The following is a 144,179-nucleotide window of genomic DNA, read 5'->3' on the forward strand; positions in this document are numbered from 1 at the left end:
GACGACAAGACACTTTCAAAGCACAGTTTTGGAATGCCGACATGAGCTGTCGTCGCGCCGAAAGCAGGTCAAAGCATTGCTGACCTTTTTACGTGGCAGTGGCCTATCAGAAATACTATAATGATCCCGTCCTATCTTTCTTTTTCACACCTTTCTTTTGTCCCTTTCACACCTTTCTTTTCGGGGATATGATCACTTTCGTAATATTTCGCTTCACTCAACACTGGCCGTTTTCAGCCCTCTAATTTGACGCGTATGGTGCCGGGTAAAGCGATATCTCGCGAAGGTGATAGCATTGTTGTGGAATCAGAGACAGAGAACTTTTAAGTTATGGAAAAATGACAGACGTCCGTTGGCTTCGAGCGCATCAAGAAGACTCATTTATTTTTGTCTAGAAGGTATGGGAAAGGGAAAGAGTAGAGAGAAGGGGGAAGTCATAATACACCGTGCCAAACAGGCATTCTTGCACCCCGCACGTGTAAGAACCCGCTCCACACCTGGAAGGCACCACCGCACCGTCGGTCGCGGTTAACTGTTCGTAGATCGCGCCCGCCAGCAATGGACGCAGTTTGAGGGGTATCAAGTGTCCGGCGCCTCTGGGGGGAAGTCCTCCTTGCCACATCGTCGGCGGCCTCCAGCGCAGGGGGAGGGCTTTGGCTCCAGAATGGCGGATATGCGATCTATTATTCAGCTCATTGCTCCACAATCTCCAAGAGATACAGCAGCTGTATCGGTCGCTTCACCTCGGTTCCCCCACTTAATACCAGTTTGCAAAACCGCACACTGCCGTCTCTACCCTTAAATGTTTCCTTAATTCTGGCAGTCTTCCACATGTGGCGTTTCAAGCGGTCTTCCCTCAGGAGCACCAAAGCGCCTTCCTTCGGATTACTCGATGTCGTTGGTAGGCACATATGTGCCAATGTGAGCTCCAATAAGTACTTTCCGCCACCGTCTCCAGAAACCATCGGCTATGGCAGTCCAGTACTTCCAGCGTCGTGAGAGATGCATGCAACCGCCAGGAATTTCGTCCGGCTGCAGGTGTGGAGGAAGGGTGGCCAACTTTCTTCTGACAAGGAAGTGCGCTGGTGACAGTGGTTCTGGCACTTGAGCATCGTGATATATGAAAGTCAAAGGGCGTGAGTTGATCACGGCCTCCACCTGATAAAGAACCGTGGTCAGTTCTTCGAAACTCAAGCTGCTCCGACCTAACACCTTTCGCAATGCTACTTTCACAGATCGCACCATTCGCTCCCAGAATACGCCCCACCAAGGTGCCCGTTCATCAATAAACTTCCATCTGATCTGCTTTCCGGCGAAGTATGACTGCGATTCCTCGACTTGCGACAGCATGAACATAGCCTTTAGATCTCTGGTTGCACGCTTGAATGTGAGCGCGCTGTCTGAATACACCGTCGAGTAAATTCCACGGCGTGTCACAAAGAGCTTAAACGCCAAGAGGAAGGCTGTAGCCGACAGGTTGCTGACGAGCTCAAGGTGGACGGCACGTGTCACAGCACAGGTAAAAATAACGATGTAGCATTTATTGCTGTCGCGTGACTGGTGACAAATCAGGCGCCCTGCAAAATCGATGCCAACGATGTCGAACAGGTTTCCCTTTGTCACTCTGTCAACTGGAAGTGGTGCCAGTAGTTCCCTAGCTTGGAGGGCAACTTTGTTTGTGACAGACGAGGCACTGCTTCATAACTTTTTTTACGGCCTGGCGCCCTCGGATTATCCAATACGATTCTCGCAGCTGTGCTAGAGTACGCCCGTGTGCAACGTTCGCAAGTGTTCCTTCCGTATGAGCAGTGACGTGAGGGGGTGATTGCCAGGGAGAACGATGGGATGCTCAGTCTCTTCGTTGTTATCACTGATATGCAAGCGTCCACCAACAGGCATGAGGCCCTTTTTGTCGAAGTACGGGTTGAAAGGCAAAACAGGAGAGCTCTTGTGCAGCGGTCTTCGATTCTTCAGGTTGCAAATGTCGTCGCTGAACGCATCTTCTTGCTTTAGCCAACCTGTACCTTGCGGCGCCGATTAAATCTTCAGTTCATAATGGGCCGATCGTCTTTCGTTCTTTGTTGTGGCAGTTGTCGACAAAGCGGCGGACCCACGCGCTTACTGGTACGACTCTGCTGAATGAACTATAATTCTCCACATTGAAAATTGTCATGGATGACGATGATACTGTGGGCATCACCATCACATTTCACTCTTCCATTTGGCACTCCCCAACGTTCCAGCTCGGCTCACTTATCGTTGCCGAACGCGTGTCATCCTCCTGAAGCCAACTGGGCTCTTTACGCCACAATTCGCTTTCCCGCAGGGCCGATGGGAGAATGTCGCGGGTGCTTACGTCAGCGGGGTTGTCTGAACCTGAGCAGTGTTTACAATCCCTAGGATCTGTCAGCGCTTGTAACTCCGAGACTTCATTTGCCACGAAGGGCTTCCATCTGGGAGCGTTTCCCTTGATCCAGTACATAACTACTGTAGAGTCAGTCCAGAGGATGGTAGCAACGTTCTTCAGATCCAAGGCCTTGGCAACGTAGTGGCATAGTCGCGCGCCAACAAGGGCTCCCATCAGCTCCAATCGGGGTAGCGAGAGACCTTTCCACGGTACCACTCTTGATTTGGCCATGACAAACCTGATATTTATTAGTCCGAGCGGAGACTTGGTCGCGATATATGCGATAGCACCATAGGCCTTCGGGCTTACGTCACAGAAAACATGCACCACTTTGTCCGTATCATCGTTTCTAAAGTCTGCCGCTATCAGTCTTGGAATAGACACTCCTTCAATGCACGGAAGCTCCTTACACCAGCATTCCCACTCAGGCTGCAATGTTTCAGGCAAGGGATTATCCCAACCAATTCCCAACTCCCACAACTTCTGGAACATTACATTTACGCTTAATGTTGTGGGAGCAATAAATCCAAAAGGGTCGAAAATTCCTGCCGAGACCTGCGGCACAAATCTCTTGTTGTCGGCTCTTCCGGAGAAGAAGTCGGTGAGTGAAGTTAGCTTGTATTCAAAGTGGTCAGTCTGAGCCTTCCAACCTTCTACCAATACCTTTGTAGCTGCAGCATGTCCAGCATCAGCGTTGGTTTTTTCCACATAGCCATTCTCTAAGAAGTTGACGAGATCGCGGTCGTTCGACATCCACTTGTGTAGCCGCATCCCTGCTTGAGACAATATACCTTTTGATACCTGGCACAAGACTTTACCCTTGTCAAGGTTGTCAACCCCAGTTACAAGGTCGTCCATGTAAAATACTTGCGCAGGATACCCGCAGTTTCAGCATGCCGTTCCGGCAGGCCTTCAAGATGATGTTGCAACGTTGCAGCCAAGGGAAATGGGTTCGACGTGACACCGAACGGCACGCAAGTCATCCGATAGATCACCACAGCTGGAAGTTCTTCCCCTTACTTTGGCATCATAGCGTACAAGAGGAATTGCACAGCGTTCCGATCGCCTTATGATAGTGATATTTGGAGAAACGCCTTTTCAATATCCGCAGCGATGGCAATGTTGTAAGTGCGGAAATTCATCACCAGATCAATGAGCGCTGGGTTTAGGTTTGGGCCACTTTGCAAAACATTGTTCAGTGAGGGGCGATTTTTGGAACTTGACGATGCATCGAATACTACCCTCAGTTTTGTCGTCTGGCTTTCGTGATGAACAACTGCTCGATGTGGCATATAGTACACCGGACCTTCCGACGTGCCGTAATCCTTGCTGGCTGGCTCTGCATAGCCCTTTTCTTTGTAGTCTCTTATGCAGGCATCGTATTACCTAATCCACGTATCACCTTCCAAGAAGCGCGTTGTCTGTGATTTAAGACGACTTGCTGCGCACATGTAGTTGTCGCCAAGCTCGTAAACAATCGAATTCCAAGAGAACGACACCTTATAGCGGCCATTCCTAAAGTTGACGGTTTCTTTATAGTGCTGAAGGGCAGCGTCCTCATTACGAACTGACTTATGTTCCTTGATACCAATGTGCTCGAGCTCCCAGACAGACTTTAGCTGTGCTGATGTTTCCTTGTCAATTTGTTCACTCACTCCTATCGGCATCACGCCAGCAGCCGAGGAACAGACTCCTGTTGATTTTCTTGTGCCGACCTGGCCCTGGACTGTCCATCCGAATAACATGTCCACTGCGATCAATTTGGAGCTGAGACGCTTAGTGGATACCTTGACTCTTTCCCAGTAATGACCAGCGCCTATCAAAAGGAAAATATTTTCACTTTAGCCGCCCTGCGAGGCGTCTGCAACTTGAAAGTGAAATCTTGAAAGTTGAAGTAGAACAGAATGTTATGGAGTAGTCATGATAGCTGCACAGATGCAAGGAAGTTTCAGCGCTTCCACTCGCACCCATTTTCCGTCGTACTGGCTTCTGAGCCACAGCTCCACTCGACGCGTTTTTGTGCGTGTTATGGCTGATTGCCCACCAAAGGCAAATATTTTAAGCTCCTCTTCCCCCAGCACCTTTAGGTGCAGCTTTTCGGATAGGTTGCAATGGATGAAGGTTCGCTGACTGCCACCATCGAGGAGAAGCCTGACAAGTGTACGCTCATGTCGACCCTCTGTCCAAGCTCACGCTGTCTGTAGGAAAAACTGCTGCTCTTCAGTGCACATCAAGTTATCTTCCGTGCCTAATGAGGACTTCAACACCGTGGCTTGCTCAGTCACCGGTGACGAACATGCATCCCCTTCTTCAGTGTTGCGGTGTCTTCTAAAGTCAGGGTCGCTTATTGTCGTTAAGTGTCTGCCCTTGCAATGTGCACTTCTGAGCCACTTAGCTTTACGGCCTTTTCTTGCTGCGTGCCCCTTGTTGTGCACCGGAAACATCGATTGTCACGCTTCAGCACCTCTCTCCTGTTCGCCACAGACATCTTTGCGCTGCAGTTGTCGGTCTCATGGTCGTTCGAATTACAAAATAGACATCCTGTGCTGTCCTTGATCGTGGTGTGCAGTGCCACTGCAGTAGGCATGTTGCTGTTGCGCCTTGCCTTTACCAATTCGGCACGTTTGTCTCTCGGAGCTTCGGCCCACTGTATGATCTCCCGCGTTGAAACCTCTTTTGTAAAAAAAAAAAACGCAGGAGCTCCTCCAGCTCACTTCCCTCGTTCGTAGCATCGTTTTTTCGTTGATATTGCAGACGAAGGTCGGCAGGCACCACTTTCTTTGTTACGGTCAGTAACAAAGCTCCATAAGTGCCAACACTCACGCCTAAAGAAGTGAGGCTGCGTACACCTGTCTCTAACTTGTCGACGAGGCTGCGCAGTTGACCACGATTCCGTCAGTCACGCACTGGCTTGATGTTAATTAGGCGTGACGTGTGGTCTTCTATAATTACTTTCTTTCTGCCGAACCTCTCCTTCAATAGCGAGAGAGCAACATCATAGTTGCCTTCCGACAAGTCAAGTCCTGCTACCGCAGTCACCGCCTTTCCTGTCAAATAGCTGCTGAGGTACTTGAATTTGTCTACGTTTGAGAGGTTCTAGTTAGCGTTGATAGTAGACTAAAACTGATTCCAGAAGCCTTGCCACTCTCGAAGCTCTCCGTTGAATTTGTTGATTTCGAGCTTTGGCAGCTTTATGGTGTGGCGTATTTGCGAATCGTTTGCGCTAGATTCTCTTTGACCTGAGGAGTTTAGTGTGCGATCTGATGAAGCATTTGTGCAGCTAAAGTCGCGTAGCATGCGTTGTACCTATGTTTTCGCCACGCTGATCTTTTCTCTGTACATTTCGCAGTATGCAACTTCCTCTTCGAAAGCTTCATCTTCAACGCCTTTTTCTATTTCCCGATCTAGCTCTTTTAGTGAGTCCTCTTTAAGAGAAAGACGATTTATCCTTTCTTCCAGCTCACCGATTGATGCGCCGCCGTCCATGGTGGATACTTCGTTGAGCAGCTTGGTTGTAGATGTTCGCACCACGGCCCTTCTTCGCTTAATTCTGTCGATATCCATCTTTTGACATCGCTATTCCCAGGTTTCAGCACCAAGATGATGTGGAATAAGAGATGGCGAACTTTTAACTTATGGAAAACTGAGAGACGTCCGTTCGCTTCGAGCGCATCAAGAAGACTCCTTTATTTTTATTAGAAGGAATGGGAAAGGGGATAAAGTAGCGAAAAGGGGAAAGTCAAAATACACCGTAACAAACAGGCATTCTTGCACCCCGCATGTGCAAGAACCCACTCCACACCTGGAAGGCTGTTCGTTGATCGCGCCCGCCAGTAATGCACGCAGTTTGAGGTGTATCAAGTGTCCTGCGCCTCTGGGGCGGAGTCCTCCTCCCCACATCCTCGTCGGCCCCCAGCGCAGGGAGGGGTGGCGTCGGGGGGGGGGGGGCTTTGGCTCCAGAATGGAGGATATGCAACAAGTATCACCGAAAATGATTGCTCCAGAATATAACCTATGCCTAAAATTTACATTTGCTTTGCAAGGTACTGTTTTGATCGGACTGCTGGTACGATCTGTTGGGAACTCGGCGCTGACGCCCGTGGTTGTACCTGGGTCGCAAGCCCCAAGGGTAGCGTTGGCCTGGCGGCCTGGGGTACAACTGGCAGCATCCGAAGGTCCCGGCAAAGCATGAGTCGACTGGTAACAACGAAACAACTTGTTTATTTTAACATCGCAAAGAGTTGGCGGTCAGGTTTGACCGAAGTAGAGAGACGGGAGAGCACTTCACTCAACAGAAGAAATCGGAGCCCTCCTTTTGGCGTCCGGGGGCAGCTGTTTTTATACTCTCGCAGTTGAGGGCAAGAAGGAACCCCTCAAAAGACGAGCACGTGAATGTACAATGGGCTAATGGTGACGCACACTGTCGTAGCGATGCCGTAGCACCATGTCGAGCACGATCTCGTAGCACCCTGTCGAGCACGATCTCGTAGCACCCTGTCGAGCACGATCTCGTAGCACCCTGTTGTAGCGCTGCCGGTCGGGCACAATGACTGTAATGAGAGGATGGTCCCTGCTTTGGCATCGCCTGTTTCGGGCACAATGACTGGAATGAGAGGATGATCCCTGCTTTGGCATCGCCTGTTTCGGGCACAATGGCTGTAATGAGGGGACGATCCCTGCTTTGGCATCGCCTGTTTCGGGCACAATGGCTGTAATGAGGGGACGATCCCTGCTTTGGCATCGCCTGTTTCGGGCACAATGACTGGAATGCGAGGGTGATCCTTTGCGGTCGCATCGCCGCAGTCGCGCCTGGAAACACCTGGCGATGAGTGTTGCGGCGACGACGATCGGGCCAAAATGTCTGCCGCCCTGCCGCAGTCGCGCCGGCAAAACCACGTGTCGCAGGCGAAACGCAACAGACCGCCCCGCCGGGGGAAGGAGATCCCGATGGACAGGGGACTGCATCCGCTGTCCGGAGGGAAGTCGCTCGATGATGCTCATAACCGAAGTTGGGCGTCCCTCGACGTTTCTCGAGCGCAGCGCACAGAGAAGGCCTCGTTCTCTAGTTCAGGTTCGCACGGGACACTGCAAAGTGACTTCGGGAGAGTTCACATTTTTGTTCTCGTTCCCGGCAAGCGTTAGAACTACGCTGAAACTCAACCGCTCAGTCAGCAAGCACGGCACAACCCTCACTAAGCCCTGCCAGGCTCTTTCCCCTTTTTATACCACTGCCTAGTTCCTTACAGTAGTCTAGCATCACTCAGAACGCGTCCACAAATTGAAAAATTGCACTAGAAAGCATATCATCACTTTGAAACACTAAACAAAAGCAATATGTTAAAGAAAATCCTGCCTCAGGAAAAAAAAACATCAGTAACAAACAATTTTGAGGCTGATTCCTACGTTAGGGGCTTCGACTTAAGCCATCGGCGTTACCGTTGAGACTCCCCTTTTTGTAACGCACCTCAAAGGAATATTGTTGTAAAGCGAGGCTCCAGCGCAGGAGGCGGCCATTTTTGGGAGAGATGGTCTGCAGCCATTGGAGAGGGCAGTGATCCGTCTCAATGATAAACCTCGAGCCGGCTAGATAGCATGACAATTTCTGAACGGCCCACACGAGACACGCACACTCTTTCTCGGTGGCGCTATACGCCTGCTCACGACTGGTCAGCTTACGACTAGCATACAGGACGGGGTGTTCTACTTCTCCATTTTCCCGTTGGCACAGTACAACGCCCATGCCTCGCTCACTAGCATCGCACTGAACAACGAACCCTTTTGTATAGTCTGGCGATCGTAGCACAGGCTGGCTTGTTAGGGCACTCTTTAGGGCGCTAAAAGCTCTTTCCTTTGTCTCGTCCCAGACGACTGTTTGAGGCTCTGTCTTTCTTAGAGCATCCGTCAGGGGAGCCGCGATATCAGAGTACCTAGGGATGTACCTCTGATAGTAGCCGGCGACACCCAAGAACGACCGAATATCGGTCTTTGTGCGCGGTTGCGGAAAGTCTCGCACAGCGGCCACTTTTATTTCAGAGGGGCGGCGACGACCCTGACCAATCACGTGACCGAGGTAGACAACCTCGGCCTGTGCTAACTGGCACTTAGGAGCCTTTACTGTCAAGCCTGCTTCGCGCAGGCGGGTTAGCACTGCCCGCAAGTGTGTCATATGCTCAGACCAGGATGCGGAGAATATCGCTACGTCGTCTAGATACGGTAAAGCGAATTCTTGCTGTCCCCGCAACACTTTATCAATGAGACTTGAAAAACAGTATGGCGCGTTCTTCAAACCAAAACTCAACACTTTAGGACGGAATGTTCCCATTGGTGAAATGAACGCCGCATACCTACTAGCCTCTTCTGTAAGTGGAACCTGCCAATAACCCCTGACAAGATCTAGGGTGGAAATAAACTGAGCGCTACTAACTTTCTCAAGGCGCTCCTCGATGTTAGGGATCGGATAAATTTGATCCTTAGTGATGGAATTAAGCCTGCGGTAGTCGACGCAAGGACGAGGTTCCTTGCCCGGTACCTCAACTAAAATCAAAGGGGAGGTATAATCACTCTCACCTGCTTCAATAACACCGAGCCGTAGCATTTTCTTTACCTCCGCCTCCATAATATCGCTCTGGCGGGGTGACACCCGATACGCCTTGGATCGTACTGGCTCTGGGGAGGTAAGTTCTATATCATGAGTAAGTACCGAAGTCCTACCAGGCCTCTCAGAGAACAGACCTTGAAACTCTTGTAATAGCTGGTGTAGTTCGGTTTTCTGCTCAGGCGACAGCGGTGCTTTACTGATAAGGTCACTAATGACTTGACCGGTGTCTTCCCTGTTCGTCACTGAGCCTAGTCCCGGAAGCTCGACCGGAAGCTCTTCAGGAACGTTTATCATCATGCACACCACTGCTTCCCTTTGTCTATAAGGTTTGAGCAGATTACAGTGGTAAACTTGCTGTGCTTTCCGCTTTCCTGGCAGACTTACCACGTAGTTAACGTCCGACAGTTTCTGAACAATTCGTGCTGGGCCCTCCCACTGCACGTCTAGTTTGTTGTTTAGCGATGTGCGCAATATCATGACCTCATCGCCAACCTCAAAACGACGGGCCCTGGCTGTCCGATCATAATAAACCTTGGCCCTCTGCTGGGCCTTTGTCATTGCTTCACCTGACAACTCCTGTGCCCTTCTTACGCGTTCGAGGAGCTTAAGCACGTACTCCACCACGACTGGGTCGTCGCCCCTACCTTCCCACGATTCTCGAAGCATGCGAAGCGGAGATCGAAGCGAGCGACCGTACACCAGTTCAGCTGGCGAAAACCCCGTAGCTGCATGCGGCGCGGTTCTTAAAGCAAACATCACCCCAGGCAGACACAGCTCCCAGTCAGTTCGATGTTCAAAACACAAGGCTCTCAACACGCGCTTCATGACGGAGTGGAGCTTCTCAACGGAATTCGACTGTGGGTGGTACACTGAGCTGTGTAGCAGCTTTACCCCACACCTTTCGAGAAAAGTTGTCGTCAAAGCGCTAGTAAACACTGTGCCCTGATCTGATTGAATTTCTGCAGGAAAACCAACTCGCGCAAATATGGACAGTAGTGCATTAACTATCTCAACTGAGCTGAGTTCTTTAAGCGGCACTGCTTCAGGGAACTTTGTCGCTGGGCAGATCACAGTCAAAATGTGTCTGTACCCCGTGGCTGTTACCGGCAGAGGTCCCACAGTATCAATAACGAGCCGTCTAAAAGGCTCCGTAATGATAGGTACCAATTTCAACGGCGCCCTCGATTTGTCCCCTGGTTTGCCCACCCGCTGACAAGTGTCACATGTCCTCACGAAATGGTCTGCGTCCCGAAAACACCCTGGCCAATAGTACTCTTGCAAGAGACGGTCCTTAGTTTTCTTAACTCCTAGGTGTCCGGACCACGAACCCCCGTGTGACAAGCGCAACAGATCCTGACGATAGCATTGAGGCACGATCAGCTGATCGAACTCCACTCCTCGGCGGTCTAGATACTTCCGGTACAGGACTCCACCTCTTTCCACAAAACGCGCAGTTTTCCTGGCGATACCTTCTTTGACATTGCAGCGCACGTTTTCCAGGCTGCCATCCTTTTTTTGCTCGGCTATCAAAGCCGACCGGCTGACTTTTAGCAACCTATTAAGTCCGTCTGACGTAGGCGCGATGAGCAAATCAGTAGATAGCTCTTCTAACTTTCCCGCATCGGGATTTTCCTCTCCGGTATCTGGTGCCTTTAACGTTACAGACTCAAGTTTATTCAGTTCGGGCGTGCTCTGAATATCAGCTTGCTGCGCCTCTGACCCTCTTTCGTTGTTTGATAACGTCGGCCCCGCAACTACCACCTTTGCAGCGAGCTCCCGAACCTTCGATCTGGTTAAGGCCTGAACACTAGCTTCACCAAACAAAAGCCCCTTCTCGCGCAGGAGGTGATCGGACCTGTTTGAAAATAGGTACGGGTACTGGGGGGGCAGCATAGATGACACTGCCGCCTCCGTCTCAAGCGCTCCGAAAGGTCCTTCAATAAGCACTTTTGCTACCGGCAGACACACGCTATGAGCTTCCACGGCTTGCTTGATCCATGCGCACTCGCCCGTGAACATATGGGGTTCTACGTAAGACGGGTGAACTATATCCATTGTAGCTGCGGAATCGCGAAGCACTCGGCACTCTTTCCCGTTCACGAGGAGGTCTCGCATGTAAGGCTCGAGAAGCTTCATGTTCTCGTCAGTGCTGCCTATTGAAAAAAACACAACTTTTGGTGTTGTTTCCGGACACTGCGCCGAAAAGTGACCCGGCTTCTGGCACGTATAACACAAGCGCGCTCGCCTCATCTCGAACCGCTTTCTGCGTTTGGCTGCCGCCGTCTCCTTACGTTTGGTCGGACTGCTTTCACTCGCATCCTCACTACGCGTGTCCCCCTTTGCTCTCATGGGTGTGAACTTCGGCCTCTCAAACTTCGAGCCAAATTCACCCTTTTGACCGTCCTTAGCTCCGCGAGCCCGACGCGTCACAAACTCCTCGGCTAGCTCAGCGGCTTTAGCCACCGTACAAACGTCTGGCCTATCCAAGACCCAGTATCGCACGTTCTCCGGTAACCGACTATAAAACTGTTCTAGCCCGAAACACTGCAGAACTTTATCGTGGTCACCAAACGCTTTCTCTTCTTTGAGCCACTCCTGCATGTTCGACATAAGCCTATACGCAAACTCTGTATATGACTCACTTTTGCCTTTCTCATTTTCCCGAAACTTCCGACGGAACGCCTCCGCAGACAGCCGGTACTTTTTTAGCAGACTCGATTTTACTTTGTCGAAATCCTCTGCCTCCTCTCTATCCAAGCGAGCGACTACGTCGGCCGCCTCGCCGGGTAACAAAGTGAGCAAGCGCTGTGGCCACGTTTCCCGAGAGAACCCCTGCTTCTCGCACGTTCGCTCAAAGTTAACCAGGAACAAACCAATGTCCTCTCCAAGCTTAAACGGCCGCATCAGGTCAGTCATTTTGAACAATACTCGTTCTCCTGCACCGTGTGCCTGACTTCCATTACGAGCGCGTTCCATCTCTACCTCGAGACGCTTCATTTCCAAAGCGTGTTCGCGCTCTTCTTTTTCTTTCTGTTCTTTAAGTTCACGCTCTTCTTTTTCTTTCTGTTCTTTAAGTTCGCGCTCCTGTCTTTTTGACCTCTCCTCAATAGTCTCAAGGCATTCCGACAGCTCGTCATCCTCAGCCTCTAACTCAAGAATAGCCTTTAGCAGTTCAGGTTTTCTTAGTTTGTCTGAGACATCCAGACCCAACTCTCTTGCAAGCTCCAACAATTTCGGTTTGCGCAACGACTTCAAATCCATGGCTGCTCTGAATGCTGCTTTCTCTACTGCTTACTATTGTCTTGCCGCAACCTAACCCGGCAGCAACGACAACCACAATTACCAGCTCTGTTTCTGACACTAACAAAAGCCTGGCAAAGCTCAGAAGAAGAAAGTCCCGCACTCACCAAACCTCGCAGCCAAGAGTCCAGCGCAGTCGTTCCGCTGCAGGCAACCAGTCGTCACACAGGGCTCGTTGCACTGCTCCCGGATCGTCGTTGAGCTGCTCAGCATACAGTCAACTGCATCTCTTCGCTGCTGGCCTCCGTTGTCGCGATCTCACCGCTGGCAGACAGTTGTTTGAAGTCGGAGGCGATCTCACCGCTGCCAACCAGATGTTTGGATCGGACTGCTGGTACGATCTGTTGGGAACTCGGCGCTGACGCCCGTGGTTGTACCTGGGTCGCAAGCCCCAAGGGTAGCGTTGGCCTGGCGGCCTGGGGTACAACTGGAAGCATCCGAAGGTCCCGGCAAAGCATGAGTCGACTGGTAACAACGAAACAACTTGTTTATTTTAACATCGCAAAGAGTTGGCGGTCAGGTTTGACCGAAGTAGAGAGACGGGAGAGCACTTCACTCAACAGAAGAAATCGGAGCCCTCCTTTTGGCGTCCGGGGGCAGCTGTTTTTATACTCTCGCAGTTGAGGGCAAGAAGGAACCCCTCAAAAGACGAGCACGTGAATGTACAATGGGCTAATGGTGACGCACACTGTCGTAGCGATGCCGTAGCACCATGTCGAGCACGATCTCGTAGCACCCTGTCGAGCACGATCTCGTAGCACCCTGTCGAGCACGATCTCGTAGCACCCTGTTGTAGCGCTGCCGGTGGGGCACAATGACTGTAATGAGAGGATGGTCCCTGCTTTGGCATCGCCTGTTTCGGGCACAATGACTGGAATGAGAGGATGATCCCTGCTTTGGCATCGCCTGTTTCGGGCACAATGGCTGTAATGAGGGGACGATCCCTGCTTTGGCATCGCCTGTTTCGGGCACAATGGCTGTAATGAGGGGACGATCCCTGCTTTGGCATCGCCTGTTTCGGGCACAATGACTGGAATGCGAGGGTGATCCTTTGCGGTCGCATCGCCGCAGTCGCGCCTGGAAACACCTGGCGATGAGTGTTGCGGCGACGACGATCGGGCCAAAATGTCTGCCGCCCTGCCGCAGTCGCGCCGGCAAAACCACGTGTCGCAGGCGAAACGCAACAGTACTGTATGCCCTCGCGGTACGTGTTCGCCACCAAAATCAGCTGCGTCTTTATCCTGATGAGCAGTTTTGTCTTGCCGGCTCACCAAAATTTCGCATACACCGATTCTCACAGTGCGTGGGATCTGCATGTTTCTTAGGAAGTCTCATTAAGTATGGCAGATGCTGTGGGCAGTGCTTTGTTCTTCAAGCTACTACTAAGGATGGATGGAACAAGGAGCAGGCGTGCTCATGGATTGAGCCAATTTTCGTATTTTTATCCTAATACAAAGGAAGTGCTCTAATATGAATACACATGACGGATGGCAGAGTTCGGGTGCGTAATTCTATGTTGGCGCAAAGCCGCAGCACCTCCACCAGAATCTAATATGAATACAGCAGAAGAGAGCAGCAGGCAGCATGTCTCAACCAGAGAAGCTCAGGCAATCTCGACATCGCGCCTCCCGGACGACTGGCGATGTGGCTGGAGCGCCGGGCATTCCTCTTCACTAGAGTGCATAAATTTGCCTTTTTTTTGCTGGTGAAACGTAATGAATGTCGCCGGAGTACGACTTTGCGAACCTATTTTACGCCCACATGCAACCAGCGCCGGATTCTCACGTGCGCCGTGCTGCGGCGCAATACTTCAAATGAATAAGGTGGGCGCCTACAACTTTGGTAAGAAACCAGTTATTCTTGCGTAAACGATTCCCTTCGGCTCTTTACTGCAAGAGAAGTGCAACGGATTAATGGGAACTCAGAATAGACATGTATTTTCGTATAGGTCCCGAAAGGCCTCCAAAATATAAAGAAAATATCGCATGTAAGCTTCCATAAATATCGAGCCTGTTTATTTAATTCTTTGCTATTTTAGAGAACGTGAATGTGCAAAAGGACCATTTGGTTTGAAAGTTGGATATCCTTTTTGGTCACCCCGGTAAATATAGCTCTAACACCAGTATGGGTTTAATAAGGTGATGTAGCGAAGACCGGTGGCATATTGAAAAAAAAATTCAAAGAAAAGCAGATTGGTAAGCTGCATGCACTGCGTGAGCGTTTAGCCAATAGCTACAATTTTGAAGGCGCTAAGTGGAACGTAGGCGGTGAGCTATCTTAGCCGCCTAACTGATGACAGCGACCTTCCATGCGCAGTTTCCAGTGCCCTTTCTTATGGGCATGTGCTGAGGCGTAACCCTTCAAAGGATTACAATGGGCGGTACAAATGCCGCAGGTGTCCTGTATTATTGCATAGACGATTGTCTGGCTGTGCATGGCATAAAAATTGTAGTATGTAAAAAAATATCTTGCTGGAAATCACCTAAAAATAGACACGATATTTTAAACGGGCCACCGAATGGGTCCAAGATGTATAGCATAATATTCCTCTTGGGTTTTTGTACATAGCTAACGTATGCTTTTGATCATGTGCAAATTAAAGAACATGAACGTATAAAATGCGTATTACCTCTGTCTCTTTTTTTTCTTTTTTCTTTTTTTGTTTGTTGCTGCTCAAGTAGCTAAAGCACGCGCGGAGGAGTTTTAAAAAGTGCTGCTTAGTGGGCCGGTGCATATTGCAATTGAAAGGAAAACAGAGTGGCGAGTTGTTCAAAAGGCATGCATTTTTTACTACAATCTCCATACCATAACACTGAGACTAAAAAGTAAAGTAAAGGCCGTGAGTCATCTTTGCCGCTTACCACAGCGATCTCAAAAGCCCCGTTACGCCATTGCCAACGTCGCACAGACGTTGCGCACAATGTTGAACCAACGGCTATATTCTTTTTGTTTTTTCTTTGTTTTTTTTTCCTGGGAGGGGGGGAGTACCCTCAGGAACTTCTTTCGTCTTGGTGCACGTTCGGAGATTCAGAAGAGCACTTGGCTGCCGGCCACTAAATATTCGCGCTCACTGACTGCATCTTTATCAGAGCGTTGGCGTTTCATGGAACTCATTTGCGAAATTCTTGTTCGCGGAGAGCACCTCCGCCCACGCGCGACCACCGCTCCGTCATTACTTTACTATAGCCGCCGAGGATATGGCCAAAAAGATGTTGAATGACGTACAACAGTTAGTGAAGCTGTGTAAATCCGTGCCGTATTCACGCGATTTTAGTGACGGAAAAGCATTTCCTCAGAGGCCATCTTTCTGGCTCCCATCATTCATTATTTGTTATTTATTCATACATGACTCGCAGCGCTCTTAAAACTTTATAACAGGGTCCAAATCCGGTAAAACACATCAACATTGTTGCGGTACACCACATCCGCAGGTAATGAATTTCGAACGACAATGCTTCTTACACAAAAAAAGAATATTTATAAAGATCAGCCCTGGAACGGTGCGGCCTAACATTAAGTGGATAGCCTTTACGCGAGCGAGCAATGTAGGGTTTCAGATGGTGGGATGAGCAGATTACCGTATCATTGCTTAAATGATATTGCGCGACATAAAAACGACACGGACGTGAAAGAAGACGACACACCAAGCGCAATGATCATTGAGGCGTTGCCTCAATGATCGGCTCCGCGAACACAGCAACAATGTAAAAAACGGCTCAGGTGGTTTCTTGGCGATCCACTGTCGCGATCATGGGTGCAAGCCTCTTGAGGATCAATGCACGATTGTTTCCCGTGGCAGAACGCAGCTCATCCGTGAGATATCTGAAGCGCAGATGATCGCAAAATTGGGTGATGCGTGTGTTAGCTTCCCGTCTCTTGCTCTCACAGAAAAAGAATTACGTTACTTGGACGCGGCGTCACATGACACGTAACCATGTTACATGACTTCGCACTTCATTTCCGTGTAAGCGCATGCGCGATCTACGTTGCCTGCCATGTATAAAATGACGCAGTGGCACAATAAACTTAGTTGAAAGTTTGCGCTTGGTGTGTCGTCTTCTTTCAGGTCCGTGTCGTTTTTATGTCGCGCAATATCATTTAAGCAATGGATTACCAACTTGCCCGGAATGCTGCTCTCATTACCGTATCATTATGGATTATTCAATAAAACAACCTATGACGTAACCTGCTTCATAGTGTAAACAAAGAAATCCAATGAAGTTCTATATAGAAATGTTGCCATTATACTTAGGAAGCGGTCCTATTTCCCACGGACAAACCTTGCAGTGACCAGAATTTACTTTCTTCTATCGCATTAATATGCACGCCACAAAACGTATGTTACATAGAGCAAGCCTACTCCAAAATTGACAAAACATGTTTTGTACGCTGCTTCTTTTACGTCAGTACTTACATGTATTAAGCTTCGTTGCAAGAAACATAGGCCATGCCCAGCACTTCTAACTACGGTATTGATATGTTCTGAGTAAGAGCCGTCTTCTGACAGTACAATACCTAGATGTTTGACTGATCAATTATTTTTCATCTCTTGGCCACACAAGTACTTATATATGATTTTATTCATACTTCTTTCAAAGCTAACAAGTACAGAATTACGTATGTTCAGAGACATGCTATAAGACATAATTTTTCCGCGCGCTAGAGGTCGGTTGCCATTTGAAAACAATCTGCCTTATCAGATACCCTTGCATACAATACACAATCGTCCGCAAATAATCGTATCTGGGATGCCATACCATCCCAAATATCATTAATAAAAAAATGACCGACGAATAAGATACTCCCTAATGCGAAATGTGAGCGCAGCTAATTACGTGTTTTCATTTCGCGAAGTGTAGGCTGGCGCGCACAATCTGTCTCGTACGGCACGTTGCAGACGGAGCAAAGTGTGGGGCGACTGCCTCCCTAATCGGGAGATCACGAGAAGCAGCGCGCGGGTGACGCGTGGGCGAGATTCACAGCAGCCGCCGCAGATGGACCTGCCGAACGACGCACGCTATTCTGGCTTAATTTCGTAGCCATCGTCGCCGCGCTATGCTTTTCTTCTCGCGCTTTCGCCATACCCTCATGCCCCGTTTTCCGCCTCATACTGTACCTTCTTCCTCCGCTTTCCTCCTCGCGTCTCTCACCCCCCCCTAGGCTCCGCGTTCGCTCTTTCATCCTTTGTTCGTTCGCTCGGTTACGCCGACACTCGCTGCAGGAACGGGCGCCTAGAAGCTCCGCTCTAAAGCAAGAGACACAAGCGGCCCCAACAAGAAGCCCTGAGGCACAGCAGACGTAACATCAACATGATGTGAGAAACTGCCACTCACAACTTCTTGCTTTCTACAAAAAAATGATCCAATTTAAAACAGCTGTGTTCGTATTTGTGTTAGCAAGTTTCTGTAACGATAGTGATGGAGACACTGTGTCCTATGCTTTTCTAGAATCCAGAAGCATAAAATTCAGCTGATTTCTCTTAAGAAGAGAATGAGTAATTTTATTTAAAAATTCAAGTAGTTCCCTGGTGAAAGAAAGGGCTTTTCAAGATCCACGCTGGCGTGGGGTTAGTTACCCAGTGGAGTTTAAATGCGGAAACATAGCCGAAAACAAAATATGCTCGAGTAGCTTGCAACACAGAACTGGGGGAAATAGGTCTTTAATTCGAGAAGTTGCTCTCGGAAACGTTCTTGAATATGCGCACAATATTAGCTACTTTCCAATCATCGGGAAATACACCGTCTAGAAGTGGCTTATTACAAATCACATGAAGGTGCTTCGCTGCTGCGCGAGCATAATTTTTTAGTTCCCTCGGGAAAATTTTATCAAGTCTTGTGACTTTTGCGACGTCTATAGAGTCTAATAATTTCGTTAAGCGGTCAACTGATAATATGACCGCTTCCATAGTAGGGTATTCTCCTCAACAAGGCTGTAGCCGAGTGGATGCCATAAGATGAAATAAAGAATTAAAAAGTGCTTGAACAATATCGCTTTGGCTGTGCCCTCCGTAATTAAAGTTCATATATTCATTAAAATGGGCACCCCATGCTTCTCGTTTTCTCACCCCCTTCATAAATTTCCAAAATGTCTTCTTGTTGCCTCCGAAGCCACACGTTAGGTTCTGCAAATAAATTTTGTTTTGTCTTAACGTGACTCTGCCTTATATAAAACTTAATTCGCGAAGTTCACGAAAGTTATCCGAAGTTTTATTTCTGTAATATTTAGAAAACGCTCTGTATAATTTGTTAGTCATACGGACAAGGAAACCATTAATATATGGTTTGGACCTTTTTTCAATTGGTTGCTTGAAATGCTTGGGATATAGGAGTCACTGAGTCTATGACCTTCTGTTTGTATAATAACTAAAACTCGTTGGCATTATTCAGCCAAGTATCATTGCGCAGTCCCCTTTATACCTACGTTGTACCTACTCTTTAGCTTTGAATGATAGAATGTAAGTACATGTATATAAAAATTATTCCTTTCATGTTTTCTTCCTTTTGTCCTTTCTTTCTTCTTAATTTATGCAAGCCTAGACATATTCTACAAGAGTGTGCTTGAGTTACTATACTTGTATCAGCTCTACATAAGCTCATGACAAGCAGCAATGCTAAAGGCTCAGATGCAATGTTCAACTCTATATATATTGCAACTGAATAAACCTTCTCGTCTTCTTCTTATCCAAGAAGAAAACTTTTCTACACTGGTTCACTTTGACGCAGGCAATATACCTATGTATGCTTGTAACTAATGCGTGTCATGGTCACTTATGCCAGGAACAACGGTCACATCAGGTCACATCAGGTCACATCGCTTACAACATCAGGTGAACTGCATAGAAGTAAATGCAAAATGCTCAAAATAAAAGTGATAGCGATCGGCATGCAATCATATAGCAACCGCGCCGTAGGCTAATTGCGAACGGAATTAAAATGAAATGAACACAGGCACTGGACCCGAATTGTTTGAACACGGGAACCACACCAGTACCTAATGGCAGAATAATTTTTGTGTACTTCATATTGTTATTTTTTATCGAAGGAACGGGAACTTACGCAACATTTAAAAGCACCAACCGGTAGTGAAACCAACACCACCACAACAACAACCCGTACTAGCTGACATCTTCAGAATAATATCGAAGCAATTGGGAAGGACAGCCGAAACCATATTTTGTTACGTTGGTAATTATCTTCTCACAAATTATCTTCACAAGAACAACTACATCCAGATAGTCATTAAAGTTTTAAAGCTTTTTCTAAGAGTGCGGGTCGCGTTTAAGGATCACAGTGGAGCTCCCTCAGGAAGGTGCTCTCCAGTTTTTGGACACTATAGCATTTCTTTTAAGCCGGGCCCCTTATCTTAGCGGTACCATCCGCGAGCAATGAAGTCTTGAATTTTTTGTCAAACCATTCTAAAGTAATAAACAATGGGATTGTATCTTTCTTGTGTGCGCTCGTCGCTGCTCAGATAATGCAACGACGAGCTTGAAATCAGGTGTTTCAAATCCACTTGTCGAAAGGTTGGCTCCCGCTTTTACCTTGTTCTCGTTTTGCTCATCGTCTTGAATTTACATCTCCTGTCTTCCACGTCTTTACATCTCCCGTCTTCCCCGTCTTCACCGTCCAAGTCACATTAGAGTCGCTGCCTGCACAAATCGTATACTTGCCATAAAAGGAACGTAAGGAGCAGTCGTAGACATGACGAGGGCACAAAAAAGCTGAAACTTTTCCATATACGTACATGAGCTTTCGCACGATGTAAATAAATAAAAAAATGACATCTCGGTACATTGACGATAGCGTTCACTGCTTGAAATAAGTTTTCGCAGTTGTACTCGCAAGTCAGGAAGAAAATTGAAGCCAGTATCGCATGCAGTGAGGACACTTGTCTCAGGGAGGGCTACACTTCGTGCAAAACCAGTGTATCAGGTACCATTAAGCATTGGCAAGTCGGCCAAAGGGGTATAGCGCATACACAATAGGCTCAAAGAACAGGGTTTGTCCCGGTCTACAACTCAACATATTCCCACTCGGTAGATCAATGCCGTAGTTGTGTTTGTAGACCGGCCTTCGCAAACACTCGCATTTTATCAAAGTAGAGGCCCTAAATTACCAAAGAAATCATAGAGGCGTTCAACATTAAAAAAGCGGGAGACGCTTGCGTCAGTCAGCCTTCTGTTTTGTTGACGTGAAAAGAAGCCGCCTACCTGTATAGCACAAGTCGCGGTATTAACAAATAGGAAAGACCAGCCGTTGTATGTTCGCGCTGTTTAGATAAATATTTGTTGCGATGTTGGTTTCCCTACTAGGAGGTGCTTTTAATAACTCTATAAATAACCTTTCCTTCATTAAATACACTTGTTGAGAGTTTATGCTCCTGTGGTCAATTTTTTCTCTTCTCGTCCGGTTCGTGCACAAATCAATACCACCTCACCCAGCTGTCAGTTCTTCTGCTGCATATGAATGGTACGCGTATTGTGACGATATCTGAACGCTAACTAATATACCTCCTTGCGTCGCATTTGTGAATAGGTCAAAGAAAGCACGCTGCCCGTCAACTACAGACACTCAAACAAGACGCCCATGAAGTCCTTCGTGCCTCTCGTAGCCACATGTAGGGCATCACTTTTCATATGTCCCCGAGCTACGACAAGTAAAACTACTCTTCGCATATACTATGGGTGTGCCTGATGCCAAATGCAAAAATCTCTGTGAAATTAACGCAGTAACCTCGGCACTAGCTGCGCGTGTTTGTGCGTGGCCTGGGTTCTGCTTCCTGGGTAGCCATGTGCTTTCCGCTTACGTTTTATCTTCGAGTCTGAGTAGGTAACTCTTCTAATGCGTTCAGCTTCTAGAGAAATTATCAAATGGCCCAATACGAGCGAGCTGTGCTGGGCACAGCTTGACCTGGCCGCAAATAAAGCCTTGCCGCCAAAGGATAAGTCAGCTTTTTTTTCTGATCGATAGCCTTATGTTTCCGTAGCACGTAGGTGAGGTGTAATGAAATCAGGCGTCCCATTGACCTAGCTTACTAGAGTCAGCAATAATGACGGCCTGTTGATGTGCGGTAGCAACAAAGCCCTTCAGTATAGCCTTGCCATAGAATGTCTGGTGGCTATACACAAACAGCAATGATCTCGCCGGACTGTACCTATAGAGACACAGGGGCAAATTGGCATTCTTATGCCTGGAAGGGCTATAACCCATATCACTGCCACGTTAAAGCCTAGAAACCTCATTAGTCGCGCGAGTGAGTTCGTGAAGTCATGAAAACGTAGTGATTTCCCTGCACAGCATATATAACCAATTTTGTGCGAAAAAATCGCGCTGCCTTTAATGGGGACGTGTCTAGGCAATGCGATGGTCAGCCGTCCGGAAGCGCTAAACCCAACACTTACTCACTGGCCCCTTATATGGTTCGGGCTGAAGCTCGCGTTCTTTAAATTCTCAACGATTTGTTACACGAGCTTAGAAAAATGACAATTCCGGCTTGAACTATGCGTTCTCATTGCGCCTCGACATGCGCGAAAACTGCTGCTCACGGGAACAGGCACGTCAAAATTGCAAGCTTGGACGTCAGTGATTTGAGGGCATGTTTGCCCTGCTGTCTTAGGCAGAATGTCATTTCCAGAAACAAAATAAGCGCAGTTTCCCGTTTTTAGCATCTTGTAGTAAAATTTAAGGTACATTTTAAACTTGTGGTAGGGAAAGCACCACGTAAACATTGGCGGTCACGTACACTTTTATTTTATTTATTTATTTATTCACACCTCAAATACCGATAAGACGAAGAAGAAGAGAACACACAATGCTTTGTCCGCATCGGCTCCCGTTTTCTGGGAAGTTTCTGACCGGATTTTTTGCTTCTGGGTGCCCAATTTCATCGTCGATAGATTCGTCAAGTTGTGAGCTCCAACTGGATACCAGACTGTTGCCAGTCAGTGGACTTTCTCAAATTTTACGGCTCTTATCGCTTCGGCCGCGTCGCCGGTGGACCATAAGAGTTCGTGGCAGGAAACCGCGCCCGGCCTTTTGGCCGCTCGGCGAGACCTCTTCTTATGGAATATACAGTGCAAGGGAAGGAGGTACCCTCCAACGATTTTCTCGAGGATTCCGGCTGGCAATTAGCTGGCCGAAGACACTATTTGGCGAAATCATCGAAAGACAGGCCCGGCAATGCAGCCAGGCCTAACGCGGTGCCCGGGCACAACGATCGTGGCAGGACCGGAGCTGGTGTCAAGAGCCGCAATATTCTTCGTGGAAGAATGCTGCCGCTTCCCAGGGAGGACATCAAAATTGTGATCAGAGTGAGGGATGGCCTGAATATATCCAGAATAGACCCGACTGTGCTCGCTGATGCAATCAACACCGCTGCTTGCATCGAAGATTCGAAGCGTGAAGCCGACACAATCTGTCCTATCAACAGAATATCGTCGTGGTCAGTACTCCTGAGGAGGAGAACGCAACCAAATATGTTAGAATCAAGAATATTTTGGTGGCGGGTCGTCTGCACGAGGTAGCGGCATACCGCACGACACCACATGCTACGTGCAAAGGTGTAATACGAGACGTTGCCCGCTGTGACGGGCCAGAGATGTTGCAGCGCAAGATTGTTAATGCAAGAAACCCCCTGGCGCTGGCAGCCAAGAGGATCAAGGACACCGGCACCGTCATAGTTGCCTTTGACGGATAACGGGTACCCAACTACGTGAGGTATGACAATGCACTGGTCAGATGTACTTTATATCGTAAGCAGATCGACATCTACATTTGCGGAAGGCTTGGCCATCGTGCCGACGTATGCCTGACACCCAGCGAAGCCGTATGCAGAGGATGTGGAGCCTCGAACCCAGACGAGCAGCATCAGTGCGTGCCTAAATGCAAGTTGTGCGGCGAGGGCCATCTCACGGCAGGAAAGGAATGCAGACAATGGTTTAAAATCCCATACGTCGTTCGACGTCGTCGAAGAGAACGAGCCAGAGCCGAAAGGAGCTGGATGAGAAGCCCTACCCCGGATTACCGCGGTGCCGAGATCCAGTTCCCGGAGCTCGACCAGCATCGGTCCCAGCACACAGCCCCCGAGGGAGGTCGCCGTCGCTCCAGATCGCGGTCTAGGGGTCGCGACCATTCCTGGAGTTTATCCCGGAGCCATTCCAGTGGTCGCTTCAGGGGACGATCTGCTTCCATGGTTAGCTTCGAGCCCAGAAGCCGGTCCAGGTCAAGATCGAGAGCCCGGGGAGACGATCATCAGCATCAGGTGGTTCACAAGGAGGGCCGGCCCACTTGGGCAGATCGGGTCCGTGGATGACCATCAGAGGTGATGTCGAGGTCGCTGCCAGAGCATGATGATAGTTTGGAAAAAATCACGAGATTAGAGCGCGAGAACGCGGCCATGAGAGAGAACATTAATAGGCTAATGGCTGAGATAGCAGAGATTAAGGGCGCTAGGAACTCGCAACCCACCGCTACCATCAACCCGGAAATTCTGGAAGTCCCGATGGCCGAGGGTAGCGACGGGTCACGACCACCGAAAAAAAGGGCAATAGCTTGTGATCAGGAGAACGTGTCACGTAAAGCTAATACAGAAGCGCGCGAGATGTTAACCGCTCTCAGCGAAAGTGTGAAACAGTTAGGTGATAGGATCACTGAGATGCAAAGCAAGATGACGACCTTAAAGCCAACACGAACCAATGGTTGGCCAAAATGGAATCCTTTCTCGAGTTTGTTGTGGGCCCGGTAACACCACCGAACCCACCAATACGTCTTTCTGACCCAACAGCTAGCAACGTAGCCCTGATTCTAGCCCCACTTAGGGTCGGTGTTCAGCTGGTAAGAGATGGCTCCGCCCCTTGAGACATTCCGAATTTGGCAATGGAACTGTAGGGGCTTCTCTAGGAAGAAGGTTCCCCTACAGCAATATCTACGCAGTTGTGAAAAGATGCCCCAGGTTATTTTATTACAGGAAACCCTCTCGCCTGGCACCTCGATGACTGGGTTTTGCTCAGTCACCGTGCAGTCGGGGGGGAGGGGTTCATGTACTCTCGTTAGTAAGAAACTCACTCATGTGACACATGATCTCAAATTGGCTGGTAGTAATATTGAGTATATTATGGCAGAGATCATACCTGGTCGGGTCAACCGAGGCAGCATATCTGTTCTTAACATATACAGTAGTCCCATCGAAAAAAGGCAACGATTTAAGACTCTGCTCCTCAAGGCCGTAGACATGGCAGGCTGAAGCCCTCTTATTGTCGCAGGGAACTTTAATGCCCCGCTTCATGTCTGGGGTTATAAATATGATACCAATAAGGGTAAGCATCTCTGGCAAAATGCCATGGATCTGGACCTGACGCTGATCACTGACCCTAACTTTCCAACCCGAATCGGGACATCCACGTGTAGAGACTCTACCCCCGATCTCATCTTCGTCAAGAACGCGACTGAGGCCAAATGGAATAACTTGGCTGAGAACCTTGGTAGTGACCACTATATTTGTGAGGCCCAGCTTTCTATCGTGGTTAAAAAACAGCGCGAATTCTCGTACACGGACTGGGATAAATTCCGCAAGCTTCAGGAGGAGAGGCCTCCCTCAGATTCCCGACCTACCATAGAGCATTGGATGGTTCAGGTCCAAGAGGACGTTCGGCGTGCAACCTCTAAGGTCTGCACCGACCTTTCTGTTGACAAAATGGATAGCAGGTTAGCCCATCTGTTAGAGGCCAAACAGTCCATTCCATACAGATGGAAGTGTCAACGACTTAATCGTAGGCTGCGCAAAAAGATATCTGAGATTAACAAACACATTGAGGAGCATTGTGTAACCCTCTCTAAACAGCAGTGTGACGAGGTTTGCCATTCGATAGACGGCCAAATGCGCAATGGTAAAACTTGGAGCTTGCTTAAGCATCTGCTTAACGAGACCAATACTAAGTCTAATCAGAGGCATGTCATTGGTAGAACCATACATGAGGCCGCGCGAATGACCTCTCAGGACGAATTAATCCGCACGCTTGCTAACAAATATCTCCCAGTCGGCTCGGGGCGGTCTCATGTACATCTCGATTACCAGGGCCAGGCCAATTCCTACCTGGATGCAGAGTTTGGCGTTGAGGAGATTCGTAGGGTTCTACATGGACTCAATGGTAGATCCGCACAAGGGCCGGATGGCATCTCCAACAAGGCGTTGCAAAATCTGGATGAAAAATCAATCGCATACCTCACAGAGGACATCAATGAAATTCGGAGGAATGGAACCGTCCCATTACCTTGGAAGACTGCTCTCGCAGTACTCATCTCCAAACCTGGCAAAACACCTAGCGTTGACACCTGGAGGCCCATCTCGCTTACATCCTGTGTGGGTAAGGTAGCGGAGCACGCGGTCCTTAATCGACTCTCCCGGTCCCTGGAGAATAATGACATTTACCCCCATAGTATGATAGGATTCAGACCAGGCCTATCCACACAAGATACCATGAAACTGATTAGGCATCAAATCATAGACAACGACTCTAGCGACACTCGAGCCGTTTTGGGACTTGATCTTGAGAAGGCCTTCGACAGAGTTCTACATTCGCATATCCTAGTCTCGATATCTCGGCTCAATCTGGGTGAGAGATTTTATAACTATGTTAGATCGTTCCTCTCGGATAGGAAGGCTACCTTCCGGGTGGCCGATTTCGAACCACAACTGCTGGAACTTGGCAAGAGGGGCACCCCACAGGGGTCAGTCATTTCCCCCTGTTTATTCAATATAGCCATGGTTGACCTAAGCAGAAAGCTTCTCGAGATTGAAGGCATCAAACACACTATGTATGCTGACGACATAACTATATGGTGTACAGGAGGCAATGACGGTCAGGTTGAGGGAGCCTTACGGGAGGCAATAGACACTATTGAAACCTATCTCGAACCCACCAGTCTCAGATGCTCTTGAAGTCAGAACTTTTGCTGTATAGTCCCAAAAAACGCGGTCCAAGACCCAAGGGATGGACATCGTTAGAAGACAGACATTAACTTATATATAAGAAATGGTTGCCGTATACCCAGAGTCGATTCAATCAAGGTCTTTGGCATGATCGTTGAGTCAGGGGGTACAAATGGCAAGACAATGCGCAAGCTAATTGCTAAAACTGAAAGTGCTGTTCGTTTAGTTCGGAGGGTATCAAATCGGCATCATGGACTCAAGGAGGATAACCTCATTCGACTAATGCATGCCTTCGTTCTGTGCCACTTTAGATACGTGGCAGCCATGCATCGATGGAAACGGGCAGGGCGGGATAAATTGAATGCACAGCTTAGGAAGATTACCAAGCGGGTTCTCGGGTTACCCGTATACACTTGTACAGACCGCTTAATGCAGCTTGGATTTCATAACACTCTTGAAGAGATTGCAGAGGCCCAGGAGCGCGCACAGCTAACTGGCCTCACAACAACAAAGGTAGGTAGATCCATCTTGCAGGAACTCGGATATCACCCCGATAGAGTAGCGGAGGAGTTCTCTGACGTTCCTCCATCTATTCGTGAGAACATTACGGTCACGCCAATACCTAGGAACATGCACCCCGATCATAATCGCGGTAGAAGGAGGGCAAGGGCGGCCAACCTCCTTAGGCAAATACACAGTGATCAGCGACAGGTCAGCTTTGTGGATGCCGCTTCTTGTAAGGGACGTCGGGCGTTCACCATCGTCACTGTTGATGGTTCGGCAAGGAATCACCAATGCTGCCTCGGTTCGGACGAGGGACTCCGAAATAGCTGAACAAATGGCTATTGCACTAGCCCTGCTGGATAGCTCACGGGCAGTCATCTATAGTGATTCAAGATCTGCAGTCAGAACATTTCAAAAAGGCACCGTTTCCACACAGGCCCATCGGCAAGGCAATCACGCACCACTTCATTTATTGGTTTCCGGCACATCAGGATCAGATAAACGGTGCTCCTCCCAACCTCAACGAGTCGACTCACGGGACTGCGCGTGAACTTGCCGACCGCGCTACCCTCGACCAATCGGAAGCTGACTCCCCAGAGAACAGCGACACGCCCTCCACCTACAACGAGACTACTAAACACTACTATCTCAGCCGTAGAATCCACTTTGTTTCTCATCCGCGCCACAATAGAGCTCAAGAATTAACGCTCCGTCTACTACAAACGAATACCTATCCGAATCCGCCGCTCTTACATAAAATCTATCCGGATACTTACACTAACGCTACCTGCCACAATTGTGGAGATATAGCCAAGTTAGACCATATGCTCTGGCGGTGAGCCCGGTCACGCTCTATCATCGCTAAGAGCTCGGCCAGATGGGAGGCGGTTCTCTACAGCCCTCTTTTGGCTGACCAACTCTGGGCTGTCCAGCAGGCCCACGATGCGGCCGAGAGGCTCGGCCTTCCGGTTCCCACGTGGGAGCGGCCCGCTTCGTGAAGACTCACGATCTGCAGGACTTCATTAAAGTTTGACCATACTATAGCATACCTCAAATACCCCATTTGTGGCTGTACATGGGGAGTGGGCATATCTAAGTCATATTTTCAATGAATGCCTTGAACGATAAATCAATAGAGTGGTGCACCGCTTCAGCAGCTACATGATTCCAGTCTTTCGCTGGTTGAACGAAGAAAGAGTTAAGATGAGCGGTGGTGCGAGCTGGAGGGGGATAAACAGTCTTTGTATGGCTATGACAGGATGAAGTGCGATGCGTAGGCATGATGTCGGTCTGGTGAAGCAGCGAGTGATAAAACTTGTAAACGAGACATAGCCTTGCTATTTTGCGGCGGCGCTCGAGGGTTGGAAGGTTCAGTGATCACTTAAGGTGAGTGACGCTAGTGCGGTAAAGTAGTCAGAGTGAATGAACCTTGGCGCACGATACCGTATGGATCCCAGTGGTGTTGCCAGGTTAGATTGGTATGGGTCCCACACTGAGCATGCGCATTCCAGTTTGAGTTGAACAAATGTTAAATATGCAAGTAGTTTTACTGAAAGGGGAACAAGACGTAGATTACGGCGCAGGTAGCATCGTACACAATTGGCATCATTGCTAATGCTGCAAATGTGTGAGGATCAAACGAAGTTTTTGGACAACTTAACACCTAAGTACTTATAAGAAGTCACAGCACATATTTCAGAACCGGCGATAACGTAATTAGCTGAAATAAAATATTGGCGACGGTAGAAAATAAGTAGCGACGTTTCTTTTTTACTTTGAGAGACATTAGCCAATTATTACACCAAGTTTCAATGACGTTAAGGTCGGACTGGAGAGCACGAGAATCAGTGTCGTTACTAATAGGACAATAGATTGCGCAATCATCGGCAAATAAACAAATTTTCGAAGAACAACGTCTCGGAAACTCGTTAATGTAGATTAAACAGAGTAGTGGTCCCAAGTCCCTTGCGGTACGCCGGAAATAACACGTGGTAAATTAGTCGAGTGTTGGTTAGCGTAAACGAACTGTGGACGGCTAGTCAGAAAGTTGCGTATCCATTGCAGAACGCAAGGGTTAAGATTAAGACGTGATAGTTTTAGGAAGAGCCGTTCATGAGGAACCTTGCCAAAGCCTTTTGGAAATCTAGGAAGAGGGCATCTATCGCCGCGTTTTGATCAAGATGTGAGCTGATGTCATTAACGAAGAGAGCTAGTTGAGTTTCGCAGGACAGGCCCTTCTGAAAACCATGTTGATTAGCATTAAAAAAATTAGCGGATGTTAGATACATTATAATATGGGAATAAATTATGTGCTCCATTAGCTTGAAAAAACACTGGTGAGGGAAACTTGACAGTTCATTCTGCGTGCAGTACTTAGTGATCACTTAGTTTTGGTAGATGTCTTATAGAAGAAGCGCTGTAGGAATGGGATGTTAAGATAAGCTCGAGTATGTTAGAGCACTGTCCGTTTTCTCGCGTTGGGTTAGATACTAGCTGCGTCAAACCAAGGTGAGGCATGTGTTAAGAAAATTACATTCGAGGTTATTCTTAGACAGCGTTATGGCTCGTTCCGACCATGTTATATCACGAATGTTAAAGTCACCTAAGGGGAGTAGTTGCGCATGACTAAATGACGTTGTAACTGTTTGCAGTGCCTCGTGGAAGTGAATAGTAAAGGAAGCATCTGCGTCGGGGGGTCGATAGCATATACCAATGATAATTTGCAGGGACAAAGAACTGCACAATACGAATAAAACTTCTAGAGGTCAAGGTATATCGACAATGGAGCAACAAAGGCTGCGATGGGCAGCTAAACCTACTCCGCGTTTGCCTGCACGACTCCGCCTCAAAATGTCAATATTATGGAGAAATGAATGAAGCTCTGTGTTATCTACGGTGGAATTCAGCCACGTTTATGTTAGTACGAGAAGCTTACAATCAGAGTAATCGATGAGGCTACAGAGTACTTCGGGTTAGGGCAGCAAGCTTCTTATGTTAGTATCAACAAATGATACAGGCATGCTATCTCGTTGCGATAGTGCGTGATGGCAGCTATGAAGTTGATATAACTCTGTTTGTAGCATTATCATATCTGTAAGTTCTGTTCTCCATAATTAGTTTATCGTACCGAAGTTTAAAATGTTTCTGCAGCGAGTTGCCGAACTCGATTAGTTGTTTACGGGCATTACGTGCATTTATGAGGGAGTATTGTAAATTGTGCGGATCTGGGGCTTGTTCTTTTATAATCCTGCTGTAGTTATCGACAAAAAAGGACAATCACAAATTCTGTTAGCTAAAATCATTTATGTGAAGTAAACATCGCGCTTATGAGGTGAGTAGTCTGCATGCGGGTAATTGCTACTTTATATCGCTACGTTATACCGGCCTCGGGGCTGATCCCACCAAGCTTTCTGCGCGTAAGCCGATTCTCTTCGCCATTAGCTGGCAGCCTTCGCTAATGATGTCAGGCATCAGCAAAATGCTCTTAATAAAAATTATCTCGTAAAAGCTTTCGGGAATATGGGCCCTGATGGGTATAACAGGATGTCAGAAGCAACTGTACAGCAGACATTACAAATGGATAACTGTCTTATTCAAAAAAAATATTGCGAGAAATAGTCCATACATCAAAACAAGCAAGAGAGCTGCAATTGTTTAAGGTAAGGTTACCTTAATAAACCAACTGTGAAAATGTGTACCGTTATAAACGTGTCTGAGATAAAAGGTATGAATTACCCGTGTGATTTATGCGCCTCTCGTGTGAGCTGTCCTCAGTGCATTTACTTCACCTGATTTTAAGTTTGGCTTTTCATTCTTGTGATCATTCTTTCCAGTGTCATCATGTTCTTTCTTTCTTGGCATGTGTCCGGTCCTGCGAAAATGAGTAGCTGGTGGAGCATAAAGACGCCGACATCTCCTAAATATCATTAAAAAGATGCCCGACAGTGAACTTCGAAATTAATTCTATACAAACGCTAATCTTTTTCTCTCTTTCTTCTCCGCCCCTCCCACCTTAATAAAGTGAGTAAAACGCCATTGTAGAGGCGCTCGCAGGGCACTTCCACAACGTACTATATGGTGGCAAAGTGCATATATTAAGGAACAAGCAGACGAGAAACGAAGGGACTGGAGAGATGTGTCCAATCTGCACTTGACAGCCTCAAAGGGCGTCGACAATCATTTCAGTATATTTATTTTTCCTTGACGCAGAAGCTTTCCGCTCACGTCTCTGGTGTCCTGTCAAGCGAAGGAATCCAAAGTGAGTCCACTTTAAGCTGAAGTTGATGAAAAATCGCGCCGCAAACTTCTCAGCGCGAAGAGATAAAGCGTGACAGGCTTCAAACTACTAAAACTGGTGGCTTAATTTTCCCCTAGCAGCCAGAGGCCGGCTTAGCGGAACAACTTCAATTTCTGTCCTTGCATTACGCCAAGTGACACGGAGGGAGGAAAAGAAAGGAAAAGGAGACACGAGTGGTAATCTCGGCGAAACAATATTGAAAACTATAGCCGGATCTTGAAGGCGCATCGCCGACTGCGCACGACGCAGCAGGCGTGCACCACAAGAGGCGCGTCCTTTTACCGGCGGTCATTGGCCGAGCCATGTTTATGCAATCAGAACCCGTGCGTCTAACTCCTTTCGAACTTGCTTACTTCCATCTTTACAGGTCGGAAAATAGAATTTACATTTGCAACTTCTTTCACTCTGTAATTAAAATAAAGACAAAAACAAAACAACAACAAAGGAAAACCATAGCAGAGTGTATGACCATCCCAGAGAGCTTAAACTATGCCCACACATCACCTTGCGGGCCCCGTTCTTCCCAATTCAGTCACTACCACATTTGCTTTTCCCAGGGCAGCGGACATATATTGTGCGGCCTTGGTATAGCATCGGTAAAGAAGGGGAAAATCAGTATTTATGAATTTTACCGCAATCCCTAATTGATTGTCAAACTTGAGGCTTTGTTTACACGTTACCCCAAAAATCCCCCTCCCCCTCGCATCTGCTCTATTCTTTCCAAATTTAGATAAAACGGCCGCGTTCAGTTCCATAACACAAGAAGAACACGCGTGTAACTCTTTTGAGCGCTTCTATAGACGCACTAAGAGCTTCGCTGTATAATATCAACTGTTTGTTTGTTTGTTTCTTTGTTTGTTTGTTTGTTTGTTGTGTGCCAGGGTGAAATTAGACTAAGTAATACTACGTAACAACAGTAACTATAATGCGTTAGCGTTGAGGCGTCTCCACAATCGACAGGAGAGCAATCGTCGAAAGATACTGAGTTTCTTGTTTTGATGAGTGTCTGCCGACTTCGATACGATGCTCTTCGTATACATATCTAAGACTTTTCCGTCCAGCCACCGCCACACCGGGTTCACGTGATCCGCTGTGTAATTTTACAACCACCAACTAACTGGGCCTCCCACTCACGGGATATAGTGTTACGCATTGATGATACTGCATTTTGTAATAACAAAAAATAATAATAACATCCAAGCCCATGCGGCATTTGTGAGTAATTAAAGGGCGACAATTTTTACACGAAATTGTGCGCCTATGTAACGAGTTACTGTGATTAGATTGACCAAAAGGTTAAGTGGCGACAGGCTTGCCTCCATGCTCTCTCCGATCTAGGTCGCCAATGAAGAATGAAGACACAGCGAAAACGCTGGCGAATTCGCAGCACGAACTAAGGATAGTTTATTTTTCAGCCTCGTTAAAAGCACGCAAATCTCCGATAATTTTCTTTTAAGTTGGCTATTTAGTTATTGAAGAAAAGCGTGGCACTTAAGACGTGCACGCAAGAACGTAAAACTAGTATAGTAGTCGTCGAACTGGTCAACGTATATATGAAAAGGTTAGCCTTATTAAGGAAACAAAGACGTTAGCATCCAAGTGTTTATCCTAGACGTCCTCAGAGAGATAAACCTGACAGAAAGAAGGCCAGAGGAAAACAAAAATAGAAGTATGCCCTTAACTGCTTATGCGAACAAACAAAGTATCTTCCCAAATGATGGGGAAAAAAAGAGAGGTATATTAACAAAAGGAGAATACACGAACGAAAGCTGAGCGAAAGAGCCTAGCAACAGAGAATCCGAAAGAGATGTTGGCCGCTGTGCTCCACAAGCGCGCAAAGAAATACTGTCAAGCCAGCACGGCTGACACATCGTATGTGACCCGGGACTACGCCCGGGAGGAGGCGGACATTTATGGAGGCACCCTTCTCCTCCGACGACGGATGGCCAGGGAAACCGGTGCACGTCCGAAACGCGGAGCGTCAGTGCCGGCGCCCAATAATGAAGAGCTAAAATCGGAGACGCCGTTGGCCGAGACATCAGACAAAGCACAGTGCTCCAGAATGATGGGCGTATACCGACCCCTTGAGGGCAGTGCCATGGCCGCGTTTTCGGCCTCACCTTTCTTGGCTTTATTTGTGCGACTCCACCTTCGGGAGAGAGCAATTCCGTCATACCATGGTCGAGTCTCCCTGCTGCCTCGTGGAAGCTCGCCCGTAGGAACAGCGCCGAGGCATATAATCTGCGTGCGCATGGCGATGTAACGGCAACCTGACGTAACAGCGCGATAAATCGAGAAGGGCTGGAACACGTTTCAGTGGTGGGTGTGGCGCCTCTTCTTTCGTCAGGACGTAATGTCGGGGCTTATACGGCGACCGGCAGTATTGGTGCTAATGACACCCGTCGTTGTTGGCGAACTTCAATACTTACCTATAGTTAGGGAACAAAAGAAAGCAATACAATGGAACACTGTAAACATCTTCACTCCCGCGCAAGTTCACGATCGTTCAGTGGAACATCCAGTGCCGCTGTTGCGATAAAACCATTCGAATACTGATCAAGAACAGACAGAATGAAGAAAGCCCGTCGTGTTAACTGTTTGTAGCGAGTAAGGCAGCATGCGATAACAACGGCGTATTCAGCATGAAGACGGCGGCTCCATGAAGGGCGCTGCCATGTCCACAGGCGGTATGTGCATTCAGGAACACGCCATTTTTTATGCGAAGCATATTACTGGAGCTCAACCCAGCTCCTCAGGCGCGGCGGTGTCGCCTTCAAGGCTGACCACGTGACACCGTGACGTCACGACAGAGGAGAAACGGGGCTCCAACTCACGCCGTCGCTCGCGGCGTCGCGGCGGTATATGAGCAGCTGCGCTTGTTTCTAGGTGGCTTTGGCTTAACTCTTGCAAGATGGGCTGGGTGGGAATCGAACCAGGGTCTCCGGAGTGTGAGACGGAGACGCTACCACTCAGCCACGAGTACGATGCTTCAAAGCGGTACAAAAGCGCCTCTAGTGAATGCGGTGTTGCCTTAGAAACGAGCTGTTTCTAAGACTCAGGCGTGCGTCGCTTGCTCAGGCGCACATTTCGTTGCCGCGCCGAACGCTGCGTTGCTCGACGCTCACCGCGTCCAATGCGGGGCGCGTAGTCGCTGCGCCGTAGCCGATTGTCTTACACCCCTTGGCGGGTCGACGGGAACGCTGTCGCGTTCCACTCTTGAAGGCGAAGCAGAGTAACGCATGAGTTGTTTCTTCGTCTAGCCGAACCAAATATAGCCAAGCAACAGCAGTTCACCAGGCTAAACAGTGGTTCAACAACTAAAATAAAGGCTAGTGTGCTTCGCATCCTGGGCTTAACCTTAGCTAAGCCACAGCCATTTTTTTACAGCGAAGCTGTCTATGGCAAGGATCTGGACAAAAATGTGTCCGAGATGTTGGCAAAAACAAACCATCATGTGGGGCGATCCTAGTGATAGTGCAGAAAGGGTACAGGCTCAATGGCACATACTCCTGTGGGCACGGTAATGTGTTCCTGTAAGTGTGCTCGTCCCTCCGAATATGCGCGCTCAGCTAGTTATCCTACCCATACCTCGCAATATGCACCCTGAACACACTCAGAAGCGACGTGCAGACAGAGCTAAATGACTACAAAAGCGCTACGATCAAGCCACAGACGTAGCCTACGTGGACACAGTGGAATATCCCAACCAAAACGTCATGGCGGTCGCCGTAGTCGTGGGCCCGCAGTGCCGCCTCGCCTTGACCGCATCAGTACTCACCACTCAACCCGAAGACGGAGAAGGAAAGGCCACAGCTTTGGCCTACGCCAATACCAATGCACTCTGTATCATCAGCGATTCGAAAACATCCATTCGCAACCACAAAGAGGACTAATAGCACCCCAAGCACAGACGATACTCTCCGGCACTCCTCCCACAAGGCAACCCCGCGTCCAGGTCATCTGGGCCCCTGGTAAATCGGGTCTGGTTGGAAATGAAGCCACCCACAATGCCACCGGAACTCTCGCACGCCGGGCACATCATCCTTTTCCTGCGTCTTGCGAGCCTGACAAGCCGTCTGTTCGGCATCGCGGTCACGCGCGGGACCGAATGGTGACGTTCAGAGAAATCCTCCTCCACTACCGCAGAGAGCGGTTACGTTAACCCCAGAGCAAAAAACATTGAATAAATCTCAATCCGCCACTTGGCGACTGCTTCAGGTGCGAACTTTCTCACCCCTAGTCCTATACAACCCCATTTACCCCGATGTATACTCCCCCCTCTGCAAAGCGTGCGAGGCCAGCGCTGACCTCGACCACATTATCTAGATATGCCCCAAAGCCTCACCCACCAAGAAACAACCACCGTATTAACACTACAGGCATCATAACTACGGCCGAGCAGTGGGAGACTGCTGGTCAGCTTGGACCCAGCAGAGCAGCTCTGGGTCATCCGGATGTCCGAAGACGCCGCTAGAAAGCAAGGATTGGGCGCCGTCTGAGGAACGGGGGGACTTGGGGTTAGTCTCCCAACCCCCGCCAGTCCTGGACCCCATTAAAGACACAATAACGCTTTGTCTCTCTCTGTGGGCTCGGGGACCAGTCATGCCCTTGAACTACTCTTGTCAAACGTGGGACCCAAATCGGTCTAAGGCACAAGCGTAAGAGCAGATGTTTCTGAAAAAAAAATATTTTATGCAACTTTGTCATAGAGGTCTGTAAAAAAATTCTCGGCGCCAACCACGCAAACGCGCTAGTGCCACTGCTCGCGCGTTCGTCCTCACTGTCTTTTTTCACAGCTGGCTCCACTGTGCAAAATACTATCACCAGCAACGGCTCGAGCGTCGTTTTCCACAGCTGGCTTCGTTGCCGTTCATCATTCCAGCGCAGAATTTCACTTCTCTTCCGTCGTCGTAATGGGAAAGCCGCGCACACGCGGATATGAGCCATTGCTAAAGGGGGTATAGCCTTTCATTGTCTTACGGGACGTACACATTTAATAACAGAGGTGGTACGCGAATGTGTGTGCGTACTTGCATCACCACGATGCCCACAGATTAGGATAATAAATATGTTCGTCTCTTTCTTCAATATTCTGGGTCATCTCTGTGTCGTGCGCTCAATAGCTTTACTGGTCATCCACCTTCACAGTGGGGAATGGCTCATGACTTTTTTTGTAGAGGGGGGGGGGAGCGAGTAGATTTGGGGGTAGAGCTGGCGCACAGCTTCTGGCTCTATTAGAAATCTCTGTATTATTTGATATTTCCGTCCGCACCGAATGCATATTCTAAGCGTTTTCATGCTTCATCTGCAACTTGATCCAAGGATTAAAAAAAAAAAAAAGTGGTTAACAGCAGCTGAATGAGACCAGCGACGTATAGTTTTTCGTCATGTGACGCTTCTAAGACTATTTCTTATATTCCCTTTAATTAGTTCCTAAACTAAGATCCGTTGTGCACATTTTTCATATTCACTTTAGGGCCAAGTGCGTTTCATTACGTTCTAGAAAGGATTCAGAAACGACTGCTAAAATTTCTTGTGGTAACCTACATACTGAGTGCTGAATTTTTCGTCGTATAAAGAAAGCCCGATAAATATGAAACAACAAATATAAAATAAAAATAAAGCCCATTGGGTAGGTTCTTCGCTCTTGTGAAAGTGTTTCAGCGATTGGGACGGGAAGAAACAGCGCTTTCAAAATTATTTAAATTTTCAAAAATGTTTAAAAATTGCCCGTGCCAGATTACACAATTCTAGTCTACTCGGAAGCCTACTCGGCGCTCATTAGAGACGAGCATTACTCGCACAAGAAACTGACATGCAAAATCTACTAATTAACAAAAATCACTAATATTTAAGTTGTATTCCGATAGCAATTGTATGGACACTCCAGGCGCATATTGGCCGTAGTCGTGGCCTCGTCGTCTCCGTGATATTCCGTATAAAGTCCGAGCACAACAACATCGCCGCCACGCGTCTTATGCTGTATGCGCGAGTAAAAGCTTGCGATGGTCAGCCAACGGTCGCCACACAATCTAGGGCGCGAAAGGGAGGAGAGCAGGGAGGAAGCGCTCCACCTTCGGTCGCTCTCCAGGCACCGAGGAGAGGGAAGGTACGTCGGGAAGGAGGCGGTGTTCTATCTTGAAAGCGATCCGCAATGTGGACAAAGTGCACCCAGTGCTCGTAGTTACGTACGCGCTGTGCTTTCGACGTTTAGTCCGCGCTGGACCGAGACCCAGCAGGAAGGTCAATTTGCTCGCTGCTGCTGCGGCGTACCTCACTACAGCGTTTTGAAAGCGAGTTTCCGCGGTCATCAAGTGAGATATGTTCATGCTTATACCTGTGCGCACGTGACGCCGTGCTTTTTAATTTAGTTAGTAAGCGAATGTGTACAAGTTTAACGGCTGATAAAACTGCTAACCTTACTTCGTATAGGTGTCTTATTAGCGTAATCGATGCTTCGCCTTTCGGGCGGAACTACGACGCTTTAACTAATTACACATACATGTATGGGAATTTATACATTATATCCGGGGATCTACTTGGAGCTAATTCTCAGGATGACACCAGCTTCCAGATATTGCTTCCCCAATTTAGCAGAGAAATGCATCGGCGTTCCAGTTTCATTTGTCCTACAATGCATAAAACGACGTTTTCTAAAGAAAGTAAGTAGAACGACAGTGCATTAGTAAGACCTTGATGAGGGCTAGTTGGTTAATATTTAGAGGTGAAGTTAAACCGCGCTTATAAAACAAGGACACAAGGAAACATACAACAGAGTAGCGCTGACTGCCAACTGGAAGTTTATTCAAAATTCTCCAGCCATTTATACCTTTTTTCCGCATAGGCATGCGTACATCAGTCGCAAAAACATCTGAAAATCAGCCACATCAGAATCTTTCATTCAAAAATGCTGTTTCTTTTCCCGACAAGGCAAGAGAGGGAGCGCTTACACATTTATCTCCTTCCTTTCTGATGTAATAAGCCTCTATTATTTCCCTTTCCATCTTACCTTTTCCTTTCCCTGTAAATTTTGTTTCTCAAGTATGGGAGTGCCGTGGCACTTGTTACAATATCCTGCTAAATGACTCCCATAGACATTCTTTAGGTTACTGCTGTGCTGACGAGCTCTTTCATTGAAACACTGTCCCGTTTGACCTATATAAGTTTTTCCACAGCTGAGCGGTATCTGATAGATAACGTTGCGCCTGCACTCAATGAAACAGGATTTATGATTTGTAGTGAACAGGGGCCTTTCGCACGTTTTCATACGATTACATAGGACAGTTTACACGGGGCACTGAAAAGCAAATTAATATTATGTCAATTGGAAACTTTCTTTAGATTGTGTGACAACTTGTGTAAGTATGGCACCACGTGCGCTTGTCTCTTGTCTTTATTCTTTTCTTTTTGTGATCTTTCGGAACTTCTTTTCTCTTTCTGCAAGATGGCTTCGCTTACTGAAGTGATCAAAGAACTGGGAAAGCCTGCGTTCTGTATTCGCGCTATCTGATTTAAAAAGCTTAGATCGTGCTCATGCTCATACGACTTACTAAGTGCTGCCTTAATTCACGTGGTTCCTATCCCTCTCTTAATCAATTTAGAATGTGCGCTGTCGTAGGGTAACAGGGTTTTCTTAGACCTGGAATGATATCCCCAGCATACATGCTCGTCCAGAGAAAAACAGGTTAATATCTAGAAACTGAATAGGGTTGTTAATTGGCAATTCATACGTGAACTTAAGTCCTCCCAATGAGTTAATGAACAAGTCCAAAATTTCTTCGACCGCGTCATAAAAATGCCTACAGGTATCTTTCTTCATAACAATTAAGTAGTCGTCAACGTATGTAAACACTCCCGTTACAGGCTTGTCCACCAATTTAGCAGAAATTACAGTGTCAACCGAGGATAAAAAAATGTGACATAAAAGGGGCTATGGCTGATCCTATACAGATGCCAGTGCGTTGGATGTAGAATTGGCGATCATAATTAACAGCAGTTGAATGAAGATAAGAATCTAAAAGCGTTAAAAAATTGTCGCTGTTGACACTTGCAGAAATCTGAAAATTAATTTCTCCAAAATCTTCTATCCTATCGCGCACATTGCACATCAAATCAATGCGCGGCACAGAATAATATAAGTCATCTACATCTATTGAAAATACGGTTAGTGCAGTCCCCTGGTCTTCATTTATCGCCACGATAACTTCTTCAGAGCTTCTTACCAAAAAAGGGTGATTTATTTCGAACTTCTTCAGATGGCCTTGCAGGACTTTTCCTACATGGTATTGCCATGACGTCTTCTCGGAAACAATAATCCTAAAAGGGTGTTCAGGCTTGTGGATTTTGCAAGTGAAGAAAAGATCAAGGAACTTCGTCTCCGTTTGGTTCACAGGCTGCCGTAACGAGTCCAGGTGCAAGTCTTTGAGTAGCTTCAGGGCGGCCTTCTTTTGCTTTTTCGGGTCGAAAAAACAGCTTTGAAATTCTTCATAATAGCTTGCTTGGATTTTTGGTTCATAAGATTTTTTAGGCAGAACAACAAAACCGTCTTCTTTATCTGCCTGTAGTACTTCAAGCGCTTCATTCTTTACGTTCGTTACAATTTTCTTTATTGGCGGCATACCTGATATTCCACACGGTGCGTGCTTTAGCACACAGTCCACAGCTTCACCAACAACTTGTTCACGGTCTTGATCCTCAGCTCAGTCTCCTATGCTTCTACCCATGGCTAGGAGCTGTGGAGCAGTACGCTCTGGCTCAAAGCTGTATTTAGGGCTTTCTTCCCGGGTCTTCCACGCTTGTCTGTGGCATTTGTTTCCTTGTGTCCTTATTTTATTCGCGCGGTTTAATAGCAGTTCTAAATGACAGTGCATTGTTACCGTGAGTTTGACAGTGCGTATCTCATAAATTGTGTCATCCGCACAATTATTTTCGAGTAGATATGCTTTGCAGTATGACGCGCTAGAATTTGTCAATTGCAATTGTGGCATGTAATTAATTAGAAATTTAATTAGTGATTGTTCGATAATTAGTCGGTTATGCATGTCACATTTTTGTGCAAGTAATGTACACCTCTTCGAGGAGACCAGCTGAAGGATTATAATTGGGCTATCTGCTACAGGAAATAAAAAAAAATTGAAAGTGTTTATTGAAACATTGTATATGTGCCGTCTGGAATCAGCAACAAAAAAAAAGCACCGCACTTACACTTCCGTTTTCTTTCATGCCGCGCGAAATGCCTTCATATAGTAAACTTATCTACACCTAGTGGCGCAAGAGCAGCTGATCCGCCGATGTCAAGCATGCAAAGGAACTGTGCTATGGCAGGACATATGCGTCATTTACAGTAAAAAATAAAAAATTGAAGAAACACATTATGTTTGCTTTCTCTGTCGGCAGATGGCCCTGGTCACATATGGTCACAATGTGCGCGAGATGTGTATACACGAGCTCATCTACGCAAGGCCCTCCCCAAGTGGCTGCACGCGCTCCTCTTAAGGTAAAATGAGACACGGGGCAAAACGCGTCATTTTGAACTTACCCTTCCCTATCTTCTAAATGCGCGTTTTCAGTGACTTGATATTTTGTTGACAGCTCTCACTACTATCCACTTTACATGGCTAAAAAATTGCCACTTGGCGTAGGACACCAGAGAAAAAAAAATTCACCGACAATTACGATACTCCCTAACGCGAATTCAGAGCGCAGCTGGTTAGGTGTTTTGAATTCGCGATAAACTGCGGCAACAAATTTGATTGTGAACGACAGGGTCCCCTCGGCGGCGGCGCAGTGCCTCAGTTCGGGCACCTCGTTTAGCAGCAGCGGACGACCAAGCATTTCCACCGGTTGTGCCGCCCATTTTTCAGAAAGAAAGCGTCAATAAGGGAATGCGTGGTTCGCGTGGTACGCTTTCGCTAGCGACTGCGGCGCAGGTGAGGTAGCGCATGCGTAGTGGGTGCGAAGCCCACGCCAGCGCTCTGTTTCCATATATGGTATCGGTGGACGCGCTCGCCGCATGCCTGGTCGACACCGTGAAGCACGTCCGTGCGGCATTGCGCATTCCTCCTCACCCTTTAGCCATACTTTACTCCTCCTCTTTCCTCCTCAAACTTCTACTGCTCCATCCTCTTCCGCTATCCTCTTCGTGCTCGTTTCGCTATTGCCGTCTTTCATCCCCCGCTACACACCGCGTTCGGTCTTTCATCCTTCGCTGTGCTCGTTTGCTCGGTTACACGGAGGGACGCCGAGGCCGACGCTCAGCTCAGGAACTGGCGATTAAGAGCTGCCCTCTAAAGAATACGGACTAGGAGCCCGTGAGTTTGTGGTACGCCCAAAAGAGGCTCACTTAACTCTCTGGGAGACTACACTGCAGGAAAACACGTTGTTGGGCTAGTTGGTGCACATTATTGTTGTGATAGGCCGATTGGGCGATACCATGTGACAAAGTGCCCTTTATAAATTAGAGCCCCATTCTGTCGAACAAACCGTTGGTAGTCCAGTCTCTTTCCTGTCTTCTTGCACGTTTCCTCTGTGCGTCTATTTTGAGCTGGTTTTTCTTTAATACACTGCAGTCCTAGTAAGGCTGAACATGAACGTAATTCCTTACTTTAATTCTTCCCTTCAACAGCTACACTTACACAAAAATTCAGTGCGGCGCGCATTTATATTTATTGGGGTGAACTTGTTAATATTTTAGAACGGAACGCAAAAAAGAGGGCTCCATGAGCAATAATAGAAAATTTTCTGGAGATCATTTTTTGTTGGTGCTCTATATAAATTTCGTTCTCTTATCCAGGCTGGTCCGCACGTACAACATAAATACGTATAGTGTTATTTCGGCCGAAAATACATACAAAGACCACTTCAAGCCGTCCATCAGTGAATCCAGTTTATTCAAGCTGGGCCGAAAATTTCAGTGTGCCGAAAGATGCTCTGCAGAGGCATTCGCAAAAAAAACGAAAGGCTACTGAAAACGACAAAAGCTTGCATAATGTTTTACCACAGCCAAGAATAATACAGTCTAAAAAAATGCCGGGGGTGAGGGAAGTTCTCGCCTCACTACAATGCCGTGTTAACGGCATAGGTTGGCAGAAGGCCCGGCACACAAGCACAAAAAGAAGCAGAAATTGAAGAGGAAGACCCAAGAAAGCAAATGCGCATGCATTCATTCAATATGCAAAGAGGTTAACAAAAATTGCTCTGACAGTCAAATGACTCCCGCCACAGGGGACGAGCAGTACTTGATTTGTAATATTTGTAGAGCTAAAGAGAACTGTAGTCACACTGTGGATTCAGTGCACAAGCTGTGGCCGGCGGGCTGATGAATCTTCGGCGGCTGCCTGCGGGACTGACTATAAGGGCCTGCTTTGAAAGTAATGAATTCTTTTATCTTCTATGGTCGTCGCATTCTTCCCTAGACCTATCAATGTTTTTTCCTGCGGGTCTGGGTAAAATCACATTTTTTACCGTTTCAATATTCTTGTTCATTACTACTTATGCTAATGCTGTACCATATATTTTGTGACCAAATAGAGAAGCGCTAAATTAAGGACCAATATCATAGTTTTTTTACAGTTTGCATTAATATTAAAATTAGCACAAACGTTATTTTCTGCCACAAAACACCTTTCACTTCGGTCAGCATAGCGGGTCGTTTACTAAAAGCGGCTGTAACGAAAACAAGTTATACAATTATCGTTTATCTCTTCGACACCATACTACCCACGTGCCTTACTACGGAATGGTTGTGTAGAGCAAAGAAGTCATTACTCGATCTTGGATGGGTCGCGTGCACGGATGGCACTGCTGTCACGCCACGCATGACGCTATCGGAGCTACATTTGCCTACATGGTCGGCGTGCTGAGAGGCGTAGCTCGGCAGCACATTTGTTGATCCGAGCGGTAATGGTTACGCCAAAGTAGGTATGATCCATCCAGCTCAATCTTGTGCTCATCAGAAGTTATAATATCATTGCTCGTTTGATTTTCTGGACCCGCGTTCGACATGTGAGGTCCAGACAAGGCTAGAAGAGACTCGGGCCACAAGACGGACGTGAATTGGCGCCGGCCACGTTTTACCACGCTGGGCCAACTACGAATAGTGAGTGAGCACGATTGCAAGGTTAGATTGTAGGATCCCCACTAGTTCTATCATAATTTAAGCGTGTAAGTTTGTTAATGGTTGAATAAATGTCATTAAATTTTTGTTATGCCAGTTCTGGCGTTTATAGTGCCGATACTCCGTCTGGAGCGCCCACAAGTTGTTTTACGTACCCAACTCGGCTTCGTGCCCGACAAAGCCTACACGATAATTTTTTATGCTTTTTTATGGCATACTTCAAGTGCTTCACGCACTTTGCGAGCGCTATCTATCTATCTATCTATCTATCTATCTATCTATCTATCTATCTATCTATCTATCTATCTATCTATCTATCTATCTATCTATCTATCTATCTATCTATCTATCTATGGGACGCCAAAGACTTCAAAAATTATGGACCGATCAGCTTACTGTCCGTTACCTACAAAGTATTCACTAAGGTAATCACAAAAGGAATCAGGAACACTTTAGACTTCTGTCAACCAAAGGACCAGGCAGGATTCCGTAAAGGCTACTCAACAATAGACAATATTCACACTATCAATCAGATGATAGAGAAATGTGCGGAATATCATCATCATAATCATCATCATCGTCATCATCAGCCTGGTTACGCCCACTGCAGGGCAAAGGCCTCTCCCGTACTTCTCCAACAACCCCGGTCATGTTCTAATTGTGGCCATGTCGTCCCTGCAAACTTCCTAATCTCATCCGCCCACCTAACTTTCTGCCGCGCCCTGCTACGCTTCCCTTCCCTTGGAATCCGGTCCGTAACCCTTAATGAACATCGGTTATCTTCCCTCCTCATTACATATCCTGCCCATGCCCCCCCCCCCCCCATTTCTTTTTCTTGATTTCAACTAAGATGTCATTAACACACGTTTTTTCTCTCACCAAGTGTGCTCTTTTCTTATCCCTTAGCGTTACACCCATCATTCTTCTTTCCATAGCTCGTTGCGTCGTCCTCAATTTGAGTAGAACCCTTTTCGTAAGCCTCCACGTTTCTGCCCCGTAGGTGAGTACTGGTAAGACGCAGCTATTATACACTTTTCTCTTGAGGGATAATGGCAAGCTGCTGTTCATGATCTGAGAATGATCATGATCATGCTGTTCATGATCTGAGTCTTTTGGGTAGGCATCAAGAGCTGGCCATCGCCGCGCCAACAGCTTTGCCAACTTGAGTAGCGCACCGTGGAAGTAGTGCTGGCGATTTGTGAAACGCTTGAATTAATAAAAAAAGAAAAAAAAACGACATGGTATATGGGTTTATATTATCGTAAAAGCACTGATCAGACATGAATAACCAAAAACACCCCGAAATTGTGAAAAAACACGAATAAATAATTGTTGCGGCCGGAATATTATCCGACCAAGCTCACTAGTATCGAGCAGCATACGCCCTACTTGCGGGACAAGTGGCCGAACCACGTCGCACTTCCACTGGCTTAACTTACGCCTGATTCGGCGAGCTGCGTAGCGGTATCCAGCGAAACATTACATAGATCAGTAAATAATTCATCTGAACTAACATAATTTGAGTAACTTTTGTACTCTTTTTTAAAAGAAAAGTGCTTCCAGTAAAAAAAGAACATCACACCCCTTCCAGTCCGTGAAGTTGGTTGAACAGCGAAGCTGTGTTAGTTACGCCGAGTGTTACACCATGCAAGTCAAACTTCGCAAGCAGTCTATAATGTAAATATTTTGTTTAACCATTATTTTACCTCATTTTCGCTTTTGCGGTAGGCAGCTTCTTCCTCAGGAATACGCACTACTTGTGGTCTTGTCATAGTTGTATATCTGGGATGGAATGTGCGGAACCACTAATCCAAAGCTCCGCATATTGGGCTCAAGGCCCACCACTGGAGATGCTGGCGCTGCCATCGATTTGGCGATTGGTTGGATTGGTTTGATGATTGACGTGGCTGCCGGCATTGTTTGACGATGGACATGCTTGCTGGCGCAGGAAGGGCCGGCAGCCACGTGCTTTTAGTATGGCGTTTGAATCGCTGGACACTTTTCGTTGACCGCAAACTGCTAGCATTACGTTTGTTTCTTTTGCGGCAGGGTGGAATCAATCATCTATAAATTCGATGCCGATGGCTCGACCACCGAAACTTCACCGTGTGACAACCATATAAGATTCGCCTTTAAGATAGTATTCTCATAGGGGGGAAAAGGTCACTCTAACCCCTTTCTCCCCGTTGAGCTCTTCTTTTCGTCTCTTGCTAGGTGACGTGACCCCTTTTTTGCGAAATCCGACAACGACGGCACAGGGTCTGCATAAACAGCTTCGCTGTAAAGAGCATTGTGTACGTGAAAGGAGCTTGAACACTCAGGAAACGAGACAACAGCACTGAGCTACGTGTCCTTGATTTTGACACATACCTGCTGATTTTTGCGCGTCTTCTATTATTCTAAGGTGACTTACCACCACTTCTTCTTCCCTTCTTGCACTGTTACACAGAAAGAAATACACAAAAAAGAAGCCATTATTCCACTAGAAAGACGTTTGACTACAAGTTTTTCCCCCCACTGCCTCTCTTCTTGTATTACCTGCAAACACAGTTCCTAAGTTAGGTAAGCTGCGTATTCTGTGAGGCGGCGCTATGCTAACAGGGTTGTGAGGTTGATTGATACACAACGTAATTTTAGGTGAGTAACAGCGAGAAACACAACCTTTAGGACGAACACGTATTTACATGGTTATGCGAACGATAATTATGCTAAATTAGTGCAAAAGAAACTGAATACGCTAGAGTTTTATTCATGAGGCTAGAACGGCTGCGATCTTCCGTCAAGGAAGCGACGCCACTCATAAGAGCGAGGGGAAATTAATGACCTCGGGAAGCTCTGTTACGACCTCCTGTGTCCAAAGGCTGTCGTGTCGCATGTACGCATTCCTCATGTAGTGCCCTTTATTACTTAGTAGACAACGCAGCCACCTTGGTGAGAGTGATCCCGTATCTGATGGAAGCGCTACTTGACTGATGGAATTATAGACGTACATCGACTGCCTAAAATGGTTAGGTTTTCCGTTGTCGCAGAGAACCGAAGTGGGGTCACTGCACAGTTTTATTGCAAAACGATGTATACATTCTCCATAGCGGCATCTGAATCACGTTCTCCAACTTCGCTAAAAGAACGCCTCAAGACACAAACGTGGAGCCCTCGCCAACGCTACAAAATAGTGAATCCAAAGTGCGCATGCTCAAAACCCAGCCGGAAGCTTTCTGGATTACGTACCCACTTTTGCTTCTGGCTTCAGCTTTGCGGGCTTTGCGTAGTTTGCATATAGATGACATGAAACAAGACGGTGCAAACCCCTACTACTTGGATACCAACCGGCCTTTGCTGGTTCACCTTTTGGAACAGCAAGAAATTCATCCCAAGATACGCTTTCGTTTGATCTTGTCTTGCTCTAGGGCGAAGTATCAGTGATATTTCGTCTTTATATGCAGATGAGTTGTCTATATGGACGCGACTAAGACTAACAAAATACGCCACCATTGCCGCAAAAGTACTTTAATATTTTGTCTACTAGATGGCACCACAGATAATAGCAGTGACCATTGGTCAGCCGATGCCGAACGCTCTATAATAAATGTCCCTTCAAGAACATGCGTGTAGCTTAAGTAGATCAGTTTTGCATACATTGATGGAAACAGCCGTAACGCTAGAATAAGATTATTTATTACTACCTACCAGGCAGGTGTTGTTGCGAATAGTTCTTGCACTGCAAATGAATTCATGAATCAGCAGACAAAAAAATGTAAACAAACGTGTCACGAAATCGCTGCTACGCCAGGGCGTAACTGCCGATTGATGCATGAGTTGAATGGCCGGGTTCTGTATTGTGATAGTTTCTTTAGTGATGTGCAAGCTCACTCTTCTGTTAGCCCAGCATTTCATAGCTATTCGCTTAAGTTTGCAATGCTGTATCTTCTTGGGTCTTTTCTAAACCTCATGACAACCTAAAGTAGTATGGTGTCTGGCTTTCTTTCGCAAAGCGGCAAATGATAAGCTACAAAACCAGAGATCGCGTGGTCAAACACACGACAGCACAGAGAGCTCTCGTACTCCTGTCGACCGCAATTCTAACGAAAAATTTTCTTCTATCTCGTATAGAGTGTAAAAAAAACTCACCAGCACCACCCCCTCCCTCCACCAATCAAAACAACAGAAACATGCACATGACGGACTGACGAACAGACATATGAGGCGAGAAATGTGTCTAGGAGCTAGGATATCTTCGTAACTGCATCTAACAGTTAGTTCGTTAATTTGGGTTTAATGGTACAAAGGCAACTAAGGCCATGCAGCACCAGTCACAAGACAAAGGGGCATCTAACATTCTCAACAACTAAGTACACATATAGGTCTAACGAGGACAAGTTTGTGTGCCCCGCTTTCCGTGCATATTCCCCTCCTCCTGCATTTACCGTATTATTAATAGTACTTATTAGGACGAGGAGAGATGAACGGGCCTTTAGTCCAATCTCGGAGAGAAATTCAGATTGCTTTTACATCCGAAGGGTTTCACTTAGAAGAGCAGCTTGTCATGTTAAGACCTTTCATTTGATCTCTTTAGCCACCATGCCTAGCCACCGTACACTGTCTCGAAGATTTGCTGTGTACAATCGGCTTTAAGAATATAAGCCCGAATGTGTGGAGCACTATGGTTTCAAAGGTGGCGTACGCATATTACTGCTCATCACTAATGAGACACTCAAGTATATATATACAACGCATCGATTACAAAAGAAGACTTGGGTACGGAAAAAATACACTATTGTAGGATACAACTTCAGAAAACACTAGTTGGCAACTAAGGCACGCGGACCGCTCGGGATTGTTACTCCGCCAGCCAATCACAGAAGCAAACAAAATCGTCGCCATGCGACCATTTCAAAATGGCGTCGTACTTGATACCTCAGGAACGTCTGCTGTTCTTGAAGAGTCTTTTCATCGGCGGAAGCGATGAGGTGTGCAAGAGACACGGATAAAGTGTATGGTGTCTGAGCTTTACACTCTTCAAAACTCGGCGGCACAGTTCTTTGCACTGCTGACCCCGTTTTACTCATGAAACCTCACTGCCAACTGAACTGAAACTTACAATAAATCGTCGCAGCGAAGCATGCGTTTTAATTCAGTTCAATAAAGAATCAGGCTTTCACCGTTCCACTATGATAGGCGAGTGAAAACGTGCAAAATTACGCACTTATAATTATATTTTTGTGGTTAGCGCCTTATTTAGGTAACAGGCAAATTCTGAAGTCCGAGCTATTTGCAGCCTCGAGGAAGAACAGTGCTTGGCGGTTATGAAGGCATGGGCGGGGCTTCACTGCAGACTTGAGTTGTATCCGACTATAGATGTACCCTTTGAAGCCAACCTTTCACAAAAACAAACTCTGCACAAAATGAATTAATAATTTGTTCAACCTTGCGGACTCCCACTGTGTTCATTTGAAGTTCGGAACTTCGGAACACTTGGAATTTGGGTTCAGCTGCCATCGCGCCGTTTCTTCTTGGTAAGGTGAGACAGTAGGGGAACAACACGAAACCTCCAGTTTACCTTGTTTGACACGATGGCCAGTAAAGTTTGTTCGTAAGCTGAAAAGTCCACTTCGAGGAACCCGAAATAACTTCGTTCGTGGCAAAGTGTTAGACTCAAGTGAACGCATTTTTTTGTAGCCCAATATTTTTTTGTGGGGGCATTTTTGGGAAAGTTGCGGCATTAGGGCACGTTCGCTCATGTTGTAGTTGTCCGATATTGTACATTGCATTTTCTTAAACCACTTTCTCTTCGGAACGTATTCGTGTAATTGCGGCATCACGCAAGGTTCGAATGACGACATTGGGCAGTATTGATATTCAACTCAATCGTCAAGAACACTGAGCAGGAAATTCGTTTCATAACTGACAAGAGTATATGTAACGCGACGTTATCAGAACGGCGTTGCTGAGGTCGGGTTACTCTTCGTCATGTGCAAACAAAAAAAATATCACAGTGCGGTGTCATTGGACCACATACAGGCCTCAACCCGGAGCCCCCCTATTGCAAAACCCAGTGCCACTGGGACCCAGTGCACCGGATTATGGGCCCAGTGCCGCGCGCTAGATGCTGGGGTGCTGGGTAGGCGCGGCGTACTGAGAGGCGCTGGCTACTGGTGCGAAAAACAGCTCTAGCGCGATAAATACGCGGTGCTTGGCCGCCGTATATATTTTTTTGAATACAGAAAGCAACAGAGAGCGTTTTAGTGAAACACACAAAAAAAGGAAAAAAAATAGAAGTACTCCGACCAGGATTCGATCGTCCCTCCTACTGATCCCAATCCCGGTACATTACCGCTACGCCATGCCAGCTTTTTCTTTTGTTTTTTATTACCGGCTTGGCAAAAGAAAGTACAATGTGAATATTACATGGCCATAAAAACAACTAGTCAATGTCAGACCAGTGTATTGTGATAAAAACGATGTAGGCTAGTCACTTTGTCCAAAGCACTTAGCCAATCAGGAGGATCACTTTGTGCACAGAAAAATTGGCGTATATATAGCACACTATCAATGAAGTATTCATGTGCTGCGGCCTGAACAATGCGCTCATGTCTAATATCCATACACGTTCGCCACACGCTATGCATGCACAGAAGCACTAACATATCGACAGGCGCTCCCTCTGGTTCCGCGCATGGCAGGAAGTGTATCCCGAAAGCACTTAACGGCAATTCCTTTTTAAAGCTGCGTTTTAGAATATCCCACAAAAACACTGCGTCATGGCAGTCCAGAAAGATCGTCTCCGGTTTTTTGCATATAAAGCAATTCACAGACGAACGTACAAAAATATCTTTGCTTTGCAACCAAGCTTTCACTGGGAGAGTGCCTGTATGTAGTTGAAAAAAGAAAGGTTTAACAGAAGCTCTTACCGGCATTCGTTTAACTCTCTTAAGAGCATCTCGTTCTGAACCTAAAACAAATGCTGTACGATACAACGGTACAGGCAAGAAAACGTCAACAAGACCTTCATACAACTTCTTACTCGTAACAGCGGCAGATATTCACTAGAAAATCTTGGTTTTAGTATTTGGAAAGACGCGACCACTTCACGCAAGAAAGCACTTAAAGGCATTGGCCCCGTATAATCGACACTACATAATCAGGCAATGAATCGCGTAGTCGAGCTTGAATCATTGTTCTCAGAAAAGCATCCTTTTCATCACGCAGAAAAAGAAGCCTGCTTACAATCTGTTTCAGGAATAAATGTGACAACCCCATCCCACCATTCAACACTCTATGGTACAGATTACTACGACTTGTACGTTCCCATGTTGAAGCCCAAATAAACGTCGCAAATACTCTATGCAGCTTTTGCAGAGACATCCTCGTCAGACATAACGTTTGCATCACGTAAAATATTTTAGCGACTAAAAACAAATTACATGCGGTGGCTCTTGCAAACATTCAAAATTTATGCCCTCCCATTTGCCAGTCTGGGTTTTCACTCGCACTACTTCGTTGTCCCAATACTCTTTGCTATCACGATAATGTCCGAGGGACACACCTAGGTAGGTCCCTGGTGTTACCGTCCATTACGTGTTACCAAAAGTCTCAGGCTTGTATTTCCAATTCCCATGCCAAAAACCAAGACACTTGTGCAGTTTATAGCACTTCCACTTGCAGTAGAAAATTTTACAGCCTCTTGTACAACCGCTTTAACATTGTCATGGTCCATACAAAACACTGCTACATCATCAGCATATGCTAAAGCTCGAACTTAAGTTTTATGAAAAGTGTAACCCCGGATGTTTGGGCTCTTCAGCAGCCGCAAACAAAAGGGCTCGAGGTAGACAGCGAATAGCAGGGGAGATAAAGGGCAACCTTGTCTCACAGATGACAGCACAGGAGTACCATCACTTAAGTGCCTATTAATTATAAGCTTCGCTATACAAGCATTGTACATCATTTTAACACCTTCTGTAATAACGGTTGCAACATTGATATGGTCTAGGATCGAGAACAAAACTTCGTGTACGACTTTATCGAATGCCTTGGCATAGCGTCGTTGCACTACGCCATGCCAGAAGATGAATATCAACGGATAATTTGCCATGTCAAAATCGAGAAGCTGTTTTAGTTTCGCAGAAATACGTCTCGCACAGACATGGTAGATGCGCTATCGCCCAACAACTAAAACTCACGACTTTACTAAGAAAAATTTGCTGCCCGTATTCAGTAGCATGCTAGGAAGTGCCACAACATCGATTTTAACTTGCGATTGGTATTTTAACTTCGAAAAATTTCCTAAATGAACCGCCGACCCGGGACGCTGTGTGGGCTGTTACTGCCAATTTCGATAGCCGTTCCTTGTTCTTCACGCGAGGGATATGTAACGTTTTCTTAGTTCAGTGATGCCTTTCAGTCAACACGTCTGTCTAGTCATATATCTTCGTCAGAGAAGCGCACGCTGGTGCTGGAAGCCTTAGGCGACATCACATGTACCTGTGTCTATGACGCGTCACATCGGCGGTCATCGCTTCTTGTGCTGGCACTGTAGACATGAAAAAAATGGTTGATTTAAGAACACCGATGTGAAAGCTGAAATATAGAGTGATTTTTCCTTGTTAGACTTCTTGATTCCTGAGCATAGACGCGCCGATAGCGTGCAGATGGACTCGGCGGATACGCTAGGCCTAAGCTTCGGTGGGGACCGATCACGGCGCGGGTAGCTGGCGAAAGCTGAAATGTGTGTATTTGAGCCTCAGAACTTTTTAGTACAATAGGGAAAGTGGAAGCGCACGAGTCACCTCAGCTTTATTATTGGTGCAATAATACCAATCAACTGTAGGCTTCGAACTCGGGGTCCGTTCACGCGCTTCTGAACGACTTGTGCATTTCATGTCCACTCCACAACACTGCGACAACGGCGACAACTCCCAGTCATACGTTACGTGCGAACTACCAAAAAACGCGGCGTCCTCTGTGTTTACGTGGTTTCGTTCAAGAAGTTAGCTATCCGCCAAGTCAAAAGGGAAAATGCAAAAAACGAAAGTGATCTTCAGTGTCAAATGTGCATGAATAAACCGGGCAACTCACGCACCTTTATTCCAAGCTGCGACGCGTAGTAGTTTTTTGACCTCAAGGTGTAGCGTTATTTAGGGCAAGAGACTAGTATCAAGCGAAGAAATTGTATAAAGCATTTAATATTCAGCAGCGCTCGTCCTCGCGTACTGGAACCAGCGCGGCAAAAACACAACCAGCGCAGTTTCCAGTGTGAACCAGCAAACTGCAGCGAGAACCAGCGCCTGTAAAGCGCAAACCAGTGCGCCCCAGCGTCATGGCAGTGGAACCAGTGTCTGTTCCAGTGTGACCCAGCTCTTGTCTAGCATTCTCACTGGTGCCCCAGTGAGTCCCAGCGAGCGCCAGCGTACCCAGTGCGATCCAGTGCCAAAAACCGCGCTGGTTTCAAACTGGAAGGCACTGGAAGACGCTGGTTTTTGCAATAGGTCCATCAGTAGAGTAACAAGAGCGTCTTTCCTAGAAAGCTTAATGGTTGGTTCAAGGTGGTGGTTACTGCAGCAAGCAGACACAAAAGCAGAAACAACGAACTCACCGAGACGATTATTTTATCCGACTTGTGTCCAAGGAAGCTGCTACTGGTGACAGTGGCGAGAACAGTCGGTGCTCGTCCGATAAAATGACGCAGCTTATTTCCCGGCCTTTCATGAATCATCATCATCATCATCAGCCTAGTTACGCCCACTGCAGGGCAAAGGCCTCTCCCATACTTCTCCAACTACCCCGGTCATGTACTAATTGTGGCCATGTTGTCCCTGCAAACGTCTTAATGTCATCCGCCCACCTAACTTTCTGCCGCCCCCTGCTACGCATCCCTTCCCTTGGAATCCAGTCCGTAACCCTTAGTGACCATCGGTTATCTTCCCTCCTCATTACATGTCCGGCCCATGCCCATTTCTTTTTCTTGATTTCAACTAAGATGTCGTTTACCCGCGTTTGTTGCCTCACCCAATCTGCTCTTTTCTTATCCCTTAACGTCACACCCATCATTCTTCTTTCCATAGCTCGTTGCGTCGTCCTCAATTTCAGCAGAACCCTTTTCGTAAGCCTCCAGGTTTCTGCCCCATATGTGAGTACTGGTAACACACAGCTGTTATACACTTTCCTTTTGAGGGATAGTGGCAACCTGCTGTTCATGATTTGAGAATGCCTGCCAAACGCACCCCAGCCCATTCTTATTCTTCTGGTTATTTCAGTCTCATGATCCGGATCCGTGGTCACTACCTGCCCTAAGTAGATGTATTCCCTTACCCCTTCCAGTGCTTCGCTACCTATCGTAAACTGCTGTTCTCTTCCGAGCCTGTTAAACATTACGTTAGTTTTCTGCAGATTAATTTTCAGACCCACCCTTCTGCTTTGCCTCTCCAGGTCAGTGAGCATGCATTGCAATTGGTCTTCTGAGTTACTAAGCAAGGCAATATCATCAGCGAATCGCAAGTTGCTAAGGTATTCTCCATCAACTTTTATCCCCAATTCTTCCCACTCCAGGTTGCCTCGCAGCTCCAGCTCCTTGATCCTCAGGATCCGTTCCGCTGTTCGTTCTTCGGGTGCGCTTGCTATGACGATGTTAGAGCCCGGCCGTATCCGCAGCAAGAAATCGTCTCCTGTGATGTTTGCAGGTCCCCCACACGCCTGGACTATGGCTCTGGATACCTCATGCGTCCGCAATTCCCGAATCGCCAATCCTGGCTTCGGTCTAATAATGATTTTCATCTCATTCTTGGGTAGAGGGGGTGCTTTTCGGCGTGGGTGGCCCCTTTCCGCCATGCGTCGCCTCATAGCTCGCTCTCCTGCAGGTAATATTGCGTCACGGGCCCCGTCGCTTGCTCCTCCGGAGCTAGGGCGCCCCCGTTGTCCTTGTGCAAGCGCGACCCAACCCAACAGGTGTCAGCCCAAATAACACAACAACTAACGCAACAAATGTCTGAGTTTGAAGTGAAGTCCGACAAAAAACTCCAGGCTCTGCAAATTGAAATCATGAAAACGGTGCGTAAGCAAATAACCGGAGCTAACATTAGAGAGAGAGAGCCGAGAAGCCATACGCCAGACCAGGGCTAGTAGCCATTGCACAGGAAAGCAACCATGCCTAAACATCAACCAACTATTACGGAATATTGCGAAATCTGGCAGTGGAACTGTCGTGGATACCGACGGAAAAGGGGACTTTTGACACAGCTGGTAAGCTCACAGAGTGAGCCACCAGCTGTCATAGCCCTTCAGGAAGTCGGATCCCCTCCAAACCTTCAGGGATACGAGGTGTACACACACCCGGATTCGGAGAAAGCAATAGCTACTTTGTAGCGAAATCGATCACCGCAATCAAACATGATCCTTTTACTGACACGGATATTAAGCATTTATTATTAGAAATCATATATAAAGGCCTGAACAAAAAGAGTGCGTTTATACTAAACATTTACAGTCCACCAAGCCAGAGAGATACAAAGTTTGACAGCCTCCTCCAGGAAACTGCCCGCCGGGTACAGGGAAGACAACTCGTAATAGTAGGTGATTTCAACGCCAAAGATCCTAGTTGGGGATACCCAAAACAGGACGCTAAGGGCAGAAACATTCTAGAACAAACGGAACAACTCGACATGACAATTATAACGGATCCTGCAGTGCCCACTAGACAGGGCAACAGTGTGAGCATGGACACCAGCCCTGACCTCACGATAGTGCAGAATTGTGAAGATGCGCAATGGATAAACACCCTACACGATTTAGGCAGCGACCATTACATCATCAGCACCACAATTCGGACTGGGAAAATCAAACGACACATAGGAATAGCCAAAATTACCGACTGGGTGAAATACCGCCGGATGCAAAGCCAACAAAGCACCACAATCGATGATTTAAGTAAATGGTGTGAAAATTTAAGAACACAAAAGGATAAAGTCACAAAAAAACTAGCCCGCACATGTGATATACCTGAGATAGACCCTCACTTACTGCATCTCTGGAAGGCACGCAGAGGACTAACAAAAAGAATGAAGCGACAGTCACAGAACCGGAAGCTAAAAGTACGCATTGCAGAAATCACCCGCAAAGCGGAGGAGTACCCAACGCAACTAGCTACGTCCAATTGGGAACGCTTCTGTGACTCCCTTAATGGCACACTGAGTACCGCAAAAACTTGGCGCATACTAAGAGCAATTATGGAACCAACCAAAACCAAGAACGAGGGCTGTAAAGCGGTGGAACGGCTAATCCATACGTACCCAGGGACGGAACAAGAACTCAAAGAAGAATTATATAACAAGTGCTTCGGAACAGACCCATCTCCCGCACCCTGTGAGAGGAAATACGGGGGAGCGCCTCACCCTGAATTCGATGAACCCATCTCCATCGAAGAAGTTAGAGCTGCCATAGCGAAAATGACCCGAAACACAGCGGCAGGCAAAGACCGGATAACTAACTCCATGATTAGAAACCTAAGCGATGAGGCTTTACAGGCATATACTACCTTTATTAATGAACATTGGCAACAGGGTACTATTCCAAGGGAGTGGAAGCACGCTCAAATAGTTTTAATTCCCAAGCCTGGCAAGAAATTAGCAATTAGTAACCTTCGACCAATCTCCCTAACTTCCTGCCTGGGGAAACTATTTGAAAGAATTGTGAATTCTAGATTACAAAACTACTTGGAGGACAATGAAATCATTCCAGACACTATGTTTGGATTCAGACCCAAGCTCTCAACTCAAGACATCCTCCTACAGTTGAAGGAAGAAGTCCTAACAAATATACCAAGATCAAGCGAACACGTTGTCATGGCCATCGACATAAAGGGCGCTTTTGATAACGTAAGCCATCAAGGAATACTCGATGGCCTGGCTGAAACAAACTGCGGAGAGCGGATATACAACTATGTTCGCAGCTTTTTAAACCAACGAACCGCTGAGATTAAATTTGGCGCAGTAGAAATGAAGACCTTCAAGGCACCCAACAAGGGCACTCCCCAGGGCGCAGTGATCTCGCCAACGCTATCTAACGTGGCGATGATAGGCCTTGCAAGGAAACTACAAGCCATCCCGGGTATCCAGCTTGCCCTATATGCGGATGATATTACAGTCTGGTGTGTCACCGGGTCGCTACGTGAAAAAGAAGAACGATTACAAGCAGCTGCCTGTGAAATCGAGACATACGTGCGAGCCAGAGGGCTGCAATGCGCGTCAGAGAAATCTGAGATTATACGAGTCTGGAGAGGGAAAGGGAATCGTAACGTCCCGACGAACCCTGCCCTTAAACTGGAAATCAGACTTGGCAATGATGCAATACCTGAGAAGACCACAATCCGGGTACTGGGCATGTGGCTACAATCAAATCAACACTGCCAACACGGGCTTAACCTCATCAAGACGGCAACACAACAAGTCTCAAGAATGATAAAGCGGGTAGCCACTAAAAGGACGGGGATGAAGGAATCAGACACCCTTCACCTAATCAGAAGTCTGGTGGTTAGCCGCTTCATTTACAGCTTGCCGTATTACGAGCTAACGAAAACAGAGAGGGATGCGATCAATTCGTGCTTACGGAAAGCATACAAGATCGCCCTACAAATTCCGCAATGCGCCTCAACCGAAAAACTCATGTCTCTTGGAATTCATAATACATTCGAAGAACTGGCAGAAGCTCAACTGATAACTCAAAGAAACAGACTCGCAGAAACGACCACGGGTAGGAAACTCCTTGGCAGACTCGGGTATCACGAGTTCCTAGAAAAACACAACCAAGCTAAACCCATCCCCACAATAATCAGAAACAGCATCAAAGTGGCGCCAATACCCAGAAATATGGACCCAACTCTACATGCAGGCAGAAGAGAAGCCAGAGCTGCATACATTGAGAAAACGCACGGCGACAAACCAAACTCCCGCTTCGTGGACGCGGCAAGATACCCAGGCAGGCAGAAAAGAACGGTAGCTGCTGTCACTGACTATTTGGGCAGAGAAATCATTAGCGCCTCCACTCGCAACACCACTATCGTGGAAGCAGAAGAAATCGCAATAGCCCTTGCTATCAAAGCGACGGAACCAAACCAACAACAAATAACCATCCTATCAGACTCTCAAGCGGCATGCAGAAGCTACCTCAGGGGACGAGTATGCACCGCAGCCTATAGGATTCTACGAGATATAAAACCCCGAGCCAGATTTCACCTTATATGGGTACCCAGTCATGAGGGAATCAAGGGAAACGAAGAGGCTGACAGAGTAGCTCGTGCGCATGCTACACACCACGGGTGCTCACAGGACACCTCTGAAGACCTGATCCCGATTGACCAGAACTACTCTGCAATTTTAAACTACCACAGAGGAAATAGAATGAAACTACCACCCCCAGACAAAAACCTCAGTAAGGAAGAACAGGTTATATGGAGAAAGCTGCAAACGTATACATATAACAACCTGCACATTCTCCATAAAATTCACCCTGAAAGATATGCGGACACATGCCCATGGTGCGGAGCCACGCCAACCTTAGACCACATCTCATGGGCATGCACGGCATATACACAAAAGACAAACACAGTAATTACGGATCATACACAATGGGAGGCGGCGCTGTCCAGCTCACAGGAAGAGGTCCAAAGGGCCATCATCCGACAATCGAAACGGCGTGCGGAAGCCAGTGGGGCCCTTGTCTAGGGGCTCCAACCATTGAGCGTTTTATTCTTCAATAAAGTTGTTCTATCTATCTATCCCACTCCAGGCCTCTGAATACCTCCTGTAAACATGCTGTGAATAGCATTGGAGATATCGTATCTCCCTGTCTGACGCCTTTCTTTATAGGGATTTTGTTGCTTTCTTTGTGGAGGACTACGGTGGCTGTGGAGCCGCTATAGATATCTTCCAGTATCTTTACATATGGCTCATCTACACCCTGATTCCGTAATGCCTCCATGACTGCTGAGGTTTCGACTGAATCAAACGCTTTCTCGTAATCAATGAAAGCTATATATAAGGGTTGGTTATATTCTGCACATTTCTCTATCACTTGATTGATAGTGTGAATATGGTCTATTGTTGAGTAGCCTTTACGGAATCCTGCCTGGTCCTTTGGTTGACAGAAGTCTAAGGTGTTCCTGATTCTATTTGCGATTACTTTAGTAAATACTTTGTAGGCAACGGACAGTAAGCTGATCGGTCTATAATTTTTCAAGTCTTTGGCGTCCCCTTTCTTATGGATTAGGATTATGTTAGCGTTCTTCCAAGATTCAGGTACGCTCGAGGTTATGAGGCATTGCGTATACAGGGTGGCCAGTTTCTCTAGAACAATCTGACTACCATCCTTCAACAAATCTGCTGTTACCTGATCCTCCCCAGCTGCCTTTCCCCTTTGCATAGCTCCTAAAGCTTTCTTTACTTCTTCTGGCGTTACCTGTGGGATTTCGAATTCCGCTAGGCTATTCTCTCTTCCACAATCGTCGTGGGTGCCACTGGTACTGTATAAATCTCTATAGAACTCCTCAGCCACTTGAACTATCTCATCCATATTAGTAACGATATTGCCGGCTTTGTCTCTTAATGCACACATCTGATTCTTGCCTATTCCTAGTTTCTTCTTCACTGTTTTTAGGCTTCCTCCGTTCCTGAGAGCCTGTTCAATTCTATCCATATTATAGTTCCTGATGTCCGCTGTCTTACGCTTGTTGATTAACTTAGAAAGTTCTGCCAGTTCTATTCTAGCTGTAGGGTTAGAGGCTTTCATACATTGGCGTTTCTTGATCAGATCTTTCGTCTCCTGCGATAGCTTACTGGTTTCCTGTCTAACGGATTTACCACCGACTTCTATTGCGCACTCCTTAATGGTTCCCATGAGATAGTCGTTCATTGCTTCAACACTAAGGTCCTCTTCCTGAGTTAAAGCCGAATACCTGTTCTGTAGCTTGATCCGGAATTCCTCTAGTTTCCCTCTTACCGCTAACTCATTGATTGGCTTCTTGTGTACCAGTTTCTTCCGTTCCCTCCTCAAGTCTAGGCTAATTCGAGTTCTTACCATCCTATGGTCACTGCAGCGTACCTTGCCGAGCACGTCTACATCTTGTATGATGCCAGGGTTCGCGCAGAGTATGAAGTCGATTTCATTTCTAGTCTCACCATTCGGGCTCCTCCACGTCCACTTTCGACTAACCCGCTTGCGGAAAAAGGTGTTCATTATCCACATATTATTCTGTTCTGCAAACTCTACTAATAATTCTCCTCTGCTATTCCTAGAGCCTATGCCATATTCCCCCACTGACTTGTCTCCAGCCTGCTTCTTGCCTACCCTGGCATTGAAGTCGCCCATCAGTATAGTGTATTTTGTTTTGACTTTACCCATCGCCGATTCCACGTCTTCATAAAAGCTTTCGACTTCCTGGTCATCTTGACTGCATGTAGGGGCATAGACTTGTACCACCTTCAATTTGTACCTCTTATTTAGTTTCACAACAAGACCTGCCACCCTCTCGTTAATGCTATAGAATTCCTGTATGTTACCAGCTATTTCCTTATTAATCAGGAATCCGACTCCTAGTTCTCGTCTCTCCGCTAAGCCCCGGTAACACAGTACATGCCCGCTTTTTAGCACTGTATATGCTTCTTTTGTCCTCCTAACCTCACTGAGCCCTATTATATCCCATTTACTACCCTCTAATTCCTCCAATAACACTGCTAGACTCGCCTCACTAGATAGCGTTCTAACGTTAAACGTTGCCAGGTTCAGATTCCAATGGCGGCCTGTCCAATAACTACCAATAAAGGCGGCCGCCCATCCTTAGGAGGAATAGGTCTCCTATATTCAATAAAACCTTATCATTTGTTCTATTTGATCAGAAAAAACTTTTCGTCAAAATTAAACTTGTAACGCAAATATTAATAATAAAAAATAATTTGGTTAAACTTTCATTCGAACGCAAAGCTTTTGTAATGCGCTTAAAATGCCAATAAAATGTCTGCCCTAAATATGCACGATTTACCAACCGGTAAAAATTGCAACATTTTGAAAATATCCACTTACCGTCGTGTACCGCTTCGTCTTCCTCAATGCAGCTACAGCAGTCGCAACGTAACAAGATCTGAACAATGAAAGCGCGTGTCACACGAGCGAAAGTAAAACAGTAGTAGTGCTTCAAAAGCGAGATGTCCGATCACAGCGCCGAAAAGTAGCCCGTGGTTGTGGCTTGATGCATGTAAGCACTTTCGCACTATGCTACTTTAAGCTTACATATTATGACGACGGATCTAGCTGATACCCGCCTTGTCCACTTGTCGAAAGCAGTTGTCCACTTGTCGAAACGTTGGCTCCTTCTTTCACCTTGTTCTCGTTTTAACGCGACAGCGTTAAGGAGCTCGTGTTGCAGAAAAGCCGGTGTCGTCGTTGTCGGCGGCGTTGGCTATGAGCGAAAAATCCCGGAAGGCAATTATATTAAATAAATATTATTAAATAAATAATAATAATAAATAATATAATATTTAATAATAATAAATAAATATTAAAACAACTTGCAAAATAGGCTGGGTGGGAATCGAACCAGGGTCTCCACAGTGAGAGACGGAGACGCTACCACTCAGCTACGACTTCTTTTCTTTTTCTTTATTGCCGGCTTTGACATACACAAATAATACAGAAAAAGGAAAAAAACATGTCAACAAGGATTTTGCTGGCACGACATATCAAAATTTTTTAAATGCTGCAAGTTTATCTAACATGTCAATCCATGTTGGTTGTTCAGGGAGTGCCCGATGGACATCCCTGAACCGGACTACAGATTCAATGAAGTGATCACGTGTAGGTCGCGAATTGACATCAGCATAGCTGAGTTGAACAGAACGCAGTTCAACTCAGCTACGATTTCATTTTTCTTGGTTTTTCTTTCTTTCACGGTATTTTTTATAGTAGCAGTCAACCCGACATTCACCAGTTCTCCATAGTCAGAGAATGGAGAGCACAATGAACGTCACACATAGAAAAGGCAGCGTTCATACTGTGAGTAGAAACGTTGGTTTCACTTTAGAAGGGTGGTAAGGATAAGCACTTCACCAAAATAGGGTACCAGTCCGGTTGTATACCGAGTTCATCATAAACATGTTTTAGGTGTAGGGTCATTTGGATAAAATGTACCCTTGTAGGTACCACCGTTTCAGCGTTTCGGTCCATCATTCGCGTTTTCCACAAACTGTGCATTCCCATGAGAATTACGATAGTGCAAAGCAGGACAAAAGCGCCTCTAGTGAATGCGGTGTTGCCTTACAAACGTGCCGTAGAAAGTTGTACTGCGGTGTATATCGGTAATTATGAGCATGTAAATTACAGAAGTCGCAGTTACACGAGTAGCGAAGTACGTTTCCGCTACATTTCTTCTGCGCACACGCAGAGCCATTTGCGGCAAACACAGAAGACCCCCTCCTCGCAATGTACGGCGCTGCCCCGACACTTGGCGCGCCACTGGCCCCATGATCGCGTCCGCCTTCATGGCGCGTCGCGGCCCGGCTGTCCTTGCCGATCACGACGTTTGGCTCGCGTAGTTCGTTTTGAGCGGGCGGTGCGAACGGTTTGCGATAACGCTATCGCGTTACACTCTTGAAGGCGAAGCTTAAGCGTCCTCCAATTTTGCTCATCGTCTTGAATTTCCATCTCCCGCCTTTTCCGCGTTTTCCCTGATCCTTTATTTAAGTATTCTTTCTCTTTTACCTACTGCCGCCCGATTCATGGCCGACCCCCCGTAGTGTGTTGAGCCATTCCCATAGACACCAAACCAAACAAAACCTAACCAAGCCATGGTTGGGTATACGCCACTGGGCATGTGTGCGAACAGACAAGCAGAACAAGTGGGAAGAAGTGAAATGTCGACAGCAGAGAATTGAAGAAGTCGGCTACGGAGAACTGAAGGAGTCGGCAACATATTCAACCGAGTGTGGAGAAAGAAGTGAACAAAATGGCACCACTGTGTGCATTGTGCACGATTGAGCTGCATAGATAGCTGCAGCTGCATAGCTGCAGGTGCGTCACAAGATGAATTATTTTGCAGAAATATGTTTGCCATTGGATGCGCGTATTCAAATACGCCTAGCTTTTCCTCAGTTTCGCTAGGCCTATAAGCAGTACGCTGGTTTGAACGCTGAAAGATTTAATAAAGGTTTCTCGTTGCAGGCGCGCACTACAAAGAAGCCGAGTAAATGTGCGCATTAACGTTAACGAGACAAACAATCTCCAACTGTTCATGCGTTTTAGAGCTGCGCTCGACTGCACCGTCATCATACAGGGTGTCCGAGCTAACTTTAGCCAGTTTCAAGATATGCGAATACCACGTTGCTCGACAGAACCAAGGTAATGTTGTTCGCCATCGCTTGGAGTACTCAAATTATTTTTCATTATGCCTAAATATATAATTAGTCTTTATTAGCTAATAAACTTCTCAAATATTATAATTCGATGAAAAGTTTTAATGAGAAAATTGTGGAGCGACATGAAAAACTCCCGATACAGCTTCCTGTTGCTCAATACGTGCTACAGAAAAGTGATTTTCCAAGCGTGAAAGAAGCCCGCAAATGCACGCAAAATTACCGCACGACTAACCGCTCGAGGCACTTTGCGTGCATTCGCGGGCTTCTTCGACGCTCGGAAAAACACTTTTATGTAGCACGTGTTGAGCAACAGGAAGCTGTATCGGGAGTTTTTCATGTCGCTGTACAATTTTGTCATTGACAGTTTTCATCTAACTATATTCGAGAAATCGATTAATTAGTTAAGACTAATTATCTAATACGGTGGGATGAAAAAAATAATTTGACCTTCTCCAAGTGAAGGTGAACAACGTTACCTTGGTTCTGTCCAGCTACGTGGCACTCACATATGTCTAAGCTCTGGCTATAGTTAGCTGGGACATCCTGTATATATATATATATATATATATATATATATATATATATATATATATATATATATATATATATATATTGTTGCAGGAAGAAAGCAGGCCCACGAGTGTAAAATAATGTATATTTACAAATGGTGTATATGGCGTTCAGGCAACTGCCAGACTTCATCGTTTTCTAGTCCAATTCAACTTCTTCCTTCACTTCACCGTAACATCACCCTCCCGACGGGGTAGCTCCGTCCCGGTGCAAGCTATAGAACCTCATTTGATGGGGGGACGTAGGGCTTGAGCCTGGCGACGTGAACAACATCGCTGGTTACGTTGGGAGGCACTGAAGGCTGACCGACTGGGGCGATCTCGTATGTCACGTCGGACAGTTGGCGTAAGATCTGGTACGGATCAGAAGAACGCGAAAGTAGTTTTTCCGACAAGCCAACGCGCCGTGAAGGCGTCCAGAGAAGGGCAAAGGAACCAGGTGAAAAATGGTAGTCTCGGTGCCGAAGGTCGTAGCGTCGCTTTTGAGAAGCTTGCAAGACTGTGAGGCGATGACGGGCGACATCTCGGGCCTGGGCAACTAAGTCAATAGCATCGCGAGCGTAACCAGTGCTGGGTGATTGTACTGCAGAAGGTGGCAACGTGTCAAAGGGCAAGGTGGGGCCGCGGCCATACAAAAGGTAAAATGGTGAAAATCCGGCAGTGTCATGACGGGACGAGCTGTATGCGAAAGTGATGTATGGTAAAGCGACGCCCCAGTCGCGGTGATCGCCGGAAACGTACATGGCGAGCATTTCAGTTAGTGTGCGGTTGAGTCGCTCGGTGAGGCCGTTTGTTTGAGGCTGGTAGGCGGTAGCAATCTGGTGTTCTGTAGAACAGGAGCGGAGCAGATCATCGACGACTTTCGACAGAAAGTAGCGGCCGCGATCCATCAGCAACTGGCGAGGGGCGCCGTGGTGCAGGATGACGTCGTATAGTAAGAAGTCGGCGACATCTGTAGCGCAGCTGGTTGGCAGCGCTCGTGCGATGGCATATCTCGTGGCAGAATCGGTTGCTACAGCAATCCATTTGTTTCCTCTGATGGACATTGGAAAGGGGCCAAGGAGGTCGAGGCCCACACGGAAGAAGGGCTCTGTAGGTATACCAATTGGTTGAAGCAAACCAGCGGGAGGCATAGCAGGTGTCTTCCGGCGCTGACACAGGTTGCAAAAAGCGACATAACGGCGCACAGAGCGATAAATGCCGGGCCAGAAGAAGCGGCGCCGCAGGCGGTCGTAAGTACGAGTGATGCCTAGATTTCCAGCAGCAGGAGTGTCGTGAAGTTGCTGGAGCAGGGCGAGTCGAAGGTGCTTGAGAACGACTAGGAGGAGTTCGGGGCCGTCAGGACGAACGCTGCGACGGTATAAGGTTCCATCGCGCAAGGTGAACATTCGAAGGGACGGGTCATTGGGCCAAGAGCTTAGGCGTTCCATAAGTGTTCGAAGATCAGGATCTTTGCGCTGCTCGTCGCCAATATGAAGGAAGCCGGAGAAGGATAGAACACTGATGTCCGAGTCTGCTCGTCGAGTATCGTCCGGTTGATCCACGGGATTGCGGGACAGGCAGTCAGCATCTTTATGCAGGCGCCCTGACTTATACATAATAGAAAATGTATATTCTTCTAGACGCAATGCTCAGCGTGCAAGGTGTCCAGTTGGGTCCTTCAATGAGGAGAGCCAGCAGAGGGCGTGATGATCGGTTACGACGCAGAAGCTCCGACCGAAAAGGTACGGTCGAAATTTCGCGACCGCCCATACGAGCGCGAGACATTCTCTCTCAGTAATGGAGTAATTTCGCTCGGGCGTGGAAAGAAGGCGGCTAGCGTAAGCTATGACACGGTCTCGGCCCTGTTGACGCTGAGCAAGGACAGCGCCGATGCCATGACCACTCGCGTCAGTTCGTACTTCACGGGGCGCAGAAGGGCCAAAGTGTGAGAGAATCGGGGAAGTTGTAAGTCGCTCAATCAGGGTAGAGAAGGCTTTCTTCTGAAGTGGTCCCCAAGAGAAAGAGACGTCTTTCTTAAGAATGTCAGTGAGAGGGTGAGCGATGTCGGCAAAATTTCTCACAAAACGCCGGAAATGAGAGCATAAGCCCAGAAAACTACGGACATCGTTTGTTGAACAAGGTACAGGAAAAATTCGCACGGCGTGAACTTTCTGTGGATCAGGTTGGATTCCGGCGGCGTTTACGAGATAGCCGAGCATGTTAATCTCACGGCGACCGAAATGGCACTTGGAGGCGTTTAGCTGAAGGCCAGCCCTGCGAAACAAGGAGAGCATGGTTGTGAGGCGCTGCAGGTGGCTCTCAAAGTTCGGCGAAAACACAATCACATCGTCGAGGTAACAGAGGAATGTAGACCACTTCAAGCCGCGCAAGAGAGAGCCCATCATGCGCTCGAATGTAGCTGGCGCATTGCATAATTCAAAGGGCATGACTTTAAATTGGTACACACCGTCCGGTGTGACGAAGGCGGTTTTCTCGCGGCCCATCTCATCGACGCTAATCTGCGAATAGCCTGAGCGGAGGTCAATTGATGAAAAGTATTGGGATCCGTGAAGGTAGTCAAGAGCGTCACCAATGCGAGGCAGGGGATAAACATCCTTCATGGTTATGCTGTTGAGGTGACGGTAGTCAACGCAGAAGCGCCACGAGTTGTCTTTTTTCTTTACTAAGACAACCGGTGATGCCCACGGGCTACTGGAAGGTTCAATGATGTCCTTGTCCATCATCCTGTCTACCTCTTTCTGTATGATGGCCCTTTCTGTTGCGGAGACACGATATGGGCCGCCTATGAATGGGGCTGGCGTCACCGGTGTTGATGCGATACGGGACAACAGATGTCTGGCCAAGTGGACGGTCGTCCAAGTCAAAGACGTCCCGATAAGATGACAGGAGATGACGAAGAGCTGTTGTTTGCTCGGAAGGAAGGTCAGGGGCGATCATCTTAGTGGGTGACAAAGGTCCGTTGGTACTGCGGAAGGATTCAGATGTCAAAGAAGAAATCTGAAATTCTTCCAAAGGAGTGATATGCGCTGTGGCGATACCGTGTGGCAGCACATGCGACGAAAATCCAAAATTGAGGATGGGCACGCGAGCGCAGTTTTCGCGGATCCGGATTAAGGTGCTTGGTAGGGCAATATTGCGCGACAAAACCACGTCAGTAAGCGGCGACACGACGTACTCGCCATCAGGTACGGGAGGACAGGTCGTCAGGAGGACATTTGTAGCCGCCTGTGTTGACAGCCTTGAAAAATCAGCAGAACATAAGCGGCGTGAAGCACAAGTGGTTGCGTCGGCAGAAAGCGGCAGATCTAACTGTACAACACCTGCGGAGCAGTGAATTTGGGCAGAGTGTTTCGAAAGGAAGTCGAGGCCGAGAATTAGGTCGTGTGGACAGTGTTCAAGGACGATAAACAAAACAACGGTATAATGGCCCCTAGTGGTCACACGTGCTGTGCACATTCCAAGGACAGATGAAGTACTCCCATCGGCGACTCACACAGTGCACGGTAAGGCGGGTGTCAGAACCTTTTTGAGCCTTCGGCGTAGAGCAGCGCTCATAACTGAAAGCTGCGCTCCTGTATCAGCGAGAGATCTAACAGGAACGCCATCAACTTCAATGTCCAGTAGGTTTCCACATGTAGGTAGGGTCAACAGAGGATTTGTGGGCCGGGTCGGAGTTGCGGCTTCACCTCCAGGAGCTGCACCGCCTAGTTTCCCGAAGCGACCGGTTGCAGAGGGGGACGAAGAGCGGTGAACGAGAGGCGAACGGGACCTACGATCTTGCGGAGACGGGGAGCGGCTGGATCTTGGTGGAGCATTCTCGGCGTTGATGTCGGCGAGATGTCGACGGTAGTCGGCGTATAGGGCGAGAAAGTACGATTGTCATGGTACTTCGCGGTAGTGACTCGGAGACGACCACTGAGGAGGCGACGACCAGTCGTTGCGACAATGACGGGCGATGTTTCCAATACCGGAACAATTAAAACAGATGGGTTTATCATCCGCTGTGCGCCAGTCAGCTGGGTTGCGACGGAGTGACGGAAAGCTCTGCGTCTGGGAGCGAGCGGCCGGAGAAATCTGGTAGGTGTTTGTATGGCGGACCGAGCAGAGACAGGTAATTCCCAAACTTGCTATTTCCTCTTAAACGACCGCTTGTCTAAGGGAGATAGCGGGTACGATTTCCCGGCAGTCTGAACGAACTGGAGTCGGGGCCATGGCCTCAAGCTCACGGCGAACGATGCGCGTTATTTCTTCCGGTCCTGTGGGCTGAACGAAACGCGGCGGGTCTTCGCAAGAAGATGTCGCGGCGGTATTCGGCAATCGGTCGAAAGTTTGAGCGACGCGGCGGCCCTTCGCTTGTTCGAAGAGCCGGCACTCCTTTATAATTGAAACCACAGTGGCACAATCCTTACACATCAGGAGATTGAAGGCATCGTCTGCAAAACCTTTCAGTATATGACCAATCTTGTCTGCCTCAGTCATGTTGTCATCAGCCTTGCGACAGAGGGCCAGCACATCCTGTATGTAAACGACATAAGATTCTGTGGATGTCTGAGCGCGGCACGTAAGTTCTTATTTGCTGCCAGCTGACGACCGACAGGTCTGCCAAACAGGTCTCGCATTTTTCCTTTGCAGTCATCCCAGCTCGTTAGGTCAGCTTCGTGTGTGTCGTACCATTGCTTCGCAGTTCCCCTCAGATGAAATATCACGTTTCCTAGCATCATTGTTAGGTCTCACCTGTTGTTGTCGCACACTCGCTCGTACATCGTAAGCGAGTCCTCGACGGCGGCGTTGTTAGTGCCACAAAATGTCCCCAGGTCCCGCGGATGAGCGAGGATGACCGTTGGCACGGGCTGCTGAGGCGTTGTCGCTTGTGTCGGTTGATTTGCCATTGTGGTGGCATGTAGATGACGTCCGCTGCGGAGTTCCATGATTGTAGCCCGCACCTTCCACCAAAATGTTGCAGGAAGAAAGCAGGCCCACGAGTGTAAAATAATGTATATCTACAAATGGTGTATATGGCGTTCAGGCAACTCCCAGACTTCGTCTTCTTCTAGTCCAATTCAACTTCTTCCTTCACTTCACCGTACAATACATATATATATATATATATATATATATATATATATATATATATATATATATAGACGCCAGCCACGCTGCTGAAAATTAGCGCACGCACGAAGATCAGCACCGGAATCACACCTTGAAAAGGATAGGTTGCGAAGGTTGAGCCGTTAGAGGCAGATAAGGCGTAGTAAATGCAGCAATAAAGTAAAAAGCAGCATTATTATCCAATTACCATACTTGGTAATTGTCAGTTAGAGCGCAATCAGTGGCATGCGGGCGTAGTGGTCACAGCGCACAGAACTCCGGTGCCGGTAGGAATAACGTCCGCAGAAGAGCATAGGGCGAAGCGTCGAAGCGTGGGGCCAGGGAAGAAAAAAATCTAGAGGATCTTGAAGAGAGCCAGCGATCGAGAAAGCTTTTATGGGGCCAGTGTCCAAAACGGATTCGGGTACTAACGTGGCCACCGAAAGGAACACGAATCGCAGCAAGATGCGTGCCAGTGCCGTTTCCGATCACCACCCTAACGACAATATCCCTGAAAGCGGGCATCGTTGTTTCGCAACGTGATGCCGAGGCGCAGGTCTGAGGCCCAAGAGTGAGCGCGTGGTCATTTCTTTACCGATGCTCCGGATGCTGCTACTCAGTAATAAAGCGCTGAAGTGGTTTGGTTACATGCCCTGAAGGATAACTGCGTCGGCAAGCCGAATGTATCCTATATTTCCAGCCAAAATGACATCAATTCTGAAGAAATGTATTACAAAAATAATCAGGAAAGGAGAGGCGATAAGATGTTCTACCACTATAAGAGCAGGAACAGCGTGGCGTATTGTGTGCGTAAGATCATTTCTTTAGCCACCAGTTAAACAAAGTGCTGTTTTTACCGGAGCCATGTCGTTGTGGGAACGATCGGAGGAGGGGTGTAATTTGGCATTCGTTATTTTCTTCTTCGAAAATCGAGAGCCGGGTGGGTAAAAGTACTTCAGATTTCTTGCGCGCGCTGCTCTCGCAGCCTGAACGGTGCTCGTTACTTCCTAGTGCATGTTTTCTTGTTTTTTTTTAATAGAACTTCTAAGTCAAACTTCTTGACGTCGCTGTGAGTAACTGAAGGCACAAGTTATCAATAGAAATGGATAATAAATGGATATTCGATAGTAGCAAGCGTGCTTAACATCATTGGCTTCAGCAGGCCTACTACCTTGCATATTCAGTGTTTCGGGTTGAAAGCTGCGTCACCGATCTTTGCTTGTGGATAGCCTGTGGATTGATGCGGTACCGAATTTAATGCAAATACAACGGATGGTAAAGCGAAGTCACATACAGTCACAATGATGTAATGCTGTCTGAATCCTAGTGTGTTATTTCCTTTTGGTGCCTGTTTTAAACCCCCTTTCTCCATCGCCCGGGTGGAAAGCAGCACAACTATGTGTTGGGCATGTGGGTAAAAGTATTTCGACAGCATTTTAGCAGAAGTAGAAAAGGACAGGAGGAAGTCGCCGTGGTGTCTACGTCTCAATCTGTTCCTTGTGTACTGGTGTTAAATGCTTTGTACGCGGAGGAAAGGTTCTACTAATTGCAAATGACTGGAAATTGTATTTGAAGCTACCATTTAAGCTAATCATGCATAATACAGACCTTGTCACGAACGCCAGCTGCACCATAAATATTTGGTGCTCTAAATTGCAACTCGTATTCACTTCTAATAATGAGACCCACCAGGACTGTTTCCTACATTATTCGCGGACGCAAGAGCCCTGAAAAAATCAACAGTATTGAAAGTTATGAACTAATGAACTCATGAAATTTCTTGTATAGTTGACGTCGACGTGCATTAACTGTCCCTTTCTTTTTTCTTTACATGAAAGTTGAAGCAATACTTCAATCTCCCTGATTTAGCTACTACGAAGTTACTTTTCCGGTAGTACGATCTTAGGAAACCTGACATGCTGCCACATGAAGGTTTTTAACAGACAGATGAGCTCACTGAATGGGTGCGACGGGCACCGTGTGATGCAAGCGACTCTTCTAAAAGGAAGAGAGAGAGAGGAGGGCAGAAGAAGGATTTACTGCAGCTCTTAGGCACAGATTTGTTTCAAGAAGCCTGCATCTGTTTATGAATGACATTTTCGCAGTGTGGGTGCCCTGTCTAGCGAATATATTCGAATATTATTTAAAGGATAACTCACCAGTTTAGGACTACACAAAAAAGGAAAAGTGGCGCAGGCTTGACGGTCGCAAAATTTCCTGCGCAAATTATTATTTCAGTGAAGGCCAACAAACAAAAAATTTCAAGCAAAAGAACGCGTGCGTTTTGCATCTCAGCTGACGTCCTTATCATAGCAAAAAACGTGGCATACACATTATACACTTCGCGGACCAGAAGATGCCAGAATGAAATATGGATACGTAACAAAATAGCTAATCGGATTTTGAGGTGCAAGAAAAAGTGCTTCCAAAGCATTTAAGGAAAATTTACGCGCAACACACGATTTTCTAGCCCGAGGCAGATGGCCGCATGGTTCCCTTTGACATATACAGCGCAGAGGCTTACTACCACTGTGATTATACATTTACCTACGCTTCAAAAGAAAAAAAAAACAAAGTGCTGATTGCGCGACAATTGTCGTGCACCAGGCGAGACGCAATGCTGCCCCTTATTTACGCTCTAAAGGCAGGCCCCATCGTCATGCTCAAAGTGTTTTTGCCGTTTTGTGGGCTGCGTTAAACGAAAGGGTACACCGCCGTACGTTTGTCGAAGCAGCGAGATAAAATTGTCGTGTGGAAAGGATCGCTTTACTTCATCACACCACATGATTGCGGCATTTCAATTGTGTGAAATTTTGATGTTACTCAACCATTTTGTAAATCCTTACATGAGAACACTCACTGGACGTCGCTTTGTAACTGTCTGCGTATGATAATCTTCCAGACAGGGTGGGCCGAGGCGTGCCTGTTACAACTTGATCGCCCAGTCAAGCCTTTTCGCCTTAAAGCAGAGAGAAAGAAAAATGTGGGTATGACAAATTTGAAGACGGTATCCTGCCATCTTTTGTGAGAAGGTCCTGCTTTAACACCTTCCGGGTCATTCACTCCGGGATGTAATATACCAACTGATAATCGAATCTTCCAAGGGCGCGAAGATACTAAAAGCATTGCTTTTCCCTTCAAAGCCCAGAGGGATTCAAGAGAGCTACAGGGATCCTTGAAGCCAATGGGTTTGAGAAGTTGCAATACAGCTGCCTTTTTTTTTCCTCTGCGGGTTCGAGCAACCTCAGCACTCTCAACTGCAAACGCACAGAGGTTCTGCCAGCGCAATGATGTCTGCAGTTCTAGCCACTTTTACACTTCGCATATACAGGGTGTCGCAGCTAACTTTCGCCTAGGTTTAGAATATGCCGAAACACTCAGGACACGACGAAACGCAAGTCATTTGCTATTGTATCGAGCAAGTCGCGCTATCTTTTATAGCCCGCTGAATTGCATAATTAGTCCAGAGTGAATGATTAACCTCACAAGTATTAACTTTTGGGCAGGATTTTCAATGAGAAAGTTTTACAAGTTTTTTATAAAACATCTAATTCAACCGTTTCTAACGTCCTACTTGTTACGTAATTATTTTTTTGCGTCCTACAGACAGCCAACGGAATAAGAAAGACAGAAGGGGGGGACCTGATATTCCCGTGTGCGCGTCGCGTGTCTGCAGTCCTCTAAACGTGCCAGGTATGACCGAACAGCGCATTTAGCCTGGTGCGCTGCCACTTAAAGACTGACGTGGCAGCGACCCTGGTGTTGGCCACGCCATTTGCGCCGGTGATACGATTCCCTCGCGGCGGTTCATGACTGTGATATGCAGACTGCCTTATCACTTCTCTGCGACTTATTCGTTACCGGTTGTGTTGATAATGGCAACTACACGCTTGTAATAAATTCTGCCGTGGGGCGTAGCAGGCCATCACGATGCTAGCGCATAAGGAAAACATGCTAAATCTAGAGGGTGTTTCAAGTAAATTGAGCCAACAATCTCGAAAAATTGGTTAACCGCAGTGGGATGAAAGGAAAGGCTCATGGTTTGCCGTCATGTGGAGCTTCTTAGAATACTTTTTTTATATTCCACTTAGTTATTTAATAAAAGCAGCGATCTTGGTCGGTTGGTAGAATCTTGAGAATTAAACCAGTCAAAGGACGAAGGACAGAGGAGAGACGTGGCACGTCCAACAACTGGACAAACAACTGCGCTTTATTGAAAAAAAAAAAACGGTTTCCCAGGAAAACCCAGTGAAGAGTCAAAACACACACAAAACAACGTTGATCTACGTTGTTTTGTGTGTGTTTTGGCTGTTGAGCTGCACATTCTCGTTCGGTTTCTTTTTTTCTTCAGTAAAGCACAGTTGCTAGTCCAGTCGTTGCGTGCGCCACGTCTCTCCTCTGTCCTTCGTCCTTTAACTGGCTTAATTGTCAAGTTGTTTAACTACGATCAATCATGCAAAATTTTTATTATTCACTTTAGGGCCAAGTGCATTTCGTTGCATTGTAGAGGCCGTTCAGAAACGACCGATCCACTTTTTTGTGGCAATGTACATACATGCAGCGTGGTGATTTTTTTTCGGAGTTTGAAGAAATCCCGGAGAATATGAGATTAGACAACGTGACTGCACTCATGTGTTATCGTATTGCAGCTCTCTCAACCGCTCTTCCAGCTAGAGAACAAGGCGCGGAACCGTGGCGAAGTGAGCGGCAGCGGCTCTAGGCACCAGCTTCACATTGCGTCAGCATCTTTCACGGTGGCACGCGGAAAGCAAGCGCCGGCGTCTGTGAGAAGCGATAGGCTCGAAGCATGGTTGCGAGCACTGCATTACGATAGCGCATGAGCGCAGTCACGTGGCTTTATTTCATTTTTCGCGGGCTTTCTTTAAACGCCGAAAAATATCGCCAAGCAGCAGGCACGTTGATACAGAAAATTGGATCGGTCGTTCTTGAACCCCCTCTACAACGTAACAAAACGCACTTTGCCCAGAAGTGAACATCACAAATTTTGAAGGATTCATCTCAGTTAGCTGCCGAATTAGGCGGAATTAGGCGGAATCCTTGGTTCAAGTTACGTCAAGTACCCTGTAGAACCAGCGCTTTGCAAACACCTCACTCTGGGGCCATCAGCGTATTCTAGTACCGGCGTTTTGAGTGGGCTTTGGGAGCTTGAATGTCACTGCTTTTACGCAAGTTTCGTTACAGCAGAGCACCGCACGTGTAAAGCGTGAGCACGCCAAAGCCCCGGAAAGGATACTCGGCGCCATCTCGGTTGCGTACTGCAGAAAGCCAGCTCACGCGCAGTGGCATGGGTGATATTATTGAGCGCAGTTCGTGCCGCTAATATAGAGCAGTGGCATTAATGGCTGTCACCGCGAATGAGCTGCTGTCCCAGTATGCAGCTTCATATCGTAAGCCACACGACGGAAAAGAACACATGGCGCATCCAACATTAGCAGCAATTAGGCTGCATGGTGAACTCACTTTTTTTTAAACTTCTTTTCTCGAGGCTGAGACGATATAGCCACGTATCGCAACGACGCATGTATGTCTCGAAGCTTCTAGCTTAGCAATGGTTGCAAACTTGGTTTTGCCGCGTTTCCGTCAGGCACGTCTATACGTAATACGCACAATAGCGAATCCGCCACAACCAAGCGAAAACCATAACAAAGGAGGCAGCGCTTCCAGCAACAAACTGCATAAAAGTTATGACTGGCATGAACTATTCAAGCACCGAAGCAGGGAGCGTGAATACTAGCACATCTGCGAAAAAAATCCAGAAATATTGCTGAATATTTGCTGACCCAGAACAGCACACAAAGAATGTAGACGATGCCTGTGCCTCTCACGACGACTACTCAAACATATGGCGGTATACAGCAAGCTCACAGCAGAGCCGGCATGCTTTCATCCGATTACCTCGGCGGGCTGCCGTTATGGACGCACGCGACTTTCTGAATAGGCCAATTTACCCTCTCTTGCTTTATAAGCCGGTTTCAACCTATACGTGCAAGTTTCACAGTCTCATCCCACCGCCTTCTCTGCCATCCTAGGGATGGCCGATTATTTTTGTTTATTCAATTAACAATTTATCATTCATCGTTTTAGCCTTTCATCGATTAATCGCTTTCGTTGCAGCGTTTTTCGTGGGTTACCTGATTAATCGAAATACTTTTCGGGCCCCTTAAAAAAGTTCAAACACAGTTATCTACTCTTGTACGAACCTATCTTAATGTTTGAGAGGTGGAACCAAGTTAGATATACAAGTGCATACCGTTTGATAAAAAATAAACTTTAATTTCTTAATGAGTATATACAGAGCTGGCACTAGCGGCCTTTGAAAAGATAAACAATCTATGTTATAAAACGGCAATTAGAGCAGAATGAAACGAGATACACGGCAATAATGAATCCCTGTACTGTAGTTATACAATAAATAGGAAAAAATGGAAAATGTGAAAGGCGACGTAGAACTAAAATATGCAAGAAATTTCATATGCAAAGATGCTACTGGTTTAGGATTCTAAGCCACATGCTCCTTTTTGGAAAGCGAAGGAACGTCAATTGGGAGTGGGGTTTGGGTGAAACCTACACCTTCTTCAATATCCACACAACCAGCATGCGAGAATAGACGCTCGGAAGCTACAGATTTGCTGGAACCGACATGAATTCCATTGCTATGTCATATACATGCCCAAACCGGCGCGAATGCTGCGCCACGTCTTTAGTGGACTGGGAGTGACACGACCATCAACAACTGGGTTTCTGTAGTATGCCATGAATTACGAGGACATTTTATGCCTCCGGCTTCGGGCGGCGTGGTGGTCTGCGGGGAAAGAGAGGGGAAGCGCTCCGCTCGGCATCACTCGGGACTCGCAAAAACAGGCCCCCGCTCCCCCTCCTCCCGACAGTCGCTTTACCACATCTGCACCGTCACTGCTCGTGCTCTGCCATTCCAGTGCGACTTAGAGATTTGCACGCCACTCCTGCCACACTCTAGAAAACGATTAATCGAACATGTCTAATCGACTAAGTCGAATAAATGAAAGGTGGACATCGAGGACGAATAATCGTTTTGCGGGATGCCTTTAATCGATTAATCGATTAATTGTTCTCGATAATACTAACCGTATGCGATCCTCGATTATTTATTCCGACCACTCGGTATCACCTGCAATTCCTCCTGTGAATATCACAGGAATATCAGGCACAGGAATAACTGGAATATCAGGCACAGGTTAATATAAAATCCTTAAATGAAGGACAACAAATTGCTGGAGACATATAAAGATAATAGAAACGGTCGCATTCATATTCTCTCAACGTCAATCCCACGTGCGTATGTGACACTTACCTGTTGCTTTTTCTCGATAGACCGGAAAAGGAGCGCCTTCTCAAGGACACAAAGCAATGATTCCGCGTTGTAGAAGTGTGCACACTCGACCTGCGCTACTGAACTTGACGTAGAGCCTGACCTAGACTCACAGTAATGCGTTTGTCATTGCAATATGATCTCGAAGCACGTGAGCCCACCTCGAGGCAAACCTCATGGCGAAGCAATTCTTTGTTTTGTTGGTGTAGCATGCTTGCTGCAATCCTCTGACGCCGGAAGGCTGTGAGTGATAAGCAATCGATGGCGCTTGCTGTGACCCCTATATTTATCCTGCGGTATCTGTTCGAAAGGGCTAGGAGCACTTTAGTTACGCTGCTTTGACAGGTATTGTGTGTGCTGTCACAGTGCAGAGCGACAGCACGGTATTGGATAGCTTGCCGCTGAGCATCTTGCGGGCCCTCACATTTTATCTTGACTGTTATGATAATGAGTCATCATCAGAACAAAAGGAACTGTGCCCTGGGGCAAAATTCACGACGGTGAATTCAACGCGTGCTAGAGCGCCGGACTAGATAAGTCCTCGTATGTTTGTAAATTGTTTTGTTTTGCGACAGTTTCTGGATTGCCTTTGCGAAGCACTGTTACACGCATACCGCTTTTTTGTCGCAAGCGCATGCTTAATTTGCTTAGTCTGCTAAATTATAAATTTGTAAATGTACTACCAAAGCGTACATGCCATCATCGTACTTATCTACGATTAGCCTGTCTGCCCATCGATGAAGCATAATATACCGAAAATGCGTAAAGTTCCGACTTACACCTATGATGCTAAGCATTGACGCCCCCAATAGCCCCCGTAACACTGCAGACATTTCATCTGAGTATCGGTGGGACAAACCTTCGCAGATGCGCGCAAACAAAGTGTTTTCGAGAAAACGAAGAAGTTTGTTCAATGTCGACTATAGTGAATATCGTAATCCTTCTGGAAGATGCTGCTTCCCGGTGGAGAAGAAATGGAGAGGTACGCCTGCTCCTTCCTGCTCTTTACTATCCAATATTTCGCATTTTATGGTTGGCTTCATTTATCTTCTTCCACCCCTGTGCTAGCTTAAACGTAAGCTGTAGACCATGGCGTGAGCCAGTGATGGCAGCTAACTATGCGACCACGCTCGCTTCTCCCCTCCTGTGGCATCGGTGGAGCCTCTGAATTGTAACACTTATGACCTCCTTTCGGCATTCTGTCGAACTGGAGTTCGAATACACCTCATGTAATGCACTTTTTTGTCTTTAATTTAAAAGCAATTAGGGATTCCAGGGACGGACACCGGCGCCAGCGGCGCACATCAAATCTACTAGGGAGAGTGAACCCTAGTGATCGCTTTACAACGTGCATCGTGCCGTAAATGGAGACAACATGAAAGCAATAATTATTATTTTAGTCATTCTGAGAAGATAGCGAAGTAAATCAGTTATTAAATATGCATCAAAATCTGATAATAAAAGCGCGTATAGATGCCAGCTTATCACAGAAACAAGTGGAAATACCAAGAGAACCTAGAGCGCTGTCAAAGAGGCCATGAGCGTTCATTCCTACCGAACAAAAAACAATGCTTATTTAGGAACAGCAAGTCATATTTGGTTCGTTTAAACGAATATTTAATGCACATATCCTCTCAGCTTGCAGCTCATTCCACTAATGGATTGCTTGCAGAGTAAAGTTTATATATGTATATATATATATATATATATATATATATATATATATATATATATATATATATATATATATATATATATATATATATATATATCATTTTTAGCGCAGTAAGAATATTTTGGGGGGGGGACAATACTCTGGGGATGTGCACAGATTTGCAAACGAGCGTAACATATCATCATTGCCCATCAGCACGCCTTCCGACTTGATCTGTCAAATTGTTCCGCGGTCTTGGTCTTAAACCAGATACTGGATACAGCAGCTCCACAACAAAATCAAATCACTGTTGCTGCATTCGCCGACATCAGATAAGACAGCATTGAGGTCACGGCTGCTCATGGCATTCTTGTGAGGCGACTTCACGGCTATAGATTTAACGACGAATCTCGCGAGATGATTACTAGCTGCCTCTCTCGAATCGACTTGCTCGGCACAAAGTATACTAACAGTAGAACCAGGTGAGTATGTACTTGGGCCTGTACTTGTTAGTTTATACCTAAACGATTTCCAAATCATTCTCAGCAATTTGAACCTCTGACATACATTGACAACACAGCACTGTTTTTTGTAGTTGATACACATGAAGAAATGAAGCCTACAATAAAATGTAGTTAATGTTCAGAGGTGGTTCAAAAGTAATAGTTCCAATTTAGTATGAACAAAACAATTTGCATATTTTATTTTGGGAAAGAGCAGATTTTCACTATTTCTGTGCCATTCTGGGTGACACCCCATGGGATCATGTTATTCTTTGTAAATATTTAGTTTTGACTTTTACACAGAACGTGAATTGGCTCATTCGCATTTACAATATCTGCGCAAAATCTGCATATAGGTGCATTTTTTAGACAGGTGAACAATAACTTATGTTTATCTTGTGCTTATTCTATTTTGCATTGGTCCACACATGTTTAGCGCACTGTATTGAATCTTGGGGAGGCACATATCCTACCCAAGGAAAACGTCTGAGCAGAATGACAAGACGCTGATTAAGAAATATAAATTTTGGATGTATATTGATCACAGCGAACTTCTCTTTAGATCACTTTGAGGGACCCTGCAATGTATATAGGTGTATTATTAAGCAAAGCATTTGTTAAGCCCTGACTACTACGATCTGTTTTTTCACCGTCGTTAACGGTCATCGTGCCTCGTTGCCATCGGTATTCACTCCCTCAGCACGTTCATCGTCAGCGTTGTGGTTTCTATACGACAAACTGAAGTGCGCCTTTCTATCCCAGGAATACGAAAGAAGGCTGACCTGCCCCCCTTTGCCTAGAAGCAGGCGACTCTGGATTGCTTGCATGCCTTCTACAGTAGCCGAGTCCACACCTACACTGACGCTTCTTCCACTGAGACCAGCTCAACCGGCGCAGTGGTTATGCAATCATGATCAATCAGAATCAAAGTGAGAATTTCTCACGCAACAGCATCAACTTGATGGTAGCTTGTTTCACTCCGAGGCGCTGTTTATTGTAATGACCTACAAACGACTATAATCGGTGGGCAATATTCTGCGACTCAAAGGCGGCCCTACAGTGTCTATTGTCAACTATTCGTGGCAGGTTCTGTGAACAACACGTGTCGCGTGCAGGTGCGGGAAACGCACGACCACGTAATTGCGAAAGGACACGACATCCTGTTTCAGGGGCTGTCGGGTAATTGCGGTATCTCCGGCAAAGGCTTAACCGAAGCTGCGAGGAAAGCACATGAAGGGACAAATTTTGTTGCTATACATTGATGGAGGACTTACGCAGCCCCGCCCTTAAGCAAGCTAGCGCACGATTTCGCATCGCAGAAGTGGCATACGCCTGAATTTACTCGCCATCGGTTGCATTCTCTCGACCCTTCTATGCAACTGCTCCTGTTATCTGCAGTATTCCCCGAAGTGAGGAAAGAATGTTGTGTCGCCTTAGGCCTGGGCCTTGCATTCACGAATGCATACTCCTTCTTCATTGGAACTACCGATAGCAACGACTGCGATGTCTGTGGTGGCGAAGAAACTGCATACAAAGTAACTTTGGTGCTGCTACCCGCCCTTCGAAAATTCAAGGCTTGCCAACTCCGCACCCTTCTCAACCAGTTAGACAGAAGACCTTTCACGTTCTACAAGATCCTGGGACCATGACCTCGCACATCGTAGCTGAAGAAAGCCACATATTTGCTGACGTGATTCCTGAAGGCAATCGGACTGGACGACCCAGGGCTGAGAATTTTCCCTACTTTGGCGACATGAACATTGGACTTTCTCCCTGTCTCTTAATATTTACCTTCCCTTTCCCCTTCGCGCAGTGAAAAGTAGCCAAGCGGGATCAGCTTTGATTCACTTCCTGCCATTCATTTATCCCTATCTCTCTTTCTCTCTCCAAAAAGAGAATCATAGAAGTCAAGGGCGTTTAACCTAGAATTATATACCGACTATAGTGTTAAAACACAAAAATTTCGCCTACAGTTTCATGTCATAAACTTCATACACATATTTTATTTTTTCTTCAGCCGTCTTTATGGAGAATTGGTACATTCTGTGTGGTTGTATTGCTGATAAAGAAAATGGTAGGCATAATCTTTGACTTCGGTGTCTCTTAGTGGCACTCGCACCTCGGCTTTGGTGTTCCTTAGATTAAGCGAGGGAGGGCGAGGGGGAAGTGCTGCGCACGCCCCCTGGCGGGGCGTAGCCGCCTGGGGAGCGGTGCACGACGCGTACCGTACGTGCCCTCTCCGGTGCTGGCGTCAGGGCATGTAACGAGGGCACGCCCACAGCTGTTGCGAGCAAGTAGTGAGCGAGCCTGCAAGTTAGCGCCGGGAGAGGATAAGCGAGAGAGGAGGGAATGAGAGATGTTCAGATGTTCAGTCTATGCCAGGCAACTGTTTTCCATTAATTAGCGAGTTAAACATCATGCCAACTTCTTTTATATGCCGTCATTAGTGACGTCATTACTTTAGCTTTCTACTTCGGGTTTCCAGGAATTTCGCAAAAGTCGGGCTCATGTGGCGCATCTCTAAAGTGTACCATTCTGTGCTTTGGTGTGCGGTAATCAGTGATTTCTAATTAATTTTTAATTAATTCAGACACTTCAGTAAGTCAACTTGTAACTAAACTTATGCTCTGATATATCTTTAATGAAACCCATGAATATTGTACTGAACTATTTTTATCAATTTTTTCTTATTTATTTGAATTTCGTCCCAAGTCATTTGAGTGAGCTGCACCGGAAGTTCTGTGCAAGAAACAAGAGTGCCACTGGATGCTCGTGTCACTAAAACGCATTTCCTTTCACTGACCTGGCACTATAAGCACAGCGATGGCTCTCGCGTACAACAGTGTTTCGGCTTGAAATTCACTTTTCGTGTAAAAAAATAAACTAAACTAAATAAAGATACATCAGACAAGAATATAAAAACTATCAATGGTTATTTTCTCGCTGAGCCTTATGCACGTTGTTTTCAGCCAATCCTTATATTTGAATGCACTTATTAGATCCTACATTAAGATATCAATCCCCTACATAATAAAACATGGAACTATTGTGTTCGTTTTGTATTTGACATGAGAGCTTGAAAATGCCTAATGGTTCCTAAGGCATCTTTCCGCATTTCTGAGTTGTGGACGTCTTTATTGCTTGCCCATTTGAAAATGTGAGATTTTGGTCTGTGTGGCCCTGTTTGCCTTTTTCTTCTTTAAAGCTAATGCACATCCAACCCAAATATTGGAATTGATGTTAAGCGAAACTTTCGGGATGCGGCTAATTAAATGTTATACAATTAAATGTGATGAGTAAACTGTTTATTTTCATCCTTGCAACATTGAATTTTATGCTATATGTTTAGGCTCATGCCCCGCACATCTCACAATTTAAGGTTATGCAAGGTTTACTATGCAGCGGAGATGTATATGGTTAGGGCACTATAGAGAGAGAGAGAGAGAGAGAGAAAACATTAATTTTTTATGAGGTGGGGAAACCTCCTCGTAGGGTGGAGCCCTTAATAAAGGGCCCAATTGGCTCGCGCCACTCCGCGTGGCCGCTGGATCAGCCACGTAGAATCTTCGTGTTCCCACGCAAAAATTTCACCATCAATAGCTCATACCCTCGTAAGCACTCAAGCCCCCCTAAGCAAAAAAAAAGTGCAATGGCTCATAGCTCCGTGAGGCAGAGGCTACAAACACTCAACAAAATGCAACGAATATTGCTTACATTCTTTGGAATCACGCATACAACATGCGTTGTCGGTGATTTCAATGTGGATTTGTCGGGACCGAAAAGGGAGTGGTTGACGCGTTTCGTCTTTGAGACATTTCGCTAGCGATGCCACACCAATCAGGCCCAACCGGCCACCCAGCGGCCTACGTTCATCGATTTGACATTATCAAAGAATGTGTCTGCAGTCGTGAGCATGCCGATCAGTGTATATCATAGTGAACACAAAGCCATTAAGACCGTCGTTACTAAGTGACAAGGACTCGTGCAATAAAGTCTTTAGCACTCGTTTTCTTACGAAAACGTTCACAGCTCCCCTGGTCATCCACTTTCGCAGGCCTGAATGGCCTTCAATTTTTATGCACTACGCGACACAAGCTGTTAGCCCCGAGAACGAACTACAGGGGCGCTGCGAGCGTCACTCGCGTGACGTCAGGGAACGGACTCGTGCCTGTCGTCTGCTGCAGTTCGGGCAGTGTCCGGGCGCCTTCCTCAATGTTTTCGTTTGTTCGCTCTCGTTCCCTCTGCTTGGACACTTATGGCGGTCGCCTCAAACATATTTTTACGACGTCCTCGTTCGCGAAAATTTATCCAAAGAACTTATTTCTTAGACGACAATTCTCAAAGGCAGCGCTACTGCGCCAGCCGAAGGAGCGCAGGCCAGCCCATTACAGGTTTTTCGTGCCCAGATCGACAACCACAAAAACATAGCGTATGAGAATCCAGTAATAATATCATAACTGCCGCGGTGCAACAAGTATGTCACAAACGCTGGCTATATATGGCTTCTACAGCAGTTACCTTGATTTTGATCCGCTAAAACAGCTTTGCTCACGACGAGTAGTTCCTGGTATAACATCAAATTTCCGCATTTCTTCACAGAAACGCTCGGCAGTAACACGAGCACTTAACTAACACTGCAGTTTAGATTCTACCAGCATCGCTTGCTTCTTTAACTTCTCAATATTAGACGTTGTTCATGTGCTCACTTTAAGCAGCGGCAATTTGAAGTAAAGCTAATCGAGGCTTGCATCCGTTTTCAGAATACGAAAGGTGTATATATATATATATATATATATATATATATATATATATATATATATATATATATATATATATATATATATATATGCCGTTTTCGGCGCTACACGTTCAACTTACTCGAGCAATTCACTGGTGTTTCTTGCTTGAGTAATATACATGGCAAATCTGTTTGGCGAGCTGACACAGGCCGCTCGGCTCAAATTTTTCAGTGAAACATGCCTTTTGGACCGTATGGCTGCAGCCAGAAAGAAGTCCAAGTGTCATTCATTAGTAGTATGGGACATCCCGGTGGAGGGCCAAAAATCAAGTGAAATGTATGTAAGGCTTGCAGTGTCTTTCTTATGAAGGTTTGCGAGGCTCTCTTTTATGTACTGACGAAGGGAATAGTCCTCCATTTGTATAAATAAACAACACTGGATCGAGACATGGTGAGGCAGAAGGTGCTTGAATTTTCCTTTTCTAGGCAGCCTAAGCTACGCTGTAGTACCTCGAGTACACTTTAGGCATTGCAATTGGCGCTGTAAAAAACTGCTTCATGGTTTCAATTTGAAGTTGCAGTGAACTGATGGGTTTCGCGAACAATGCGTACCTCGCCATAACGACAGCCGGTTGCTACCGTTGCGTGAGGGGCGTGCCATAAAGGCTATTGAGGGCCACCATGAAACACTTCATCGCTTGCAATTGATTGGCTCTCGAGCTTACCCAGGAAACTTTTATTTCAGATGGTTTCTTCTACGGTATTTGTGAATTAACTTTGTAAATACTCCACATGACGTGCTGTCGTGTTAGCAGCCATGAGCAATTCGTTTTATGGGGGCCCGCTCCAAAGAGCGGTGAAAGTAGCAGCAAACTTTTTCATACGAAATGCGTGCCTACCTCGTTGTTTTATGCATTAATAAAGTGGCCATATTTGACTAGAACAACTCACCAGAGTAATAAGAATCATGATGACAGCTTCGCTGGGCAGTCTCTCTAACACGGATTACACGTTGACACCAAATACCAAGATGTTTCTTCCATGTAAAATGCAATGCCTGTCACAGCTAAGCGCTAAGGGAATGTTAAGTGTTTAGCGAAGCATCATACACAACTGCGCGTCTTGAATTTGCAGACATTCTTTTTATTCAAAATTTATGGACAGACACGGCACATATATGCATTGCAAAACCAGTAGACGCCTTCAACGCGACATAGCTTGCGATGTCCAAGCCGCAAATTTTCTCGACTCACGCGCTTTTCAAGAAGGAACTGTGGTTCAGGCATCGCAGCAGGAAGAAGCCGACATACCCTTCAGTAAGTACAGCTCGAGCCACCCATACCCCAAGCATACACGAAGGGAACAAGCGCGCGCGGCAGCGCAGCGACTAGGAGTGAGCGGCGTCCTGGCCGTGACGTCACTCACGAGAGGGCGCCACTCCAAATTCTCGTCGCTAATAGCGACACGCTAACAGCAGTTCATGTCAATGCACAATGTGACACGTCGACGCAAGGATGTCACAATAAAGAAGGCGATGTTTAATGCTCGAAGACTGAAAACTAGTGATGAAGGATGTCCGTAGAGGCAAGTACGACGAAAGTAGCCATAGAAAGTCTCGCTTTAAAGCTCATGCTTCGAAAAGCTGTTTTTGCAATCTCCGGAACAACCAACTGATAGAGACAAATAGACTATTATTCTCCCTTCACTTCGTACCATCGAAGCTCCAGATAACAACCGTCAATAACGATAACGCATCTAAGGATAGCTACCATGTCGTGCCGGCAGAAAATACCTATGCTACATTTCCTTGGCTAAAATAAAAAAAAAACATGCTTCACGAGAAGATACGCCATTGTATATGCAGAACTTTATTTCCTTATGCATATATCTTTGCGTTCAAAAGAAACGCTGGTGAGCGAGTGGTGAATTCAAATATTTTGACAATTTTATTTTGACGGTAGCGACGCATTTATGTTGGAATGAATAGCTATATGAATGGCTACTGGTCAAGAAATAAAAAATTCATTCGTCGTTCGTACCGGCCCCTCCTCACGACAAGAGGTAGGAAACTAAGGTTTCAGCGTACAGGACTGGCTGATATCTCAATTGACAAAGAAGCAACGAATCAACGTTAATGTGAAGAGATCCGCACTTCGTCCACTCGGTTAAGAATTACAGCAAAAAAACTTTTTAAAAATCTAAGCGTTCATTCGATACGACTCAAACGGCGCCATATAATAAAGCAGAGAAAAGGAGACTGCGGGCAAAGCAGGAAAAAGAACGTCGTAGAAGGAGGACAGCGGCGCGTGAAGATTAGAGCTGAATTTAAAGTTCGCGGAACAAAAACTACACGACATATTTTCCGTCTTGGTCACGTTTTTTTTCGTTCCTCTGACATCCAGGTCAAACTAGTATGCACCCCTCCTACTCCTATGCCCGCCCCCCTCAACCCACACACAACCAATGAACATCTCCTGATTTACATTTAGCGGCAGAATATGTAAATTAACCAGGACTCCCACCCCTTTTGTTCTTTTTTCCTGGAAAATGTTTTTGAGTGATGTTCGTGTGTGACAACTTTTAAGCACATTTTTGATATTTTCAGCGGCAACATTTCCTGAGAGTTCACATCCATACCAATTACGAACCACAACTAAACGACTTCTAAAACACACACGAACGCACACGCACAGATGTATCGTGGTGTGCAGCGCGGCAAGTAGTGTACGTATAGGAATATTACAAAACGGATGAAACTACTTTCGGCAGGGCGAACTAGTTCATTTACCTCTTCTAAATGGAAGGAAATGCTACACAGAAACGGAAGAGGCCCGCCGTATTTACGAAAAAGTCAAGTGCGAGCTTATGCTGCAGGATTTACGTGCATTAATATTATTCCTGTCAAGTTGAAATGCCAAGGGTATAAAGTAGTGCTAAAAACAGCAATGCTTTGTGGAGGCAGAGAGCTTCTTACGAATAGTTCTATGATTCAAAACTCTGAAGTAATTAAAAAACTGGTAATGATAAGCGTCTACCATGAGACAAGGAAGTGTGTCGTTCAGAACGTTCATAATTAAATGGCAACTATTGTAGCAGACTGTGCAGGCACTAATGTGACGTTTTCGCACCGTTGCAACAAAGACGAACGGCGTCGGAAAAAAAAGCAGCGTCGGCAAGAAGTTGGCATGAGTTGACCTAAGGGGCATCTAAGGAGAGTTGCCATTGCGCTGATGAGAAATACCGTAACGTCTGGAAATTCGAAGATGTTGCCCATGCGGAAATCAAGCGTGCAAATAAGACCCGCCCAAAGAGCACATATGGCAGAACGAACCGGCGCCAATTTTGCCGGCGCCAAAATAAAATATTGATTGATATCCTGAAGTCATCATTATTATCATCCCCGTCCTATTTTTATGTCCGCTGCAGAATGAAGGCTTCTCCCAGTGATCTCCAAATTACTCTGTCTCGAGCTAACTGATTCGAAGTTGTGCTTGCAAATTTCCTAGTCTCATCCTACCACCTAATATTCCAGCCGTCCTCGACAGGATATTCCCTTCCCCTGGCACCTATTCTGTTACTATAATAGACTACCGGTTGTATGTCATTACATTATATGCCTGCCCAGCTCCATTTGCTTCCTCCTAATGTCAACTTGATTATCAGCTATCCCCTCCTGCTCGCTGATCCACACCGCCCTCTTCCTGTCTCTTAACGTTAAGCCTAACATATCTCGCTCCATCGTTCTTTGCGCGGTCCCTAATTTTTCGCGAATTTCTTTGTTCACTTTCAAGTTTCTGCCCCATATGTTAGCACCGGTAGAATGGAATGATTGTAGACTTGTTTTCAACGACAGCGGTAAGCTCCCATTCAGGATTTGGTAATGCCCGCCGTATGCACTCAAGCCCATTTTTATTCATGAAGTATGGCGCATCAGCTCTCTCAAACCAAGATTCGGCTTCAATTTAAAAGCACATGTGTTCACACGTATAAATCACAACTAGTTCACTCAACTATATTTAGCTATAGATCGCAAGCAGATAATCACATATTTGAACGCTGCGAGCCATTATTTTTAGGGCAGTGCATTTTTACATGCCAGCCAACGCAAAACATGCGGTGGCTGATGTATACAAATGCGTGATAACTATTGAGTAGCTAATTAGTTAACTAAACATGCCTAAAATAATGCCACAGAACCCATCTCTCGATGACTGTAGACGGTAATGCGCTAACATGGAATCAATATAGGGACACAATGTACTACTGCCACCGTCCAAACGGCTTATATATATGAGCCCTGCACTTCAGTGGCATTCCTTTTTCGCGTGCCCCTAAGAAAACTCAGTTCCATGTAGATCCCGCTGCCACGAAGTCTGCGCGTTCCTCCGAAATTCATGGCTTTCCGGTGCGTGCGAGCACAGTTTCATACAATAATTACTAGAGGGAACTCTGGCACTAATGTCTACGGAGCTGCAGTGAGAACGGCTTTATCAGTATGGGAAGTAGATGTATATGCCTAAACTTCGTTCTTTTGGCTTGAAATGGCTTTGTCACTTCGTAAACTGGTCATTTGCAACAATGTACTGCGTAACAAATAATTAAATAAACATTATTAAAAAGGTCCGACGTCAGGATTCGAACACAGGAACTCTTGCACGGAAGCCTGATAATGAAACCATTAAGCCACGGACGCATGTATCGACAAGCGAATGAAACGCCCTTATGAAATTATCGCAGGCATGCCAGTGGCTTGAGACGCTTGGCTCGTTTTGATTTAGCCACCTGGACAAGCTCTATAGTCGCAATTAATCGCAATTGTGCGTGTTCGAGGCGTCTTCCGCATTTCGAAGAGTATAGATTGCGCGGAAATTTACAATAAGATTTACATGACGTAATATAAGAAGCCACAAGAACGTCTGAATCCACAGGCACGAAGATCAGACAAATCAATGTACTTCTCATCATTCCCATGGTGGTACTATAAAGAAAGGAATACAACTATGGTGGTACAACGACTGCAGCGCCATAGTTCCCTCTAGTAATTATTGTATGAAACTCTATGCGTGCGAGCGCTGAGAAATGCGTCATACGGCAACGACACTCTCGCGCTTCTTTCTGGACACACTGCGCTGTCTGGTGGCGCTACCCAGAAGTTCGCGTGTGAGCCTCTGAAACGCGAAGTGTGTCGCGTCGGTGCCTGAAAACGCTGAGCATTTTTCCCTCACTTGCCTCCGACTGAGTGGCACATGCTCAGTTACCCAAGTTGGCGAGAGGTTCATTTAAGAGCAGCACATACCCAGTGACTTCATGACGCAGCTCGATAAAGCGTGAAAGCTGTTCACTTAAGAGCGGCACACACCTACTATCCCATACTCATTGACCCAAGTTGGAATCTAAGTGGTTCATTGGAGACCAGCACAGACCGGGTCGCGCATACGCAATACTCCAAGTCGGCGTCAGAGTTTCTCGTACCCAATCCTGCGTCTACAGTGACCCACGTCGCCATGAAAGGGGCGCGCTGAAGAGTATCACGTATGTACACATTGCCACATACCCAATGACCCCGAGTTGGTCCAACGGTTGGCTTCGAATCAAGTTATTTCTGCACAGTAGCCGATGCCCTACCCATTCTCACACTGATTACCCACTGCCCTAGGGATCCGGGAAAACGGTTAGATACAATCGAATATATATATATATATATTTATATATTTAGAGAGAGAGAGAGACGTACATACATAGATAGCCCCCGGAAGGAGCGCGAAATATCTGAAGAGTTTGATTACATATTATGGGTCACGTACTGAAGATCCCGAATTCAACCCATTCACTGCTTAGGCGAGTCTACTTAGTAGTACTACTGTAATAGCATGTACCTCCAATAACATGGTAGCAAAATTTCAAAACTGCATTGCCGATGGACGAGCAGTGTCATTTCATAGCAAATTAATATTTAAGGAGTGTTGCAGACCCTCTTCGCGGTCCCTGTGACGCAGGTTGAGCCTATGGTTTTAAAGGGAATCTTTCTTTGCCTACTTACCCGGGTTTGGCGTGACTTCTTGTGTCCTACAGAATGTGCATGTTGCACTGCAATCCAAAAGGTACAAAATAAGGAAATGTTGCTTGATAAGTGTCGCACTTTTTCATCGGCATTCTGCCCACGACAAACATCCTATATCCCCTTCGTTCGTGTGACATGGCACCGTATACGTCTCACACTGTGTGACCACCTGAATTGGAGTTTCTATTTCGGCATGGCTTAAGAGCAATGTAGTCCATAAACATAAAAATTGCAAAACAATAATATTTGTGGGTACGGATATTGGTAGTGTAAACAATGAAATGAAACAAAATTGTACGCATCGCCGTTAGTCCTAACGCATCTAATTAGCCGCTTTAGTAAAGCTTAACTTCGCATTGATTCCAACATGTGCGTTAGATTTGCACATTTTAGAACGCAGCTTTTAGGTGCCTGTTCTTGAGTTTCGCGTCGGCGTCGTCCCTCGGTGTAACCAATATATCGCGAAATGAACGCACGTTAGAGCTGCGCTCAAATTTCGCATTAGGGAGTATAGTAATCGGCGATGAATTTTTTATTGCTTCTTAGGATTTTATGTCTCGGAAAGGCCTCCACTTTCATGAAAGCGCCGACATCACAGCGCTTAATCTACTAATCTGTCTTAAAAACGCATATTTCTCCCCGACCGCCATTGATGCGGTGGTGATTCTTGGAAGTGGACGTCAAAACATACTTTATGCGTTTTGTAAGGGCACTTTCTCTTTAATTTGGACAAAGTAGCGTAAAAAAAATTCGGATGGAACCATCTCACGATGACTGTTGACGGTAATGCGTTTAGAATAGAATCAATATAGCGACACGACGTATTGCCTCCGTCGAAACGAGCTATGTATGAGGCATTTACTGCAGTGAGATTCTTCTTTCGCTCTTCTCTAAGAACACTCGGTTCCATCTATAGCCATTACCGTGAAGTCTGCGCGTGGCCTCCAAATTGCATGGCGCGCCGGTGCGTGCTAGTAATGCGACAACCGGGCTCCTCTTTCGCGCTTCTTTCTGGGCATCTACAGTGGCCTATGTCGCCGTGAGAGAGGTTCATTGAAAAGCGGCACAAAAGTAAACATTGCGACATGCTCAGCGACCCAAGTTGGACCGACGGCTGGTTTGGAATCCTGTTCCCTCATCACAGCGGCCAAATGCACTACCATTGGACCAGGCATGTACCCAGGGGGGGGGGGGGGGGGAGGCGGGGGGGCACTTCTATCCCTCCCCCGCCCCCCTATCCGCCCAAGGCACCACTCCTCACACACATTTCTAAAGCTTTGACAAATCAACTTCTCGGCGGTCAACATTTTGCTGCCTTTTACAGCGAAAGCAGTGTATGACTAACTGCCGTAGCTTTTTTCGGCGACCGTTAAGAGAAAAAATTAATATGTGGGCCGATCCTGGTGATAGTGCAAGAAGGGTCCAAAATCAATGGCACATACCCCTGTGGACTCGGGAACCTATAACGCGCCCTTCAGAATCTTCGGGATGGGGCCACATATGGGGAGTCCTTAACGCCTGCTTCACCTCCACCGCGGGTCGGCCCGGCATTGCACTACCTTCCGGATGGACCCACGTGAGGGGAGCGCTTAACGCCTGCTTCACCTAAAGCCCCTCCATACACGTTTCCGCCGACCAGGTTAAGTACCAGCAACATGAGGTTACTATACTGACTCTAGAGGACAAGCTACCCTAAGGGCCCATGCATTGAAATCGGGAACTTCAAGAGCGCCGCCATGTTGCTACGCGCCGAGGTTGCCAGCTCCTGAGACGCTTGCTAGACTTGGTGACAGTAGTAAGTTTTAATCCGGCAACCGTAGCAGCGTAGCAGCATGGCGTCTCGCTTGTACTGTCGTGATGTGTGCGTGCAGCCGTGTGTTTGGGCTTTATAAGTTGGTTCTTTATTCTATGTTGCGGGACGATGTGGGTGTGGTCCATGTTGGCGTACAGGTGGCAGTTATGCAACCGAGAGGTGATCCTGCTGAAGTTTCCGGCGGTATGCGTTTTTCAGCGGTCACACCTGTTGCAGGAGTGTCACTCGACGAGGTTACGAGCTCGAATCTGTGGTAAGATTCCTCGTTGGCGTTCCGTAATTCTCTTCGCACGGGCGCGGTATGTTGCAAAAGCCGCTTTCGCGATCTATCGTCGCGACGATAGATCAGGTTCTTTTATTATTAGAACTACTGATCCAGCTGTAGGGTGCAAGTAACCCACTAACGGAAGTCTCAGGAGAGCACCTGAGATTATAATAATGGAGGTGGCGCAGGAAGTCCAGGGCACCCAAGGGACAGTGCGGGGATCACAACTCGAAGCAGAACGGTACGTAGGTTGGTGCCGCCTAGGCAGGTGTGTGCCAGGGAGTGTACGCGCGGACAGCTCCCCTGGCACGCGCAGCAGTGCCTCGCAAGGTCGAGATACTTTAAAGGCACCTGTGCCCATGATCTTTCTTTTGCCTCGGTGCAGTGAGCACGATTAACGAGAATAATATGGAGGGCATCCGGTGCAGTCGCGAATGCGTTATGGCAAATGTAGCTCGCGTCGCCTGGCGTCAGTAGTAATATCAGAGTTGGTTGTATGAACTTTATGCATAATACGCTTTGTTACGGTACCTTAACGGAATGGTTCTAGAGGACGGTGTTGGTACATTTTTTCGTACCGCCCTAATCGCATACCTCCCACTACAAACACACACACATACCCCCTTTTTTATGTATACATACAATTCCTTGCCATGACGGATCATAGCCTCCTTTATTTTTGAAAAAGAGAGGAGGCTATGGACGGATTGACCAGTTCAAGTTGTCAACTTGTCAGTAACTGTCATAGGAATCACTGTAATAAACACAGTTCCACGATCGGATTATTTACTTTCATTTTTTGTTGTAACACTGAGGACTACATAGAACTTTATTTTGTATATATGACAGAAGTATGTGGATATCACGAGCTTAAGCCAATGTGCGATACACAGACAAAGCAGCTGCTGCAACATGAACTGCATTGAGGGCCACACAACACATACGTAATTAAAGGTGCAAAATATAGGGGGAAGCTTCAAAATACGCTCTGTAGCACTGCAAAGTATAACATATATTTTATGTGCACAATAAATGTTCAAAAAAAACAATGCATCAATGTCCCATCTGCCTTCAAGTTTATTATCAAGTTCAAGTTTACTGGAGTTTATTATGAGCATATGTACAACAGGAATCTACTGACACACCAGCAGTCAAGTTGGCTGTTCGAGGTGTGCTGGCTGCCTCAGTGTAAGAAAAAGAAATTGGGTGAATGTCGACACCAGTGCCGCTGCTTCTTGCCTCTGACCTGCACGTGCCTCCACGGCATCTTTTTGCACAAGTGTGCTGGCGTGGCGAGGCGTAGGAGTCATCCGAGAGAAAGAATATCGTTTACATGGAGAAGTGGCTGTTCACATTGCCTGCCGCTTTCCCTCAAATGTTTCCTTGGCGACTAGGGTGACACACCCGCAGTCAAAGTGGCTGTTCGAGGTGTGCTGGCTGCCTAAATGAAAGGAAAAGAAAGAAATTAGATCACTGTCGATACCAGTGTTATTTCTTCTTGCCTCTTACCTGCATTTGCCTCCACGGCCTCTTGGCTTGCGGAGTCTGTACGAGGGAGCTGCTGTGGCTAGGCGTAGGCATGTCTCAGCAAAAAGAAAAGGCCATACCCCCCCCCCCCCCAAATGAGGAATTATGGAAATAAATGTAGTTGTTATGTCTGCTTCTTACACTCTTCTTGCCTTAAAGTTTTCAAACATAGTGTCCAGTACACACCAGCACTTTGGCTGCTTCTGCTTTTTTCCTGCCGGTGTTGCTGCAAGATACTTAGTATGGCTGCGTGCAGCATTGTAACACTTGCCGGAGGCATTTGAAGTGGTAGCCAAAAATATAAAGAATCATCCTTGTGTGCATGAATGCTTTCAATTTCGAAATGCAGTGGTAACTATCACTATTAGTGCAATGCCCCCCACATCTATGCGGCAAGGGCCATAGCTCGAAACTGAATTTTTCCTTTAGTGTTTCACAAGGCGTCTGATATGTCCACATTAGATGTGATGTGTTTGTATTTATTTATCCCAGTGTGGAGAGGGCTTCATTAAATTGTTCTTATTTTTGCGTGCCTTGTTTCTTGGTTTATTTCTTAATTTCTCAAGCAGCAGTCTCATCATGCTAAAGTGACTTATGTAATGGCAATCAGCTTTTGTTTTGCAGAAAAACAACGCATTTCCTGACCCATTGTTTGACATCCCCTCACTCGAATAATTTTGCAGAGTATTCTACCTATATCGACTTGCTTGACCTCCACTAAAGAGGCTTGCATTTTCAAATATGACTCTTTCCTTAAAATCATTCGTCACTTCTCATAATTTCTGTACATTGGGCTTCTGATATTCTGCATTCACCATTTTTGCTTGTTTCTGACTAGGAATGTCTTCTTTAATTTAGAGCTTAAATTTTACCTTTGGAACACACGGAAGGGCTTGCCATTGCATATCTGCATAAAAGGGAAACAGGTTTCATTAAACATTTGCAAAATCCAATTGAAGATTGATGAATGCAGCTTGCAGTGTGATAGAACTGAATGAGCCATAAAATTAACTCATCTCACTTGGTAAATTAAAGCACACATTAGTGTGATGTACAGGATACGTTACACTAACGCGTTGGGTTCTCTTGCTTATACAGCAAAATAATCGGTGCGCGAGAAAAAAAAATATTTTTGCATGCCCCTTGTACACACTGATTTGAGGAAAGTGAGCTGGAGCTGTCCACATGATCTACTTAATTTACCTGCGAGTATGGTCACCAAAAATGTGTCCCAGGTGCTTAGTGGTATTTGAGATTATGTCAGTATTGCATATGGTGCCTGTTGTCTAAAATAATTGAATTTTGAAAATGCTCGCAGGGATCTGATGTGCGTATCTGCAGTTTATGAATACATGTAAAAGACTCAGCATCAAGTGCAAGTGAACGGTCCCACAGGCCAGGAGTCGATCATGCAAATAGATTCGCTGCACAAATTTGTGACCAGAAAAGATATTCCACATGAAATGGCATGCAAGGAAGTGTTGAAAATATTGCACAGGTAATAAAACGCCTACGCTATTAATATATGGGTTGATGCACTCGTTATGCAAAACGGAGGTGAGGCGTTCAGACAGGACACAAGAGTAGAGTATTTACAAGCAAACAACACGAGCGCCGCCCACTTCTCTACTCTTGTATCCTGTCTGCACGCCTCACCTCTGTTTTGCATAATGAATCCTTACCAACTAGCTCAGCTTTCTGTCGTTCTAAGTCTCGATGCACTCGATTTCGTCCGCATTAGGCATTCGCCTCTTGATAACTTCGTGGCACAGAAATACTCGGCATCAGGCTGTTTTTCTGCTGTGGCCTTTGTAGAAGCATGATTGTTCAAAGTGCAACAATTAAACAGATTCTTTGAGTTGCTTGTGGCTTCGCCAGTACAAATCCGGTGCGCTGGTCCGCCTGTCCAGCAACACCGCTCCGCATGTAGAAAAATGCTCTACTGTGACGCTTCTCAAACGATTGTGATGCACCACAAGAGCTGCCTACTCGCGTGATATCCTCAACAAGGAGATACATTCGTTTACTTACATGTGAAGGTATATGCCAGAGCACTTCGGGGCTTCGGTGGCACATAAGGCACGAGTGTGCCATGCGTCCGATGTCGACGCGCGATCGCATGTGAAACTTAAACTGTACGAAACTACTACGCATCCAAAAAAACAGATTCAAAACCGAAATTCGCTTCATCCTTCATTGCATGAATGCGTACATCGTGATTTACATAAGTCACGGACTTAGCGATCGCTTTCTGTAAACTTAACATTAACGCACCACCTTCATAAAGCCATCAGGTATGCGTTTCTAGATGACAAAGCATAAGGTGACCTGTACTTGTTTTCAGCTCTTTCAATAGTAATTGCGCTGTCCACATCGATCAGTAGCAACAGGGCGGCGCCCTAGAGGTTCCCACTTTTCCGGCCCAGCTTTTCCTCTAGAGTTGTTCTACTAACTCTATGACCGCCAACCTGCCCTCCTCCTCCACGCGCCTCTCCTACTCACCGCCTTAACTTCCGGCGTCAAGCGGAACTTACATAGTTGCAGCTTCCTGTTCCGAGTGGAAGTGACGCTATGTTTTTAGCGTTGTTTACTTTCGCGTCGATGGAGAGGTTTTAATTGCACCAGCTGCGGTCTAAACTGTGAATGTGATTCCATCCAAGAACCAGCGCCTATTGTAATCAGTGATCTGCTCGTGTTCGCTGCTTCGCGTCAACCTGCGACGGGTTGTGCCACGAGCGACAACGTACAGTGGAATGTAGTGCCTGGGCTCTTGGAGACCACCGCCGTTTTTCGTGCATTTAGAAAACAGCGACCGCGTGTAACGTATTGTAGTTCGAACATTGAGACTGATTACGGCCGATTCTGTTATGAACGCACACACATTTATTTCAACGAAACTGCAGCCATCGTGGAAAACTCCCTTGAACCCCAGGGTTGCCTTCCTTCATTCCAAAGAGTGCTATACATGGACACTACCTCATCCCCTCAGGGAAGGAAAAAATCAGTTTTGCATAAACACGAAGTCTTTCAGGTGCCTAGGCCGTTGCCTGGATCGTTGAGGGTACCGCTATGAGACGGTCTTGGGAGCTGCTGATATGGCTTGGCTAGGAGTAGCTATGCTGGGGGTTGGAAGGTCACTGTTACTCGGCACAGCTTCATCATCCAGATATGGCATGTCGGTCGGGTCCTGATGTCGTTCCACTTGAACTGTGCTTGCATCTTTGAAGAAACTTGAGTTGCGACAAATCGACACTCCATCTCTGGACGCTGTGATTCTGGAGCCATTGACTTTGGTGATTGTGTATGGGTGTGGGTTATAGTAAGGCGAAAACTTGTTTGACCTGTCCTGTTTACAGAGGACTTGTTGTCCCACACACAGCTGGTTGTTACTCGTATGCCTCCGACTGTCGACGTACCACTCGTTGTATGCTTTTCTTTTAGTGTCATTCTGTCTGGCCTCATAGTGAGCCGAGTTGTGAGTACCAGCGACAAGTGTCGGTAGAAGATTCTTCATGGGTCTCCCAAACAGAAGTTCAAACGGAGATTTTCCCTCGTCGCCATTGTAACGTATGGTAGTTCGAGCATTGAGACTGATTACGGCCGATTCTGTTGGGAACGCACACACATTTATTTCAACGAAACTGCAGCCATCTTGGAAAACTCCCTTGAACCCCAGGGTTGCCTTCCTTCATTCCAAAGAGTGCTATACATGGACACTACACCGCGAACTACTACTTCAGCGAAATACAACAGCTTGTCCCCTTCGCATTCTTCTTATGGTGACTGCCACAGCTCTGCTAAGCACGCGCGGGCGTCTCACCATCGTCCATCGTCTAACAGCGATCAAAGCGGAAATTCCCGCAGCGCAACTCCAGGAAGCGGAAACGCCGGAACCGGAAATTTTTAAACCGGAAATGCCGGAACCGGAAATGACGGAACCGGATTTGGTGTGAGGGAAAAGGACGGCGCGCAACAAAGGTTGTCGCTACTTAAGAAAGCGGCGGTGGCGCGTGGATGGAGGCGGTTTTAGCTTCACCACCCGCAGCGGGTGGGCCCGGTATTGCAATATCTTCGGGATCGGCATAGGTATGGGGAGCTCTTAATGCCTGCTTCACCTTCACCGCGGGTCGGCCCGGCATTGCACTACCTTCGGAATGGACCCACCTGTGGGGAGAGCTTAACGCCTGCTTCACTCCCGCCGCGGGTGGGCCCAGTATTAAAATATCTTCAGGATCGGCTGACGTATACGGGGAGTTAATGCCTGCTTCACCTCTACCGCGGGTCGGCCAGGCATTGCACTACTTTCGGGATTGGCCCACAAATGCAGGGTGCTTAACGTCTGCTTAATCCCCGCCGTGGGTGGGCCCGGTATTGCAATATCTTCGGGATGGACCCACGTATGCGGGGTGCTTAACGCCTGCTTCAGCTCGGCCGCGGGTCGGCCCAATATTACACTATATTCAGGCCGACCGCAGAGAATGTGAAACAGTTTGCTTTTCGTTTGAGAGCTTTGAGTGTCGTCAGCTTTCGCTGCCATTCCATCTTTACGGAGTGGAATAGTCCATTTTTTCACTCCTTTTGGATGGCGGTAGTTATCGGCAATTCCTGGGGTGTCGAGGCCAGTTTTGTCATCGATTCGGTGCCCGCGCGATGAACTCAGGATGAATTCAGTTGTCACCATCTATTGCAGCAGGCAGGGCGTAGTTTATTGTTTTAATTATAATATTTTTGTGACGAAGAAGATCGGCAGGCTCAAAAGCGCCGTTTCCATCGCGTGGCACGTACCCAGTTCGTTCGCTGGCTGCGTCCTAGCTGCTGGTGCTGAGTTTGTCGCTGCTGCTCTACGAGCCGAATAAACCCCCTTTACATTTGGTGGGGGTGCTGGGTACAACCAGAATTCTGGAACTTCGTAATCGGACACTGCAGCGCGTCTTCATAATGCCGGAAGAAGGACCACCACAACCACAACCCGCTGCCCCGGTGACTACCATGGTCTGCCCCGGCCCGTCGCGGCAACGCGACCCACCCATCTTCAATGGTACCGAAGACAATGACGTAGAAGACTGGCTCGCTGACTACGACCGGGTCAGCATCCACAACCACTAGGACGACACCAAAAAACTTAATTACGTGTCGTTTTATTTGAGCGGTGTCGCCAGCGTGTGGCACCGCAACCACGAACGTGGTCTGACGACGTGGACGGCCTTCAAGACTAACGTGCCAGAGGTATTTGGGCGCCCCGCGGTTCGCAAGCTTCGCGCCTAGCAACGTTTGCGTGGCCGTGCGCAACAGTGTGGGGAGACATTTACCAGCTATATAGAAGATGTTGTCGACCTCTGCAACCGCGTTGACGTCGCAATGGCTGATGCCGAGAAGACCTGCCATGTCTTAAAAGGCATTGAAGACGACTCTTTCCAGATGCTCTCTGCGAAAAATCCCTCGACAGTCTCTGAACTCGTCAGTCTGTGTCAAAGCTTCGACGAACTGCGCAAACAACGCGTAGCCACCCGCCAATCTGCACCTCAGGCCACTTCAATGTCGAGCTTGGCTGCTGCCCCGGATAACACTTCGCTGCTGCTACAGATCAAGGAGTTCGTCCGTGAAGAGGTGGCTCGCCAGCTTTCCTTGATTCCACTTGAACACGGCCAGCCGAGTACTCCTTTAACGCCCGCTCTCCAATCTATCATCAAGGAGCAGGTAGCCGACCACATTTCGCCGTCTCTTCAGCAGGCTCCGACGGCCGCTCCCCTGACGTACGCCGAAGTCGCGATGAGGCCTGCGCCACAGACCTACGGCCCCCTTCGCCGACCTTAGCGCCCACCCGTATCCCATCCAGTCCGTCCACTGGTGCACTATGCACAACCTCAAGACCATTGGCTCACGGAAGACCACCGTCCGATTTGTTTTTATTGTGGCCGTGCTGGACACGTGGCATGTCACTGTCGCCGGCTTACACCGAACGTCCCGAACAACGTGCGTCCGTATACGCCATTTTTCCAACAATGCCGCAACTATTCGGATGGCTTTGAATCTCCTTCTGCCGTCGACACCGCATTCTCCGCCGCTCGCGTTCACCTTCTCCTCGCCACCGCTCGCTTTCCCCCATGCACCGGCGACGGAGCCCTTTGCGCCAGGAAAATTAAATATCGCAGTTCAGGAGGCGAGAACTCCGGTGCCAGCGAAGTGTATAATACCTCACACTTCCCCGAAGAACGTTATTGAAGTCGCAATAGAAGGAACATTGACGCTAGCACTTGTCGACACCGGCGCTGCACTTTCAGCGATAGATGCTCGTATTTGCCGCAAGATAGGAAAAGTGACGACGCCGCTTTCTGGACTGTCTCTTCGAACTGCCAAGGCGCAGCACGTCGAGCCATCCGGCGCCTGCACTGCTCGTGTCGTAATTCAGGAGGTCCTCTATATCATAGAATTCATGGCGTTGCCATCATGTTCACCCGACGTCATATTAGGTTGGGACTCTCTCTCCACACATCATGCGATCATTGACTGCGCCCGCGCTGAAATCGAACTGGTTCAGTTTTCGACCGATATTATCACTGACCATAAGGACCACTGTCGCAAAATCGCTGTTTCAGAAGACACCGTTATACCTGCCTGGTCTTGTACTCTTGTCAGTATCTCTTGCGAATCTGTAGATGACGGCACAGTAACCTTCGCTCCGTCCGAACTCTCAGGTCGCCGCCGTTCACTACCACTGCCATTCGCCGTCCTCGAGTTCAAAGCTGGCGCCTCTCTCATGTGCGTCTCAAACCCATCGGCTGAACCAATTACTTTACGCCGCCGTGAAAGCCCTGGCAGAGCAGAGCCATTGACCTCATCTTCAATATTTGACACGATGGACGACTCCACTTATCTTGCTGCTCTCGTGACGTCGCCTCCTCAGTCACTGCCGCGTTCTTTTACGCCAGCTATTGCCAGTTACCTTACGACGACGCAGCGCGACGAACTTATTCGCTTGCTCCAAGGCTTCTCTTCGTCTTTTGACTGCCAAGCAACATCAGTCGGCCGCACAACGACTGTTTCGCACACTATCGACACTGGGAGCCATGCACCAATTCGACAGCGTCCCTACCGAATATCGGCGACTGAAAGACGCGTTATCAATGACCAGGTGAACGATATGCTCAATCGCGGTGTCTTCCAGCCTTCTAGTAGTCCTTGGGCATCACTAGTCGTCCTAGTTAAAAAGAAAGACGGCACCATACGATTTTGCGTCGATTATCGAAGGCTTAAGAAGATTACCCGAAAGGATGTATACTCGTTGCCATGTATTGACGACGCACTTCACTATTTCCAAGGAGCGGACTTTTTTTCCTCCTTAGATCTCCGCTCTGGCTACTCGCAGGTGCCCATGGCTGACGCTGACTGTTCGAAAACCGCGTTTGTAACCCCAGACGGCTTGTATGAATTCACTGTAATGCCGTTCGATCTGTGCAATGCGCCCGCCACCTTCGAACGCATCATGGACGGCATCCTACGCGGCCTGAAGTGGCATACTTGCCTCTGCTACCTCGACGACGTTGTCGTCTTTTCTCTTGATTTTCCGACCCATCTTCGGGGTTTACATCAAGTTTTGACCTGTCTCCGGAATGCTGGTCTCCAGCTTAACTTAACAAAGTGCCGATTTGCAGCTCGAAAACTGACTATATTAACCCACGTTGTCTCCAAAGAAGGAATTCTTCCTGATCCTGCTAAACTTCGCGCCGTATCCGAATTTCCGAAGCCCACTAACTTGAAAGCACTACGCAGCTTCATTGGCCTATGCTCTAATTTTCGACGTTTCGTTCGCAATTGCGCTACTGTGATCGCACCACTAAACCAACTTCTCCAAGGCGACAATGAACTTTTTGCTTGGTCGGAAGCCTCTGATGTTGCCTTTACGACTGTTCGTCACCTACTCCCGTTTCCGCCAATCTTGAGCCATTTTGATCCAAGCGCACCTACAGAACTCCACACTGACGCCAGTGGTGTCGGCCTTGGTGCCGTGTTCGCACAACGCAAAAACACTAATGCCGAATACGTAGTCGCCTATGCCAGTTGTGCCCTCACGAAAACTGAGGCCAATTACTCAGTAATAGAAAAAGAGTACCTGGCTATCGTATGGGCTCTTCAAAAATTTCGTCCACATCTCTATGGTCGACGCTTTGACGTGGTGACGGATCATCACCCTCTTTGCTGGTTGTCCAACCTAAAAGACCCGTCGGGCCGCCTCACTCGTTGGGCCCTCCGAATCCAGGAATATGATATCCGTGTCGTCTATCGCTCTGGACGCAAACACGCTGACGCCGATGCCCTCTCGCGCTCCTCAGTTACTTCAGACAGCAGCACTTCTACCGACAGACATGACATCTCACCACTTTACATCCTGGACACGGCATCGGAGCAACGAAAAGATCCATGGATCGTCATGATATTCGACTTTTTGTCAAATCCTCCGGCAACTTCGGCACCTCGAGCGTTACGCCGACAGGCGCAGCATTTCACAATCCTGGACGGACTTTTATACCACCGCAACTACCACAATGACGGCCGCAAATGGCTCTTAGTTGTGCCTCGCCACCTACGACAAGAGTTCTGCTCCGCTTTTCATTCTGACCCGCAGTGTGGTCACGGCGGAGTGTCAAAAACTTACACACGGCTTCGCCTACAATATTATTGGCGAGGGATGTACACCTTCGTTCACCAATACGTACGCTCCTGCATTGCCTACCAGCGACGCAAATGTGTCCCGCATCTCTCCACCGCACCTCTCCAACCACTTCCGTGCCCAGCTCAGCCATTTGACCGTGTGGGCATTGATATATACGGGCCTCTTCCATCTACTGGCGCTGGCAACCGATGGATTGTTGTCGCCGTAGATCATTTGACACTGTATGCTGAAACCGCCGCCTTGCCTGCCGCATCAGCAAAAGACATCGCCTCGTTCATTCTAAACAACTTCGTTCTCCGCCATGGCGCACCTCGTGAACTGTCGAGCGATCGGGGCCGCGTATTCCTCTCGGATGTCCTGCAGTCACTCCTATCTGAATGCCAAATTATTCACCGCACTACTACTGCTTACCATCCACAGACCAATGGCTTAACAGAACGATTCAACAGAACTCTTGGTGACATACTATCAATGTATGTTGCATCTGACCACTCCAACTGGGACCTGGTACTTCCGTTCGTCACTTACGCATATAACACTGCCTCTCAAGCCACTACCGGATTCTCACCTTTCTTTCTGCTTTACGGCCGCCATCCCTGCAGCACCATTGACACGGTTCTCCCGTACCGGCCGGACCCTGCTGAATGCTCACCTGTTTCTGCGGTTGCTCGGCACGCCGAGAAATGCTAACAACTGGCCCGTTCTTTGACGTCTGCTCAACACTGCCGCCAAAAAGAACGCCATGACCTCAATCCTCCCCCTCACCCCTTCCCCGTCGACTCACTCATGTGGCTTTGGGTCCCGCCTGCTGCTGCTCCTGGCCTTTCGTCCAAGCTCCTCCCGAAGTACCACGGGCACTACCGCGTGGTCGCACAGACATCACCAGTGAACTACGTGGTCGAACCCGTATCGCCATCTTCCGATCTGCGTCGTCGGGGGCGAGAGACTGTGCACATTGACCGGCTGAAGCAGTATTACGATCCGCCCACCTCTTCCTAGGTCGCCAGGATGGCTACTCTTCAATTACCGGGGTGATTGTGACGAAGAAGATCGGCAGGCTGAAAAGCCCCGTTGCCATCGCGTGGCACGTACCCAGTTCGTTCGCTGGCTGCGCCCCACCTGCTGGTGCTGAGTTTGTCGCTGCTGCTCTACGAGCCGAATAAACCCCCCTTTACATTTTTTATTTATTTATGATGCCCAACACGATTTTTATGTCACGATTGATTCAACGATCACGCGCATCCCTGTTGCTTCGTTCGTTCAATCTTCATTGTTTAGACTAATCCAGGGGCCAGGAAAAAGATTCGGTTCATAGTCGGCTGGTCTGTATGCACGTGGAACGAGTTGTGGCCGGAGAAAACGCCAGTTGCGTTTAACTTTTCCTTTTGCTTCGTTATTTCCTCGAGTGACAGCTCGCCGCGACGCTGGCAGATCATCGGAACCATATATCCGCGATATCCGTTCTATAAGGTGGAAAATGAAATATTGCGAAACATCGTCCATCTTCAGACATTGCCATAACCGTTCAAACCATAAACAATATAACTGTCACCCGTTACACCGTGTGGCTTTTCCCTTATTGTACAGCCCGCTTCGTGCGAAATTGGCAACTGGAAACAAGAGTCGCAAGGAGATGAGAAATTAAGCAATCTACTAAGCGAGAAAGCCAAGGCAACAGCCAAACAGGGAGGAAAAGCGCAAATTGTTTGTGAAAATATTTATGGATCAACATCTTCTTATTTAAAAAGGAAGTAGAGAAAACGCAGCCGGAACTGGAGAATAATTCCGCGTGTTTTGAATTACGCTTCTACAGTTATCAATCGAGCCACCTGACGTAGCCACTTCCCTGCTCAACAAAAGGGGGGGGGGGGGGGAGGGCGGTTCTCATCTTCCGCGGTGGGCGCAGTACGTCTAGAACAGCAGCGTCCTGCGCTCTCGGCGGTTGTACGGGACTGCTGACCACGCATCGTTACGCAACTTCCCAAATAACGACACGAGACGGTTTTGCTACTTGGTAGAGTAGTAAACGAGGGATGCAAAGGAACTGTGACTGTTGCGCAGATATACATTTATCTAAAATTCCTTCCAGGGCTAATTCCAAAAACGTTAATAGAAATCTTTATTTTGCACTTTCACTTGTTAACTTCTTCTTGGCAAGGTTCTTCCCGCGCACATTTCATGCGCGAGTCCATTTGATGTGGTTCTTTGTTTGCTAAGTAAATAAGAAGTGTATCTCACAGGCGTACCTGTGAGATACACGGTATTTCAATTCTCTTTTGCGGCTTTACGCGTCTTTATGACAAATGGTGGGCATTATTCACATTTGTACTAGTAAAAGTACCCTCCACCTCATTTGCATAGAAAAGTTACCTTGGGTTGCCCCCCCCCCCCAAAAAAAAATCCTGCGTACGTGCCTGCATTGAACCACGCACTACCCAGTGACCCAGGTAGGTGGGGAACGGTTAGATACGAACATGCATAGATAGATAGATGGTTGGCTCCCGGAAAGTAAATGAAGTACCTTAATAATGCTAACGCATTAAAAGAAAGATCCTGAAGCTTTACGCGGCCTTTTCGCCTATGAAATACGCGCAAAATTAAAGTTTTAAAATATCCAAAGGGTGAAACTTTCAGACGCTGGCAGGAAACGGGTACCGCCGATCTCTTCTACTCGAAGCATATTTCGCATATAGCTATATATTAAGGACGTTCCCTCTTCCCAAATCTACTTTTTGTTTTGCTACTTCTGCAAACTAAAGACAAGACGCCCCGTTCAGATTTCCTGGCAGGTGCTCCTCCATTTTTCCTCATAAAGAAGTTAGGTCGGGCTTGTATATCGAGTGTCTGGCCCAGATTTCATTTCAACTTTCCATTATTAGTCATCAGCAAATTAGTTGAGCTGCGCCACTTTCCGGAAAGAACGATCAGCACAATATTCTTTTGAAAAGAATAATAGAATCCAACATACGCAGGCTTGGAGTGGCGCCTGTCACCGCCAAAGATGCCGAGAACGAGTGGGACTATACTAATCCAGGTACAACCAAATTAGGAAGGCCCACAAAGCTTCAACAAGACACTCCCTCACCAGAACAGGAATTTGCCTCCCTGGTGAAGTATTCGGCCACCCCCTCCCAAATGGCTCACTCAATTACCCAATAGCCCTCAGTCCCCTGCAGCCGCGGAGCAGCTGGCCAAGGCGGCAGTCAGACATGTAACGCAGCAGATGGTGCTAAGAATCTGTGGGTCCGGACAGGCCTCCAATGGAAACTGACCCTTGCAACGTTTAACACCCGAACCCTCTCGAGTGAGGCTAGCTTAGCAGGACTCTTTGAGGAACAATCAGACATTGTTTGGGATATCGTCGGCCTTAGTGAGATTAGAAGAACTGGTGAGGCTTATACATTGCTCAATAACGGACATGTCCTCTGCTATATAAGTCTCCTAGATAAGAAGCAATACGGGGTAGGATTCCTAACCCCTAAAAACATAGCGGGCAACATTGACGAATTCTACAGCAGTAATGAGAGGGTAGCAGTAGTTGTAATTAATTCAATAAGAGGTACAGATTAAATGTAGTACGAACCTACGCTCCAACGTCCAGTCAGGACGATAAGGAAGTAGATCAGTTTTATGAAGATGTTGAATTAGCGATGAGAAAAGTGCGAACGCGGTATACAGTAGTAATGGGGCACTTCAATACAAAAGTGGGAAAAAGCAGGCGGGTGAACAGGCCATTGGCAACTACGGCGTCGATTCTAGAAACGCTAGAGGTGAGGTGGTGGTAGAATTCGCAGAAAGGAATAAGCTGAGAATAATAAACACTTTTTTCAGGAAACGTAGCAACAGAAAATGGACCTGGAAAAGCCCTAATGGTGAAACAAGAAATGAAATTGATTTCACATTTTCTGCCGATCCCAGCATAGTGCAGGATGTAGAAGTCATAGGTAGGGTAAAGTGCAGTGATCATAGGTTAGTAAGGGCTAGGATTCACCGCAATTTTAAAAGAGAAAAAGCAAAATTGGTCACGAAGAAAAAGGTCAACATAGAGGCAGTAAGGGCAAAAGCAGAGAAATTCAGGCTGTTATTTACAGACAAATATGCAGCCTTAGAACAGAGAGAAGATGATGGCGTAGAGCTAATGAATGAAACCGTAACTAGATTCGCTTCCGAGGCAGGAATTGAAGTGGGAGGCAAGGCACCAAGACAACCAGTAGGCAAGCTCTCCCAAATAACAAAGGACCTAACAAATAAATGACAAAAAAGGAAAGTGGAAAGTGTCCAAGTCAAGAGATAAGATAGAATTCGCGGCACTGTCAAAACTGATCACAGGGCGGAAATAAGTGATATTCGAAACTTTAACGTGAGAAAGACTGAAGAAGCGGTAAAAAATGGACGCAGCCTGAAATCAGTGAGAAAGAAACTTGGCGTAGGACAAACAAAGATGTATGCACTGAAAGATAAGCAGCTATATCTCGGACATATAGTAAAAGCAGCGGAAGAATTCCATACTGACCTCTACAGTAGGAGTTAGGATACGTCAATTAGAAACAGTAATGAACAGGATACAGAAAGTCCTCATATATCTAGCGGTGAGGTCAGAAGGGCCTTGCAAGATATGAAACGAGGAAGAACGGCAAGAGAAGATGGAATAACAATCGATTTAATCAGTGATGGAGGAGACATAATGCTTGCAAAACTGGCGGCTCTTTATACGAAGTGTCTATCGACTGCAAGGATCCCAAATAGAGAAGAATGCAAACTTTATACCAATCCACAATAAGGAATACGTTAGAGAATTGAAAAATTATCGGCCCATTAGCTTACTCCCAGTATTACATAAAATATTTACCCAAATAATCTCCAATAGAGTAAGGGCAACACTGGACTTTAGTCAACCTAGGGAACAGGCTGGCTTCAGAAGGGATACTCTACAATGGATCACATCCATGTCATTAATCAGGTTATCGAGAAATCCGCAGAATAAAATAAGCCTCTCTATATGGCTTTCATAGATAACGAAAAGCATTTGATTCAGTAGAGATACCAGCAGTCATAGAGGCATTGCATAATCAAGGAGTACAGACCGCTTAAGTAAATACCGTGGAAAATATCTGCAGAGCTTCCACAGCTACCTTAATTCTACACAAGAAAAGCAGGAAGATACCTATAAAGAAAAAAAGACAGACAGGGAGACACAATCTCTCCAATGCTATTCACTGCGTACTTGCAAGAAGTATTCAGTCTACTAAACTGGGAAGGCTTAGGAGTAAAGATCAACGGCGAATATCTCAGTAACCTTCGGTTTGCCGATGACATTGTTCAATTCAGCAAGAATACTGATGAGTTTCAACAAACGATTGAGGGCCTTAACAGAGAGAGTGTAAGAGTGGAGTTGAAGATTAACATGCAGAACACAAAGATAATGATAAATAGTCGGTCTAAGAAACAAGAGTTCAGGATCGCCAGTCGGCCTCTAGAGTCTCTGAAGGAGTACGTTTACCTAGGTCAATTAATCACAGGGAACCCTGATCATAAGAACGAAATGCACAGACGAATAAAAATGGGTTAGATCGCATACGGCAGATATTGACAGCTGCTGATTGGAAACTTACCATTATCATTGAAAAGGAAGGTGTACAATCAGTGGATTTTACCAGTGCCGACATATGGGGCATAGACTTGGATACTGACAAAGAAGCTTGAGACCAGTTTAAGGACCGCGCAAAGAACGATGGAACGGAGATTGCTAGGCATAACGTTAAGATACAGAAAGAGAGCGGTTTGGATCAGAGAGCAAACGGGTATAGACGATATTCTAATTGACATCAAGAGAAAAAAAAGATGGAGCAGGGCAGGTCGCGTAATGCGCCGGTTAAATAACCGTTGGACCATTAGGGTTACAGAATTGGTACCAAGAGAAGGGAAACGCAGTCGAGGACGGCAGAAGACTAGGTGCAGCGATGAAATGAGGAAATTCGCGGGCGCTAGTTGGAATGACTTTGTCGCAGGACAGGGGTAATTGGAGAACGCAGGGAGAGACATTCATCCAGGAGTGGACATAAAACAGGCTGATGATGATGATGGTGATGAAGAATACCATACACAGGGACACGACACCACCAAAACAAAGGCACACACACGAGCTGCATTGGGTAGGCACTGTGACCTGCAGACCGAACGATAAGCTGCGAAACGGTGTTGTGCTCCAGCTGGTCCAATAGTGACGGGTTGTTTTCGAAATCGGCGTATACCAGGCACGCCATACTAATCCGGGATTACCACTCGGTATAGCGCAGCCAAGTGAATTTGGCGGCCCTATGAAGTTTTCTGTTTCCGTGTCTATGTGCAGGCTTCCCAGCCATGCCGTTTCGCAGAAGGGAACTCATCTCTATATTTTTGTTTCGTGTACATCTGCACGAAGTGAAAATATGCGTCGGCTATCTGGAACCCTCGTGAAATAACCTAGAAGCGGTTAAAAATTGCGCCAGTTGATTTACCTCATAGCATCTTGACGACTCATTAGTATCGCAACCTGAGAACGATCCCTCGCGATTGCCCTATTGTCGCTGCGCCGCAAAACCGCTTCATTATGTCTTTCACGGAATACGTCATAATTACCATGCCTTGCATAGCCAGTTTTTCTACCTGCATCACGGGCGACGTCGTCGTCTTTTCAATACTAAATATTCAAAGCTTAAGCAGCCGAATTAAGAGAAAGCTTTAGTTCGGGTGCTCCTATCTAAATACGCGTAAAAGAAGGATTCCTTTTTCTCGGCAACCACTGCAGGAAACTAGACGAGGTTTGTTGTATTTAAAAGGAAAAGTTATTATCTACACTGTTGGTTTCGAATTTTCGATTTAGGTCATGAATTTTTTCGTAAAAACTAGCAAAGATAAAAAATTTTAAGAAAACGAAACTATCAAGTTTACAACTTTGTAACTCAGCAAATAAAGATGATATCACAATTCTGTGAATTGCGCCTAATAGTACATCTAAAGCGGAGAAAAATTTTATGGTACACATAAACGCTAAAAAATTTTGTAATATGGAAATACAGGTTTTGCAGAACCCTTGTACACAACGTAACAAATTCGCGTAAGATATAAATTCAGATATGAAATTTGTTCCCTTTGAATGATCTAATGGATGCCGTTTACAGAACCGAGATATCTGTTCTTGATGCAGAGCTATGGAGTTGTAAACTTTGTGCCTTTATTTTTTAGAATATTTAAAATTGTTTTTACAAAATTCAAACCCCAAATCGAAATACCGCTTCCAATAGCCACTAGAATTTACCTTTTTCTCTCAAATGCAACAAATTTCATTAAAATCGGTCCAGAGGTTACCACAGAATGGTCTTTTTGCGTTTTACATGTATTTGACTAGGCCACGTCGGAGTTGGGCGCGACCAAAAACTTCCTCTTAATGCTGACAACCGATCGAGTTTACCCACTGTCGTTAAAATTTTGAATAAGCAGCCGGAATCTATTGTCACTGAACGCAAGTCTTGAGCATTTCTGCAGTTAATTACCATCCATTACTTATGTTACCCCCGCGGCAGCGGGGGAGGTGGGCTCCCCGGCCCCGTGCGCGTCGACGGTAAACTCGTGGGCGCCGCTGGCCGGCAGCAGGGAACAGGCGCCCAGCTGGTCACTCAGCGTCTCCACTTTCCCCTTCACTGAATGCCGATGGCAGCACGGATTCACCGTTGTAATTCTTGGCGTAAGGAGATGGTAGGTCGGAGTCCTTGTCACTCAGAACGCGAGCAAGGTTCTTTATTCCCGTCGTTTTGCGTGGTTTGGTGGTCGAGTCTTGAGCCATGTTCTGGCTATTACGTCTTTTAGTAATCCCAACAATCCCTGACAAAGGTAATGGCCACCCATTTGATTACACTGAAAAGTCGTCGGTAACCGGGCACTTTGTATACTATGTGCCCGCTGACCGACGACTTTTCATTGTAATAAAATCAGTGGTAATTCAACTTTCGTCAGCGATTATTGGGATTACTAAAAGACGTAAGAGCCAGAACATGCCGCAAGACTCCACCACCAAACCAAGCAAAACGAGGGGAATGAAGAACCTCGCTCGCGCTCTGAGTGACAAGGACTCCGACCTACCATCTCCTTACGCCAAGAATTACAACGGTGAATCCGTGCTGCCATCGGCATTCAGTGAAGGGGAAAATGGAGACGCTGAGTGACCAGCTGGGCGCCTGTTCCCTGCTGCCGGCCAGTGGCGCCCATGAGTTGACCGTCGACGCGCACGGGGCCGGGGAGCCCGCCTCCACCACCGCCGCGGGGCCAAGGCCACGGCCAAGGCCAATAAGGAGTCCATGACCGCAAGCCAGCTGTCACAGAAAATAAAGAGTACATACAAGTTGAAAGCTTCCACCAGCCGCATCGTCTCGAGCTTCAAGACATCCAGCCTCAGCTGTCAGCTGGCTGTGAGCTAGTCTGGCCATCGCGATGCGGTCTGGGAGGGCAGCACATCACGCTCGGGCCTTTTGGTCGTTGCAACAGCATCCCCAGACCATACTGCCGGACTTTGGAACAACTACTTTGGTTCCTTTTAGCACCATTCTCTCTATTAGTCACAGCACAGTAGCAAAAAGTTTCATGCAGCCATCAAGATTGCCGCTGCCGCTGATGTAGCTCATCACTTTTTGTAACTCCTGGTCACTTTCAGTTGCGACAATTCTATTTCTTCTGTCGAGCCACTCGTGTCCCCTGGGTGGTTGATGGGCGTCGACATTGAGAGCATGTCGGCCAGCAGCAGTTGCTTCCCTGGTACAAATTCAAGCACATAGTCGTAGTCCAGTAAGCGCATGAAGAAACGCTGAAGACGCGGCGGCATGTCACTAATTCCTTTGGATGCAATGGCTAGCAGTGGTCGCGAGGTCGGTGGATGCAGTCAAGGCTGGTGCAGCCGACGAAATGCTGCAAAAATTTCCTCAACCCTTCCAAGGAACAGGCTGTGTTGCCCGTCAGTATCGGATGGTATTACGCACTGGTTCGATACCTGTAATCCAGCCAGCGCGGCGCGCACCATTGACACTACAAGAACCACTGCGGAAGGAGCTGGACCGCATGGCACGGGGCGTCATCATCACAAAAGTGACAGAACCAACGCACTGGCTGAGCCCGCTTGTTATTGTACGTAAAAAGGACGGTACACTACGTCTATGCATTGATCCTAGGCATATCAATTAATGCCTGAAACGTGAGCACTATCAGATGCCTAAGCGTGATGACATTGAGGCTGAGCTCGCTGGCGCTCAATATTTTTCCCGCCTCGATGCGAATTCAGGTTTCCACCAAATTCTTTTGGATCACGCAACGTCAAAAATCTGCACATTTGGCACGCCCTTTGGTCGCTACCGCTTTCTGAGGCTGCTCTTTGGTATCGCCTCGGCTCCTGAAGTCTCAAAAAACTTTGAGTGAAATTTTTGACAGGGCTCCGGGGGTGAGTTTTTATATAGATGACTTCGTTGTCTGGGGCATCACTGAAGAACATGACACACGCTTTCGAAATGTATTGCAGCTGGCAAAAAACACACATTATTTGAACGCAAGCAAGTGCAAGTTCGGGCTTACTGAAGTTGACTCTTTGGGTGCTGTCATCAGCCGAGACGGAATAAGGCCAAATGGCACCCTGAGCATGTCCCTTAAAGAAATGTCGCAACCAACGGACAAAGCTGCAGTGCACAGAATGTTAGGTGTTTCCAATTACTTTGGGAAATACATTCCGAATCTGGCAGAAAAGACCAAACATTTGCGCAGTCTTATAAAAAGGACACCAATTTGAATGGTTGGCCAACCACGCAAATGAATGGACAGCCATCTGCGCATGGCTCAGCAGCGTACCTGTGTTGGCTGTTTTCGATGCTGCCAGGGAAACTAAAATTTCTTCTTACTCTGCTAAAGTGGACTAGGCGCTGCACTTCTACAGCTTCACGGTGACAGCTGGCGGCCTGTTGCGTATGCATAACGCGTGATGAATGAGACTGAGCAACGATATTCGCAAATCGAAAAAGAGGCAATGAGAATAACGCTCGGGTGTGAAAAATTTCACCACTTCGGATACGGGCGTAAGATAATCATAGAGACCGACCACCGACCACTGCTAGCCATTGTATCCACAGGAATCGGTGACTTGCCGCCGCGTCTTCAGCGTTTCTTCATGCGCTTACTAAACTACGACTATGTGCTTGAATTTGTACCTGGGAAGCAACTGCTGCTGGCCGACATGCTCTCAAGGTCGACGCCCATCAACCACCCAGGGGACACGAGTGGCTCGACAGAAGAAATAGAGGTTCACGCAATTGGTGCAGTCTCGGACCTGGTAAGCAGAAAAACTCTTGACCGCTTAATTGCCGCAACTGCAAGTGACCCGGAGTTACAAAAAGTGATGCGCTACATCAGTAGCAGCGGCAATCTTGATGGCTGCATGAAACCTTTTGCTACTGAGCTGTCACTAATAGAGGAAGTGGTGCTAAAAGGAACCAAAGTAGTTGTTCCAAAGTCGATGAGGGAGGAAATGCTTCAACGTATACACGAAGGTCACGTGGGCATAAACAATGCAAAGCACGAGCCCGACGATTGGTGTTTTGGCCCGGACTTAATGTAGATATTAAAACTATGTTGACAAGTTGCGCCGTCTGCCGAAAGTACGCATACAGGCAACAAACCGAGCCTTGTATGCCACAGACCAGCGCCGGATCACGCTTGCTACAGAGTCGGCGTTGATATCTTTCAGCATGAGGGAAGCTAGTACTTGTGCGTGTTCGATGCGCAGTCAAACTTCCCCGAAGTTAAAAAACTGGGAGACACCATGTCGAGCACGATCATTGACAAATTGAGCTGCATTTTTGCGCGATATGGAATCCCAGTTGAAGTATGCAGTGACAACGGCCCCCCGTTCACGTCTCACGATTTTGCCACCTTTGCGTCCAGGTACGACTTCAAGCACGTAACATCTAGTCCTGGATTTCCACAGTCCAATGGACAAGCGGAGAAAGGCGTCCAGATAGTAAAATGGATCCTGAAAAAAACACAAGAAAATTACGACGACTTCTGGCTGGGCCTGCTCAGCTACCGATCTACTCCACTGAAGGACGGTCGTTGCCCCGGTGAGCTGTTGCAAGGCAGGAGTGTAGGAACCAGGCTTCCAGACTTCAGCTCGCAACCTAAAAATTTTGTCTAAGCATAGACAACTTGGCGCCCACAAAAAGGACCTACCAGTACTCCGACAAGGGGGATGTGGTGAGGATCCGAGATAAAGCATGCACCCGCAAAGGGCAGGTCGTGCGACCGGCAGCGCCGAGATCCTATCGCATTGTTACTGAAGGTGACCGAGTACTTCGTCGGAATCGGAGACACCTGATTCCAACGCGTGAGCCATTTGGACACGATGACCTCGACAGCGATGAGCTGGAAAGAGAGGACGACCAGCCGGTAACATCCCCAACTATAGTCCACGCAAATCCGACTCAAATTACACCATCGATCTCAAGACGGTCTAGGCGGATAACTCTTCACCAAGACGGCTGGAGTATGAACACAGTTTCAATCAAGTGCATTGTGTATCTCGGCTTTAACAAACTATGAAACAGAGAAAGATGTATCGTGCAGACTACGCATGCGTCGCACGTATCATCTTGAACTGACTGACAGCACGAAGATTACGGCAACACGTGCCTGTGAATACCGACGACTATATATACCCTGGGTGTTTCCTAAATAAGCGTTCTTTTCATTCTTGGATTCCGTCCAAACGATACAACTACCACGTTTACTACGGCAGTTGGTTTTTGTATTTTGTATAGAGTCAAAGCACTTAATCAATGTCTGGTGCAACATCGGACCGCTTGCCATATATACAGGAAATGCTTCTTAGTATGCATTATGGCTTCTGAAGTGGCCAAGATGCATTTGCGTTTGTTAACCTTGTGCGTCTTTGAATCAGAGAAAATACTTTATTATCGTCACATGTTCGTTTAAACTAATGTAATGTTTCTTCATATATTCAGCAACAAGATTTTGCCGACAGGTTGGTGACATTTGTCACAAATACATACTTCTTTTCCAAAATGACACACGAATTCATTGTTTTATTCATCAGATACGTAAGTTGTAACGTTTTTCCGATCTTTCCAACTGTGATGATAGCTTATCTAAATAAGAAATATTTCTACCCTCTGAAACGTTACTGAAATGTCACTGATATATGGCCGTTGCCAGAAATTTATTACGCAAGGTGCCTGTGCATGTCCATGCAGTTTGATTTTTCTGTCTTTTTCTTGTTTTTTTTTGCGGTTTCTTTGATAGAACGCTTGTACCTTTGTCTCTATTTCTTCGCCTTGTTTCCTAGCAATTCTCGGAGCTGCCGCTCCCTCCGTACGACAATAGATGAAGATATCTCCGAGGATATTACAGGTGCGCAACCGTCAGTTCGGATAACGTCCAGGAAACGTGAAAGCCTGTGAAGCGATACAGACAGCGTGACCACTGGGTTATGCTCGGACAGCTACGACTCCTCGGACGATATCTTCAAACTCCTGATGAGCAGAACAGCAAACAGAAGAATATTGCATATGTCATCGTCGGGAAGCGTTTCTACTATGACGAGTGCACCGCAGCGCTGGCCACGCCCTGTGCTCTTGGTGCCCGTGTACTCGACGACCAACTTGCGGCTCCTACACATGCAGGTTCTCCCTTCGTTGCTCGAGAAAATCGCACCAAACGAGATTAGACACGTTAGAATAAACTCCCGGAATAATGTACTAGCAGTGGACGTGTTACGCTGTACCGCCCTACACGGTCTACGCAATATAAATGAGATCGACAACGTAAAGGTACGATCAATGATACCTACAGGCGGTGATGGTACTGCGGGCGTAATTTATGACGTCAACGTTGCCATCCAGAATGACAACTTGCCAATAACAATCAAACCAATGACGGAAGGTACTTTCATTACGGAGATTTCCAGATTCGGAAACACGCTGTGCCAAAGTTTGGTTTGAAGGGAATGGCCTTCCTTCTCACATCAAAGTAGAACATGCCCGCCGTCTAGTGCGACCATTCGTACCGAATCCCCTCCAGTGCTTCAAGTGTTGCAAGTTAGGCCACGTAAAGGGTGGCTGTGGGAACAACATCATGTGTCCACGGTGCCCTGAGCTCTATTCAGAAGACGTCTGCCGCACTGTTGTTCTAGTGTCCTAACTGCAGTGGTGCTTACAAGGCTTTATCAAAGGATTGCTCGCGGGTGCGGAAGGAATTCGCGATCCTCAAACAAATGGTGGGGGACAAATCAACACATAGAGAGGCTGCTGCGACTATTCGGTGACGTCGATATCGGCGCCAAAGACATTCCCGAAAAACCGCAGCTCTAGGTAGTAACCCGCCATGTTCAGTCATAGGGAGTGCCGCAACGCGCTGTTGACTTACCACAAAACGCACCGACCTCGACGGCTGCCGAAGCTGTTAAAGCGACGTTGGCCGAGGATCACCATGTCATCAACATTGTGCGGTCCCTCATGAACGTTATTCGCGTTATACTGAACAAGAAAACTTCTGTGCAAAGTGCGCTACAGTTGCTGCAAACTTCGAGTCCAGTGCTTGCAACTCTTGGTTGAAATAATGGCTCGCCAGAAGCAGTCGTTTCGTCCCGAAGTCCGGAACGCGTCGATATTTCCATGTAACGCTAGAGGACATGAATCACACATGCCGGACTTATGACAAATTGTGTTCATGAATCAGTTCAACATCATCGTCATCTGCGAGCCCCTATCATTTCACATCAGACTGCCCGGTTATGAATGCTTCATGTCCGCCACACATGGAGAATGCGAAGATTATTGTTTTCATACGATGTGATCTTACGTATGTTCATCATCCAGTGCCACCTGACCATGAAAACCAGTACGTGTGTCTAACAGTGACGAAAGGCGACCTCACTTCCATAGTAGTTGGAATCTACACATCGCCCTCAAGTCGGCTGGACTACGAGCGGTTACGGTGAATCGCGACATTGCCTCCGCATCCTTTGATGATGACTGGAGGGTTTAATGCCCCCCACTATCTCTGGTGAAGCTCTAAGATAAACTCGAGGGGCAGAACATTAGTGTCATTTGCCTCCGAAGAAGGAGTGTGCTTGTTAAATTATGGAAGCCCTACCCTTCTACGTGGAACTGTCTACTGTAGCTGCCTGGACCTCACCTTTGTTTCACGTTCCTTCAATAGAAAGGTCCGATGGTTTCCGGATATTGCAACGCGGGGAAGTGGCCACCTAGCCACTTATCTTAGGACTGAAGGGTTGATGGGTTCCATGTTAGCCACTGTCAGTCAATGTATCGACAGGCCGATGTTCAAATAAATTGCAGAAGATGGCTGTCGTGATTAGTTAACCTCTAGCCTAGAAGACACCACAAAGGGTGCCCTAGACGCTGCCATACATTCGCTTCCGAGAACGGCTACAAGCACCGAATACGACTTTGAGCTGGAGAAGCTTCGTGCAATTCCTCTGCCTGTAGAGCAAAGATACAGGCGTACAAGTCTGTACATGACTTGTGGTTGGCCAGAAGAGCTCAAAATTTAGCGTTACATGGACAAACTTGCATCTCAAATGTGGATGTAATTCTGCGAGCGAGTCTTTGGATCCACGAGAACCTTTGCCTCACATATGGAGAACTGTTCGTGGTCTCTGTGGAACCCCTGAGCAGCGCCACACTTGCAAGTGTTTGACCGTTCACCAACAATGCAGAGAGAGTGACGCCACTGACGATTTCTGCAGGAAGATTGCTTGCAAAACCAGAACCGCTCGAACATCGATGCTCCACCACTTACCGATTTCACGCGACCCCCGCATGGACACTCCTTTCACCATGGACGTACTCGAAGCTACACTTACCTTGTGTAAGCGTTCATCATCACCAGGACCCAACGGTATAACCTACCATTCCCTATGTAATCATGACGAAGAGGCTTGGAAAGTGCTCCTGCTCTTGTTCAACAGCTCCTGGCAGGGATGTACGGTTCGCCAGGAATAGAAGACAAGTCGCCTAATTCCACTGCTCAAGCTTGGCAAGTGGCCTGTAGACATTGCATCATTCCGACGAATTGCGCTTGCCAATTGAATCGGTAAACTAACAGACAGGATGGTTCTAGCATGGCTAGAGTGGTACCTCGAACGTTTCCAGGTATATCCAGATGCAATGGCCGGTTACAGGCGTTGCCGTTATTCCATAGACAACGTTATCGACTTGGTGATGTACGTCGAGCACCACAAGTCCCGCAAAAGATTACCTGCTGCTCTCTTTCTGGATGCTAAAGGAACATACGATAACGTAACGCACGAAGTGATTCTCAATTTGTTAGAGGCAGTAGAACATGGCGGCAAGATCTATTTCTGGATTAGTTGCTATCTACTTAAGATATCCTTTCTCAGACTTACCGAGGAAAGCCCAACCTCCTAGCATTACAGTAACCGTGGGGTCCCTCAAGGTGGAGTACTGGAGTACTGGTACTCAGTACTGGAGTACTGAGTACTTTAACACTTATTGGACTCGCCGACATCCTTCCATGCACCGTGCCGCTCTCCATCTATGCCGACGACATTCTTATTTGAATGTCAGGTGTGACGAAACTTCAGCTTCGCGTTCGACTTCAGAAAGCAGGCACTTTAACATCATCGTACCGTGCGGAACAAGGACTTCAAATATCATGTGAAAAGTGTGGAGTGGTGGCATTTACCAGGAAACCAATGTCTCCCTATGGGATATCCGTCGACGGACCGCTGATCTCATACAGCACAAGTCACAGATTTTGGGGGGTGGAGGAATCGCTCCAAGACCCCTCATGGGAATTATATGAATTATGTGAAAAAAAACAATGAGGGAAATTTGCCATATGTTTGGGTTCCTAGTAGGAAAGACATGGGGAATGTGAATACGCCCTATGCTGCAGCTGTGCAGGGTGCTCTTTATTGGATTCCTGTGGTATAGCCTACCGGTAATCTCCAACACCTACAGAACTAACCTGAATATAATCCAAGGTATCCAAGCCCAAGACCTCAGGATATCTTTAGTCTACCGCGGAGGGTGCCAACGACAGAAGTTATTGCAATGACTCAAGATTACACTATCATAACGCACATTACTACTGAAACAATGCTTGTGCACATAAGACACTTCGCCCAGACCCGCACCAACCACCTCGCTAGTCTCCCTGTAGAAAAGCCACACACGACAGTCAGTCTCGCGCAGCGTACATTTCTTACTTCAGGGTACGCACCTGCTGCAAGACCTTCGATTCCTCCATGGTGTGTGAGCCGTACTCAAGTAAATGTCACAATCCCAGGACTTCGGAAAAAGTCGGACTTGCCGTCATGTGCACTCAAGCAATTTACTTTACTCCTCTTGTACGAGAAATACATCGACTGCACACACGTCTATACTGATGGCTCAACTACATCAACTAGTTCCGGTGGCGCTGTAGTTATACCAAGAAGCAGAATAACCCAAGCGTTCAAGACTTCCCGTATCAGTACGTCTACAACTGCAGAGCTCGCGGCTCTCCACAGTGCGCTTCATGTGACCAACACAGAGTGTCCTGAAAAATCTAGTCTTCCGCGATTCAAGTCCGGCCTTACATCTATACAGTCATTTCTCCGACACGGAACTCACGATCAAATGACGCGCGAAATCGTGGAACTCATTCATCACTTGAGAGAAAAAGACCATATCTTCTTTCAATGGATACAGGTCATTTCGGTATCTTAGGAAATTATGACGCTGATAAGGCAGCTTTCACATCAAACCAAGAAGACCATGGTGTCCCAATTCCTCTTTCAAGGACGGACGTTGCGAGACCGTTTTGCGTTCGAGCACGCATACTCTCGTTAGCTGAGTTGAACACCGCACATACAAGGTGCACCAGACTGCACGGACTCAACCCTTCCCTGTAGGTCGGACCTCCGGCCAGACTCCACGGACGCGAAGCGTCTCTTCTGTGTTTGATGTCGTTGGGAGTTGCTTTCACGGAAGCTTATTGAGCAGTAATTTACATGGCTGACAGTCCTGCATGCGATCTCTGCGACTGCGAGGAGAACATTTACCAGCTCTTGCGCCACTGTCCCCAGTTTGAAACACATAGACAATCTATGTCTAACGCAGTCAGAAAACTAGATGCTCGTCATCTGAGTGAACAGACAATACTAGAACACCGTCAACACCGATCATCGGCTCAGAAGGCATTAAATGTAGTTTTGTGCTTTCTGAGAACGTCTGGCTTGTGCGAACGCCTTGATTCCGTAGTGCGCTGCTCGTGTACGACTCTCTGCCCCCATCTTTCTCTGCCTCCTTTTTATTCCCCTTCTGCCTTCCCCCAGTTTCAGTTTCTGTTTTATTTACACGCAGGCTTTTGACCACATGAATGACAATATTCTCCTCAGTAAGCTAGAACAGTATAGGGTAAGGGGCACACCACTCGCATTATTATCCTACTCTCTCAATAACAAGCATCAATTTGTCTCAATAAATGAATTCCAATCGCAACCCAAACAAATAATTTCAGGTGTACCACAAGGAAGTATTCTCGGGCCGCTACTTTTCAACATTTATGTCGATGATCTAATATCTATTTACCAAGAAGCAAAATTTGTAATTTGTGCCGATGACACAAGTGTTTTCTTATCGTCTCAAAACTACACAGAATTACTGAGAATGACGAATGAACTTCTTGATAGGCTTTCTATTTGGTCAAACAAGAATTGCCTACAGGTTAATTACAATAAGACCAAAGCAGTAATTTTTCGAACTCCAGGTAAAAAAATCCCACAGCATCTAATATAATGTTTGAGTTTATGAATATTCGGGTTGTGAACGCAATTAAAATTCTTGGTGTAACCTTCTCCAACAGCTTACAATGAGACGACCACATAGACCCAGTCCTCAAGAAGCTCAGCAATACAGTTGGTATGCTAAGTCGCAATAGGCACTTCCCCACTTCTGTTAAAATACTGCTTTACAATGCATTTTTTGCCTCGCATATCAATTACGGTCATTTAGTACGGGGTACTACTACACAAACAAATCTTAACGATATACTTGTCATGCAGAAAAGGGTGCTACGTATTATTGCCAATGTATCTTACACTGAACGTACCGCACCAGTCTTTGATAGGTACCATATAAGAAAAATTCATGACTTGTACACATATAGACTCCTACGGGAATATTACTTCAGTATAAAGAAACGTACTGTTACGCTTGTGGATATCGCCAACCTGCATCACAGTTTACCTGCCTACAGCACCCGCCGCACTGAAATATGGAATATTGTAAGACATGGCAGAAATTAAAGCAATCAGATGCTTGAAAATAACTTACCGAGGTTATTAAATTCTTTTAAAGCAATAAACATTGATATTAGAAGAATGAACCCTCCAGAATTTAAGGCTTTTCTACGCTCTTATACTTACGTGTTACTATATGAAATGTACCATATTCTTCCCTCAATAATATTTCAATAAATCTTCCATAGCGCTTATCTCTTAAAACTGATTTGTAAATCTTACATTGCCTTGTTTACGAGCTTCTTTTGACCATTCTTGTTCGTTGCAACCACTGCTCTGCCAAGTGTATAGGATGCACGGCCAGTCAAGCCTCAAGAAGGCTTTTTACCTGTTATCCTCAACATTGCATGGCCTTGTAATGTTGGAATAAATATTTTGATTTGATTTGATTCGGTAATGTAAGATTCAAAGAGGGAATCAAATAAAACCGTCAGCAATACTATCGATTTCTTTGACCTGGCTCACATTCGTCCAGTGAGGTCCGTTCTCGATGATTTTCAAAGCTTACTTTAGCGAAGAAAGCAAGGAAGTGCCTTTACTGAGAGGAGATTTTGCAAGAATACAAGCGCTCGACTCCATTTCCCAGTACTCAGTCCCCTTGGGATAAACCTGACGAAGTACATGTATATCCAAAAGCTAATCGCAAGAAAAACTCTTTGGAGACAAGTTCCAAGCGGCATCGATAGAATGATCCTAAACCGCAATCCAGACAGCTATAGCACAGAAACCGCTATAGGCTATGATCAAATGGCGCGCAGACGCGAGGAAAACATCGATTTTACGCTTCGAGGACTCGGTACACAAATGAAATCGAAGCGCGAACAAACCAGAGTCAGGGAAGAAAGGCTGAGTGCTACCTGACCGTTACCTTTTCCTTTTCCGGCTTTCCACCCTCCCTCCCCCCCCCTCCGAAAAAAGAGAAAAGGCAAAGCATCTGTCAGCGAAAGCCATTGAAGACAGCTGACGTCAACGGATTCGTAAGTGTCACCTGCCATTCCGTCTCGATTGTGGGCAGGCAGGAGAACGGATGTTAGAACGGCGTAGCTTGTCGGCAGGCCGAGATAACGACGTGGGCGGTCGCGAGTGCATTCGGCCGGACATCTCAGGCAGTTTGGGCCGTGCTGCAAAACGCCGACAGCACACTGCGTTGTCAGCTGTGGAGGGACGCCATTAGCGCCGAGAACGGCTCTGCAGTACAACGGGAGTCAGCACTTTAGTTTCTCTCCCACTATGTGCATCTATGCCTCTTGCTTTGTTCGTTTTCGGTGAATGATCAAATACCACATGCACATCAGTGTAAATGTACTTCTCCAGCGCTTGTGCCTATGCCCAAGAAATGTTTTGTTATCCTCCTCGAAAGCAGGCTCTGGTTTTTGCTGACATGAGTACACTTATTGTTCATTATAGATTCCTTTATTTTCATATACTTTCCACTGTAGACGCTTATATCTTTACTTGTGATTTTAATTTTGTATCTGAAAGAGAGAGAGAAATAGAAGAGAGGAAAGGCAGAAAACATAACCATACGCACGTCCGGTTTGCTACGCTACACTGTGGGAGAGGGATATAGGGATGAAAAGGAAAAGAAAAGCGAGAGAACAGTTTCGCGCACATTTGAGGGTGCATACCGAGTCTAGGAATGGTCGCCAAGACCTGTTGAGTTCGAATACCAAAATAACGCTTTTGTGGCTTTCTGTGCCAGTGACGCGCACGGCCATGGTCTAAGGCTCTTCCTTTCCGAAAATGGTCCAGAGTTCAGCCGGTTCAATCGCTCCGGAGAGGTTCACGCTCGACGTCATGCCGGCGAAAGAGACACTGCATACTTTCATAGTTTCTGTCGTTCCATAAGATTCGCACATGGATGTATTACCCGTTCCACTGCGGAACGAGGAGGCCTTTGTAAACGCCACCCCGAAGAACAGGCAGGGTAAAATGTCGCCTCAGAGCGGGAAAATTTTGTCAGTCTGTTAGTGTTATATTTTCACCAAACAAAAACATCTGTGAAAAAGGGGAGAGGGCGAAAAAGCTGCGGATACGGCAGCTTGACTTTGAACTTTGATTTTGATTGCACTTGCAGCTTTAGGGCTTGATCAAGGGTAGACTTAGGTAGATTTAGGTGTAGATCAAGATTAGATTGAGGTAGTTTGAATTTGCAAAAGTCAAAAGGAGCGATTGCTTCTTGAGGCTCTCACACCACTGGGTCTGCGTGAGCGGTATCTGTTGCTCATACGCAATTTTTTGGCGGTTTGTTGCTTCCTTTTACTTGCGTGATATATTTGCCAGGTCCGTTGTTTTGTTGCATGACTGTTCTGATGTTCTGCCACGAGAGTTTATGCTCGTCGTGGGCTGTTCACGTCGTGAGCTTTGTTTTGACGTGTGAGTGAAGCACTTCCCGTGGATTCACTCCTCCAAGGGTATAACTGCTCAATCCTGCGCATAACGTGTTACTGGACAAGAGCTCGGGCCGCGATCACGTGCTGCGTTTTGTAGTTGTGTGCACACCAGCACATTCTTATGCCCTTACGTTGATTTGGTTTTGCTGCATAAATAAATTATAGTAATTGTCCGATCATGCCACGAGTTCTCAGCGCCATCTGTCGCAGTCCAGTTGAACCGCATCCTTGTTATTTCCGGGCGTGGAGGTAGACCATCGTTCTAGGTTGCAGACGTTACCACAAATGCGGCAGGTTGCACAACTATAGTAGAAGAATGCGTCAGCACTACCAGCGTGTAATGATTGTTTTTAACAACATATTTAACAACTTAACAACTTCATTGATGCGGCAGCATCAATAGGCTATTGAGCGAAAAGGCCTGCTTCTGTAGCAGCGAAACAGCACCTAAATTACCTTTGGCTGCCATGCCACGCCACGTGCACGCCTCCAACACTCCAGAGCGGCAGCTCTGGAGTGTTGCTTGAGGGGAGAGGGCATCGCCACTACACCACGTCACCCTCACTCTCGTATGTCCGCACAAGCTCTGGCCTCTGTTCTAACTTGGTCTCGGTAATCGCCATAAAGAAATTAATATTTATAAGGAAGATGACGAACGTGCGCACAGAGTCAGCAGCATCGGCAGCATCAAGCGCGCAGCAGAGACTCGAGCTTGCGAACTGCTCGGTGCATCCCAGGACCGCAGTCGCTACGAACCCCAATAAATCTCCTTTATAAGTGGTGGAGGTGCGGGGTAACGTTCCATTCTACCATCCTGGAACTCCGTTCTCGGACGCTACCCTCCGCCATGCCGGACGCCGACCAGCAGACTCTTCCATCGCCACCCGCCCCTTGCGCTGGCACCGTTCGCCAGCGGGAACCGACGACAACGACGTCGAAGAGTGGCTGTCGTCCTACGAACGGATGAGCGTTCACAACAAATGAAATGACTAGGACAAACTGGCTTACGTATCATTCTACCTCGCGGGCGTGGCCAGTGTCTGGTTCAAAAATCATGAGAAGGATATCCAAACGTGCTCGGCGTTCAATACGTCGATTACGGAAGTATTTGACCGACCCGCCGTCAGGAAACTACGAGCCGAGCAGCGTTTGCGTATACGCGCACAGGACACGGGTGAGACATTCACCAGCTATATAGAAGACGTGCTACATTTGTGCAGGCGCGTGAACGCTGCCATGATGGAAGCGGAAAAGATCAAGCACGCCATGAAGGGAATCGATGATGACGCGTTCCAGATGCTTCTGGCCAAGGGCCCGCGAACTGTTGGCGACGTTATTAGCTTGTGCCAGAGCTATGATCAATTAGGTAAGCAGCGAGCTCTGACAAGGCGACATCCCACACTAAATGCGGCGTCACTCTGCAGCCTGACCACCGACCCCGAACAAGCCTCCCTGATAACACAAATCAAGGATTTAACCCAAATCAAGTCGCACGACAGCTATCTCTGGTGTCCGTCACTCAGGAGTTTGCCAGCACTTTGCCGTCTCATCTCCGTAACGTTATCCATGAAGAGGTCGCGGAAGCGCTGCCGGCTGTTCACCAGCAGGGTGTCGTGACTACACCAGTCACTTATGCTACAGTTGCTGCAATGGCCCCTCGCACTGTGCCCGTGCGTCGCTTCCAGCAGCGTGTGCACCGCCCTCCCCCTCCCAACCCCTGGAACACCATTGCCATGGCTAACCCGTGGCGTACGCCGGACAATCGCCCTATATGCTTCGCATGTAGATGTCCCGGTCATGTCGCAAGGTTCTGCAGCCGCCGATCGCAGGCGTTCGATGACGATCCCCGAGCGCCCTGTGCCGCCTGATTCAAATGCGCCTTACGGACCCTTCAACCCATCACCAGCTCGCTCCCAGACTGATCGCCGTCCTCGCTTCGAACGCCTCCGATCACCCTCTCCACGTCGCCGATCGCTTTTCCCTATGCGTCGACGACCCGTCTCTAACGAGTAGGGAAACTAGACGACGCAGTTCCTGAGGCGAGAACTGCGCAAGTGTCGACATGCCGAAGTCCTCCTCCTTTACCTGCCAATGCCATTGATGTGTTTATCGAAAATGTCGCCACAGTCGCCCTCGTCGATACCGGTGAGGCTATTTCAGTTATGGATGCCAGGTTTTGCCGTTCGCTTCGTAAAGTGACGACGTCTCTGTCTGGATTGTCGCTACGAACGGCGAGTGCTCAACCCATTTGCCCTACCGCTGCTTGTACTGCCCGTGTGACCATACAGGACGTTTTGTACACAATTTAATTCATCGTTCTTTCATCGTGCTCCCACGCCGTTATTCTAGGATGGGATTTTCTCTCACGCCACAATGCCATCATCAACTGCGCTAGGGCTGAGATTGAACTTTTCCACTTTGGTGACCTGGCCTTCGTCAATGCTCATCCTGCCGCTAAAATTCTCGTGAAAGAAGACACCTGTATTCCCCCGTGCTCTTCAGCATTCGTACCAGTCTTCTGTAGTACCATATCCGACAGGACGGTCTTCTTCACGCCCTCTCATCCCTTTGTTACCAGAAAAGCGCTTCCTTTGCCCTTTGCAGCTCTTGACCTTGCCGCCGCTGTCAGCACGATGCCCATTTCCAATCATCTTTCGTCGCCGCTATCACTGCTCCGCCGCGAATGCCTTGGTTACCTCGAGTCTATCGATTCAACACGAATTGTCTACGTCCTCGACGAAGTGCCTTCTACTGCCGACCATGAACTGAGTGCCCTCTCCGTGCCCGACTCAACATGGACTGGTGTGTTAAGCCCATTCATCGCCGAAGATCTGACGCACTCGCAGCGATCTCAACTTCTCGCAGTCCTTCAGCACTTCCGCCATTCTTTCGACGTTGCGCAAACATCTCTTGGCCGTGCATCGACAGTCGAGCATTACATCGACACTGGCTCTCACTCACCGCTGCGACAAAGACCATATCGCGTGTCCGCTACGGAATGTCGCGTCATTGCAGACCAGGTCGATGACACGCTCCGTCGAGGCGTCATTCAACCTTCCCAAAGACCATGGGCCTCTCCCGTGGCCCTCGTCACAAAAAAAGACGGTTCCATCCGCTTCTGTGTTGATTTTCGACGGTTGAACAAGATCACGCTGAAGGACGTCTACCCCTTACCACGCAGCGATGATGCTCTGGACTGTTTGAAGGGAGCCGAGTTCTTTTCTTCGCTGGATTTGCGATCAGGCTATTGGCAGGTTCCGATGGCAGAGGCAGATCGCCCGAAAACTGCCTTTGTTACGCCAGACGGCTTGTATGAATTCACCGTCATGCCTTTCGGACTTTGCAACACACCTGCTACGTTCGAAAGAATGATGGATAATGTTCTGCGTAGCCTCAAATGAAAAATCTGTCTTTGCTATCTTGACGACATTGTGGTGTTCGCCCCTGATTTCGCAACGCACCTGCTCCGCCTCCAGCACGTACTCACTTGCTTGACCAACGCCGGGTTGCAACTTAACCTGAAGAAGTGTCGATTTGCTGTTCGTCAGCTCACAATTTTAGGCCATGTCGTGTCAAAGGAGGGCATTCGCCCGGATCCCGAGAAACTACATGCTGTTACTGCGTTCCCAAAACCTGCCACTATGAAAAAGCTACGCAGTTTTATCGGCCTCTGCTCTTACTTCCGGCGATTCGTTCGAAATTTTGCGTCAATTATATCGCCTCTCACGCAGCTCCTTGGCGGCGCTAGAGATCTCTTATCATGGTCTCCAGCGTGTGACGACGCCTTCAAAACCTTGCGCCGCCTTCTCACGACGGCACCCATTCTTCGCCATTTTGACCCTCAAGCGCCAACCGAAACCTATACCGATGCAAGCGGTGTAGGGCTTGGCGCTGTGTTGGCACAGCGTCAGCCTGGCCACACAGAATACGTCGTCGCATACGCGAGTCGCACGTTAACCAAGGAGACGAATTACAGCGTTACAGAAAAGGAGTGTTTGGCCATTGTGTGGGCGCTTGGCAAGTTTCGCTAATATTTATACGGCCGATCGTTTGACGTAGTGACCGACCACAACGCACTATGTTGGCTGTCGACGCTCACAGATCCATCGGGCCGCCTTGCCCGCTGGGCAGTGCGAATCCAAGAATATGACATCCGCGTGGTTTACCGCTCCGGGCGAAAGCACTCCGATGCTGACGCGCTATCCCGATCGCCGCGTCCCGCGAAGGCCCGTGACGACTCCGCCTGCGAGTGTAAATTATCCTCTCTGGACGTCGACACTATCACTGCTGCACAGCGTAAGGATCCCTGGACTGCATCTCTGCTCGACCTTCTCTCGGATACGTCGAAAGTTCCGGCGTCACGTACGCTTCGGCGCCAAGTTCCTCATTTTGCGATTCGCGACCAGCTACTATATCGACGCAACTATGCCCCAGAGGGACGTACCTGGTTACTCGTCATTCTGAGAATCTTGCGATCAGAGCTCTGCTCCTCGTTCCACGTCGACCCTCTGTGTGGCAATGCGGGGGTCTTCAAGACCTACGAAAGACTTCGACACAGCTATTACTGGCGGGGAATGTACAATTTGGTTCGAAAGTTCGTCCGCTCTTGTCATGAGTGCCAACGCCGCAAAGTGCCACCGCACAACTCCGCCGGTGAACTCCAGCCTTTACAATGCCCATCCCGACCGTTTGATCGCGTGGGCATAGATCTCTACGGGCCACTTCCGTTGACTCCTACCGGCAACAGGTGGATAATCGTTGCGGTAGACCCCTTAACCTGTTATGCGGAGACTGCTGCTTTACCAAATGCTACAGCGCAGTAGGTCCCCAATTTCATACTTCGTCGTTTTCTCGTTCGTCACGGAGGTCCACGTGAACTTTTAAGCGACAGAGGCCGCGCCTTCTTATCTGAAGTCATCGAACGACTGCTTGCTGAATGCGCCATTGTTCATCGTAAATGCACTGCTTATCAGCCACAGACTAACGGCACCACGGAACGCTTTAATCGAACTCTTGGTGACATGCTCGCCATGTCTGTCACACGTGATCACTCTAATTGGGACCTAGTTCTTCCGTTTGTCACCCATGCCTACAACACCGCGACTCAGGCAACTACCGGATTCTCACCATTTTACCTTCTTTACGGCCGTCATCCTTCGCACACAATTGACAGCATTCTACCCTACCGGCCTGACCCATTACCCTACCGGCCTGACCCATCTGAATGCCTGCCGATCTCGGAAGCCGCCAGACACGCCGAGGAATGTAGCCAGCTGGCCCGCCGATTCACCTCGGACGACCAGAACCGTCAAAAAGCCGTTCACGATGCCCAGAACTCGACTCCGACTTTTCTCCCGGGCGCTCTCGTTTGGTTGTTAGTGCCACACCGCACGCCTGGGCTCGCTTCAAAACTCCTTCCGAAGTATGACGGGCCATACCGCGTTCTCGAGAGAACATCACCCGTCAATTACCTGGTTGAGCCGCTAACGCCGCCGTCCGACATGCGACGTCGTAACCGCGAAGTCGTTCACGTTCAGCGTCTCAAGCCGTATCACCATTCTACAGTCCTTCCAGAAAACTAAGTCGCCAGGATGGCTCCTTTATTTCCGCGGGGCCATTGTAAGGAAGATGACGAACGTGCGCACAGAGTCAGCAGCATCGGCAGCATCAAGCGCGCAGCAGAGGCTCGAGCTCGGGAACTGCTCGGTGCATCCCAGGACCGGCGGTCGCTACGAACCCCAATAAATCTCCTTTATAATATTTAAAAACAGAATAAATTCGAAAGGAAAAGCGTTAGCGGTAGTGAGTTTCGAGCCTACGACTCCACACTCAGAAGCCTTACCCATTGAGGTAAACTGCACCTCCCCCACCCCCTAGATAAAAGGCCTGTGTACTCTGCTTTATGTCATGATGCTACTTAGACAGAAATTTTCATTGGCAAGCCTGGCGTGACGAATGCGGTGACGTCAAAATCACTGCGGCTTACTCGGGAGCGTCCCCATTGGATTCTGTGGCAGTAGGGCAAGGCAGCATTACCTCACGGATCGATGTGCACCGGCCTTGTGCTATCTTGGAGGCGTTGGGCAAACGTTTCAAGCGCTCGCTTGCCCAAGAGGAATTCATAACTCGAAGGACCGCTCAGGGGCGTTCAAATGGACTTAATTGCTTTTGCATTCAGAACTCATAAAGTACTTAGGTGTCCTATGATTGTATTTTCCTTCTTTGTTTGTCCTTTCTTTCCTTACTCCCCATATTCCATTTCTATATTTCTTTCCCCTACTTTCTCAAGAGTAGGCAGTCGTTGTAACCCTACCGGTTGCAGTTGCCAGCCTGCTCCTTGCTTTCTCAATTTATTCTACTTCAATTGTATATATGTAGTCACACCAAATCATAATAATGATAATCATACATAACAATGACAATTCGGCTGTGTACTGCATCTTTTTTGTCGCTCTTTCATTGTGGCAATCTCGTCACTTATGATCCTGCTTGAAACATCCTTGAGGGAGCGCCGTACCTTACTTGTTGTGAGAGGATACCCTTCTAATTAGAACATGCCTCTGCCAGGGACCTTCGATTACTTGCACGAGATGTCAGTTAGGGAAACTACTCACATTTACAAGCGCCAAGCTATTCACATGAACTTATAGCGTGATTGCACCAGCTGTACAAGTACAGTCTTCACAAGTGCATGCTTATTTTGGAGTTACTAAGTTCTTAATTTGTTACTGTTGCAGAGCGGACAAGACTATAGAGGACTAGCCCTTTCGTTGTGCCAGCCTCAACGTTGAAATTAGGCTGTTCGAACCATGTAAAGCTGTCTTAATATTTGACAAATGACAAAAATGAAACTGAGGAACTTGAAAGCGTGGCATAGTTTTTCTGCACATCAGAAAAACACATAACGGTTACCAAGATTATTGCAGCCAACTGACTTGAGCAGGTTGAATGGCTGCTTTGACGTACACCATGCGGTCACACGTGCGAGTGAATTGTGTAATTATTATCCCTAAATCTCCAACCTTATGATAGTGTTACGCACCAGCAATATGCGTAGGTTTAACTCTTAATTTTCAAATATTTGTACATATCAAGCAGCCATGGCTGTGTTACATTGCTCGTGAACGCAGCGATATTACATAGTCCTGAAAATATACCAAAGGACTATCAGATATTTGCCTGTTACATCTCTGAGCCCTTTTTGACTGACATCGCAACAACTTTGTACTGTGAACAGATTGCTTCGTTTTCGAAACGTAACAGAGGTACTAAAGAACTATTCCACATCATCTCATCTTGACTACTAATCACAGGTATAAAGACAGAACACGACTAAATTATGCGAACAAATCTAGTGAAAATACATAAATCATGAATGCGAAAACATACTGCACACCTAGAGATATGCTAGTGCTTGATGTTAGGTTGGAGATGTTTGCCTGGCTGCCGGCTTCGAGTTCTACACCTATTGTACGGTGAAATAAAACGCACTGAACGATGGCACATACACTCATAGACACACAGGCGAAAAATATATTCCGACTCATTAAGACGTGTAGCTTTCATGAATACTACAAGCGCTTTCGCTGCGCGCAAAGAACAGGTGGTGATTCTTCACAAATCGATAATATGCCGCAGCTCGAACCTTTACTCTCAGGTTAAGTGCAGTGGGCCATATAGAGATCGTCTGTCTGACGAGTAACGACTGCAGTCACATAGAACACGTTGCAAGGCTTCGGGAACGTTTACACAGTGCCTGTTTGCGAGTATGTCCACTGACTTCTGCCCTTAAAGTAGTTGTTGCGGGTCACGTTGAGTCCGATGAGGTGATTGCATGCCGAGGCCTCGCAATATGTGAAAGTCACAAGATGGATAAATTTAATAAAGGGGTCCGTGCTGAAGGCTCGTATAGTAACAGACAGCTACAAAATACCACAGCTGGATCGAGAATATTTCTTTTGCTCTCGAACCCCACATTCGTATGATGATCCCGAATGCAGGAAGGCAGTTTCAATGACGGTTCCCCTGCCACATAAGCGCTCTGTTAGTTGAGCAGCATGGGTGCATAGCGCATCTTGAAGCAAACCCTTCAGGTGACACTTTGCCAATAAAGCTCGTGCGACATCGATGGATTCCCTGCAGTAGAAGCATGGGAATCGAAAGGTGTCTTGCAGAGGATCCAACAGCGGAGGTATTCTTCAGTTTTTCCAAGCCAGAAAGACAGCCCACAAGACACGAAAAAGTGCCCCGAATCTAATCACACAACTTGTCACGCTGGATACAGAGGCAGCGCGGTTACACACTAAATAACATAAATCGGAACTTCCATCTAAATGTCTCTGCATAATCAGTCAACAATATTCGAAATTTTACTCGCTCTGTGCTAATTTCGGTATTCTATCTTCCGAATGATGAACGAAGACGTCATTGCAAACGCCACGTTGCTTTTCTTGGAGGCGCTATCATGCACTTAATTGTAACCCGAAGCAAGACGTTTGCCACATGCGGATACCGCGCACAGAAGAGTTGAATGCATTCATTCGTGATAGCAGTTCTGTCGTTCTATGATAATACAGACTGCAGTTGTGATGCCTTTCCCATTTCCCTCTACGAACATGCCTTTGTACGGCTCTGTATGTCGGCTGGCGCACGTGTTTTACGAATATTTATTTATTGTAGTCATGCTTTCTTTAACGAATAGCCCATAAGTCACGGAACCGGGAAGTCCAACGAAAACTACGATAGCACGGAGCTTCTTAAAAAAATATCTCGGCGGCGGAGCTTAGCTCGCGTGGAAAAGGTCAGAGAGGGAAGCATCACGGCCAATATACCCCACAGTGAGGTCATCGATTCTTACAGGAAAAGCTGTATATGACTAGCTGATTCGTTCGTCTGTCGGTCACCTGTACACAAAAACTCCTCTGTCGTAACCCCATGCGCATGCGCGCAAAAAAAAGAGTGAGAAAGAGAGGCGCGCCATTAGCCAACACTTCCTGGATAGCACAAGGCCTGTTTACTCCGTTCCATGACGTCACGCTACCTGGCATATAGTTTCCATTGACAAGGCTGGCATGATGAAAGCGGTGACGTCGAAACCACTGCTGCCTACTCAGCAGCATCCCCATTAGATTCTGTGGCAGGCAAGCTAGGTCACATGACGCCATGGATGGCATTGAAGAGGCATTTTGCTATCTAGTGGTGTTGAATTAGCTGCGCCAGTAGTGACATCGTTGCTCTCCGTCGCAGCTCAGCGCGCACGCAGCTGCGACGAAGAGCAACAAGTAGTCCAAGCGGTATACGCGCTCCTTGGAAGCAGGCATTATTGAGCGCGTTGGCGCCTCTCAGTGGGTTTATGCAGTAGTGGTCGTTCGGAAACAGGATGGATCAATACGAATGTGCGTTGATCTGCAAGAACCCAATAAATTTATTTTTTATTCTTTCTTTCACTCCGCTCTGGAATCTCTTAATACCGTTCCCCATCCCTATACAGAGTAGCATGCCAGCGGTTGTATACGCGCCGGCAGTAGTCTCCATTTTTCTAATAAAGAGCCTCTTTCTCTTTCTCTCTCTATCTCTCTCTCTCTCTTAGGAGCAGGCAGCCTTCGATCAGCAACGTCGCTAGCAGAACCGGGAACGAGCTTGTTCACGCCGTGCGGATGTTGCAGCCCGGGCACAAGAACAAGGCGCCTGCAGCCGAGCGCAAGCAGCCACTGCGTACCGAGGATCCGGCAGCCTACCAAGCCGTCGTTTAATGAACCGTCGGGATAAACCTAGTGATAAACACCGGGGCCATTCGTTTCAGCTTCAGTGGTTAACCATCTGTACGGAGTGCTTGGGCGGTGATCTTAAATATTTTGTCGTTTGTAGGTACTTCTGGCGCAAGGAGAGTTCTCAAAACTTGCAAAGTCGGGTCTTCCGTTATATTCGAATGCAACGTACGCCTGCTTTACCAATAACCTATTTCACCAGACCCGATACACCGTTAAAACCTGACTTCATGGTCAGCTAATGCTGGGACTTCAGGGTGGCGTCTCCACCGCTCTTTCATTTTTGTGGCATTTTCTGATTACCAAGCCCCTTCACACAATAAGAACGGTGGTTTGGCTATACTGCAGAAGCAAATATAAATAATGATGTCTAACATAATAATCCACTTTAGTGTCCCATATACGGATCACGAGCAGAAATTTTCCGAAGCGAGACTAGCTCTCAAACCATATACACGAGAAGGAGCAGGCGATCGTCATTCATTCGCTGCTATTTACTTGAATCGACGCACGAGTTCGAGACTTGTGGGCACAGGTGCTCGCTCATGTTACGCTCACGCCAACTCACACGCAGTGCTACTGGCAAGCTCTCATGTGTACTGTGACTCGTCGGCCCTAACTTTAACTGAAACTCATGCTCCTACTAAGGGGTACTCGTGATAACGTTCGTGTCCGCTCCAATTCTCTGGCACTCATGCTCACACCCGCTCACATTCAGCGGCAACCACTCGCGTTCACATTCGCGTCAACTCACACTCACCGACATACACATTAGTAGTCGTCTCATGCATCTTACTCGGAGTGACAGGAACTCACTCACTTTTGTGCTGATGCTTTTATTTATTTACTTACTTGTTTATTTATTTAGTTCTTTATTTTCAATACCTTATAGGCTTCGCAGGGGAGTACTGAACAGTGTAAGCGTTGGGGTCGGATATGTCAAAAGGGGTAGCTGGCCCATGCCGTCGTCCGACTCATCCACGCTAAGGACTTTGTTCAAGAGAGGAACGTGTTCTCATCGGGAACGAGGAGTACTGGCTTTATTTACAATATCTACACGAAGAGTGGAGAACGTTACGTCTCATTAGTCAAGCATGACTGAATCGAAGCACACTGATGAGCCGAAAAAGTCGCCTTAAACCCCCTCTCTCCTCCATGGATCAATAGGCCAGGAAAATCTGCCTTCCTGCCTTCGTCCAATCGGAGCATCCAAAGTCGTCAAATTGCCCGCGTTGAGGGCGAGGCTTCAGACAATCACTTCCGCACCTTTGTTCCCTGAACACACAGAAAGGAGGGGAACTTCGTATATAGGGATTGTCATGCTTGACTCGAGCTCGAGCGTCTTGGTTTCTGGGATGATCAGCAGTTAGCTGAGCGTCTGTCAAATGACCATGGCGGCTACCGGAGTTCGTGAGTAAACGTCGTAGAGCCCCCTTTTCCAGGAGTTTCTTGCTCCCCTCGTCCAAGATGGTGACAGTGAACCAACAGACACTCGTTCCGCCAAACGTGTCTCGCCTTGCTGTCACCAGAGTTGTGCTACAGCTTCACGAAGCAATTCGTCGCAGTGATTTAAGAAAGGCTAGAGAAGGTTACTACCCCCCGTTGGCCTATTGTAACAATAGGGAAAGTTAACAGTAATTAAAATGTATTAAAGCAAGAATACAATGCATCAACTTATAAACATACGAGACATGCGCGTTATAAGCATAGCAAAGACGGAGCATTAATACACGGAGAACAAAGAAAGCCTTTTTGCAGTATCCAGTTTAAAAAATGTGAAAACAACTCACACGTATACGAAAAGCACGACTCAACAAGCATCATTACATATTCTACAGTGAAGCTGATAGCCTCTAGTTGGTCGGGATTCTTCGTGGCGTGCTCACCCCACTCTGGCAGCTAGAAAAGGGGTTTGTGTTGGAGTTTAGGCGTAATGGATTTATGTTTTCTCGTATATTCGAATTACAATCTGATGGTATCGTGTCTGTAGGTTGTGTATAAGTCGTACTTCACGACTTTTCTGACACATTTTACCTTCAGAAATTGAATTAGTTCAGTACCGCACTAGCGCCAGGTGGAAGGCCTACAAGGATGAGGATGAACCTCCAATGGCAGCTGGAAAAAGGGCTTTTCGTTTCCGTTTCTGTGTAACAGAATTATGTTTCCTCGTATATTCGTATCCGAATCTGAAGCTATCATGTCAGCAGCTTGTGTGAAATTCCTACTTTACGCATCTTCTAACGTAATTTACTTTTAAACATTAATTTAGTCGTATAAGGCACTTGCGCTTGGCGAATGACCTAGAAGAATGAGTAGGTATGCTGCATTTCCGCAACGTCAATGAGCGCGTTACGTACGTCGCTTGTGGCGGTGGTGCTTGTGTAACGTCGTGTAACGTCTGCACGAGCTTCGCTATGCATCTACTTTCACAGCGTGGAATGGAGGCGGATTTTTTTAGAAAAGCATGTACAGCTAAAATATTTCACGAAAGGCTTCTCGATCCGGTAAAGAAACAATTTCAACGGGAAAATTATTCCAAAGGCGAATATCATGAGGCAGTGGAGATGAACTTAAACACAGCGTGCGGCTCGAGATGCAACTACAACTTACGTGATTATGAAGTCGGCTAGACATGCGCGGTCGGGTTTGAAGCGGAAGACGGAATGACCATGAGTTATAGATATACTTAAGGAAAAGCCTCAAAAGGGAAACAGAACAGTGCATTTCCAAAGACTTAAGATAAATGTCGTGTTCAATTTTAGTGATTCTGGAATCACGATCATAAATGTGCGTTATGAACCAGACTGCTCGGTTTGGCATCGTTTCAAAAGCGCAGATAAGACAGGCCTCATGTGGTGACTAAATGGACTAGGCATATTCGAGCAGCGGGTAATAGCAGACGAGTACGCAAGTTTCTGAACGTCGAACGGACGTTAAGAAATTCAGACAAATTAAACTGTAGCAATACCAGAATTGCGGCAACTGCAGGGGTGATCTGTTTAATATGGGTGGGTTAAGATCTATATGCTTCAAGTATAATGAATGCCAAGGTAATGATAAGTATTTGTGGCGTATAGAAACAAAGGTTAATTTCTTGCGGCTCTTGGAAATAACTTCACATATGGAAGTGTTAATTATGATTTGCCATATGATACAGCACAGACGTACGATAGCTATAGGTCATGTTCCAGAATGATGTGATCATGACAAGTATTAAGGGCTTGTTAACTGCCGCAATATTAAGAAAACAGTGCAACAACCTCTCTGACTCGTTTCCACACCACCTGATATCGACCAGTGATCTGCGACACAATAACACGTAGGATAACTTAAACTACTCGAATTGCAAGGTCCTGGCGTCACACACCGCGCACCCCTGCAAGAACGGTTACTCAGAAACCCGCTCCTCTATATGATAAATGTGAGAAAACGTTTTACAAATGTTATCATACTACAACGTCCTTGTGTTGGTGCTGCCATGCCCATGGCCTATATGTTCTCTTTTTGGTAGTTTTGTTGCATGTTTGAAAAAAACTACTCCTACTGGCTGATGACCTGGGTACTGTTTCTGGCCCATACATGCAGAATGTTCTTGCTGAGTAAAAAAATTCACCGACTATTACAATACTCCCTTATGCGAATTTTGAGCGCATGTGCTTAGGTGTTTTGAATTCGCGATATACTGTGGCAAGGAATTTCATTCTGAACGACAGGGTGCTCTCGACAGCGGCTCTGGGCCTCTGCAGCAGCCAAGGTCGATTCAAATAGGTCGCAAAGCTTCGGGCGAAAAGCGGTTCAGTACAGATTGTCACCGACATCAGCAGGGGCGGGGGGGTTATGGGAGCAGCGATTGAAGCGCGACTATGTTTGGAGGGAACAAATATTGGGAAAGAAAAAAGCGTTTTTTAATTTAAGTGAGACACAGTTAGATTCATGCAATGAAAATAAGATTCCTGGTCGATTTTATATATTCGTGACGAGTTAGGAAATTCAAGTTTATTCCATTTTACTATTATTAATAAATGCATTTATTTTCAGCGCCCATCGTTAGAGGGGGCGTTGACGCCATTATCACTCGCAATGCAATGCACGTCTTGAAATGGGCAGAAAGGCGCACTCGTAAAGTTCACCTGTTGACATACGCCCCACTCACAGTTTGTGCTTTCTTGCTTGTCAAAATTTGTCTGAATTTGGTGACGCGGATAGCTTCATCGCTTCTTAATCTGTTCAGTCAAAAGTAGTGAGATACGACCGCCAGATAATTGTGTAGTTGTTCTCGTGCGACTGCGCCGACCGACAGGCTTGGCGTCCGACGATAGGATCAGCACTCTACTCCTAAAGCTTTCTTCAGCCTCCAAAGAAAGTATGTTCTGTGCAGGGGTGCGATTTCGACTACCGTACGGCTGGCTTTTCCTGCATCACTTTCAGCGCTGAAAGCTCGAAACGCCCATCAAGTCGAATGGCGGGGCATTTCAATATATAGCTCCAAAAGATGGGCCAACAAAACAAATTTCGCGCCTTCGAAAACATAATCACGTCACTTCTGCTTTTAACGGACATGGCGTCACTATATTTTTTCTTCCACCGGAAGTGTTCCCACCACATACAGATGGCGCTAAGCTTCATGAACCGCCGATGGACCGCCATGTTTTGAACGTATGGGCTCCTATGGAAGCTTCGCTACCAGGTATATTTACCTTGCAGCAGCAGCAGACGGAGCATTTCCGCCAGTTACGTCGCTCATTGTTCAGTAAGAGAGCGTAAATACGGGAACGCGTGACTAGCGCGGAGCGCATTCTTCAGCGGCGACGGCGCCCATGGCGCCGCAGGCGAAGTAGCGCATGCGCAGTGGGTCCGAAGCCCACGCCGACGCTTTGTTTACGCGTAGCCGCGTGCCTGGTCGCCGCCGGCAATCCGCTTTTCTCATGCCCTTTCGCCATGCCCTCCTCCGCTTTCCGCCTCATGGTTCCTGTGCACCATCCTCTCCACTTTCCTCCTCATGCCTCGTCGCTCCCGCCGCTTTCTTTATCTGCTGCGCGCCGCGTCGGCTCTCATCTTTCGCTGTGCTCGTTCGCTCGGTTACAAGTGACGCATGCTCGCCGCAGCAACGGGCGCCAAAAGGCCGAACCACTGGCACGCGTCGGCAAGTTTCGGCACGCGCCAATGCGTCGAGAGAGTCAAAAGCATCGGTCAGGAACAGGGTGACGCGTGGCGACGCGCAGACATTTTGTCGACTAGCGATGTTAGAAGTTGGATGACGCGTGGCGACGCTTCGCCGGCGTGCACCAATCAGAGGCTGCGATGCATCGCCGGCGTTAACCAGTCCGAATTGGCGAGGCCTCCTGCTGCTATAACTGATGGCCGCCGATGCGCCGACTTCAATGATCTTCCGAGTTCTTTGGACGCACGACAGTCTTTCTGAAAGATTGTATTGCGATAGCAGGCCAACAACGACACGAGTGACGACCATGGGTTGTGGCTGTGTGACGTGGATCCGAACAGACTTCGAACTACGCCGACAAATACAACCAATCCTGTGGTCTCAGGTGACTCAAGTTTAATGGACGAGCTCTGCGGTGTTTCCAGTGGCAAACATAAATTTCGAAAGCGAAAGACACTAGTAGCCCAACAATTGGAAGTACTGTTAGATACGGGACCGTTTCCTGAGCCTACTTCAAGTTCACCAGACCACATCGAATCGCGCCACAGCTAATTAAGGAGCGCAGAAGCACGTATACCACATTCCCGAGGCGCGGCATGCGCAAATGAGTTGGCGTCCCCCACCTCGTGTGCCGCAGGTGGAGCTATTCACTGCTTGACTCTTCCTGAAAGTGAAGCGAGTGCCTGGCACTGTTCCAGGTAAAGTGGGTCCCGAAGCAAGACGGCTGTAATGCCCCGTGAAACCCTGGCAGCATCGCCCCCATCGGCCTATTGTGACGGCGCATTGCAAGCGGGAAGGCAATACCGCAGACAAGTCCTCGGATAATTGGGGCCCAAGGAGCGACCCTCTGCGCCGGGTGTGACACAATCACACGGGCGCCTACCATTGGCCGAAAATGACGACACCTGAGCGGGCTCGCCGATTGGCCGAAAATGGCGTCACCTGAGCAGGCTCGCCGATTGGCCGAACATGACGTGACTTCGAGACACCGAAGGGCTTAAAAGCCAGAGACCGGGAGCAGCAAGAGAGCATTCCTTCATTCATCTCTTTCGAGCTTCTTGCCACGGGCCGCAGCATCCGAGTTGCTGCCGGCCCGTAATGACTTTATGACTGTTAATTTCTTTGTACTCCCACTGTACATAATGTAAATAAACCTCCAGTTTTTCATCCCGACGTCCTCCTCAACTCTTACAGTACGTACGTCATCAGCCATGCCGTCCTTTTCAGCTGACAGCGCGCTACTTTATTCGGCATGTGAATCCAGTTCAGTACAAGTTCACAGTACTCCTTCACTCGTTTTTTTTTTCAAGTGCATGCGTCTTTAGGGCTAGTTGGGCATAAATCGCTCGTGCAGCACTCAAGAATGCCGACGCACCGAAGGAAACATGACACAGCGCCGTCATGTTTGAGTCAGTGTGTCCTTGTACTTGAGCACGGCAAAAAGAAATATGTTTGCAATATGTGCCCCATGCACAGCGCATTGGAGGACCTGCATCAATGCAAGACCTATGTATGCAGCCGCGTACACCAGAATTGCTTCGATGCCTGCGTGAGAAGCAGCACGTACTGAATCAATGAAACTAATTGGCTTTTGATCTCTTTTTTGTTTATGGAAAGAGCAGATGGTGTGAGTGCATTGCGCGGAAGGGGAAAAAGTGTCATCAGTGCTTTGTGCAATGGGTATGCTTAAACTGCCCAAATCTCTTCAGCTTCCACTAAAATGTTTCTTGCTGCGATACTATAAACTGTAGTCAGGAAAAATATGAACTTAAAACCAAGTTCCTAATGCATATTCGTAGGATGTATTTAATCAACAAGTAACACTTCCACTGCACCATTATGCCGATGTACATCATATACGCTTTAAATAAATACATTCCGTAAAGGTGAACGACTGGGCCTACAATAACACACTTTGTAATAGCACTGCAAAAAGTGCTAAGATACGTATCAGCCACAAAAAAACTGATGCGTGTCCAACCTACTTCCTCGCAGGCACACCTATGAAGACTGTTAGGCCTTTCCCATTCTGGGTGTAACATTCAGCCGCTTTCTCGACTTTCCCCAAATGTCATCAGCACTGTGTCCAAGGATCGTCGCATTCTTGGGTTCATGTCCCGCATCTCCCTTCCCTGTGAACCTGAGGTTTTCCAAGCACACTACACTTCTACAATTCTGCCACGGCTTGAGTACTGCTCATCATATAGTCCCTGTACCAAACTCACGTCGATGACAAAGATGAACTTGTTCAGCGCCGTGCAACACACACCATCTACTCCCATCTTTTCGGCCATCTCAAGCTCATGCCAGCCTACGAGGATTGCCTCAAAGCCCTCAAGTGGCACACCCTGCAATACCAGCGCAACATTGCACTAGTCTGTCTATTATACAGGGTGCTTGACGGATCTCTGGACTTCAGTAACAAGTGCTCAGCACAGCCTCGGCCCCATCACGCCGATACGACCTGACGCTTCAACTCCATGCTTATTATATCTGGCATACAGAGCTTTCTCTCCACTCCCCTGGCCATTCGGACTCCCTTTCCTTGCGACTGGACTGCATTGGCACTCCTACGTGTTGTGCACCCATTGACTGCGTGCGTGTGTGTGTGTGTGTGTGTGTGTGTGTGTGTGTGTGTGTGTGTGCGTGTGCGTGTGCGTGTGTGTGCGTGTGCGTGTGCGTGTGCGTGTGTGTGTGTGTGGGGGGGGGGGATAGTGTCTTCTGCACCCTGCCAATTCCTGCACTAGATGGCTGGCTATCAGACGCGCTAGCGTACTACAGGCATAAGCCTTTTTTTAGTCTTGCGAGCTGTCTAGAGTTTAATGTTACCAGTAAGATGATTGTCATTGTTGTTAATATTATTATTAGAATCATCACTACGACAACACTGAATGCGCTGAAGCCAGCGTGACACGTAATTAAACATACTTCTGCAGCTTCTTGCGCTCACACACTTCTAAAGAGAGCGCCGCAAGATGTATATCTTCGTAATGAAAATGGTGGTGTCTCGAACACTGCTGATGCCTTTGCAGAACATTTCTGTTCTGTATACGGCATAAAAGACGCTTCAAGTAACTGTCCTTCTCAGTCTGGCGCGGTGTATACGCTAGCAGTCAATGAAGACCTTGTTTTTATGTGTATAAAGCGAGTAGAACCTTGCCTTGGGGTGGTGGTGGTATTTCTTTACCAGTGCTTAACCCTTCCAGATGCTGTCTACACATGTGCACTACAGAATAGTGCATTAACAGCAAAAACACTGATGAAGGTATAGATATCTAAAATCTGTTAAATACATCTTTAAACATATTATTGGAAATGTGCTGCAATTTTTAATAACGTGCAGAGCGTTTTAGCAAAATGAGTGAGAAGGTAGATTGTTGGGTGTTTTTACTGGGTGTCAGTATGTTTTTCACAATGTCATGTATAAGGCATAATTTTCAAGTGGCTGGATAAGTGCTTTTCGAGGTTTTGAAAACACAAAGCGATTTAGTTTCTCGTATTTGATGTTCGTGTAGTGAGTTTCTGCATGGAGTTCACATTCTGTAAATTTGACAAAACTCAATAAACAATTCACAATTTTTATCTTTTAGGCAGCTGTACACTTTCTATCATTCTGAAGATGCAAGAAATGTGGTGAAAGCCAGTTTTCAATCAACGGGTTAAGTGACGTCTGAAAGAGTGTGGAAGCATACTTGTTTCCTGTTCTCACAAGTATCTTCAATAGTTCCCTAAAGTCTAGTAGATTTCCTAGCACTCGGAAGCTATCATGGATATTGCCTTTGCACAGATCGGGTGCATGACGTGCAGTTATTAACTGCCGGCCTATACCTTTCCTCTGCACTGCGTCAAAAATGTTTGAATCAGTATTGCACTGCTTGCTTCTTCTTGGTATTAAGAACATTTTAATAAATGGAAAGCACAGGTTTGAGAGCCGACGACTTAAAGCTATTTGAGACTGTCAACAGTGTTCACCACTGCATCGACTTCCAAAAAATAAATTTTTCTAATGCGTCCAGAATAAATAGATATATTATGGGGTTTTACGTGCCAAAACCACTTTCTGATTATGAGGCACGTCGTTGTTTCCGGCAAGCCGGAAATTTCGACCACCTGGGGTTCTTTAACGTGCACCTAAATCTAAGCACACGGGTGTTTCCGCATTTCGCCCCCATCGAAATGCGGCCGCTGTGGCAGGGATTCGGTCCCGCGACCGCGACCTCGTGCACAGCAGCACAACACCATAGCCACTGAGCAACCACGGCGGGTGATAAATTGATATCTATCTTCAAGCACCACTTTCGCCATTCTGGCGACCATAGTTCAGCTTTTCGAATATACCTCAACGCACACCTTTAGACTCCGAGACTTAATTAATCAGACCTTTCGTTCCTGTGTAAGGTGGTCCATGGCATCATACATTCCTTAAAGCTTCTTGATCATATGCATGTTCTCGTGCTGCCACAGTATACCAGGCAGCATTCCTCATTCTCGGCTTCGACTTGTGCAATTAAAGACTGTCCCATATGCGGCTGAACTCCAAAAAATGTAATAAGAATTCTGCCTGTATTGACATATTTCAGAGTTAATTTACTGCGTTGTGTATATAGGTCGATAATCATGTTGTATGATTAACTCCCTTTTACGCTTCCTCGTTTTCGGTTTCCCTATTTGTTTCTATATCTTGTATCGCTTTGTCTACCAAATTTGTGTTCTGTGTACATTTTGGCTGGCATACTTCTTTTATCTGCACCAGCACGAAGGCTCTCTAGCTGTTCATGTGCACAATAATGAACATTGATTAATTGATTGATTATTATTATTCTAGTATAAAATCGTATTTTTTAAGTATGAACTAGAGTACCATTTCAGTGCAGTAGCTTCTGTTCAATATTGCTACAGTGTGACAATTAAGAAAAAAGCATAAATTAAGAAAGTGCTATTAAATGCTATGTGCCTGATCATATGCACTGTGCTATTAATTTATTCTCAAGTTTAATAAGCTTTGGCTAGCGTATTCAGTGTTCTGCACTACAATAATATGCCACAGCAATCATTACATGCCTCGCAGAACAAAGTGAATGTATTTGTCAGTCAAAACAACGTAGTTAGCTGAAAACAATAAACTGGTATTTTTTGTTCGTGTCTGTGGTGACTTGAAGAGCATAAAGTGAAAAATAACCGGTTTATATATATATATATATATATGGTAAATGAGCTGCCCCCCTCACTTGCCGTTGTAAGTCTGTCTCGAGCTCTGGCCCTGATCAACTACGGTGATGGGAGGCGACGTCGCTGACCTCAAACGAGAGCTGGCTGATCTGAAACGTGAATTTCGGAAAGACATAAGAGAGTTAAGGAACAGCTTGGAATTTGTCAGCAAGGAATATGAAAGCCTTAAGAAAGAGTGTGAAAACACAAGGAAAGAAAATGCAGATCTGAAGGCCATGCAGGAGCCACTGAAACGTGAGCTTGCCGCTCTACAAAAGCAAGCCCATGAAACAACATTGCAAATAGCGGCTCAGGAACACTAGTCCTGAAATAGAAACATAGAAATCAAGGGAATCCCGTTGTCAAAGAGTGAAAATCTTGTGGAAATAGCAAGATTGGCGATACGATTGGCGTATCGCTAAGCGAGCAGGACATTGAAGTGTGTCACCGTACTCCGAACCGAAAGGACAATGCAAGCCAAAATATTGTTGTAGCTTTCAGTCGCAAAGCGAAGCGTAATCTAGTCGTTGAGAAAGCGCGAAAAACGAGGTTCACCACACAAGATCTAGGATATAGCGTGAGAGAACCCGTGTTCTTGAACGAACACTTGTGTCCCCAGTTAAAGAAGCTGCTTGGGATGACGATTGCAAAAAAGAAAGCACTGAACTGGAAATTCGCTTGGACGAAGGGAGGGAAGGTGTTCGCTAGAAAAACAGAAACGTCTCACGTGATTCCGATCACCTGCGAAAATGACTTGGACAAAATGGAGTAGACACTTCCGTATAAGCCCACGTCAACACCGTCTGACGGCTTACAATGACTGACCCAAAAGATGTAGTATGCCCTTTTGAACGCGATTATCTAGGTTTTCTACCCTGTAATGCGCAATCCGCAGTAAACAAACATGACATCCTAACAGCGCTTCTTCCTTCATTCAACGTAGATTTTCATGTGATCAGGATAACAGAAACTTGGTACGTTTCTGACATGGACGTGTTGCATTTACCTGGTTTTAACACGTTCTTTTTAAATAGAAAGCACCGTCGAGGTGGGGGCATAGCGCAACTTGTATCCACTAAACTCTCATGTTCAATTATTAGTGACTTTTCTAGCATTATCGATGATTATGAAACACTAGCCGTGCAATGCGGAAAACATCTTTTTGCAGTTGTCTACCGCCCTCCTGATGAAAATATTGGCAGGTTTCTTGGCTTGCTAGAAAAACTGCTCGACTTTTCCTCTTCTAATAAGCTAGACTTTGTAATAGGTGGTGATTGTAATATCAATATTCTACAACCCACATCTCATTCCCGTGAGTTACAACTGTTACTTGCCTCGTTTGACTGCATGAACGTCATATCAGAACCCACGCGCATTAGTTGCGTTTCTAAAACCCTTTTGAACTTGTTTATAACCAATTGCACAGACAGCAACATTGCGTCGGGCGTCATTGCCGCATGTGTGAGTGATCACTTGCCCATATTTATGTTTTGCAAACCAAATGAGTTACAAAAAAACGGTACAGATAATCCCGATACATTTATTATTCAAGATATTAAGACAAGAACGCTGGATATGTTTCGTCATAAGATAGAAAACATCGATTCGACACCAGTATTTCAATGCACAGATGCTGACGAGGCGTATGTAATTTTTATGAAAATTTTTAAAATAGCGCATGACAACTCGTTTAGACCTAGAACGCTAAGTAAGCCTACGAAAATCAGGAAGCCATGGCTTACACTTGAATGTATGGACTTAATACAAAAAAAGAATGCAATGTACTCAAAGTTCATGCACACACGGGATCCTACTGACCTGGCCTCATTTAAAAAAAAATTAGAAATTATGTAACAAATGTTTGCGCAGTACGAAAAATTTGTATTACGAAAACTTGTTCTTACGATGTGCCGGCCGAGGGGAAGCTTTAAGGCGCGAACTTAACAAGCTCTTGAATCGTAGTAGTCGGTTCAATGAACTACAGCTTACATCCAATAATAGGCTTATGAAGGGCCGGGAGCTAGCTGACCAATTTAATACATACATTACTAATTTAGTGTCAGGCGTCCACAACAATGCAGCTATGAGCTTTTTAAATGAACCTAATATTCACTCCGCATTTTTTTCTCCGACTACACCCCAAGAAATTTATTCAATATTCTCAAACCTAAAGAACAGTAAAGCTCGAGATATTGATGGTCTTCAAATACGGCCAATAAAGTATGTACTTGACTTTCTTGTGCACGTGCTTAACCGCATATATAACATTTCTATTTCTACCGCCATTTTTCCTGAAAAAATGCAGCACGCGAAGGTAACAGTTTTGTACAAGAGCGGGGACAAAAACGATTTTTCAAATTATCGACCCGTTTCTGTTCTCCCAGTTTTTTCTAAGGGTTTGGAAAAAGTAATTGGTAAAAGAATCGCCTCGTTCAGCGAAAAACACTCTCTTAGATCACCGCAACAGTTCGGCTTCCGCCAGCGCATGTCCAC

The sequence above is a fragment of the Dermacentor variabilis genome, chromosome 1 (assembly GCF_050947875.1).
Source record: "Dermacentor variabilis isolate Ectoservices chromosome 1, ASM5094787v1, whole genome shotgun sequence".
Classification (NCBI taxonomy): Eukaryota; Metazoa; Arthropoda; class Arachnida; order Ixodida; family Ixodidae; genus Dermacentor; species Dermacentor variabilis.